Source organism: Anabrus simplex, chromosome X (genome assembly GCF_040414725.1).
Source record: "Anabrus simplex isolate iqAnaSimp1 chromosome X, ASM4041472v1, whole genome shotgun sequence".
Lineage (NCBI taxonomy): Eukaryota > Metazoa > Arthropoda > Insecta > Orthoptera > Tettigoniidae > Anabrus > Anabrus simplex.
In genome coordinates, this window is record NC_090279.1 from 121,236,581 (window position 1) to 121,380,759 (window position 144,179).

At 39.7% G+C, this 144,179-nt stretch overlaps 1 long non-coding RNA gene across 1 annotated transcript; it reads right to left on the reverse strand.

Annotated features, from left to right (window-relative positions):
• Positions 1 to 15,895: 15,895 nt before the first annotated feature.
• On the reverse strand, positions 15,896 to 81,704 carry LOC137503173 (uncharacterized). The gene is made up of 3 exons (XR_011019085.1): positions 81,661 to 81,704; positions 74,684 to 74,779; positions 15,896 to 15,929 (listed from the first exon to the last, which is right to left on the reverse strand). It is a non-coding gene; the product is annotated as an uncharacterized lncRNA (long non-coding RNA).
• Between the last annotated feature and the right edge of the window lie 62,475 nt (positions 81,705 to 144,179).

Sequence of the window (144,179 nt, forward strand, 5' to 3'; positions counted from 1 at the left end):
AAACCATATACAGGAACCAAAATGATGAAAGGAAACTCATATGCTAAGGAGGGAGTTTGTAGGATTCAAAGGTAAATTGTAATGAAACATGTTCTTTTGATTTATGGAGCTATATTCTACCTACTATCCACAGTGTTACAGGTATAAAATTGTGTAGAAATTATATTCAGCAGTGTTAATCATCAATTAATATTCATCAGCCAGAAAACTATTCAATACAACACAAATACAAGATCATTCATTTATGAAAGAAAGACTGGAACTGACAAGGTACAACATAATACTTTTCTCTCTTATTGCAGTTTAACGTTGCACTGACATTGCAAAAGTTTTCAGCAACACCATTTGTATTTTCCCAAGGAACTTACTATATGATACATCTTTCAGTCTGTCAAAAGAGGCACCTTGGGCCACACACTGAAAAATATTGAGATTTGTACTTCTTTTGCATCTACTAGAGGATGGCAAATCTCTGGCAGAGTAGTGTTTGAAGAAACCAAGACATGATAGCACATACTCTGTTCCTACATACTGCACCAAAACACAACATATCATTCAATCAGTCATCTGCATTTAGATGATAAACAATGTCAAGCTACAAAATTGTATGCATCCCTTGTATTCATTGATCTACACTGTTTACAATAAAAATGTTCTATTTTATGTGACAGTAGGATATATCAAAAATTTTCTGCTACATGGAAAAGGATGGAATCATGAATATATTTGAGGGTTTAAAAGACAAGAGAGAGCTTACAGATTCTGTGATTGCTCGCTCTTACAACATGCAGGAGGTACAAATAATGCTTCCTTTCAGACCATCCGCAGGAGAGGAGTTCTAATAAATTTACAGAAATATGTAGCATCAGGATCTACATACAATAATATGGCAGCTGATCCAGCACAAAACATTCCCATGCCAAGTCACAACATAGCTCCACCTATTAAGAGCTATGTCCAAGGAATTGCTTGCTAATTTAGTACAGTATTATGAACAATATGCTGCTACTTCCACAACATTACGGTGTGCAAGGGACTTTGCTGTGACCTAGACGAAATGCCAGTTGAAGACAGTGGAAACTCACTTCAGACATTGCCATTTGTACCTACAGTATATCGCAGGCAGAAATCTATGTTGGTGGTTGCAGAGTAGGCTGATCTGTGGTCTGACAGCATGCACTCCAACTGGCCAACCAAGCAGAGGATGGGTGGCTATGGTTCCACCGTGTTTCTACACCTCTGCATTTGGGACACAGAAACGGGCTGTTCCCTACCACCGGCTGTCCTGAGATTGGTTTTTCCTTTCGCCTGCAGTAAGGCGAATGATGGGACAGTTCCTAGTATATGTCATGGCCACCAAATATCTTGCCCTCACCACAAATCTCCTTGCTTAAGATGATGATGCCCGTTGATTAAAAGGGCCTAAAATCTAGTTCGTTTTAAGAGAAAGTACAACTAGGCAACCATCCCCTATATATATTAGTAATCGGAGAGAAGAAATGGAAGGGGGCTGACACTAGGAAAAATGACGGTATCAGCTAAGAAGGACCATGCCCTTTGAGGAAAATAAGACTCCCTAGGCCTCTATACATAATACAATCGGGGGCAGAAAAGAATAGGTCGTGATCGAGGTAGATCAGATAGGATAGGTGAAAGAGGGGAGCCTGGCACAAGTAAGCGGAAGCAGTGCCAAAATTCAATTAAAGGCTCCGTGGTCGCCTACCCAAGCTCCCAAGTACAGAGCCCACATGGGACCCCTTTTAGTCGTCTCTTACAGCAGGCAGAGGATGCTGTGGCTGTTATTCTACTGCCTCTACCCACAGGGGGACAACTATGATAAGGCTGGTTGCTTTACGTTGCACCGACACAGATAGGTCTTACGACGATGATGGGACAGGAAAGGCCTAGGAATTGGAAGGAAGCAGCCGTGGCCTTAATTAAGGTACAGCCCCAGCATTTGCCTGGTGTGAAAATGGGAAACCACAGAAAACCATTTTCCGGGCTGCCGATAGTGGGGTTCCAACCTATCTTCCGAATACTGGATACTGGCCGCATTTATGTTTCAAATTATCCGAAATTCATTTGCATTTGTGTGGTATGTTTTCATGTTCTGGACTCAGGAGATTAGTAAAACAAGAACAGTAAGGATGTTTACCTCAAATATCTTGTACTTTTTCTTCAAACACGCAAACGAAGATAACAGATATACGCATACAAATCAAAGTAAAGCAAAATATCACAAACGTCAAAAATGTGGTCGTCCCACGTGGTCCAAGTTGTCAAACTCAAATCGACCAATAGCAATCGGGAGATGTTTCTACCAATAGGAGCTGCCGTATTCGTCACGTGGGCTTAGGGTGAGTGACGTGATGTACAACAGCGCGCCCACGCGAGTGGAGGGCAAAAGTATTCAGTCTGAGCCGGGCCCTCGGAAGGGTAGGACCTATGCCGCTGTCAAACCCTTTCACGTGGTAGTGGTGGGGGTAAGGTTCGGCAGTACGGTTCACTGCCGTCTCAATCCTACATATATAGATTGAGACGGCGGTGGTTCGTTTATTGATGTTGGGGAGGAAGGGGCGTTATCGTTGAAGGAGGGATTGGATATGGGTGGGGTATAGTAGCCATTACTGAATGAAAACAGCTCATTTGCGAGCTTTAATCTGCAAATGCAACAACCCGACAACATTATCGAGATCATTTTGCAGTTGCTCACAATCTTGTAACTTATTTATTACTCTGTACAGAATAACATCATCTGCGAGAAGCCTTATCTCTGATTCCACTTCTTTACACATATTATTGATATATATATATAAGAAAACATAGAGGTCCAATAATACTGCCTTGAGGAATTCCCCTCTTAACTTTTACAGGGCCAAATAAACCTTCGCCTACTATAATTTTCTGAGTTCTATTTTCTAAAAACAGAGCCACCCATTCAGTCACTCTTTAATCTAGTCCAATTGCACTCATTTTTGCCAGTAGTCTCCCATGATCTACGCTATCAAATGCCTTAGACAGGTCAGTCGCGATACAGTCCAATTGACCTCCTGAATCCAGGATATCTGCTATAACTTGCTGGAATCCTACAGGTTGTGCTTCAGTGGAATAAACTTTGTAACAGTATGGCTTCCCTTCTCTGTGTGTCCGCATATGAACAGTTAGGTCGGATTGCCTTTCTTTGTGAATGATTTGCCACAGACATTGCATCTGTTTGGCTGTATGGGTCCGCATATGATCGGTCAGACTGCCTTTCCTAGTGAATGATTAGCCACAGACATTGCAGCTGTAAGTCTTCACGCCTGTATGGGTGCGCATACGATCGGTTAGTTTGCCTCTCTTTATGACTCGCCTGTATGTCTCCGCATATGTTCGGTAAGATTGCCTCTCTTTATGAATGATTTGCCACAGACATTGCAGCTGTTAGGCTTCTCTCAGGAATGGGTCCGCATATGATCGGTCAGACTGCCTTTCCTTGTGGATGATTTGCCACAGACATTGCACCTGTAAGACTTCTTGCCTATATGGGTCCGCGTATGTCCGATTAGTTTGCCTCTCTTTATGACTCGCCTGTATGGGTCCGCATATGTTTGGTTAGTTTACCTCTCTGTATGAATGATTTGCCACAGACATTGCAGCTGTTTGGCTTCTCGCCTGTATGGGTATGCATATGATCGATCTGACTGCGTTTCGTTGCGAATGATTTGTCACAGACATTGCAGCTGTAAGGCTTATCGCCTGTATGGGTCCGAATATGATTGATCAGATTGTCTCTTGTTGCGAATGATTCGTCACAGACATTGCACCTGTAAGGCCTCACGCCAGTATGGGTACGCATATGATAGGTCAGATTCCGTTTCCTTGCGAATGATTTGTCACAGACATTGCAGTTGTAAGGTTTCTCGCCTGTATGGGTCCGCATATGTTCGGTCAGACAGGATTTCGTTGCGAATGATTTGTCACAGACATTGCAACTGTAAGGCTTCACACCTGTATGGGTACGCATATGATCGGATAGAGTGCGTTTCGTTACGAATGATTTGTCACAGACATTACAGTTGTAAGGTTTCTCGCCTGTATGGGTCCGCATATGATAGGTCAGACTGGCTTTCGTTGCGAATGATTTGCCACAGACTATGCAGCTGTAAGGCTTCTCGCCTGTATGGGTCCGCATATGTTTGGTTACTTTAGATCTCTCCATGAATGATTTGCCACAGATATTGCAGCCGTATGGCTTCTCGCCTGTATGGGTCCGCATATGATAGGTCAGATTGTCTTTCTGTATGAATGACTTGCAACAGACATTGCACCTGAATGGCTTCTCGCCAGTATGGACCCGCAAATGTTCGGTTAGTTTATATCTCTGTATGAATGATTTGTCACAGACATTGCAACAGTATGGCTTCACGCCTGCATTGGTCCGCATATGACCGGTGAGACTGCCTTTCTGTATGAATGACTTGCTACAGACATTGGAACTGTTTGGCTTCTCTCCTGTTTGAGTCAGCTTGTGATAAGATAAACTGCTTTTCTTAACAAATGATTTGCAACATACAGTGCAATAGTGAGGCTTGTTGCCTCTGTGAATACCAATGTGACCTGCTAGATTTTTCCAGCTGAAGGATTTTCCACAGACGTTGCGGGAGTATCGGTTCTCGCCCGTGTGAGACCGCATAACGTCCGGCCTTTTCCTGCAATTTTTATGACATACTGAGCATTCGTTTTTAATCCCACCTTTATGCAATCGCGTGTCCCCAGTCAACATTTTCCTCTTTGTAAAGCAATTATCAGAAAATCCGCTCACTTGGAGCGGGTGGATCCTGAGGTGTTTCGACAAGCTGCTTCGGCTACATAACACCTTTCCGCAGTGATCGCACTTGAAGGGTCGATCATCCTTGTCTCTCTTCAGATGTTGCAAGAGGTCCAACTTCCTAGCCAGGACATCACTGCACACACTACACCTAAAACTAGATGATCCGCCGTTCCGAGGTTGATGATCTCTATAGCTGACCTCGGGTCTCGATCTACAGTGACAAATTAAAACCATGTGACCAATAGTTCAACAGCCAAAACCACTACAACTCTCACACAGGGGATTTGCTACTGGACATTCCAATCACTGATATCCAGTGCAGAGAGCTCGTTACTCATAAACATTACATGCCTGAGAGTAAACATCATCTGAGGTTAAATTTCAAAAGCTCTCACTTGTTACGAGAATATGTTGCGTCTTTTCTTAATCACGATATCAGGCGCAAGAAACTTGTCACGGTTTAGAAATGTACGAGTTAATAGACAACCTCATTTGAAGAAAGCATGAGAAGTGGTCCAGCCTAAAAGGGTAAATACTCATACAAGCTCCTTAATCCAGCACATAATATGCTATCGAAATCCGTAGTCTGTTCTCCTACATAAAGAACGGCATATGCTTTGGAGTTTCGATCTTGTTGAAGCACTCTGCGCTTTGTTGCAGGGAAGTAATAGTTTTTGTAAAGGACCTTGTTTTTGAGGTTGTTTGAGAGAATATCCGTGTTGTAGATATTAATAAAGTTGAGAACGTTTGCCGACATTCAGCAAGATCTGTTGAAACACGGCTAATTTTAATGAATGTTATTTTGTCACACAAATATACCTATTGTATTTGTACATTGTTATATCACTATAGCATTTTATTATGTCACTGTGTCGCTTTTCCGAAATATGTATCTTTGATGTGCAATCAAACATAGCCAACCTATATATAGGACGGTAGGTTTATACAAGGACGTTCATACTTACTACCATGTACTACATCAGTCTACGTCTTAATTCCTGTATTTAACATGGTAGCCACTAATCCTGATGGAATCCTGGCAAAGCTGAAATATAACAAGTATACGACGGCTCTCTCGCTAGCATTGATACCGTCTTTTCTCCTCAAGACACTGCTGTTAAAGACATTATGAAGGCAACACAGAATATGGCATTGGTGGTAGCGTTTTATTACAATGTCCTAATATCCTAATTTTGAAACCAAACGCAACCTATCATGCCCTTGAATATTCTTACAAGTATTACTTTAACAATACGGAAAGCAGGAGCATGAAAATCAAGGCTTGAGCCATAATTCGACATGACAAGACGTTGAATTGCACCGTAGTGGATATTGCTGCTATGTAAAAGAAGGAATATTATTCTATTTACTTCAAAAGATCACGGGCAACGTGATTATTTTTAGTGGATTCATAACATAGTTGGATAGCATCCAATTCTGTGCCTGTCTCCCCGCCACAGAGTAGTTCTACATATTCTACCGAAGAAGGGCGGGAAATGCAAATTTCTTGGTTAAAGGTGAGATCCGCTTACAACTGCGACATGGGAAAATCGATCACGCAGGCTAAAATATATCGTAACATGGACTGGTACTTTCCAATTCATGCTGTATGAACTGAATTCACATGGCCCAGACGAATGCGTGACTGGCTCACAAGCAAAGTAATGGGAGGCTCGACCATGTATTGTTACTGCACTCTTTGGAGAAAATAAGTGGACAAATGAAAGGGGGACATTGATTCCAGATATGACAGACTAAATCTCTTGATCATCAAACAAGATATTGATGTTGACACCACTAGACAACAGGGGGCAGAAAATACGACACTGGATGGTATGTCATGCGTTCTGTGGCATATCACACCAAGCAAAGGTGCAAAAGTCTGTAATCCTTCTTCTTTACGTGAATACTTGATTTCTGTGACAAGTAATTTATCAGGTTCACAATTAGTTTTCAGTAAAATAATGTTTCATTTTGCATTGATAAATATTCTACACCAACCAGCTATATTGCTGTAACACGTGGCGCTTCCCAGGTGACGGATACGGGTTCCCCGCTGGCCTGCCGATGAACTTGAGCAAAATATAAAAGCTCTCGCGTACCAAATATGTACAAAGTCTTTAATGACAACTTTGGCGGAGATGGAGACGTTCACTAGGGACCAGATGGCGGAAGAGGTACGCTAAATTTCTGGAAGTTAATGCAGAAAAGAGGGTACCGTTTCTTCTCTAGAGGAGTGGCTGCAAAAGGCTTCTGTTCTCCATGTCCGCAGCTGCATTACTACCTTCCGTCATGAGCACCTAAATGCTTCAAGACAAGTCGGCCGTAAAATAATGCCGTTACATCATTACAGAAATATGTCTCATGGTATTGGAGCCAAGGTTAGTGCAGCCCCTGGAAGGGACGCGCATTGGCAGTGCCCAGTCAGCATGAAAACTATGCTAGGGTTACCGTCGCACGGGCTGTGACGGCTAACCATGCTAGTACCCCCATTTTGTATCCCATCATTGAATTATGCCTGGGTGAAGTAGCGAATACGCCACTGCACTTGAGAGAAGGCTTGTAGGCATCTGAGAGGTGCGGAAAAAAAGATGGAATGGACAAAAGTCATGTGAAAAGAGGTGTGGTTACTAACTGGTGTACAACAGAAACCGAAGAACAGCTCATGGTGTTGACATTGTCATATCAGCTAAATTTGACGGTTCACTTTCCGAGGTGCAAAAGTTTGACAATCGCTTGATGTAACTCGTCCGCATTGGGGAGAGAAGGAAATTCCAATTATTCAGCGCAACGCTCCACAAACTGACGTGCGCATGGAAACCAAAGATGCGTTCTGGGCACTGCCTGACAAGAAGACCGCTGCCGTTGATCTGAATGGACGTGTCAGACCGAGGAAAGAAGAACAAACAGTCCATGGCGTTCATGGATATGGAGAAAAGAACGACGATGCCCAACAAATTCGCGATTATGCAGAAACTGATTACCGCAAACACACGGTTCAAAAAGAGTGATATTCATCTACTCTGTACTACAGTGGCTCCCATCCAATTCGCATTGACTACATCCTTGTGAGAGGGTGAAATCTCGAAGATGTTCTAGAGATAACAGTTGCCCCTTATTAAATCCTTGCGATGCAACAACGACCAGTCATCTAAGCTGTGGATAAAGTCACCAAGAGCCCAATACTTCACAGGAAATAGACAAATTGGGATCAAATGGTTGCCCCTGAAGAAGGAGACTAACGTCGTTGCAAAAGTTACAGAGTCACAAATCACCATAGTTGAAGTGAGCCGCACTAAACTGAAAGACGCCTTTCGCTCTATTCCTGGAACAATTAAGTCAGGGCGACGACAACGAAGGATTAAACATGACATATGGCCAAGGAATGAAGATGTTAAATATGCAGTACGGTTGAAGAAGCAGCTGTACCACGAATTTCTTGCTCGTTGGAATGCCTACAAGGCAGCCACTCGTAAAATGTAGGAGGTATTTGCCGTAACAAAATCAAACCGGTGGGCAGGTCTATATGTGAAACATGACATGCGCGAATTCGAGCGGAATTTGTAATGGCTAGTCCAATCGAGCCATCCCAAAACGTCAGAATCCAACGTTTTTACGGCATCAATGAGGAAACAGACGATTTGCTACTGGACCGGCAGGAAGCGCGAGTACACTGGTGGAACTATTTTGACAACATTTCAATCAGGGAATTTCCGTATCTACCAATCGTAATCACCTCCGCTGTTGAATGTCCAATGTAGGAAAATGAAGTCACTAAAGTTCAGACTATGCTGAAGGAAATGAAACCAGGGAAAGCCATCTGTCCCGGTTATCTTCCAGCAGAGTTTTGTTTCTCTCAATGGGGGGATGCAGCAGTGTGGCTAAAGCAAGCTTTTCAACCATATCATCAAAGAAGGTCAAAAACAAACAGACTAGCGACGGATTATCAATTCAGAAATAAGGGAAGCCCTGGCGATTTTTCTAATCACGGCCCGAACATACTTCTGAGCCTCGCAATGAGAGACTTAGAACAAATCTTCGACAAAAGGATTAGCGATTTAGACAAACATACAACAAGCCAAGCTGGATTTGTGTAAAATTGTGTCGCAATAGGAGAAACCCATGCTGCCGGACTATTACTTGAGAAACACTGTGAAAAGAATAAGAGGCTTCATCACAAATTTCTGGACCCTTAGAAGCCCTTCCATAGGGTACTTCATGACCTAATCAGTCAGCCCTACAAGTACATGACATTCCAGAGCACCCGGCTGAAAGGGTATAATTGCTCTACAAAGAACAAATGAGTTGTGTTCAAGCTGCCGCAGGAGCGTCTGATGACTTCCGTATAACTGTAGGAGTCCATCAAGGCCCCGGCTTATCACCAATGCAACTTCTTCTTGTGATGGACATAATTACCACAAACCTGCGCAGTCCAATACCATGGACACTTCTCTAAGCAAATGATATCATTTGGCTGAAGAGAATAAGCTAGACCTGCAGCGTCAAACAGAAGACTGGAACAATCGACTAGCGCAATACGCCCCGCGCCCCAACAAAAAAAGACAGAATACATTGCATTACATCTTCGAGAAGTTGGAACCATGCATGTTGACGTTGAAGATATTGCACGAGTAGAGATATTTAAGTATATTGGCTCCACAATCTATGATTATGGCCGACTTACTGATGAAGTCAACTTAAGGATATACAAAGCCTGACTGAAGTGGAGAATGACAACAGGCGCCCTTCCGAACTTTGGACGAAGGGCCATCTCTAAACTAAGTTCTACCGAACTGATATCTGTCCTATCGATATCCATCCTGTCGTTTTCTACGGCAACGAATGCTGACCAGCTCTACAGGTAGAACGCCAACTAAGCATCATGGATACAAAGTTGCTTAGGTGGAAGGCTGGCATAAATAGGCTAGATCACATTTCAAATGATGTTATTAGAAATCGTTTTGGCATTGCAGCGATCCAGAAGAAAATTGGGGAAAGGCGTGTGCGCTGGTTTGGTCATGTGTTGCGTGTAGAGGACGATACATCGGGAAAGTTAGAGTATTACACAGAAAGTCGGTGAAAAGATGCGCTAGTGACGAACCAGACAGCATAGACTGATAAAGTGCACAACGGCCTGGAAGTTGGAAGACTACATGCAGACATGGCCCGAGACCGAACTAACTGGAGTCAATGAACCACAACACCGGACCCTGCCACCAGATGCAGACTGATGAATACTCTGTTACAAAAATGGAATGCAATGGATATTTTACACATCCTATCAGTTTATTGTATGTTCAAATTTTCTCCCCTAATGCCTATGTCCGATATCTATAAAAACTTATTTTCACAAAATAGTGTTTGAATGTCTGAACGCTTCTGGATTTCGTGTTTAAGTGACTCCTATAAATGCACTGTGAAGAAAAACTTATAACTCAAAAAAATTAAAAATGGGTATATCTGTGTTAAATGGGAAGGACAGTTTGAATATCCGGTGAAATTCTGAGTACCTACAAGAGGGGAGTCCGTCAGTGTATTCTAGCCTAAATAGAATTTTGCAATTCATATTTCTGCTTACATACGTCATAGACAGCAGACGATCATATTAATCAGTTTGTTATTTTCACTCCGATCATGCCTATAAATATGAAGACCCTGGAGGAGTGGCACAAAGTGGTCAGCTCAGGGCCATGTGACACTCAACGCTCTAAAGCTGGAAGGAAGCCACATAACTAAGTGGTTAGTTCAGTACCATGTGTCTCTACACAAACGGAAGTAAGCCTCATCACTATTTAGCTCAGGACGATGTGTCTCTCCACAAATGGAAGGTAATCTCATCACTAATTGGTAATCTCAGAAATACGTGTATTTCCACAAGTCAGCAATTAGGAAATTTTATGAATCTTAAAATCTTTTCTTATGTAATTCAATACCCAACTGGCATGGCAAATAGTTTAGACATTTTAAAGGAAGTCATTTAAGTTGCGGCATGATATTTGTAGACTGCTGAAATGAGAGTGAGGAAACAATAGCGCCTGAGGTGAGATATAAAACAAAGTGGGAAGTAGCAGATAAGATCCGGTCGACAGAATCCTTCAGAAGCATCTAAAATCTATGATGTAAAATGGACTAAGCTACGTAGACAATGGACTGTCCTCTGACATATATACCAAGGAAAAAGAAGACACATAAAATGCATGTCGCTTTGCTGGTCTCTGCACAAAATATGTTTAGAAAGTAGAAAGCTAATTTAGATTCCATCAAAAATAGAAATATGATTTTGTGTGTGAAAAGGATTCATAAGCAACATTTTTACTGGTGGTCATAATACAAGATTGTTCTCTAACGTAGCCTATGGTGTCCTGTTACATATGAATTACAAAGAAACAGAGAGTGTGAGCTGGTACTGGGTAGTTCTGAGGACCGACATGAATATTTCTTGCCACTAGTTGTGAAAGTACAGTAGGAACAAGTCAGTGCATCACATAAGAGCCGAGAAGACTCTAACCACTCACAAAATCAAATAAACCATTCAGAATTCATAGTTTCCATCCCAAATCTGGTTTGAAGTCAAACCTTAGGCTATGACTAGCCATCCCATGACCTGCTGATACAAGGGCTTGGTTAAGAACACCAATCCGAGACTATACAATCATTTCCCACGGATTATCAAAGATCATTTCACACAGTAACCAACAAAGGTGTGACAGCAAAAAATTAATTAGCAGTGTCACAATTACAGTTCAAAAACACTACTGCATTAAATGTTTTAAAACAGGACATACACTTGTGGTACTTTGTAAGGTCAGTGACAATAATTACAATTTTGAAAGAATATTATATCACTACGTTATTTACCTATTATTATTATTATTATTATTATTATTATTATTATCATCATTGGGCAACAAGTTAGATACATATATACAAATATATAGTATTTATAAATGTACACAGACAAGAAACATGTTTTATAGCAGAATGTCCAGTTGAGTGATCCTCTGTATGGCTTCCTCTGTTGGTTCCAAAAAGTCACTCGGGCTACCTGTGTAAGAACGTCGTGTACATTCACTTACAATATGGGGATCATCTGTCGAGATGCACCACAGTCGCACTCGGGTGATGAGATATATTTCCACTTATAAAGGGCATCCCTGCGTCGTCCATGATTTGTTCTCACCAAACTCAGTGTGGTCCAAATCTTACGCGGTAGATGATGTTCACCAGAAAAGATGTTGTGTAAAAACTGTCTATGGCAACTTTCCAGCGACTTCTCCATTCTTCTAAAGGGTGAAAATTCCCATCAGCCAATGCGACAGCATCATGCAAAGATGGATGTCGTGACTCCAACCTCGTTACCTTGAGAACAGGAATATCATCCAAAACAGGCAGTTGAGGCTTCATTTCTATCTTCTTGAACTCTCGGATGCGAGCATTTTATCTTTCTAAAACAGGTGGCATTATACCTGACAGAATTGGGACCCAATAAAGGGATGTGGACTGGACAGTACCAGATATTAACCGCAAGCCAACATTCAGTTGAGTACTAATTAGTCTTGTATATGGGCTATCCAGCCAAACTGGTGCACAGTACTCACCACACCGACAATACCAGTCCTAAAGCAGTACATAAAGTCTTTGCTGATGAACCCCAACTTGAGCCATACAATTTCTGAAGGATAATATTATGTGTTTTGAGCTTTTTTAACAGATTCACAAGATGTTGTTTGTAACATAGTGTGCGATCAAATGTAATCCACAAATATTTGGGATAGCTGCTATGCCGAAGTTCTTGGTGACCAAAAACGTATGTGAAGTTTAATGCCAGCCTGGCGATTATTCAGGTGAAAACATGACACTTCTGTTTTGTTAGAGTTAGGACACAGTTGCCATTTCTTGAAGTACGTTTCAAGTGAAATCAGGTCTCTTTGTAGCACTTCTTCTGTCACACTAAGGTATCGATTTTGAGTGGCTAGTGTTATGATATCAGCATAGCAAAATGTTTGCGATGATGTTTCTGGAAGATCGGAGATATACAAATTGAACAGTAGGGGAGACAGTACCGATCCTTGAGGTAATCCATTTTTGAGCTTCCTTTCTCTACTCATACTATTTCCCATACACACTCAAAATCTTCTGTCATTGAGCATATTGCTTATAACCTGCACGATGGTCCTACGGGGTGCAATTCGGAGAAGCTTGTAAATTAATCCTTCCCTCCAGACTGCGTCAAATGCTGCTGTAAGATCAATGAATACAGCTGAGGTCTTGAGTTGTTTCTGGAAACCTGCTTCCATGTGGAATGTCAGTGAAAGCACTTGATCGCAGCAGCTGCGATTTGGCCTGAATCCAGCTTGATCAACTGTAATACGCTGAAAAATAGTTGCGCTGATTCTGTTGTGGAATAGCATCTCAAAAAGAAGGGCAACTGGTCTATAACTGCTTGGGTCATTGGCAGGCTTACCTGGTTTCAAGATGGAAATCACTTTCGTTCGTTTGAATTCTGCCGGGAGTGGTCTGTTCTGTAGAAGGTCGGTAAAAAACCTTAACAGCCAACTTCTTGCATTCTTCCCTAAATGAATGCGAAATTCTGGATGAATGTCGTCAAAATCTGGAGCTGTACTTGGTTTAACGTCTTTGAGAGCAGCATTGATGTCTTGCACCGTAAGCGGTTGTGAATACCTTGATGTGCGTGGTGTTCTTGATTCCAGAGTTTGGAGCTGGCGCCGTATGTATTTGGTATGTTTCTTATCTGATGGAGTTTGGGAAGTTGTGACGATGTGAGATGCTACTTCATCCGGAGTAAGTCCAGGCTGTTGCTTCACCAAAGGTGTCCTTCCTCCAAGTTTTCTGCGGTGCCCCCAAGATCATCTACTGGAATGAGTTAGGTCGATATTCTCCACTGTCCCAATCCACCGTTCTCTCCGGGTAGTATCCATGCTGGAAAGAAGTTCATCAGCTATGTCTTCATCACCAGTATGCCGATATTCGTTATAGAGTGCATCAGTCTCTACATTCCAACCAGGGATGTATTCTTTTCTATGGCATACTCTTCTTAGCCGCCAACATAACTGCATCTACGAAACGCTTGTAATTGGGCTTGGGAGCAATACACCGAACACATTTATCCAGTTCAGTGGTGAATGTTGACGAATTTGCTTTTCTGAAGTTCCTCCGAGCATGTGGTATTGACCGTACAACAGGAATTTTGATGCCAATGTCCACTACAATGGGGCCATGCTGACTGTGGGGAAAATGTATTAACACTGTACGACTGGTATGTAAGGACTGTCCTCCCTCATTGCAGCTAACAAAACACAGGTCAAGATTGGAATCCCTGTTCCATGCAGCTGATTGGAAACTACCAAGATCTTTTGGGTCAAAAATCAGAGGGAGATTGTTCATTTCTGTCTATTCTACGAGTTTCGTTCCACATTCACTGTTATTCGAGTCCTTCCATAGTTCGTAATGGCTGTTGAAGTCGCCTATATAAAGTGCAGGGTGTTGAACAGTAGGTAGAACGGTACTTGGCCAATTTGTGTTTGGGGGTTTATAAATGTTAAAAATAGTAACATCTGCCACTCGCACAGCAACACAATGGATGTCTTCGTCTTCGTTTTGAAAGAGCAGTGAGGCATCTTGGATATTATTACGAACATAAGTAGCTATACCATGTGCACTGTGAAATGTTGCACCAAGAGCTGTGTAACCATTAATGCGGCCCCTTTTCCGAAACTCTTCTTCATTGGCTGTATGGGTTTCCTGTATAGACACAACATCTATCTTATTATCCAGGATAACTTTGAATAGGTAGTCACATCTATGTTAAGCTGGAAGACACGGATGAAAGGTCCAATATACTTTAGTCATTGCTGGGAGATATTTAAAAGATAGGTCCAGCAGCCACAGTTATTGCTTTCTTAGCAACACCCGGGGGTCACGTGTAGGGCACTTGGAGGTTAAACCTACGGACGTGAAGCAATAATGTACCCCCTATTTATCTACTTTTACAAAATAATAAATTCACTTACTTCAAGAATTCTGAATTTTTTAAGCAACCTGCACAAATTTTAAAAAAACTCCACTTGTACCAGTCTATTTTTTTAGATTATACTCACTGTGTAGGCATGTTTTCAATCAACACACTAGAACCACCTGACTGACAATGAACACTAAAATGAATCAGCAAGTGTGACCACATCACTGGAATGAACATGAATTCAATACCACATTTTTTTTTTACACTTGCAACAATGCATAAGTTTTATTTGCAAACTATGATATCAAAGATGTAGCATTAATGATCTCAACGTTTCATTTCTACAACACATTATCTGCTTTGGCGTCCACAAATGGAGGAATCTGAGTTAACACACAAGAGAACAGAAATTACCAGAAAAAAGGAATCTAACCAAATAATTTTAAAATGACATTTTCTGAGTGACCACATTATTGAACTCAGCCATAATTATATTGATTAATGAAACTGATTATGTTAGTTTGAAGTAATTGTTGTTTAAAATGTACATAATACTTAACAATTTTGAATTTGTAGATGTAATTTATAATCTACAAACATTGCTTTTTCTGTGTGTCACTGTTGGTATGAACGTAAAAAAAACTTACACAGAATATCTCGAAGCAATAGTTTCAGAAGGCATTTTAGATGGTAAGAATGTGATGAACAAATGATGCAGAGAAAGTGAAAAAAAGAACACATTTTTCGTGGTTGTTTAAAGGTATTGTAAACAAATACACTTCATAAATATCAAGCTTTACCAAGGATTTTTTGGTAGATATACATTCAATAAATCTACATGACGGAACATTAATTATGATCTTAAATAACCTGAATATTTTAGATAATTTTAACAGGTGGAATTTGAAGATATTAGTGTTTAAATGTAATCTTGTAAAGAAAGGATTAAACTGATGAAAACGGCCAGTTTTTGGAGATAAACCAACCACTACTGTACACAGCTGTGAATAGGTACAACATATTCCATATTGTATAGAATTTGTAGTGTACGTACTTTGTTTCTTCTTTGATGTATGGCAAGAGCTGATCATCAGTATGTTCTTCTATGAATATTTCCTCCTTAGTATATTCAGAAGGCTATAAGTAAGAAATAAGAAAAGTAGAATAAAGAAGGGAAAAATATATAGTTCTAAACAAGAAACAGCTGAGATAATAAATTTCATAGTGGCACAATAAGAGTATAATTAATTTACATCCCATTTAAAAATTATATAATTGAAAGGAACAATAAAATCAAAATCACTTTAAATGCAAGTGAGGTGTCTACCTTGTTGGCAAATGGTACACAAAAATACATTATTATCAAGCACTAAATTTTAAAAGAACATAGAAGAAAACAATTTTGTAAATACAATATTATACAATATATGCTATTTTTTTTTCTATTAAGCACACAGCTCGTCCTTAATAAATGTATATAATTTACAAAATTTTACTCATAATATCTTCTGTGTTACAAACATAATCAACACGTATACAACTTGTGCAGCTACTTCAAATAATAGTATACAATTTCTATTAGATTAAAATTTACATTGCATTTATTTATTTTATTTTTACTGTTTTGGGGACCTAACTTGCATAATGACCTGCTGCTTTTAACCCGAGCCCTTTCGCCACTGCTTTTCAAACAACTGATAAGATAGATAAGAACATGAAAAGGAAAACACTGTTGGATAGCAGTAGACATGGTAGCACAAAACAGGAGGAACATTTGTAAATATGTAAATTTAAAATTATGTACATATTTGTGAATATTCAGCAGAGTATATGTACACATACAGTACATGTATGGGTGGAGGCACTTCTGTGTATGTGTACATGTACAATTTAAGAAATATAAATAATAATAAACACTCTCCAAATCATAACCCAATACCATTCCTTGCTTATGTTTCTCTTTCTATTGATCCTAATACCACAATGACTAGCTATTATCTTCATTGTCTTATATTCACATTCCACTGTTCCCATTTTTCTATACATGACTTGACTTGTTACTTCTTCGTTCATATCCATGTTCCTATATATATTCTTTCCGAAACACTTCACTGTAATATCAAATAATCCCACATTATTTCCACCACTTTTCCAACAAGAGGACAATGTTTATATCACAAGCATAGAAATATCCATCGTCCCTCTCTGTACATCACATTAAGACCAGAATACATAAATCAGTCAATGTCCCAATCAATGAATAAATCAATCAATGAAACAATCAAACAACAGCATTTAGGGATGTTGCTTGTTTATGTAGAAAAAGATTGTGGAAATTTATGAAAAAACTCTCACGGTAAATTATTTCAATCACTAAATCATCTTCCTATAAGTGAACATTTGCCAAAATTAGTCCCCATGAATTCCAACTTATCTTCATGTTGTGACCTTTCCTATACTTCAACAACATGACTTAAATGTATTCATCAACTAATGTCATTCCAAGCCATCTCTCCAATGACATCTCAGAATATACTGCTTAATTGAAGAGCTTGTCTCCTTTCTCCAAGTCTTCCCAGCTGAATCCTTGCAACATCTCTGTAACACAACTCTTTTGTTAGAAATCAACCACAAGAAATGGAACTATTCCTGTGTAGTATTTCCTATTCTCTAATCAAGTAATACTGGTGATGGTCTCATACTCTCATTGTGGTTTTGCTGCAGATTTATATGCCCTCTCCTTTACAACCCCTAAATAACCTCATGAACATATTAAGAGACCTGTACATTTTATTTTGCAATATGTTTATATGATTACCACAATGAAGATATATACAGTACATATTATGAATAACTAGGTACTTACAGAGATCCCCATGAAGAACATTCACCCCATCAACACAATAATTATATTAGATAGGACTCTTTCTATTTGTGAAGCACAGAACCTGACTTTTCACCCATTTTACCAATATAGCATTGCCCGATGTCCTTCTTAAATATTGTCAAGGTCTTTTTGCAGTTACTCACAATCCTGAAACTTAGTTATTACATTTTTTGCTAGTTGTTTTACGTCGCACCGACACAGATAGGTCTTACGGCGACGATGGGACAGGAAAGGGCTAGGAGTGGGAATGAAGCGGCCGTGGCCTTAATCCTTAGTTATTACAAAGAGCTTCATCAGTTTTTCAGTTCATTATTCATATTGTTTATATATATATATATCAGAAAATAGAGGTCCCACAGTACTGCCCTGTGGGACCCAATACCATAATTGTTACAGGATCAAATAAAGCTTCAACTACTCTAATACTCTGAGTTCTATTTTCTACAAATACACCAGACGTGGCCAAATTTTCATGGTAAATGGTATACTTCTATCTTTATGTAATTTATCGACCTTTATAGTTTAATCCTTGAACATTGTTTGGTGGTAAAGTTACCACTTGGGATATCCCTGCCCACATTATTGTATTTTTTCATATAGTGGCTACAGTGAGAACCACAATGTAATTTCATTATTCACATGGTTTTGTGTCATATTTTGTTAGTGAACATATTCTGTTGTTTATCGTCTATATCTGCATATTGTTGCTGTATGGAAGTAAATAATGCGACCTATTGTTAATACTGTGCATTCTGTAAATTACGTGCGTTATTGATACTATTCACGAGTTCAGTTGATATGTCTTAAGAGTGGTACTAGAGAACTGTCAAATGTTGAGGTTATGGGGAGACAAAATGGCTTTTCGCCAAGAAAGGCATTGTCAGAGAGCTACTTGTTGAGAAACGTTATTCACAGCAAGAGGTAGATTCTATATTGCAAATATTACAGCAATCTGTAAGTAGAATTTTAAAATGTGAAGATAAGGGGAAGGCAAAATATTAACAACGTGTTGGAAACTGTGGGCGAAAGAAGAAACTAACAGCAAGGAGGAAGCAAAACTGTTTAATTTGTCAGTAAACAACCGCAAGGTTACTAGTTTGGATTTACGTATGAAATTATAAGAATACGGGTCATTGGTACCAGCCAGGACTTTGAGACGAGAGCTGTTTAATGCTAGATTGAGAGCAAGACGACCTCTAAGAAAAGCGAAGATTATTCCTGCTATGGCTGAAAATATGTTTCAGTGGGCCACGACTCTCCAGAATTGGTTATGTGAAGATTGGAAACAGGCAAGTCCATGACAATTACTGTAATTCCTTAATTATCATTCATTATTCAATTTTAACCCAATCTAAGTGATGTAACTGTACAGTACAGTAACTATGTGAAATTTTTCTTCCAAACCGTACAGCTTATTGCATTTAATGCTAGGCTTATTTGTTTCATTTATTTCAGGTGTGTTTTAGCGGCGAATCGGTATTTCCTGTAGAATAAGAGACAAGTCCATGTGTCAGAAGAAAAGATGAAGCATTACATCCAGATTGAGTGAAGCAGAGAGTGAAACATCCAACTTCAGTGATGGTCTGGAGTGTGTATTCTTGGTACGGCTGTGGACAATTATATATTGTAGAAGGAACTATGGGGCGTGAACTATATAGAATTAAGAACCCGTTTGGTACCTCAGATGCAAGAGTGGTTGGCCAAAGTGAATTTATTTTTATGCAAGATGGGCCTCCTTGCCACAAAGTGTAGAAACAGTCCAGACATGAACCCCATAGAACATCCTTAGGCGATAGCAAAGAAAAGTACGAAAAGCGAATATAACGACAGAAATTGGCTTCATTGAGAAGCTCGTTCAGATCTGGTGTCATGATGACGATTTAAAGAGTCAGTGTAAAATACTGTTTGAGGGTATGCCCAGTCTAATCAAGTCACACACGAAAGCTAGGTGGGTGCTTACCAAGTACTAAAGTCATCATCTTAAAAATTGGTAACATCTTATGTTTTCAATTCTCAATTTTTAATGTTTAATAATTAGGCCTCGTCTTTATAGTCACCCATATAGCCACAATGTTATCTATCCCAACCACACTAATTTTTGTCAGTAATTTCCCAAGATCTACCCTATGAAAATCCTTATAGATATGTCAACCGTGATACATTAGACCACATGAATCTAATATATCTGCTATATCTTGCTGGAATCTACAAGATGAGCTTCAGTGGAATAATATTTCTGAAACCTGAACTACCATCCATCGAACCAGTTTGTAATTTCGTAAATGTGTATAATACGATCAGAAAGAATGCATTCCAAGCGCTTGCATGCAACACCAGTCAAGTTGACTAGTGTGTAATTACTGGCTTTATGTTTAGCACATGTTCTTTATACACAGGGTGCTACTACACTAATTATTAATTCATCTTGTATAGCTGATTCACACATACACTAATCAATATCTCAAAGAATTGACTTTCGTATATGCCCAGAAATTTTACCAATCCCAGCAGCATTTCTAGTTTTAAATTTTTCTATAATATTGTCAATGTCTTTTTATAGTAGGTCCATGTGGACATTGCAAAGTAATTTCAAAAGATTGGATGAAATTGCCAACTGCGTCAGGTAGAGCAAAAGGACGCCGACCAAACCATTGGTGACATATTCTATGCTAATTTGCTGGTGAACGGTGTCTTTCTTTTCTTACGTGATGCAGGACTGCAATGCCCATCTACTAATGGGGTACATACATTTCCATGTTGTGTAATTGCTACTCCATACCTTTCTCAGTACGTCGACATTCAACACCGTACACAGCAACAAGACTTACTGACATGCATTATATTCTGAACTTCAGACGTAGTGTTATAATTCAGTCACAGTGTGTGCCTGTGAATTCCCTTCATCTCATCCAAGCTGCCTGTATCATAAACCGCAAGTAGTATAATAAGCGGGTTCTGCGGCCTCCTCCCGCGGGAAATTTGAATTTTGGCGGGAGATTTGAATTTGTAAACAAAGCCACGTGCTTTTTGACAGCTGTCATCGACAACAACGCATCGCTAACCTCACTGCTGCCATCTTGACGGGCCTAAACCTCAGTAGTGCCAACTTAACCTAACTAGCGCGAGGTAAACAAAGCCACGTGTTTTTTGACAGCCACGTGCTTTTTGACAGACAACAACGCATCGCTAACCTCAGTACTGCCATCTTGACGGGCCTAAACCTCAGTAGTGCCAACTTAACCTAACTAGCGCGAGGTAAACAAAGCCACGTGTTGTTTGACAGCCACGTGCTTTTTGACAGACAACAACGCATCGCTAACCTCAGTACTGCCGTCCTGACGGGCCTAAACCTCAGTAGTACCAACTTAACCTAACTAGCGTGTGGTAAACAAAGCCACGTGCTTTTTGACAGCCGCGTGCTTTTTGACATCTGTCATCCGCCATCTTTAAACCACAGAGCACTGTGCTGCCCTCTTTATCGTAGTAGATGTAAAATTCGTCACCTGTCATCGGCAGTGCTGCCATCTTGGCGGGCCTAAACCTTAGTGCTACCAACTTAACCTCACTAGCGTGAGATAAACAAATCCACGTGCAGCTGACATCCGCCATCTTTAATCTATAGAGCACAGTGCTGTCCTCTTTAGCTACTTACCTTTGAAATGTGGTACGTCACAGCTGTCATCCGCCATCTTTAATCCAGAGAGAACAGTGCTGCAATCTTTAGTTGAAATGTGGTGGCGGCAAATTCCACGTGCTCTTGTTTGGAAACAAATTCACGTGCTATTTTCTGACAGCTGTCATCCGCCGTCTTGCATCACAAACCTCAGTGCTACACTCTTTAGCTAGATACCTTTGAGATGTGGTGGCGGCAAATTCTACATGCTCTTGTTTGGAAACAAACCTATGCGCTTTTTTGACAGCTATCATCCGCCATCTTTAATCCAGAGAGAACAGTGCTGCACTCTTTAGTTGAAATGTGGTGGTGGCAAATTCCACGTGCTCTTGTTTGGAAACAAACCCATGTGCTTTTCTGACAGCTGTCATCCACCATCTTTAATCCAGAGAGAACAGTGCTGCACTCTTTAGTTGAAATGTGGTGGCGGCAAATTCCACGTGCTCTTGTTTGGAAACAAACCCATGTGCTTTTCTGACAGCTGTCATCCACCATCTTTAATCCGGAGAGGACAGTGCTGCACTCTTTAGTTGAAATGTGGTGGTGGCAAATTCCACGTGCTCTTGTTTGGAAACAAACCCATGTGCTTTTCTGTCATCCACCATCTTTAATCCAGAGAGAACAGTGCCGCACTCTTTAGTTGAAATGTGGTGGGGGCAAATTCCACGTGCTCTTGTTGGGAAACAAACCCATGTGCTTTTATGACAGCTGTCATCCACCATCTTTAATCCAGAGAGAACAGTGCCGCACTCTTTAGTTGAAATGTGGTGGCGGCAAATTCCACGTGCTCTTGTTTGGAAACAAATTCTACGCGCTCTTCAGCTGTCATCCACCATCTTTAATCAAGAGAGCACCGTGCTGCCCTCTTTGTGGTGGCGGATAAATTGAAAAATTCTTTTCGACAAGCAGCCATGTATGATCCTGAGAGAACAGTGCTGCCCTCTTTAGCTACATACCTTTGAGGCGGTTCATTTGAAAAATTCTTTTCGACAAGCAGCCATCTTTAATCCAGAGAGAACAGTGCTGCCCTCTTTAGCTACTTACCTTTGAGGCGGTTAATTTGAAAAATTCTATTTAACAAACTGCCATCATTAATGAAAAGAGCATCGTGGTGCTATCTTGCGGGTAAATTTTACGTCACAGCTGTCATACACCATCTTGCATTGCTAACCTTAGTGCTGCCCTCTTTAGCTACTTACCTTTGAAAAAAAATCTATTTGACAAGCTGTCACCCGCCATCTTGCATCGCAAACCTCAGTGCTGCACTCTATGTAGTGGCGGATAATTTGAGAAAATCTTTTTGACAAGCAGCCATCTTTAATCAACAGAGCACCGTGCTGCCATCTTTAGCTACCGCCATCTTACATCGCTTACCTCGCTGCTGCACTCTTTAGTTGAAATGTGGTGGCGGTTAATTCGAACAAGTTTAATCAAGCATCGGGCAAGCTAGAGTAAGGACGTGCTGCAGTGATGACGTCATCATGCATGTTTAGACTTGTCCGTTTTCTTAAGTGTAAGTCGGTGTAAAGGAATGCAATAAGTATGCATCATAAAAACAAGAGTTTGCATGCGCTGCAGTGATGACGTTATTGTGCATGTTTAAACCCGTTCGTTGACTCAAAGCTTTACTCTTCGAGAAACAGTGATAGAGAGTGGAGTGCAAACATGACGAAAACATTAATAGTTGATGTGCAAGGCTTTAAAGTAAACGGAAACAAATTTGTGTTTAAAGAGGTGGCTGTGTTAGATTGCAGTGTGTTGTGGGCACCAAAACTTGTTAGTTTAGTATTTAGTCCACCGTTCCCTTACTGTTCGCAAACAGATGAAGATAAAAAGCAGACTCAGTGGATTGAAAACAATTTAGGTTTGAAGTGGGAAGAAAAAAGGAATGCCTTATCGTTTTCTACATTTAATGATGAATGCACATTTGTCAAGAGCAGATCTTGTTCTTTTAAAGGGTTGTGAAAAGAAAGAATGGTTGCGTGATTTTCTACCATCATCGTGTGAAGTTATCGACATGCATGAATTGGGGTGCCCTTCATTTAAAAATCTTCCGAAAGAGCATAGTAGAGAAACAAGTAAACAGTCTTTACAACATGTATGCATGTACTTTGATTGGTTGTGTCGCAGTGCATGCCGGGAAGTGAACAACATATGTAAACTGCAGTGTCGAAATAACCTTAGTGTAAAAGAAACATTTTTAGAGTAAAGACGTCATGTCATTTCTAACAGTTACTAAGTGTAACGTAGTTGAAAAGGCGATCGTAAAGTTTTATGCATGCAAAAAGAAACTAAGCACTTTTACTGAAGAAGAGTTAAATGCATTACCAAAGGCATTTTTGGTTAATGTAGCTGCGAATGCTGTAAAGAAGATTTGGGATAAGGTGCCTCGTGAGTGGACTCAAGATCCTGTTTTGTCAGAGCTTCAAACGTGTAGTTTACATCATGAACACGTGAGTTTAGGTAGACGACCTTCTGTGAGACAGTGCCGTACATGTCAACTAATTAAACTGTATCACGGACCTAAAACTAACGAGTTGTCTTCGCTTATAAACACTTATCATGGCTGTGGAGAGAGTAAACAAGGAAAGGGTGAAGAAACGTGCTGGGAGAAAGATGAGGAAGTATGTTGGGCGTGGACTCATCAATAGAGTGATTTATCTTCTTTTCTTCGTGCTTCATCTCCCCTGCGGCCCTAGAACACGTTCGCCTGACACGTAGTTACATGCTGCCTGCATAGAGTATGTCGTGTAGCTGTTAAAATCTGCTTCGTACAGTTATGATGTGTGTGTGTTATTACCTAGTGCTTTAGCTGCTCAGAAGATAGCAGCACTTGTCGTTGTTGGTGCAATAAAACGAAAACTGAGTGACAAAGACAGTAAAATAAACAAAGGATAAAAATGTGTATATATTCTAAAATAAATATGAATTGTCAAAACATATTACAGGTGTTGTTTAATCCTACAGCATGTCCTAGTGACTTAGAAGAAAGGAAACGTAGAGGATTAAAAGAAAACACACATAAGATTTAAAGTACATCCTCTTTATTAATCCATGAATTAAAGCTGTTATTAAAACCAAGCCATTTAACATACAGTTTATTGCCACGACGTCGAATAACACGTTCAACTAAATAGTGATCAGGATATTTTGTTTTCTGCAGTTCTTCGATGTAGAATCCTCCTTCAATAGGCTGTCCTCTAAGATCGCGAAGTAAATACGTAACTGGATTAGTAAGCTTAACACTTCTGATTTGAAAAATTTCAGTGCTCCAGTTATAGTAATCGCCACGTAACGAAATACCCCAGAAAGTAAATATCGCCGCCCGATGCTCTTCTTTTCTCTTTTTTGTAATGGCTGATCACTGCTGCCAACCTGCCTGGTTACATATTAAAATCACCAGACATTACCAAACAAACTAACCTCAATGTAAACACCGATAATAAATGTTTCCCCACCCTAGTAAATGATAAAAGTTAAGATGAAATAAATCAAGATATTCATAATTAAGTCGGTTTCCACGCTCAATGAGAAATTTAGGAAATAAACACCCTTTCTCACTCAAATTAATGTTACATATATCTGTCTTTATTTTGATATGCAGTAGGCGTACTATAACCATATTCTTGAAAATAGGGGCGTGTTAAACGATGCAATTTGTTTAATAAGTCTTTGCAGTGTGATTTTCGAAAGTCCAATGACTTCCCTTTCTTTTGCGCGAACATTTCCTTCTCTCTTCAATACCGGTAACCCGTAGCCTAAGGAGAGAGATTGGGCATATTTTCAGCCTGCAGGCTGGTTATATCTTCACGGTTATCAGGAAACATATAGGAATACTAATGTGCGAAGCTACGTGAACGGAAATTAGGTCAGCTTCAAGCTCACTGCAGAATTGAATATTAGTTCTACTATCTACTTCTATCGTTTTCACATACACCGAGGTGCCAGTATTTCGTCCCGCAAGAGTTCTTTATGTACCAGTAGATCTAGACATGAGGCTGGAGTATTTGAGCACTTTCAAATACCGCCGAACTCGAATCCGCCAACCTGAGCTAGTCATACATTCTCTCCTTCACTCGCTTAAAATAATGTTAAACATTTCCTGCCTTTATTCTGATTCTGATGTATGCATTACTATAACTGCATTCTTAAAGAAAGGGGGGAGGGAATATAGATTGAATAATTCATTGCGATTTCTGCAAGTTCAAGGACTTACCACATAAGACATATGTCCTTCCTTTTAATAATAATGCTAACAGCTTTACATCCCACTAAGAACTTTTACGGTTTTTGGCATTTGGCATTTTAAACATATTTTCAGCTTACAAGTTGGTGTATCTCAAGCTTTCAACATTACGGAAACCAATGTACAGGAGCACTATGAGTCAAACAACATTACCAGATTTTTACATATATATTGGCTTAAATCACATGAAGACAGGTTGTGATGCAAGAATTGGATAGGAAAGAGGGCTAGGATTTAAGATGTAAATAAGCGTACAGACACAGCACTAGCCTGAAATGAAAATGACGGGCAAAAAAAAAACTTCAGACCTGCCAACTGTGGGGTTCGAATACATCACCATCTCCTGAAACCAAGCTAACAGCAATGTGATCAAACTGCACAGCCAGTTCACTCAGTTTCCTATGACGCGTAATAGGCCTACCACATGGGCGACCCACTTACCTGTATATGGATCTTCAATTCTTCAATTATACATGTATGCAAAAACATTATGCACCTTAGTAAGAGGTACTTCCCTAGTTGGTTCTCTGATTGGTGCACGTATAACAAATATGTTTGGGAAGAAATACTTTTATTTTATATTTATTTATATCATAAAGAAGTCATGTTGTCATAGCAAAACGAATATGCAACGAAGAAATGAATCCGAAGAGATAAGCATTATTTACTGCATTAAATATTAGTTTATTTACATGTTAAGCGATATGTAGTAGTAATAACAATAACAACAACAAACGTGTGCAATAAGGAAAAAGGAAATAAATACAAGTAAATATAAATATAATTTACAACATTTAGAGCCATTCCATGGTCACTGAATTACAAAGCAGGGGTATGAATAAACAAACATAATAAACATGAATACTAATATTTAAAAAGCAAAAAGCAAAGTCATCTCCGTACAAACCATGAAAGCCATTGGAAAGGGGGAAGGTGAAGGCTTCCACTATCCATGACGTTGGCACTTGGTGGGGTGGGCTGGAGTGGTTAGCTCAACGCATGACCGCCTTTGCCCCCAATAGTTAACTGGTACTCATTTATCATACGCAAAACATTCCTTCCAAATTACGTTAAACCTCTGTCACTCATTATTATTATTATTATTATTATTATTATTAATAAATTGCAAATGGGAAATACCCCGGTGGCAACGGTCACTTACAGTAATGTGATAATAAAGTTAACATAATTACCCAACTACAACAAACAAACAAACAAACAAACAACAAGAGTACAAGAAGCAGATATATGGAAGGAAAATATAACAAGAATTACTGCTAGTTTAATATTCTAAATCGAGCAACATCATATACAAATTCACACACAACTTAAGTATTTACAGTGCTTAACAATTTGGCTTACAATATTATAGGTTGACCTTACTACTAGCTTAACATTATAAGTGATAATAAAGTGAAGTTAAACCGTAATTACCCTACAACAACAACAACAACAACATTACAACAAGCAAGAAATACTACTAATTAAACTTTCTAAATCCAGTGTCATTATATACATATTCACACACAACTTAAGTATTTCCAGTACTTAACACTACAAATTACAATACTATAGATTGAACTTACTACTAGCTTAACACTACAAGTGATAATAAAGTTAAATCATACTACCCAACAACTACAACAACTCAAGTACAAAAAGGAATTCCATGGAAAAAAATATTACAAGAAATACTACTAGTCATTCTAAATCCAGCATCATGTACAGTTTCATACACAATTTAATTATTTCCAATACTTGCTACTATGGCTTACAAAACTATATATTGAGCTTACTACTAGCTTAACGTTACAAGTGATGATAAAATAAAGTTAAAAACATTGTTAATTAACCAAGAACAACAACAATTACAAAAACATGAGTACAGCAAGCACTTCCCTGGAAAGAGAAAACCACAAGAAAAAGCCTCCCAGTTTCACAATCGAAACCAAGCAGAAAATCACAAATTCAGTGCCTGTAATTTACAACTTTTACTTTTCATTTTACACAAATGGTCTTAAATGACTTGATACCAGAAGGGAATCTATCAAAGACTGCCGCAGGTAATTTATTCCAATCCCTTATGGTCCTGTTGACGAAGGAAAACTTGCCCACATCCGTATGCTGGTTTCTGGCCCTAATTTTATGCTTATGATAATTTCTCGATAAGTATGAGGGAGGTTAGATAGATAGATAAAGAATGGGTGAACCCTGCCTTCGCAGGGCTCCACACGTAGGTCTGTGAAGACCCTTTGTGTCCCTTAAACGGGTTTGCCTAGTCCAGACCTAGTGCTCCTATAAAGGATACCAGTGCCCGGATGTTGGCATTCCTGATGTCTTCCAGGCTCACGAAATGTGAGCCAAGGTATCGATGTCTAGTGCTTGCAAGAGCCTCACACTGACATAACACATGCGCGGACGTCTCCTCCTCCCTACCGCATCTTCTACACATCGGATCCTGACTGATTTTCATGATGTGTAGGTGTCTCTGTAAGGTATTGTGGCCTGTCAACAGTCCAACTACCATTCGCATTCTGGTCCTATTCAAATTTATCAGGACCTTTTTATAACTTTGGCTAGGCACTTTGATAAGTTCACGTGCCTGCCTTGCTATAGTTAACCTCTTCCAAATGTCTAAGTGAGACTGGTTTGTCCACTGGGATATTACCAGTTTCACGCTTCGGAGTGACACTCCCAGGAAGGGCTCTGGTCCTATAAAAGGACCTTTTGAGCCTTGTTTCGCTAGTTTGTCAGCTTCTTCATTTCCACTGATACCTGTGTGCCCAGGGACCCGTAATAGGGTAATTGAGCTAAATTCACACAGCTGATCTAACATCCTTTGGCATTTCCATACCATTTTTGATGTTGTTTTAACTGCACATAGTGCTTTTAACGCTTCCTGGCTATCGCTGCAAATAGTGATACAATGAGGGAGGTTATAACCTATTCCTAATACAACTCCAAGCAGCCCTTCCCGTATAGCTCTTATAAAGACCACACAGGCGAGCTCTAGTTCTTCTAGATTCAAGACTTTCCCAATTAATGGTATTCCTTCTATTCCCAGTTACGAAACGCATCGCTCTTCTTTGAACTTTCTCTAGGGAATTTATTAAACCAACATGCAGATCCATATTCGAGAATGGGTCTTACAACGTATTTATAAGGTTTATTTAAACCTACTAGGGTGGTGAGCACATAAATAAGAATTCAATGAAAGTATTTTCCTTCTGGACCTTCATGCCAGACAGATTTTTTTTTTTAAACAAATTTTTTTTCACTATAATATGATTTATCTATAGAGCAAAACCGCTATGCAGTGTGCGTATCATAGCAATCGAGATGGAATTGGTAATGTACTATGTATCTGTAGAGCCTATATACGACTTTTTACAATTACTTCTAAAGTGAATTTCAGCTGTGTGACAACGCTGAAAAGACTATGGACTTAGAGATTGGCATTCCTGAAGAGGGTTTTCTACACTTTCCCATTTTCACACATTGATTCAAGAGTCTGTATTGACTTGTGACAAAACCACTGTATTCTTCCGAAAACCACTGATAGGGACAGGTTTGGTTGTGATCCACCGAAAACAAATTATAATGACCGGTTAGGTAGTGATCCATCGAAAACCACTGATTGTCGCAGGGTTAGGTTAGGTTTGACAGGATTTGTAATTGAGCGACTGTTGTCATTGAAAAAACTGTCGTGACGACTGAAGGCAATAAACATAAAACTGAATCCATTGGTCTACAAAGTTTTCATTCAGTAGATACGCTAGGAACTGGCGAACCAAAACCGTACATACAAAGTTTACAGGAATCAACAAAACAGGATATTAATTCGTGGTACTCATTGTTCTTTAAAGAGAAGAAATATCCTGTCAACAATAGCTGCAGTGAACATGCTTTTTCACTATTATTGTCTGGCCCCATGGCTAAATGGTTAGCGTGCTGGCCTTTGGTCACAGGGTGTGGGTTTGATTCTCGACAGGGTGGGGAATTTGAACCACCGTTGGTTAATTTCTCTGGCACGGGGGCTGGGTGTATGTCGTCTTCATCAACATTTCACTATTATTGTGTAAAATAGAAACTTACTAGTTTTGACAAGTACAGTATGTTCAACAGCGACTCCTGAATGATGACGGGCATGATGTCCAACCTCACTAATCTATGTTCCAGACTATTTCTACTTAAAAAATTGTATTTGTCCTTTAATGTGATTTTGCAACTTTTGCTGAATATTTATGTGGCTGAAATGAAGGTGGATAAGCTACATGGTCTCCTTTATATAGGAAGAATGTATCGTGGAAATTAACTCAATTTCGGTTTCATGTACATTACAGTTTCTCTAAGATATATTGATAGTAATTCAGTCATGTACGACGACGATGTATTTCATGGTAAAGACAGCTGCCTCTGTGGATCAGTGGTAGAGTGACGGCCTCCGAATCCCAATATAGCGGGTTCAAACCCGGCAGAGGTAGTCGGATTTTTGAAGGGCAGAAAAAAGTCCATTCGACACTTCATGTCGTACGATGTCGGCATGTAAAAGATCTCTGGTGACACATTTGGTGTTTACCCGACAAAATTCATTAAATCTCAGCCACAGACGCCCAAGAGAGTTTCGGTTTACTCGGTCTGCCATCTAGTGGGCCTAGAGTATAACGGAACGTCAAAATTGACGAGCAGACAGCCAGATGGCGTCAACTTGAAATGTCTGCACATGGTAGCTGAGGCCATACGATTATTATTATTATTATTATTATTATTATTGTTATTATGGTAAAGACGAATTACTTTGCAATGCTATCTATCTTAATGGTAATGTACTATGTACCTCTACTAGTGTAGGCTACTGAGTGCTTGATTCGAAGCAGTGTATCGATTCATTCAGTGTCCGAGTGAATCGATTCACAGGAACGGCAAGCTCACGGCACACAAATCATGCACAATCACGGCTCAGTGAGCCACATGACACACACGGCTCCTTATAGGCACACTGGACACTGGCGGGGAGTCGAGCTTTCGCTGCAGCGAGCCACAGTGAATCATGGCACACTGAAAGAATCGTACGCAGTCATGGATCAGTGAGACACAACACACACATGGTTCATTATCGGTACACTGGACATTGGCGGGGAGCCGAACTTCCTCTGAAGCAATACATACAGAGTCATGGTACACTGAAAAAATCGTATGCTATAATGGACTCTCGAGCTCAGCTCATTTGAAAATAATACCTATTCGCATCCACTGTCCTCTTCTTACAGGGAGTTTTAAACAATACATGGATTTATATGCAGTGTTAAAAAGATAGAACACAATTCCAAAGTACCTAGGTTGTAAGTAGGTAGTCAATTAGGTTATTCTAATTACTGTATTAGTTTAATCAATCAGTATCTTTATAACTAGTTGACGTTCGACAATTACTTAAACTCAGCTCTCTAGCCTCCACACCTGGCTGAGTGGCTCAAACGGTCGAGGCGCTGGCCTTCTGAACCCAACTTGGCAGGGCCGAGCTCAGTGCGGTGGTATTTGAAGGTGCTCAGCCTCATGTCAGTAGATTTACTGACACATAAAAGAGCTCCTGCAGGACTAAATTCCAGCACCTCGACGTCTCAAAAAAAAACCTAAAAGTTGATAGTGGGACATAAAGCCAATAACATTATTATTTAGCCTACCCTATGACTATGAGTCATGCTCATGACCACTCGAAATTGTCTGTTTTATATTTGGAAGAACCACTCGGTATTCTCTTAGTTTGTATGTCGCATCATTGCACAATACTTCAATAATCGAATCACGAGGTTACCGATGTACGTGGACAGTGAGTATGTAAGTAGACTGATGCAATAGATTAAATAAATGATGTTTAATCAGAAAACCAGTGGGCTACTGTACATCTCCTGTAGCCTATACAAAATATGACGATTTTAAAAAAGCCTCTGCTGATAGAAAAAGACATTTTCAAAGATGACCGAGTTAGCTGGCCGTGCGTTTAGGGTCGCGTAGCTATGAGCTTGCATTCGGGGAATGGTGGGTTCAAATCCTACCGTCGGCAGCCGTTAAAATGGTTTTCGGTGGTTTCCCATTTTCACACCAGACACATGCTTGTGCTGTACCTTAATTAAGACCACGGCCGCTTCCTTCCCACTTCTAGCCCTTTCCTATCTCTTCTATCCTCTTTGTCGCCATAAGACCTATCTGTGTTGGTGCGACGTAAAGCAAATTGATTTATATTTAATATGTGGGCTACTTATTGTGGACACAGGCATTTTTATATGTAATTCTCTCTATATATATACAGTATACGTGAGTTGTGACTTTCAGAGAACTGTGGAAAACCATTAGATTAGTGATGGGACATTCGATTCATTTTACTGAATCGATTCATTTGATTCCGTTCACGTTACTGAATCGATACAGTGATCCGATTCACGGCTCATTGGTCACCGCTCCTACTGCATCTGTGTAGTATGTGCTGGTAAGACAGCAGCAACAGCATTCAGTGCTCGCAGCTGCCATCTGGTCTTCATACTATGAACTCCTTTCTTAGAAAAAATGTTAGTTACTCTAATACATCGAAGGTTTCCGGCGACGCAAGGTGGGAAAGGTTAGGAAGGTAGCAGCCATGGCCTGAATTAAGGTACAGTCCCAGCATTTCCTGGTGTGAAAATGGGGAAACTACGGAAAAACCATCTTAACGGCTGCCGACGGTGGGATTCAAACCCACCATCCCCCGAATGCAAGCGCATAGCCACGCGATATTAACCGCACGACAACTCGCTCAGTCTTTAAAAAAAAAGTATTTTTCTATCAGCTGAGGATTTTTTTAAATTGTCATATGTTGTATAGGCTACCCGACATGTACAGTAGCCCGCTGGTTTTCTGATTCAACATACTGTTATTGCGTCTGTCCACATATGATTGAAGTCTTGTGCAACGATGCGACATATGAACTGAGAGAATACTGAGCCGTTCTTCCCAATATAAAACAGGTACTTTTGAGTGGCCATGACTCATGAGCATGACTCATAGTCATAGGGCAGGCTAGAGTCGAGTTTAACTGTCAAATGTCAACTAAGTTATAATACTAAGATTCATTAAACTAATAAATAGTATAACCTAATATCCTACCTACTTACTAGCTACTTCAGAATTATGTTGTGACTACCTTTTTAACACTGCAAATAAATCCATCTATTATTTAAATCTCCCTGTAAGAAGAGGACAGTGAATGCAAATGGGTATTATTTTCAAATGAGCTGAGTTCGAGAGTCCATTATAGCATACGATTCTTTCAGTCTAGCATGGCTCACTGTATGTCTCGCTGCAGCGGAAGCTCAGCTCTCCGCGTGTCCAGTGAGCCGATAAGGAGCCGTGTGTATCATGTGTCTCACTGAGCCGCGCTCGTTCACGATTCTTTCGATGTGCCATGATTCACTGTATGCCTCGCTGCAGCGGAAGCTCAGCTCTCCGCGTGTCCAGTGAGCCGATAAGGAGCCGTGTGTATCATGTGTCTCACTGAGCCGCGCTCGTTCACGATTCTTTCGATGTGCCATGATTCACTGTATGCCTCGCTGCAGCGGAAGCTCGGCTCTCCGCGTGTCCAGTGAGCCGATAAGGAGCCGTGTGTATCATGTGTCTCACTGAGCCGCGCTCGTTCACGATTCTTTCGATGTGCCATGATACACTGTCTCGCTGCAGCGGAAGCTCGGCTCCCCGTCAACGTCCAGTGAGTGCGCCACTCAGCACTGTCCGCTGGGAGTAAGCTGAATCGTGTGCCATGAGCTCGCCTTTCCTGTGAATCGATTCACTCGGACACTTGAATGAATCGATACACTGCCTCGAATCATGCATTCAGTAGCCAACACTACATTAGATAGTGTATAAAATTTAAGTTATGTCAGTATTTTAACAGGCGTACAATGTTTACATCGTGTATTGGTGACAGAGTGCTGTCTCCCTCTCTCTCTCCCCCCCTTGCCCGCTCCTCATCACATTGCGCCACAGCAGTTCTAGATAATTCCACTCCGATTGGACACTGATCCCCACCTGCACATCTATACCGCCCTGTAACTTGTAGATACACAATTCCCACAATTTTGAAATGTAACTTCATTATATCAGAAAGGACGGGGCAATCAGAAATGTATTATTTCCCAGCAAAGTTATAACATTCTTAATCTCATGGAATGGCTCTTACAATGGTACAGCTAACTCCTCGGCTTCTCTTCTTTCTTTTTCTTCTTCATCTTCTTCATCTTCCTCCTCCGATTCACTGCTTCCATGATGAATGACTAGTTCCTCCACTTCAGGAAGACCTCTCACCTCATTATTGTAGAACTCGACAATCTTCTTCTCAGTGTGTTTTACTTCATTTCTCCACATCTCTGCTGTCACCTATAAGATATATTGAAGTATCACAACCTGACAAGTATATTATAAACTCCACTTGCATATATCCAATAAATAACATTTCCACTTGGCCTACCTGATCAAGAGATTCTTTCCACACAGCTGTAGCTCTGTCCAATCCGTGACCAGGTCTTGAAGCCACTGTTTTGTTATAATACTGTTTTGCCACAGACCATACAAATTCGATGGCATTGAAAAATGAGTGGTATGGAGGAAGTCGTAAGACAGTATGGCCTTCACTGTGCAGCATCTCGTCAACAATGTACCTGGTTTTAAAGAAACAGAGAAATATTGTTATGCATACATGAAAGTCAAATACACGAGTGTAAACAACATTATCTAAACTTATGTTTACGTGCTTCTGTACCTCTTTAAGTGACTTCGATTCATATTACACAACCTTTGCAGCTCATCTTTTGTGGCATTTTCTGGTGGAGAAACTCCATTCTGCCTTAACCATGACTGTAAATTAAAGGAAAAATAAAAATTAATTTCTGTAACATCATTAAACATCATTCAGTAGAAGGAAATATTCAATTAAGTATAATTACCACTAATTGATCCTTCCTCCATTTCGTTGTTGGTTGATGCTCAACAAGCTTACAGTGATATGGTGCATTATCCATTACAATAACACAGGGTCCTATATTTCTTAATCCTACGATTAATTGCGTCTTCACCCACATCTGAAATTTCTCGCTGTTCATAGCACCATGGTAATCCTGATTTCTCTTCAAGTTTGTAGCAAATATCAAATCAGCACCTGTAAGAATTTTAAGTTTTAGTATGAAGTTATTTGTTCTAAAAAAAGTATAGGCCTATTAATAAAAAATGTGATTTCTGTTGAATGATACAAAAAGCTGTCTGATTTTAAGTAAAACCAACTACTGTGTAGCAAAGTCACCTGATGATGAAGTCAATTAATTACTACTTACACTACTTTATCGTAACATCTCTCATGAATGTATCTCCATTAGTAGGCCTATATCTGGATTAGAAGTCCACGATCACTTGCATAAAAGATATAAGTATAAACACCCATTTCAATACCTTAGAACAAATGTAATTGCTGCGAACACTGAACCTATATCAGGCAGTAAGAAATAAGAAGCTTGGAAGGTGTTCAACAGTCAGGTATCAAGCACTGATTCAGGTGGAGATTGTCGAATGCAGAATAAACATAATAAATAGGCCTACAATACAAGTAATTTACTGATACAAATATCCAGTAATATTATATGAAAATACACTGAGTAAGTTTTGATTGAAATACCTCTCTAAGGTTAATCATTGGCCTAAAGTGAATACCTGCAAGTCTTTTTAATAACAGTGGAGAAGTCAAAATCAAAAACCACGTACAGAGCTCAATGAGCGGTAAGTTATAATGCCACTTCCGACCTAGTGCCAGTCAATTTCAATCAATCAGTCACCACTGATCTGCACTTAGGACAGAAGATGTAGTTTCAGGGATAGGCCTAGTATTTTCTTCAATAATTGCAAAGAATTTGGAAATTTATTGAACATCTCCCTTGGTAAATTATTCCAATCCCTAACTCCCTTCTTAAAAAAAAACAAATATTTGCCCCACTTTTCATCAACTTTTTTTTTTTTTTTTGCTAGGGGCTTTACGTCGCACCGACACAGATAGATTCATCAACTTTATCACTGTACTGTGATCTTACCTACTTTTAAAATACCACTGAAACGTATTCGTCTACCAATGTCATTCCACACCACCTATCCACCGACAGCTCAGAATATACCACTTAGTCCAGCAACTTGTCTCCTTTCACCCAAGTCTTCCCAGCCCAAACCCGACAAAATTTTTGTAACGCTACTCTTTTGTCAGAAATCACCCACAACAAATCGTGCTTCTGTCTTTTGAACTTTTCCAATTCTCAAACCAAGTAATCCCAGTGAGGGTCTCATACACAGGAACTGTACTTAAGTTGGGGTCTTATCAGAGACTTATGTGCCCCCCCCCCTGCATCCGTACTACAAACCCTAAATACCCTCATAACTATGTAAAGAGAGATCACCTCACTACAATAAAATGAAGAAGAACATACCAGGTACAAAGCCATCCTTCGTTCCAGCATGAACAATAACCAGTCTTCCTCCCTCAGACACAGGTCGACGAATTACTCCTTGAACATCATGTCCAGATTTGTGTGGTTTATTCCAGGAGTATGTGGGTGACCCTGAAAGACAAATGCACAACTGAAACCAAAGACACCTGATGAAGATAAATTATTCCAAGATTTTTTAAATATAAAATGTAATATATAACATATATATTCACCATTCATAAAAATCCAAGTCTCATCCAAGAAAACAACAGGTTTTGGTTTCTCACTGTCCTTATTACGCATGTATTCCCTCAGAAAACAGGATCTCTTAAAACAAATGTCTTCATTTTCTCTAACATACGCATAGGGATCACCTTTACTCCACACAAACCCCATGGCCTTCAAAATTCTTCTTAATGATGTTTCGGAGCCCTTGTACAAATAAGTGTCATAATTTGCTTTCATGTGGTCGAAAACCTTTCTTACAGTTACGACTTCTCCTGTGGGAAGAAAAAAGAGAGTTACAAGGGACTCAAAAGAGCTGTATGACAATACATTCACAAAACATTTCTGGGAGCTTATCTCACCTGCGTGCCAATTTCTATAAATAATGTTGCAATAGATTCCTTATGAAGTCACCTTACCTTTATGTAATTTATCATAAATAAACCTTGCTATCGCTTCCTTAGAAAAACTGTCTATGCCGGTCACTGGATGTTCACGCTTTCGGCGTTTACCTGGTGTAGAAAATTCAACTCCCTTCTTGAAATTTCCTATTACTTTTCGGACTAAACCGAAACTACACTGTAAGAATACACACACAGAAATATATTACATACACATATACCGTAAGTCAACATGAATACACAAAGGTTAAGTCTACGAACCGTATCGAAGTCGACACAAGACATGGTACCGGTATAGGCCTAGGCCTACATGATCAGGTTAGGTTAGGTTAGGTTCAGAATGAAATACTGCTCCTTTTCAACTGATTGTCTTTATGCCAGAAACTTATCATAGAAACAAGATAAAAACGAACACTTACCCCAGTTAATAATGAAACTCTTGCCATTAGCTTCGTATCACTACGACTGATACCTTCTTCGTCGTCTTCCTGTTTCAATTGCTCGTAGCAATGTACAAGCATTTCTTGACCTGAAGCTTGTAAAGGACGTAACCTTGGTTTCCTTTTCGGAGGAGTTTTTGCAGATTTTTCTTCCTTCTTAGACATCCCAATCGAATTCTGTTCGTATAAGTATGGGACGAAATAGGAACGTAATTAATAAAATGATGTGCTCATCATTTCACACAAACTATGTTATTAAATGCATTATCCGAACATGCCACAATTCTACTTACCTGGTATTAGCCAAATAGATTTACAATCCCACAGAAAAAGAAAATATGCTTTAAATATTCTCGCAAATGTATCGCTAGTGACTTTAGAGGCAATGCGGTGGCAACACACAATTCACGCTAGAACAGTGACTGAACGTTGCCAACGTGCCAGATTAACGGTAACAGTAAGACGTCGTATCGGCAAGTAGGGTCCCTAAACCGTATGGTTACCGACACTGAAAAAGACCCAACAGCAAGAAAAGTCACTATAAATCAATACCTTAATATTACAGGGGAGAAAGGGTAAGGTTGCACCCTTAGTGTACGTCCTTACACGGAGAGGACTATAGGTGTGTATCCTTTTGCAAAGATAGACTTGTGTTTGCTGATGCGAACAAAATCACCTTCTTTAAAGCGATGACGACGTGGATCAGCTGTTTTAATTACTAGATGAATAGCATTTATACGAGGTGTATTCTTTGTAACAAGATGGCTGTACTGAGGTTAGCGATGCGTTGTTGTCTGTCAAAAAGCACGTGGCTGTCAAAAAACACGTGGCTTTGTTTACCTCGCGCTAGTTAGGTTAAGTTGGCACTACTGAGGTTTAGGCCCGTCAAGATGGCAGTACTGAGGTTAGCGATGCGTCGTTGTCTGTCAAAAAGCACGTGGCTGTCAAAAAACACGTGGCTTTGTTTACCTCGCGCTAGTTAGGTTAAGTTGGCACTACTGAGGTTTAGGTCCGTCAAGATGGCAGCAGTGAGGTTAGCGATGCGTTGTTGCCGATGACAGCTGTCAGAAAGCAATTGGCTTTGTTTACAAATTCAAATCTCCCGCCAAAATTCAAAATTCCTGCCATAATTCACATTTCCCGCCAAAATTCAAATTTCCCGCGAGAGGAGGCCGCAGAACCCGCTTATTATACTACTTGCCTGTGAATTCCCTTCATCTCATCCACGCTGCCTGTATCATAAACCGCACTTCAACATCTACCCCACTAACAGTCTGTAGGCAAGATCCTAGGTACCTGAATCAATTCGGATGGAGCCATGAGATGGTTCGGATGACTCCAGGTATTCACTCGTCCTTTTGTTCATTCTAAGTTTGTATTGTGAAAAACAGGTATTCAATCTTCACCTTGATGCCGCAGTCCCATTCCGGGTCTATCAGCAAGTGCAACATCATCTGCATATAACAGAGTCCTACAAACACCCCTTTGCAAGTCCCATGTGGTGGTGTCCATGTTGAGGACAAAGGGCAATGGGGACAGAGTGGAAGATTGGTGTACACACAAACTTTCAATGAGAAGCTCTCCAAGACGTTGACAGCGCAACATACACAACCTCTGGTGTTCGTGTATAGCATCCTGATCTAAATTATAAACATTTCTGGTACACCATGGTCATGAGTGCAGACCAGATCACACGGTGTGGAACACGGGCTGTCATCAAACAACTCTCAATAACTATTGATATGCATTTAGGGCTGTCGCGCAGGTGGCGGATTCCGTATCTGTTTTTTTCCTAGCCTTCTCTTATATGATTCCAAAGAAATTAGAAAATAATCGAACATCTCCCTTGATAAGTTATTCCACTCCCTAAATCCAATTCCTATAAACGAATATTTGCCCCAATCTGTCCTCTTGATTTCCTACTTTATCTTCATATTGTGATCTTTCCTACTCTTAAAGACACCATCCAAACTTATTCGTCTGCCGATGTCATTCCACGCCATCTCTACACTGACAGCTCGGAACATACCACTTAGTCGAGCAACTCGTCTCGTTTCTACCAAGTTTTCCCAGCACAAACTTTGCAATATTTTTGTTACGCTGCTCTTTTGTCGGAAATCACCCAGAACAAATCGAGCTGCTTTTCTTTGGATTTTTTCCAGTTCTTGAATCAAGTAATATTGGTGAGGGTTCCATATACTGGAACCATATTCCAGTTGTGGTATTACCAGAGATGCATATGCCCTCTCCTTTAGACCCTTACTGTATCCTTTATTTACAATCCCATTTATGTGACTACCCCAATGAAGATCTTTACTTATATTAACACCCAGATACTTACAATGATCCTCAAAAGGAACTTTCAGCCCATCAACGCAGTAATTAAAACTGAAAGGACTTTTCCTATTTGTGAAACTCACAACCTGACTTTTAACCCCGTTCATCATCATACCATTGCCTACTGCCCATCTCACAACATTATCGTAGTCATTTTGCAATTGCTCACAATACTGTAACTTGTTTATCACTCTATAGAGAAAAACATCATCCGCAAAAAGCCTTACCTCCGATTCCACTCCTTTACTCGTATCATTTATATATATAAGAAAATATTAACGTCCGATAATACTGCCTTGAGGAATTCCCCTCTTAATTATAACAGGGAGAGATAAAGCTTCACCTACTCTAATCCTCTGAGTTCTATTTTCTAGAAACATAGCCACCCATTTAGTCACTCTTTTGTCAAGTTCAGGTGCACTCATTTTTGCCTGTAGTCTCCCGCGATACAGTCCATTTGACCTCCTGAATCCAGAATATCAGCTACATCTTACTGGAAACCTACAAGTTGAGCTTCAGTGGAATGACCTTTCCTAAACCCAAACTGCCTTCTATCAAACCAGTTATTAATTTCACAAACATGTCTAATAAAAACAGAAACAATGCTTTACCAAAGTTTACATGCAATGCATGTCAAACTGACTGGCCTGTAATTTTCAGCTTTATGTCTATCACCCTTTCCTTTATACACAGGGGCTACTATAGCAACTCTCCATTCATCTGGTAGAGCTCCTTCATGCAAAGAACAATCAAATAAGTACTTCAGATATGGTACTATATCCCAACCCATTGTCTTTAGTATATCCCCCGAAACCTTATCAATTCCTGCTGCTTTTCTAGTTTTCAACTTTTGTATCTTACAATAATGACATTGTTGTCATAGGTAAATTTTAATACTTCTTTAGTATTAGTCACCTTCTCTATCTGGACATCCTTGTAACCAACAATCTTTACATACTGTTGACTGAATACTTCTGCCTTTTGAAGATCCTCGCATACACACTCCCCTTGTTCATTAATGATTCCAGGAATGTCCTCTTTGGAACCTGCTTCTGCCTTAAAGTACCTATACATAGTTTTCCATTTTTCACTAAAATGTGTACGGCCGCCAATTATGCTTGCCATATTGTTATCCCTAGCTGCCTTCTTTGCTAGATTCAATTTCCTAGTAAGTTCCTTCAATTTCTTCTTACTTCCACAGCCATTTCTAACTCTATTTCTTTTCAACCTGTACTGCCTTCTTAGTCTCTTTCCTTCTCTGTTATAATATAGTGGATCTTTACCATTCCTTAAAACTTTTAAGGTACAAACCTATAATCACATTCCTCAACAATCACTTTAAACCCATCCCACAGTCTGTTTACATTTTTATTTACCGTTTTCCACCTATCATAGTTACTTTTCAAAAACTCCCTCATGCCTGTTTTATCAGCCATATGGTACTGCCTAATAGTCCTAATTTTAGTACCTTCCTTTCTTTCGCATTCATGTTTAACTACCACAAAAACAGTTTCGCGATCACTAATACCATCTATTACTTCGGTTTCTCTATAGAGCTCATCTGGTTTTACCAGCACCATATCCAGAATATTCTTCCCTCTAGTTGGTTAAATCACTTTCTGAATCAGATGCCCTTCCCATGTTAACTTATTTGCCATTTGCTGGTCACGCTTCCGGTCGTTCGCATTACCTTCCCAATTGACATTTGGTAAATTGAGATCACCCACTACAATCACGCTCCTTTCCTTATCGTCTCCCACATAGCTGATTATCTTATCAAATTATTCTGAATCAACATCTGCGCTATATTCCTGGTCTGTACACTCCAAAGACATCAAGTTGCCTATTATCTTTAGAGATCAGCCTTACACCTAGAATTTCATGTTTCTCGTCTTTGACTTTTTCGTAGCTTACAAATTCTTCTTTCACCACGATGAATACTCCCCTTCTACCATTCCTATCATATCTCTACGATACACACTCCAGTTCCGTGAGAAAATATCTGCATCATTCATATCGTTTCTCAGCCATGATTCAACTCCTATTACAATATCTGATGAGTATACACTGACTGAGCAAATCTCATGGGATAGCGGAGCACTGATGCGCAGGTGTGTTGTATGCGCACCACAAGCTCCCTGTGCCAGCGGCAGTTGTATAGGAGACCTTGTGAGCAGTGGCTGTGCATGTGACAGGTGTAACATGGAACGTCGTCGTGAGATGCCACCGTTCGAAGGGGGTATGGTGGTCGGTGCACGACGGATGGGAAGTGCGATTTCGGAAGTGGTGCGGGAATTCGGCTCACACGAAAAACCGTGTCCAGGGTGTACCGTGAATGGTTGAATGCGGGTGACACCGTCCACAACAGACGAACGACCGGCCGTCCAGCCACTTTCCTTGAGCGTGACCGGCAGCATCTGAGACGGATTGTCAGTTGTGACAGACGGGCAACCGTGCAACATATCACGGCTCAATTCAACACAGGCCGTGCTAGACATGTCTCCCACTGGACAATCCGTAGGAACATGGGTTCTATGGGGTATGGGAGCCGGCGCCGCACACGGGTGCCACTGTCAACCCAACGTCATTGGGCACAACGACGCCCATTTGTCGCCAGTCACCAGGGATGGATACTGGAATAATGGCGTAACGTGATATTGTCGAACGAATCACGATTTCAACTGCACTATGCCGATGGAAGGCATCGTGTATGGCGCAGACCACATGAAGCGATGGATTGCGCCTGCCAATAAGGTGTGGTCCAGGGCGCTGGTGTCTCTGTTATGGTGTGGGGTGCATTTTGCTGGTATGGAATGGGCCTCCTAGTTGTTCTGGAAGAGACTTTGAATGGTACGCGGCATGTTGAGCTGCTCGGAGACCATCTCCAACCATTCTTGACCTTTCAGCGCCAAGACGGTTCTACGGTGTTTCAAGATGATAACGCGCCACCCCATAGCTCCCACGTCGCCCGGGAATGGTTCCAGGAACATGCAGCGGAGGTCCAACGACTACCATGGCCACACAGGAGGCCCGATATGAACCCTGTCGAGCATATCTGCGATGTCGTGGAACGCAGGCTCCGTGCCATGGATCCTGCACCCACGAACAGACCAGCTTTGGCGGCCGCTCTGCAAACGATTTGGTGTCAGTTGCGTCGAGAGGACTACCAGGGACTTGTCCACTCACTTCCACGGCGTCTCATTGCAGTTCGCAGGGCCACAGGAGGCCCCATACGCTATTACGTGACTATCCCATGACATTTGCTAAGTCAGTATATATATATATATTAAATTACTTAATTCAATTCATTTCTTTACAATACTTCTACAGTTTAGCACTAACAATTTTATGTCACCCCTACTTGACTTCCAGTACCCTGTTCCCTTATCACCGCTCCCCATTTCCCTGAATTTACCTCCCTATAACCCTCCTAAAAAAATTCCTAACTTATATGTACCACTGCGGTGTAAGTGGAAGCCATCTGAGCGCACATCCATATCTCCTACCCAACCATTAAGATCTAGAAATCTCACTCCCAGTTTCCCACATACCCACTCCATAGTCTCATTTAAATCCCCCATCACCTTCCAGTCAGTGTCACTCCTACACAGTATTCCACTGATAACTATCTCCGCTTCCGTAAATTCATGCGTGCTGCATTTACCAGATCCCTAACTATGTTGGTACTTATACCTGCTTGTTCTACGTTGTTAGTACCAACGTGAAACACCAAGACCTTCTCCTTTCCCTCTTCCTTTTCTACTTTCCTCAACATCTGCCTTAACCTAATTCCTGGATAATACTCTACCCTGGTTCCCTTTCCCCGACACACATTCCCCACATGTCTAACGATGGAAGCCTCCAGGACCAGATCCTCATCCCTACCCCACCTCATTTGATCCCGTCTCCTCATGGTCAGGCCTATCATCCCTGACAGCTGCAGAAGCTACTTCCTCCGCCCTTTTCTCCATCCCATGACCCTTTTCCTCCTACTTCCACACTTCTCAGCAACAGTTCCCTGTTTATCTTCCCTCGGTTATTCTACCTGCAGTGACTCATACCGATTTCTCACAGACACCTGTCCTGAATTCTGATCCTGAATGGAGTCCTTAGTCTGCAATCTCCTTCCACTTAAAACATTAAACCACCTGTCTTCTATAGTTCCCCCCTTTCTTTCCCTTCCATTCCCTCATTCACACCTACTGTATCCTGTACATTGTTTGAGGGAGGCCTACTTTCATTCCTGTCCTCTGAGAGAATCGTAATTATCTCCCTCAAACTCTCCAACTCCTCTCTCATACTCCTTAATGCCTGGCCACATCTACAGTTCCTACACTTGCACTCCTTATCCATTCTTTACTGAATAATGAAAAGAAAAGGAAAAGTAAGATGACTTATTCTGAGCAAGATAAAAATGAAAGGAAGGAAATATTGTCTAGGATAGTTCACAAAGATCACACGACTATAAGGTAGTGAATATAGGCTACTACTACACTACAACACTATTTAGTTGTACGCTTTTGTTTTCCTACAACACCCTAACAGGATGAAAATCGCTGTTAATTATTGAAAACAGAAAATAATACACAAGAATTACACAATTCTAAACTGCAGTTAAGTCTACCATAATGACTACCAAAGAATTCTGGTAAGAGAGTTATCACAGATACTGCAGACACTATACTACACAAATACTCGTATTTCACAGTAATAAAATAAACACACTAATATCTAATAAGATACTATAATACACTACAATAATTTTAAACAAAGTTCAGACTACGTTCAGACACTACAATACACTGCAATAATTTTAAAATATGTTCAGACGTATCCTAATGACAACAGGTTATTACTAAGCACAAACAGAAATGGAAGTTACAATTAAAGTTTGAAATTCGCAAGCCTACTCAAAATAATAGAATAAGCAATCTAATTTCTAATAAGTTACTGCAATACACTACAATCATTTTAAACTACGTTCAGACGTGTCCTAATTACAATAGGTTATTACTAAGCACAAACAGAAATGAAAATTGCAATTGGGCCTAAAGTTTAAAATTCGCAAGAACTACTCAAGGATTACAAACAAAGTCAAACGCCTAGACAGATTATTATTAAATTAGTACTACCTTACCTTTCTGTGCTCTAACAGAAGTGAAACCTGCCATTTGTTAAATGCTAGAGTATCGAAAGGGTTACCGAACACAGAGATACACACGAATATAACAGGAACAATAGAATTCTAGTGATAACTAAATTTCTAAGGAGAAATCTCCCCTACAATGAAAAATTTAGTAATAGTACAGGAAGAATGATATTTACTAATAAAATAAATATTGTACAATAATTCTAAGCCACATTTAGATGTATCCTAATTACAATAGTTTAACTGAAGCAACGAATATTCCTAAACTCTGAATCTGTGGAACTTATGAGAATGTAACTTTTCATTGACTACGTACATAACATTTAGCTTCCTTGGTTTATGAAAGAGACAAAAGGTGAAAAGTTTGAATGTAATTATCAGTCAAAGAACAGTGGCCAGTTATTATCATAAATTTAAGCCTCATTAATGAAAGTTAATTCAACATAACCTACGGCATATTGTTATTTGATGGTTTCTACTATTTCCCTTTCACACCGACACAGATAGGTCGTGTGGCGATGATGACCTAAAAATGGTTAGGAGTGGGAAGGAAGCAACTGTGGCCGTAACTGAAGTACAGTAGCACCATTTCTTTGCTGTAAAATGTGAAACCATGGAAAACATGTACTTCAGGGCTGTCAACAGTGGGTTCGAACCCAGCATCTCCCAAATTCAGGCCGATAGCTAAATGGCCATTTGCTCAGTGCTTGAATTCCTTCTCTTCCAATACTTATTGTGAGAGTATCTTTATATGTAGTTTCAAACAATATGTTAAAAGTAAGTCAATTTTAAAAAAATCAGTGTTTGCAGTTCCCCATATTTACATGCATTTGGACATAAGTTTTCATATACATGTCCAAAATTTTACGATACATGGGGTTACTTTGGAAAACTAAAGAGTAAAGTAGAACCCCAAATGCACATCTTTCAAAATTCTATACAGAGCATGCTTTCCTCCCTTGAAGTCAAGATGGGCTGGCTACCTATGTTCTTCGTTTCTAGGATCGAGGTAGCCCTTACTTCTTACTTCGCAGCTTCTCTGTATGCCATTCACCAAGAACCCCTTTACGAGACTTATCAAGCATATCGGCATCGTAATTACGATAGACCATGCTTCCAAGTTTATGCTTATATTCTTGCAGCACAGTCCGAAGAAAACTGCACGAAAGAACTCTACTCAGAAAAACTGCGAAGACATTATTCTTGAGGTGATCAAACTAACGCAAGTTGAACCTAACAGAACTTCAGTTAGAGTGAAACACTCAAAAACAATTCACTTCAACTAACATTGGTTGACAATGTGAACATTCAGTACCACACGATACAACAAACAAATTCCCCCTCTGATGTACAGAAAAAAGTGACAACAATCAAGAAATAGGTTCATCACAATAGTTCTATGAACTTTGACTGCCCCATATCACCACAGATCTATCCATATTAAGAAACAATGTATGCACTTGTTTGAAGATAAACCGTCGTAATTATTCCATGGAATATTTGGAAGCTAACACTCAGAGAAGTGTAAGAAAACACTAGAAAACTGCAGGGTATATGCTGTAAACGGGAATCATGGTTCAAAGGTATCTAGGCACAGAGAAACGGTCATGGGTCAATTTATCTCCAAAGGGAAGACATTGGATTGGATCAAAAACATTTCAACGACACTTGGGTAAATTATCAATTAACAAATAGTAAATGAAATGATTATCACTATTTTACTGTAAAACCAGTTACAGTATTAAAATTAACAGCTAAAAGATCGCTGGGCATGTTAGAAAACTGTTAATAATGTAGAATGACACTGAGTAAGCACTGTACAAATCTACAGATAGTTTCACTTTAAAGTTCTACACAACAATTGAATCCAAAAATGCAATTATCACATCACACATAGGATTTCAACAAAATATCAACGCATCAAAATATCAAAATAATACACTTTTAATACTTCTGTATAATTTATACAGTAGTATATACTGTGGAAAGGAATTCTTCGTCTACAACATATTGTATCCGAATATGGCATAATTACAGTTAACATTGAGACTGCCGCAAAAACCTTAGAGCAAGTTGCCTTTAAGCTCATAGCTGCATGACCGCGTGGCGATCCGTTCCTTTTCTCGTACTGGTCAGGAGCTTTGCATGCGACAGATATGAATAGCTAACATTTTAAAGGCTAGCACTGCCCAGCAAGTTTTCAGAACTCTTCAGAAGACCAGTTTTGAACCATGATTTTTAAAGAAGACGTGAAGAAATTTAATGATTGTTTTCCAACTCATCACACGTTCTAGGTTGAGAACTGATAAAGGCAGTGTGTAATCGACCCTCAACTTACTCAGCTCTTACTCTACTGCTTTCATACAGCTCTACTTTAGAGCACAACTTCGCTTCGCTTTCCCACTACAATCCTACAAGTTATTCTACGCCAAGAGACGTTTATTAGCTGTTATGTCTTGCAAAGAGAACACTTTATTGCGTCTTCAGCAAGACATAACCACTACAATATTAATTCCAGAACACGTGTGGTATGCATAAATCATCTGAACCCGCAAGTTAAGTGTCAACTGACATTTAAATAGGCGTGGTTGGAACACATATTAATGTGCTGTTTTAGTTTCTGTGTGTGTGTGTGTGTGTGTGTGTGTGTGTGTGTGTGTGTGTGTGTGTGTGTGTGTGTGTGTGTGTGTGTGTGTGTGTGTGCAAGCCTAAAAGGAAGCCTGCAAGGCAAGGAACAAGAGGAATCATCATGTTGCTTGCAACAGAAATCTCTACATCCATCACGCTGCACCTTGCAAAGGATATTCCTTCCAGAATGTGCTACTAAAAGGGGTGATGCCACCACAACCTAAAGGGTGGTAAGGGACCAACCATGAGACGTTGCCAGCAAGGACTGAATCAACATATATACATTACATACATTATCACTATAGACTGTTATGCCTTTCAGCGTTCAGTCTGCAAGCCTCTAAGAATTTACTAAACGCCGCCACAATCCTCGATTTGCAACTAGTGCTGTGGCCTTATTTAGTTCTATACATCTTATCTTTAAATCGTTAGAAACAGAGTCTAACCATCGTCGTCTTGGTCTCCCTCTATTTCTCTTACCCCCCATAACAGAGTCCATTATTCCCCTAGGTAACCTATCCTCCTCCATTCGCCTCACATGACCCCACCACTGAAGCCGGTTTATGCGTACAGCTTCATCCATCGAGTTCATTCCTAAATTAGCCTTTATCTCCTCATTCCGAGTTCCCTCCTGCCATTGTTCCCACCTCTTTGTACCAGCAATCACTCTTGCTACTTTCATGTCTGTTAGTTCTAACTTATGAATAAGATATCCTGATTCCACCCAGCTTTCGCTCCCGTAAAGCAAAGTTGGTCTGAAAACAGACCGATGTAAAGATAGTTTCGTCTAGGAGCTGACTTCCTTCTTACAGAATACTGCTGATTGCAACTGCGAACTCACTGCATTAGCTTTACTACACCTTGATTCAATCTCACGTACTATATTACCATCCTGGGAAAACACACAACCTAAATACTTGAAATTATCGACCTGTTCTAGCTTTGTATCACCAATCTGACATTCAATTCTGTTGAATTTCTTACCTACTGACATCAATTTAGTTTTCAAGAGGCTAATCTTCATACCATATTCATTGCACCTATTTTCAAGTTCCAAGATGTTAGACTGCAGACTTTCGGCACAGTCTGCCATTAAGACCAAGTCGTTAGCATAGGCCAAACCTAACTGAATCCCTCCCTGCCATTTTATACCTTTCCGCATATGATCCATGTAAACTACAAACAGCAAAGGTGAAAGATTACAGCCTTGTCTAACTCCTGTAAGTGCCCTGAACCAAGAACTCATTCTACCATCAATTCTCACTGAAGCCCAATATTGTCAACATAAATGCCTTTGATTGATTTTAATAATCTATCTTTAATTCCATAGTCCCCCTAATAGCGAACATCTTTTCCCTCGGTACCATGTCATATGCTTTCACTAGATCTACGAAACATAAACACAACTGCCTATTCCTCTCGTAGCATTTTTCAATTACCTGGCGCATACTGAAAATCTGATCCTGACAGCCTCTCTGTGGTCTGAAAACACACTGGTTTTCATCCAACTTCCTCTCAACGACTGATCGCACCCTCCCTTCCAAGATGCCAGTGAATACTTTGCCTTGTATACTAATCAATGAGATACCTCGATAGTTATTGCAATCCTTCCTGTTCCCTTGCTTATAGGAAGGTGCAATTACTGCTTTTGTCCAATCTGAAGGTACCTTACTAACACTCCACGCTAATTTTACTACTCTATGAAGCCATTTCATACCTGCCTTCCCACTATACTTCACCATTTCAGGTCTAATTTCATCTATTCCTGCTGCCTTATGACAATGGAGTTTATTTACTATCCTTTCCACTTCCTCAAGCATAATTTCACCAACACCATTTTCCTCCTCCCCATGAGCTTGGCTGTTTGCAACACCACCATGATGATTTCCTTTTGCATTGAGAAGATGTTCAAAATATTCCCTCCACCTCTCCAGTGATTCCCTGGGATCTATTATGAGTTCACCTGAATTACCCAAAACACTGTTCATTTCCTTTTTCCCTCCCTTCCTAAGATTCTTTATTACTGTCCAGAAAGGTTTCCCTGCTGCTTGACCTAGCCTTTCCAGGTTATTACCAAAATCTTCCCATGACTACTTTTTGGATTCAACAACTATTTGTTTTGCTCTGTTTCTTTCATCTACGTACCTATCCCTGTCTGCCTCGGCCCTTGTTTGAAGCCATTTCTGATAAGCCTTCTTTTTACGTTTACAGGCTGCTCTCACTTCATCATTCCACCAAGATGTTCGCCTTTTCCCATCTTTACACACAGTTGTTCCTAGGCATTCCCTTGCTGTTTCTACTACAGCATCTCACTAATCATATCCATGTACTTCTGTCTAATTTCCTCGTCGTGGAGATTTTCTACCCTTATTCGTTCGCAGACAGATTTCACTTTCTCTACCCTAGGCCTAGAGATACTTAGTTCACTACAGATGAGATAGTGGTCTGTATCATCGAAAAATTCCCGAAAAACTCGTATATTTCTAAAAGATTTCCTGAATTTGAAGTCTGTTAAGATATAGTCCATTATAGATCTGGTACCCATAGCCTCCCATGTGTAGCGGTGAATAGCCTTATGCTTGAAGAATGTATTCGTAACAGCTAAACCCATACTAGCACAGAAGTCCAGCAAACGCTTCCCATTCCCATTAACTTCCATATGTTCCCCACATTTACCAATCACCCTTTCGTATCCTTCAGTTCTATTCCCAACTCTCGCATTGAAATCGCCCATTAGCAATATTCTATCCTTGCTGTTGACCCTGACCACGATGTCACTCAATGCTTCATAAAACTTGTCAACTTCATTCTCATCTGCACCCTCACATGGTGAATACAAGGACACAATTCTTGTCCTAATCCCTCCCACTGACAAATCTACCCACATCATTCGCTCATTTACGTGTCTAACCGAAACTATGTTGCGTGCAATGGTATTCCTGATAAAGAACCCTACCCCAGACTCTGCCCTTCCCTTTCTAAAACCGTCAAGTACACTTTATAATCTCCTATCTCCCCTTACCCGAATATCACTTACTCCTGGCACATCCAGATGCATCCTCTTTGCTAACTCAGCCAGTTCTACCTTCTTTCTTCCATAAGCCCCATTAATATTGATAGCTCCCCATCGAATTCCATTTCGTTCGCCAAGTTGTTTCCAAGGAGTCCCTCGCCTGTCAAATGGGAGTGCGACTCCATTACTCCCATAGGTCCGAGGCTTGCTTAAAGTGTTCTGAGCTCGGTAAATTCATGAAGCAGGATGCTGCCCTACTTGCACATAGTCCAAGTGAGGATCTCTCCTCTAACGGGTTATGGACCACCGGTGAATTGTATAGTCCTAGCCACCTGAGCACAAGGAGGGCCAGCAACTGGTATCCCGACTCTCAGGACCACTTACTAGGCCACTCAGCCGTTGCCCATGGTTCACGAACTAGGACGTGACTACAGTAACCCACAAACAAGAACCAACTGAATCAACTTCCATCATAAAAATTTAAATACATTTTTTAAATATTAATTTCCTTTTCAGAAGGACTTCTTTCTTGTAATAATATTATGGATCATTTTGTGTTGTTACAGATCCTTACCGCTTCTCATCTACTTATTGGTGTTGGTAAATTTTGTGAGTGACTGAAATACACTCATGTCCTTAAAATACATAACAGCTTGAAAGACTAGAGATAGGAAGTTCATATTCACAAGACATGTGGACTAGTATGTTCTGAAGAAATGATTAGCATTTGAACCATGTCGAATATCAGGTACAAGGTCCTCATCGATACATCTGTGCACCACCATTGGCTGGTAAACTGTACCTGCGGCTCTCATTGTCGCTGTAAACCGAAGGTACTGGATCAGTGTGACTTGAGCAAATGTGCAGGATGCCTCGCAGACGTATGCAAGAAAAGTACTGTCAGATGAGTGATTTTGAAAGAAGCATGAGAGAATGTGATATACATCTATCTGGGAAATTGTAGCTCGCGTACGAAAAAGTGCGTCGGCTGTGCAAAGGGTGTGTACAGAACGCTCACAGGAGGCTATAGAACACGACCAGATGTGTCTGGTCGCACCGCCCACAACCCTCCCCCAACCCCAAGAAGATCGAAACCTAATCGGAATAGCATTGCAGCACAGATCACAGATATTCATCCTCCTCGGTTCTGGCGCAACAGTGGAACAGTGTAACATATCGTACTTTCAGGAGTGAGAGTCCGTCCAAGTTTATTACGATCTGGGTTAACGGCGCATCGTCCACTCCTCCCCCTACCTTTGATTACTGTGCATAAATATGCCAGAATGCAACGGTGTATGGAGTGACGTTTCTGGGGACAGCAATGGCAGCAGACAGTATTTTCAGACGAATCCAGGTTCTGTCTGTTTGAAAACGTTGGCCGCAATTTCGTTCGCCGCAGACTGGTGGAGAGACATCACACTGACTGCTTTCACACAAGACATACACCGCCAACTCAAGGCATTATGGTGTGGAGTGCTATTGGGTACAACTACAAATCACAGTTGGTGCGTGTCCAGGTCACTGTTACCAGTTTGACCTACGTGAATGACATACCCTTTCTGCACGACGCCCCAGACACCTTATTTCGCTGCACGAACACGTGCTTTCTTCTTGTCACAGAAGGTCAGACTGTTGCCCTGGCCCACCTGATCATTGGACTTGTCGCCAACTGAAAATGTGTGGAGTATGGTGAAAGGACGGGTGCTTCGCTGTGACACAATGTCAGCCACCAAAGATGAACTGTGGAACGAGGTGAATAAAGCATGGATGGCTATACCCCAGGACGCCATTCGCGCCTTATACATGTCGATGCCATCACACATGGAATAAATTGTCAGTGCCTTTGGAGGACCCAGTGCCTACTAGGCAACGGGACATATGCCGATTCTGGGTGACTGAAACGCTACTCGTTTCAGCAGAACATACTAATGAACACGTTTTGTGAATAAGAACTTCCTGTTCTAGTCTTTCATGGTGTTCTGTTTGTTTATGAACATGAATGTAGTTCTATCAGATAAAATGCGTTGATATTGTAAGTCTTCAATTATTTGAATTTCATTAACAGTGTAGTGCACTAGCAATCAAGTGTTAAAAATCATAGACCAATTTGTTAAACTTAGAACCTAAAAGACGAATTGGGATGGATATGATGTATTTATTTCCGAATGTTTATAGAATATGACACCTCATCTTACATAATTGTCACCTAAATGTTATTCATGTATTGTATATTAAGGACTAAACGTATGATATAAAAATAAGTTATGTTGAAAGTAATGAAAGTGGATGTAAATGATTGAGTGTTAATAATAGGCCTTAATGACATTGGATGCTCTATTTATGAAGGCAGATAGTGCTAAATGCAAATAGCCTAGCCTTGTCAAGTGACAGAATGGTACCATAGCACATATTTATGATCACTGAGGAAATAGCTTTTTTTTTTTTTTTTTTTTTTTTGCTAGTTACCTTACGTCGCACCGACACAGATAGGTCTTATGGCGACGATGGGACAGGAAAGAGCTAGAAGTGGGAAGGAAGCGGCCGTGGCCTTAATTGAGGTACAGCCCCAGAATTTGCCGGGTGTGAAAATGGGAAACCAGGGAAAATCATTTTCAGGGCTGCCGACAGTGGGTTCGAACCTACTATCTCCCGAATACTGGATACTGGCCGCACTTAAGCGACTGCAGCTATCGAGCTCTGTGTGGAAGTAGCAACGAATACTGCATTATGGAGAGTATATTGCAGAGCACATGAATCGACAACCGCAGTTTAAAATAATAATCACTCTCTGTGCTCACTCAACAACCCCAAGCTTGTCTAATTAAAAAACGTATCTAATTAATGCAAATTTTAAACCATTATTAGTCTGTCTTCTATAATGAGTGAAGATAGATTAACAAATCTTCGCACTGCCCTAAAGTGATCGTTCTTCTAGTTAATCGATCATGATTCTTAAAAGTGAGAGTGACATAAGTTCTCGAATGTTCATGAAGTTAAAAGTTTTCAATAAATGATGAAGATACGTAATGTCAAAATTATGCCTAAATAAAATGATTAACCTCACATGACCATAAATTGGGGGGGGGGGATTTGAAAGTAGGACTTGGCCAAGAGTGCAAGCTTAACCTAACGAGCACGGGTTCGACTCGGGGCCTAACATCCCAGGCCCTGGATTCAACCCTAGGCTTAACCTTACAAGGTCATTAGCTTTACAGACAAGTTTGATGTCCAAGTGTACTGGCTGAATCTATCAGGCATGGATTTGTTGCCCGGTTTAACCTTGCAAGGGCGTTATAGACTTGAGTTTGAGATTCGATCCCAGGCTTAACCTAGCTAGACAAGATGAGATATGGTCCATGGATGTTAGGAGCTGAGGTTGGAAATGGATGGCGGCCATTCACATTATTTTAATAGGACAAGGGAGATGGTGTAAAGCTTAATAGGTGTGCCATATTCGTAGGGGCATAACGCTCAAAGGTGACATCAGATCATGGAACTGAGTGACTGCAAAAGGCCAAAAGCGCAAAACAGATACAGATCAACATGGCAAAAGGACAAATGTGCAAAAGTGTTAAATGGCTAAAGAACAAAATGGCAATAGGGCTAAAACTAAAGGAGAAAGGGAATGAGCTACGGTCTAGGACTCAAGAGCTGAACGTGGAACAAGATGGTGGTATGGGACTACGGAGATGGTAAAAGGTTCAATGCATGTGCATTATTCTTAGGGACATACCATTATATAGCTACCTCAAGCTCCTTGAACTGAGCGACTGCAGAGTCAAAGATGCTAGCGTGTAGGCTGATGCGTAATGTGCTGTTGGTATTTAGTGCTTGGAACCCCAATTTTATTATTGTAACAATTCGAGCTCAGAGATGTGAATTCTGGAGGCTTATAGTAGCTTATAATACCGTTGATATCACTCAAGGGATTAAAATTTAAGTGTTCAGAACTGGAAAAATATGTTCGCACTATATGTGACCGGGAACTGAACGCAGAGCTCATCCCTTTGGACTGCTGAGTATCCTGCTAAGTAAATGACTGCACACTGAAAGTGTCCATTTAATTCAAAACACATAACGTTTGAGCTGAGAGAAATTAAAAATCCCCACACCGACTGGGAATATAACTCGGCAATCTTTCCCTTGGATTGCTGACTACCATAGTAACTAAATTATTGTGTGTTGAATCTAAAACACCGAACCTTTGAGCTACAAGGAATGAAAAATTCGCTGACCCGACTAGGATTCGAACCCGGGAATCATTTACTTGGGAAAGAAACAAGCGTGCTAACTAAATGACTGTACATTAACAGCTTATGTGTTTCACTAAAACACCTAGCTTTAGCCTTACAAGATTCCGAGGAAAAAATCACCTACAGAACTTGGATTTGAACATGGAGCTCGCTTGGACCCAAAGCTGAAGTGCTATTCAAATATCTAACACCAAAAATTAAAACTTTTAATTCTGAACAAAGAAAACAATCGCTGAATTGGGTTCTCAAACCTGGAGCTAACTTCGAATCAGAACTTAAAGTCTTGAGTTCACAAGAAGAAAAAAATATTAAAAGTCCTCAACCCGACCCAGAATCGATGACGGGCTTTTCTTTCACTAAAGACTAGGTGTGAACGATTAGCACAAACTATGTCAATTGAATGTGGAAAGAGAATGCAACAAATTCTGTACTAAGTGAGGTCGTGACATATGTGCGTCTTAGCAAAAAAAGACTGATTCCAAGAACATTCTGATTAGACTTCGAAACATTTGCTGTGATATGAAATACAAAGTTCATTGTTTTTGCAATTAGCCTAGTATGCACATCTCAGCAAAAGAACATTGCCGGTACGAGCAAGTTCACTAGACTCCGAAGTAACTTATTTAGTAAGACAGGGAGTACAAAGTTTATTGTTCGCGCATTGAGCTCTAGGCTACAGATTTGAACCCTGGAGACGTGTAATTGCCTGCTGGTTTACATCACTTGGTAACTAACATTAGAGAAGCGAGCAAATAAAAACATCACCAGGCCGCCTGGGAAACAAACTAACATAACAGCTAAAGGAATCAAAACCCACAACCTTCAGAAATAACACAAGTAATTAAACATTGTCAATAATATGTGTACTGTACCATTACGTTACAATTGACGTCGATTGACATGAAGATAGATCGGATGAAAAATGGCGCAGGTCAGCTTCAAGCGTCAAGAATGCACGGAGTAACCTTTTATGACAAGTTGATCGCAATTAAGAGGCATTGCCCGGCGAGAAGGAAAGGAAACTCTATGAAAAATGAACAATTGTACGTAAAAAAATTGAAAACGTCCTATTCTTATCTACTTTGGCAAAAAAAACAAAGATTACACCAGAAACGAGCTATAAAATTCTGATTACCTAACCAGAAGGACAACTATTATAATCGAGAGAACCGTACTCGAATCCGTACGCGGGAAGAATCCAATAACAAACTATTGAAAACTACTTTAAAAAAACGGCAGGGAAGCACTCCAAGTACTGTGCTGAAGAAGAGGTGTCGGATTAAGGCATTCATAAATAAGGCCAATAGTAACTTAATAAGCGGCCAGATTTTCTCAAACGATACGAATAATCCATCTACAAGATTCAAATAACATTGTTTAGGCAATTTATTTCACCAAGAAAGAACCAATTTATAAAGATATAATTAACTCTGAGCATTATCCTTAAAGAATAAGAAGCATGAATACAATTAGTCAATGTACTTGGTAGAGCTTTGTATACGAAAAACTAAGATGTATTCTGTGCAATTAACAATGTCTTTTCGATACATGGAATTTGGACTCGAAATGGAGCTAGCGTAAATCGATGGAGGAAGGCTGACCAGATCATCGTAAGCTCAGGCCCGGCGACTTAGAGAGATCCAGTATGGCGTAATCCAGCACGAGGCTAGATGTTCTTAGATGCCATGAGGAGGAAGAAGAAACCAACTTCGGACATAAAAATGGCTTGAGATAAGTAACATTTTCAAGAAATTTAACTATCAAATTACTTCATTTAGTGTAGTATAATTGTAGAAGTGCTGAAGTGCCAAAATATAACTTGTTTGTGCCAATATGTGAATTCTAAGGCATATGCCGGAGAAAATAACCACAGATATGTGTTATGTATGTATAGTAATATACTGCCGTGCTCATAAGTTGATCTTAGGTTAATGTGAGCAGTATCGGGAAGTGAATGATGATGTTTTTGAACCTATATGCTTAAGAGAACGTCGTATATCAAACTAGGCGAGGCTAAGATAAGAAAGTGAAGTGTATAGTAAGAAGCCTAGGTTACCCAACGACCAGATCGACTAACAAGGCCAATATCGTTCATATTTCCGAAGAATTGGAATAAACTAGCAGCTTGCAGTGTTATGAATAGATACTGAGGTAAAAGAAGTGTTTTACTGCGACGTATTATTAAATATGGGGAAGCTGAGTAAAGATATTGATTGTATGCGGAGGAATCGCAGTAATTAGATGCGATAATAATAATATGTTGTTGGTGTTTTTGAAATGTTGAATAATTATTGTGTAAAGAATGATTGAATGACATAGGCGCGAATTTATGGCCTAGCTACGGTTATGTTATGATTGAAAATGAGGCAAGCAATGGAATTAAGGCCTAGATACGTGAATATTAAGTATAGCATAGAGGTTAGATGGTCGATTGGTTGAACTTAAATCAAATATTGAGATAGGTTGATCGTAATTTACATGTGTTTTGAAGCACATATGGGAAAGAGATATAGTCGCCTAGCAATATATTTGTCTCACATAGTGAATATATAATATTGGAGTACGTTTTAACCTAAACATGGCACATCGGTAGGCAGTAAAAGGATTCATTTTAATTGAATATGCACATAGTATTTTATTGATCTGTACGACTCTAGCAGCTTATGACGATTGATGAACATGGATATGGCACTCGTAAATGAAAATTTTTGATTTTATTTAGGCACATATTTTTTAAAATATAAGGATGTTGGAGTTGATATTAATATGGTTAGGATTAATTTCTTTTAATTACTTAAGATGGCATTTTGAAGCCATAGTTGGAAAGGAGTTACTTATCTCATGCCACAAACAAGTCAATACGTATTTCCAAACCAATCCTAAAGAAGACTGCAAATAGACCTAAAGGAAAGAAAGACCACTCCCTCCTTTAATAAAGAATAAACCTTATTTATCCCCATGATGAAATAAAATCATGAAATGTGGTCACACAACAAAATAATAATTAATGCCCAAATGAATTAATGAAACCAGCCAATTTTTATTGTATTAATTCAAGAAGTTGATTTGTCAAGAATGATAATGTGTTAAATTTGAGTTTATTTTCCTCTATTACCAGAGATTGATATTATTTTATTATTTGTAGTATTAGCATGCTAATAAATTAGTTTTAAGATTATTTAAGCGTTTATGTTCCAAGGTAGAGATAGGAAGATTAGTTATAAGATAATATATAGACTGGTATTTCGGAGTTATGATATATTTAGAGGCTCATATTGATTTTACGATAGGATTTTGGGGGAAAATGAGTAACTTATTGAACAAATTCACCCTCTTCAACGGAACTTACGAAGGTAGATAGTATTATCGGATATATATGGATGTTTTACCCTGAGATGCTGACTAAACACTGACATGCAACCACCGCGCTTGATCTGTATATTCGTCCCCGATTTCATATAGTTAATTAGTAGCATTTAAGAGGAAAGATAGCACGGACAACAACATATTAAATTAGAAATACAACATGAAGCAAATTGAGAGGAAGTACAGCGCGATGGTTATTGTCGGTCCAACGTGGAACTTGATAAGAATTAGGGCTACGATGCCAGCACAGGTTACAGTACGCAGACGACATACAGATATATACACATACACATCATCGTGACTGCAATACACGACCTAGGAAGAATATGTAGGTGGACCGATGACCATGCACTAAAAATCAATGCCCAAAATTCGCAGTGTATTCTTTTAGCTACCCAAAAAATCCACGCACGACTTACAGACATCCATACCCACTCAGTACCATTAAGAGGCATTCAGTTACATTTCAAAGACAGTTAAAAACTTAGGGATGATAATGGATAAAAACCTTAGTTGGAACGATCATATAACAGGTACATGTCAGCAAGTGTTTTATTCCTTACATTCCCTTAAAAACCTCAGAGATTTACTCCCCCAAAATGTAAGAAAAGTGCTTATCCAAAGTAATGCCAATATTCAACTACTGTGACGTAGTATACAGTAACCTGAACGCCTCACTTTCCATCAAGTTCCAAAAGGCACATAACGCATGCGTTCGATTTATTTCAGATATACCAAGGTTTAGCCATATTTCTCCCGCATTTGATAGGCTTGGCACACAATTCCATTACCTAGCATCACCTTCTAGTATTCCTACCAGATCATCATCCACAGCAGTACTAAGCACTCCCATTCACCGCTCAACTGGCTACAGCAGATCATTTATAGTCGCCGCCAGCCGAATTTGGAATTCCCTACCTGCTGAAATTAGGAGCGTGTCAAACCACCTCCACTTTAAGAAACTCTGTCAAACCTGGTAATGAATAATAATAATTTCTTATAACATAGTAGGATTAGATCATAGCTAAGTATTAGATTAATTAAAACATGTAATTGATACCTTAAGATATTAAACTGTAGATAATTTAGTGGATATTTAACTCTTCATGTAGGTGTATGTATGGTCGGACAGGATAGCAGGCTTCATAGCCTGAGTCCCACCATACAAAACAAGACAATAAATAAAAATAATAAACAAATAAACCTTCGAGCCAGAAGAGATTAAAAAATCACCGACCAGACTAGGAATCGCACCAGTGGCTTCTTCACACGTGCATGAAACGAGCATGCTAACCAAATGACTGTACATTAAAAGCTTGTGTGTTTAATTGAAACACATCAAGTTCGACTTCCTTTCATGGGGTGGTCGACAACAACAAAATTCGCTTTACGTCTTAATAACTACACTTGAACGTTTGAAAAGTTTGAAATAATAAGTTTCAAGAACCAAGCTGCTGACGTACTGAATACTCAACATTCATGCACAATAAGAAATATAAGGCCAGCACTTTAACCGCCTGAGCTACTCAGCTAGGCAATTAAACTATTAAGTGCCAAAACACATACACACTGATAACGATAATTGTACTGGGAGGTACACCTCAACCCCGTGCATTTAAATGAAGCGCACTGAAGAACGCTACCTATCACATAAAAATTGAAACAAGTAAAAAAGGATAGGGGAAACATGCTGACTTAGTGACAAGACAAATGAACATAATCATCAACAATACAGTTTGTTGCCATGGTCCTAGATGGTTGAATCAAGATCCCTGGACTATCCCAAAATGAAAACGTAATGTTCAAATTAACCTCCCAATTCAAAAAATGCCACTAATGCTTCTTACAGTCATGCATGGTGATTTGTTCATAATAAAAGTTGCAAGATTAAACAAGGTATAGAGAGTAGCTGTATACTGTTTGCGAATTATCTCACATTAATTCAACAATGGTACAAAAGTTTATTGGAGATCCACCTATTCAGTACACATAGCGTTCTTATAATTAAGATTTACATCTTGTCTTACTAATTTAACAAGACATGTTTCGCCCATTGCATGGGCATCACCACCCATGATCTCATGCCTAAAGAATAAAAATCAGATTTTGAAATTCCCTGAAATTTCCCTGTTTTCCAGACATAAAAACCAGTTTTTCCCTGTCGCACAATGACAAAAAATAAAATTATAAAAGGAGTTTCCAGCTATGACAGCAATATTAAAATACATTTGTAAAGCTTAACATCCAAAAAATAAATGGGCAATTAATGTGCAAAATAAATTTAGAAACTGGGAAGTTGAATTTTATCCAATTAAATTCAATTTAAGATTTTAAAAGAATTGATTACGATGACTGCTGCAGCGAACAAATTCCTTTGTCTATAGACACCAAAGACTGTTGAACTTCTGTTCTTCTAATTCTTTCAGCAACAAAGTGGCCACAATACCCTGGCTGCAAACACAAATTGTCCTCTGCCTACCATAGCTACCACAATGAACTCTATCACTTATGACTCCACTTCTTCTTCTTCTACTTCCATTACAGAAGGTTCATGAGAGGATAGATGTCTACAGAATTACCTTTCAAGAGAGCAAGTAACCAAAGCTGACATTATATGGTGCATGCAAACTGTCATGCAACACCATTATTTACGAGCCAGTGAAGCTAGTGTACGTATGATCCCTGTAATGTTTCCAGACTCTGAAATTGCTTCAATAGTTCAAATGCACAGAATGAAAGTTGCATATACAATCACTCATGGTTTGGCTCCCTATTTTCATAAACAAGTTCTTGAGATGTGTAGTAAGTGCATACGTTTTTTCACCATTGGGTTTGACGAGTAACTGAATAAAGTTTCTCAGATGGGCCAAATGGATCTTGTAGTTTCCTGTTTCAATCCTGATACTAATGAGGCATGCACTTCTTATTTTGATTCCGTGTTTCTTGGTCACTCTACCTCCTAGAATTTATTACATGTTTTTTTGCAAGCACTGCAAGGACTCAATTTAAAGAACTCTAACAAATTTCAATGGATAGTCCAAATGTTAATAAAAAGTTCCTTCAGGATATCGGTAATTTATTAAACGATGATCCAGATGCTCCTATTTTAGTGAACATTGGACCTTGTGGCTTGCATACTATGCACAATTCATATAAAATGCCAGTAAAAGAAACCCAGTAGAATATTGCAGAGTTTCTTCGTGCACTTCACTTCTTGTTTTCGTACGTTCCTGAAAGACATTATTCAGGTTCAAACGTACTTCCTTTGAAATACTGTGCTATAAGATGGCTTGAAAATTCGAAAGTCACTGAACGTGCTATAGATAACCTACCTAATGTTGACAAATATGTGGAATGGAAAAACAGAGGCAAAAAAATCCCAAACAAGAGTATCTACTTCACTATCACTAACATAGTGTATGCACTTCCTAACAATATCCGACACTAAAATAAGAATACGTACATTATTATTACAAATAAAAGAAATAAATTATTTGCAGCTAATGACTGGCATAGGAAGGATGTTTTGGCTGATTGAGACCATGGTACCAATTTTTGCGGAGTCACATTCTTCTCACTTGTCTTTGATGAACTATACTGAGGTATGGTACACAGACGAACAATATACTAACCAACACACGGACATAAATAAAATTACATCTACACTGAAGACTATTAAACCTATACCTTAAAAGCCGAGCCAGGTAGCTTAACCTCATGGCGATGTATTGTAGACAATATAGTCGGCAGCCAGGTTTCAAGATTGCAATTAAACTATATAAGTCGATATGAATGGCAGCTTGGGACTGGTTGGATCAAGACTGAATACACAGAATCATGCTTCAAAAACTCCAAAACAAAAAAACAACTTTCATCTTACAATGTGATGTCACTTTATTTTAAATCTTGTTCTGTATTCACGAAATTACACGTGATATTACAAGCCACTAGTCATGCCTCAAGTTTCCGAACACCTTGCATAATAGATAGATAGATAGATAGATAGACAGATATATAGATTGATTGATTGATTGATTGATCTATATGGTTTATTTTAACTGGCAAAGTTAGGGACACGTGTCCCTGTCTTACTCTTAACCAGTGAAATACATAAATAATATAAAATAAAAATTTCTGAATACTGAATTAAAAAGAGACAAACAAATTACTATGCTTCTGTGCTACCATACTGTACATAAAATATCTATTATAAAACACAATATAAATTTACATTTCCTAAGTATAATAATATAATAACTGCTAAAAAACATACAACGAATTGCAACAGTAATAATAATAATAACAATAATAATAATACAGACAAACCTAATACTTGCAATTAATTTGTCCAATTCCAGACATATATTACACTGACAAATGTTATAATTTTAAAATTTTTATTGTTGGCCAAAAACATTAAAAAATGGGGATCGGGATAAGGTTAACTATGCAGGGAACCACAGCTGAGTACTCTCTAATACTATTGATGAATGATATTATAATAATAATAATAATAATAATAAAATGAAGAAGAAAGGACAGGATGAGAAGGAGAACAAGAAGATGAAGAAAAAGGAATCTGTCGCACTACAAGCTTGTTTCATAGATATTTTGAGCACATACTTTTATATCTTCCCAGGTTTGATATCCCTCTGACCCCCTGCAGAAGGAAGTTTCATTCACAGATGGCCACAACAGTGAAGGAATTGTAGGTTGAGGATCTATGCTTGGGAATAGCGAACAATGTTGAGCTCAGCGCTCTGATGTTCTTAACATGGTGTTCAGGGAGACTATGAAATCGTTCATACAGGTAGGATGGGGATTGTACGGTAAAGATTTGGTGCAATGAAGTCAGGGTATGCAGCTTTCATCTATTTTCAAGGCGTAGCCATCCGATGTCGACGCAAAACTGGGTAAGATGATCTGAATATTTCAGATTACATATAAATCTTACACAGGCATTCTGTGCACATTGTAGTTTATCTCGAAGTTCAGTTTTCATGTCTGTGTAAACTACGTCACAATAATTGAATATTGGAAATATGAGGGCTTCAAATAGTTTCACCTTTAAACTGAACGGGAAAGTAAATTTGAAATTGTTTAATATGTGCAACATTGCAAAAAATCGTCTACACACAGATATTGCCTGATCCGTCCAAGAGAAGTGCTGGTTAATGATCACTCTGATATTGTTTACCCTCTTGCAAGAGGGTAAAGCTTCATACTGAAGTCATACATCAGGGATGGACATGTGGTAATTACTGGAAATAAGTCTTGGATGGGCAAATGCAATGATTTGGGATTTTTGGGTTTATAATAAGTCCGTGCTGGAAAGACCATTTGCTTATGGCCTCTAGATCCATGTTAATTTGCTCAATTGCTTTCAAAACATCTGTTGGTTTTGCATGGATGTACAATTGTATGTTGTCAGCATAAATGTGACATTTACAATGTGTCAGCTCTTTAGCTAAGTCATATACCTAGACAGAACGGCACGCTGACGTTCATGTAAATAGGCTCCCATCCATTTCAGAGTAATGTAGGAGAACTCTAGGTGATAAAGTATGGATAGGGGCAACTCATGGTCTACAGAGTCAAATGCGTTGCTGAAGTCCAATAAGACTAGAATTGTCAGTTTTTGCTCATCAGTAGCCTGCCTTTCAGTCATGCTTAGCAAGGTAGTACATTAACTGTGATTTCGGCAGAAGCCTCACTGGTGTGGGTCCAGTATGTCATGGTCGTTGAGATAGTTCGTGATTTGATTATGCACCATGTGTTCGAGTCTCTTGGCTGTTATAGACAGTATATTAATAGGTCTGAAGTTACAGTTTAGTGGAGGAGATATTATTTTCAGTAAAGGATGTACCAGGGCCATTTTCCAGACATTTGGAAATACACTGTTTTGAAGGGAAAAGTTGAATATGAATGTCAATACTGTAATAATGGCATTGAATTTCCTTTAGCTTTATAATACATAGATTGTCCACCCCTGTGGAATTAGTTTTAATTCGCAAGATAGCTGCTTTCCCTTGCAGGGGTGAGACAGAACTACAATAAAATTTATCTCTGCCTATGGGTGGTATGTTGTTATTTGCCCTCAAAATATTTTCTTTTGCTTCTTCGATTAATTGAACATGGGAGGATACAAAGTGATCATTCAATTCATCAAGAGAAATCTCCAAATTGTCTACCTTGTCCGGTTTATTTAAGCCAAATAGTCGCATTGACTTCCATAAGGTAGCGGGTCATAGTAGGGTTTTATAAGGTCATGGGAGTAATGTAGTCGAGCGTTTGTTACTGTCTGAGTCGTTTTATTATGTAGTCGTTTGTAATAGATAAGGATTCCTCCTTCGAGTAATGTTTATATTTCCTAAGAGCTGCATCCTGCTTAGGCATCATTGCTCTAATATCATCATTTAGCCACGGGGAGAGTCTTTTACAGATGCGTGCTGTTCATAGAGGAGCGTGCTTGTCAAAAGTATGTAGTATCATGGTATTGAAAGTCGTGACCATGTCGTCAATGTTAGTTTTATGAGTTATATCCTGCCACAGCATCGAAAAAGAGTATTCCAATAAGTTTGCATTGTCAATACGGCTAGAGTCTCTGTAAGTCACGTACTTAGGTTTATGTCTGGGGCACTGAAGTGCGTAAGACATAAAGATAATGTCATAGGCTGACAGTCTGGGAGCAGACGTCTGGCCATGATATAATACACTGTCAGGGTGGTTCGTTACTATCAGGTCCAGTAATGTGTGTGGTTTTAGTGTGCTGAGTGGGGGAAAGTGGCAGGATCGCCATAATGCATGCCTGAAATGTATTCAATAGATGGGTGGTTTCAGATGAATCAGGATACAGAAGGTTTGTATTGAAGTCGCCCATCATTATAACATGTTTGCATATAGGTAACAGTCTGTTAAAATCAGTCTCTAAGTCCTTCAGATGGCGAGCTTTATGCGGCTTGTATACAGCACCTACTAAGCATTTCACAGTAGAGACCTGCATCACTATGAACATGTCCTCAGGTTTTCGTTCATATTGTTGAGGCGACTGACAGATAATTTGAAGTTTCAAGCGCGAAGAGACAAAAGCACAGACCCCACCTCCCCCTTTGCCAAGTCTGTCATTCCTCAGAAGACAGTAGGCAGGTAATTCCAGATTCCTAGCCTGATATTTGACTTTCAACCAACATTCACTGCATAAGATTATATCAAAGGACAGTGGTATGAAAATCGCTTTTATTTCATCTATACGAGTTTGGGAAACTAAACTCTCGGCATTAAGGTGACATGTCAAGTGCAGTTTTATCAGGGGCGGTTTCTCCATAAGGTTGCAGGTTTGCGCTACCCCCATTAAATTTTTATGTTTATTTTAGGTAAAGTTTTATCATTTGGATTACTCAACTACTGTATTTTCATTCAACAAGACAAACCTTTCAAGAGCTTGAAAGAGCAAATATTGACTGCACGGTACTTTACAAGCCGGCACTCTTAGATGTTTACTGCAGGAGCCGAAAAGTTTGCAGCGGGAAGTCAACCTGAGGTAGGATGAAACTTGGGCTGCTCGAGGGGTGCGGGGCTGCTAGAATTGTGCTTTTAGGCTGCTAGAGGGGTGCGCGGGGAGAGGAAAAGATAGGCGTGGCTTCTTATACATTGCTTAAATGGAGGTTTATCAACCTGGCTCCTCCTACCACGGCCGACTTGATGCGTCGCTCTAGCTAGCCCCTTGCAGCGCAGCGAGGAATCCAACCGGCCGTGCTCCTACATAACCAACTATTAGCGAAGTCGCTAGAGACCGTTGATGCTCAATGTGAGATTCTGTTATAGAACAGAAGTGTCATCTAGCGACACCGGATGGAAGTTCATCTGCTGGATCACGGTCGGTTGGATCCCTCGCTGCACTCCGTAAGGAGCTAGCTATACGTCCTGGCTTGAGCGAAGCATCAAGTCGGCCGTGGCTGGATATATAACTAAAGTCTCTAAATTTGATAATAAACACCGCCATTTCTTTCAGTATAGTCGTGAGCTTTGTTATGTGCGTACAAGCTAAGTAGCTTATTGATTTCATTGTGTAAACTTTCGTGTCAGCATGTGTGCTTTTATTATTGTGCGTTTTTATCAGTTAGTGGTATTTTGTCAGATCATGAATTCGGTGCAGTCTTTAATGTCTAGGCCGTTTCCGCAACGGACTGCCAAGGAACAATCCGAGGTGAAACGAATGGGAAGGCCCATGCGACGTTTAATTTCGAAACTAGATACATTACAAAAAGATATTTTTCCAATGCCGGAATTAGGCTACCTCACAGTGTTTCATTTCAGTATGGTAAAAGAGTTTTTAAATGAAAAAATGTTAATGCGTTATAGTAATATTCCTGAAAATAGAAATGTAAAATGTTTGTTTTATTTTAATAATAAAAAAGTATTGTTGATGTATCTAGATTTGAAAATTAGCCTGTAATCATATATCATTAGTAAAAATTGTGCACCACTGAACTTTTAAACCACCAGCCGCCACTGGGTTTTATGTCTATTTAGGGCTGACTGGAGAATGTGTGTTGTAGCTTCAAGGGGTGGAGTTTGTGTCAATGGACTAGCAGGTAGACAGTTTGAAGGGATGGGTGGGGAAGGGGAAGTGTGACAAGGTAAGTATTGTTATGGTCACAGGGATTACGGCTGTTTGTGGTATGCATAAACAACTGCTAAAATGAAACTAACTAGAAAACAACATGCGACTACATCCTAAGAACGGTCAGCAATTTATGTATTTTAGATAATTAAATTGTGAGTAATAATCATAATAATAATAATAATAATAATAATAATAATAATAATAATAATAATAATAATAATAATTATAATAATAATAATATTAATAACAATAATAATAATAATAGTGATAACGTGCAACAGCAGATTAGGTGTACAGAATACTCAAGTAGGAGCTTACTCTATGTAGTGTTGATGTTAGATCTATGTAGACGTAATACAGAGGCCCGACTTAAATTAGATCCAGATAGGAAAATTTTATTAAAGAGTAAGTGGATGGACAGGTGGTAGGATAAGAAAACAGATAAGTGAATAGATATTTAGATAAATAGATAAATAAATTTGGTAAATGGATAGATACGTAGATAGATGAAAGATACCTAGATAGATGGATAAGGTTAGTTGAAAAAAATAAAAAAGCTAGCTTCTCAGCTGCGACTTAGGTAAAGCATGGGAGTTGACTCACATTGTCAAGTGATAAGGCAGCACTGCAACAGAAGCTTATGCCATAGGAAGTTCCTTTAACTGGCACACTCTTAATTCCATCCTGCCCGCTTTCTTGATTACGATGTCTCCTGAGTCAGTCCAAGTGTTTGTAAGAACAAAACACTGGATTGCTGTCTTCAAGATGGACATTCTGATAGCCGAATGATCTTCATGGATTGTTGTGGATAACCCTTTCAGTTTCGTTTTCCTAGTGAAGACATCCTGCTGTGACCGATAAGACACAAATTTCACTAGGATACGCCTTGTTTTCTCTGGTAATCAAGGTCTTACTCTGTGACACCTATCAATGTCATTATGTATAACATCTGCTCCTACTACTTTGCACACGTTGAGCACTAGTTCATCACAGTTTTCGTTCGAACATTCAGGGATGCCGAAATTTCTTACATTATTTCTCTTTTTGTACTGCTCCAATGAATTGCACTTGGCATAGGGGAGACCGGGGCAAGTTGACGAACGGGGCAAGATGACTAATGGCAAATAACTCCTTTAGTTACCTACCGAAATTGTTGGCTACCCTGTGTCCTTGAGTGCCACCCTCGCCCGCTATAAGCTATTTGCAACGGAACTTTCCATTCAGTCTGAGAGTGGTCACTGAGGGTGAAGGTATGTTTCGTGCGTCAGTGTTATAATATTCAAGGTAAATTCAAAAAGGTTTCGGGATTATATAGTGTGAGCTACGTAAATTGTTACGATAGTATTTTGTTAGTACATGTACTGACGTTTTTGGTTTGTGGAGGATGTTATAGAATTTAATCCCTTGTTCAGTGGAAAAATACTATACATAAGAAAGAACACCTGGGGCAAGATGGCGGGGGCAAGTTGACGAGTTCGTCATCTTGCCCCACGTCTATCGACTGTGAAAATGAATGGCATTTTAATAGCTGAATTTCCCTGATCATTGTTTTAATTTCTTCTTCTTCTTATTATTATTATTATTATCATTATTATTATTACAGTAATAGCAGATATTTAGGTATGATTTTATTCATATTTTCAGACATGCCTAGAAATTATAAACGCAAAACGGAAAGGAGGAGTTGGAGTGAAGAATATATGACTGCAGCCCTCCAAGCAGTAAGAGAAGGAATGTCATGTAACGCTGCTGCATCTTTACATGGCATTCCGGAAGCTACACTGAGACGTTAGAAAAATACAGCTGACAAAGATTTGCCGGTGCATGGGGGAAGGTTTCGCAACACATTTTCACATGAACAGCTTTTAGAATTACAATGATATCTTACATAAATAAATCAGAGACTTTTTGGAATGACCAAAATACAGTGCAGGAGATTAGTGTATGATTTCGCTGAGACGAACAACATTGCTCATCCGTTCAACAACGTAACAAGAATGGCAGGAGAAGATTGGCTCACTAACTTCTTGAAGAACTTCAACTTTACGATGAGAACTCCTGAAGCAACCTCTATAGGGCGTATGATGGGTTTCAATAAGGCTGCAGTGCACAAATTTTATTCAATATTAAGAGAAATTCGCCTAAAATATGGTTTTGCGCCACAAGCGATATTCAATGCGGATGAATCAGGTCTTTCCACTGTGCCCAATAGACAACCAAAAGTGATCTCTCCAAAAGGTACTAGACGTGTAGCTAAAATTACGTCCGCAGACAGGGGCAAAAATATCACTCTAGTTTGTGCCATGAGTGCCAGTGGACAGTATGTCCCACCATTTTTGGTTTTTCCAAGAAAAAGGATGAAACCAGAGCTACTGAGTGGTCTTCCTCCTGGATCTGTTGGACACGCAAATGAAACAGGTTGGATGAATAGTGATCTGTTTGTTGTTTACTTACAAAATTTTGTGAATCATATAAAGCCCAGTAAAAGTGATCCTGTTTTACTGATTGTGGACAACCATAGTTCACACATTTCTTTACAGGCAGTCAATTTTTGTCGAGAAAAAGGAATCGTCATGATTGGATTGCCACCACATACGTCCCACAGACTGCAGCCACTTGATGTGTCGTTCTTTGGACCCCTGAAGACGGCTTACTCGCAGGCTTGTGACAATTATCTGGTGTCTCATCCTGGACATCACATAAATGATCGAAACATTGCAAGAGTTTTTTCTGGAGCCTACACAAAAACAGCGACTGTAAGCAATGCCATAAAAGGTTTCGAAGCAACTGGAATCGAGCCATTCAACCCACAAGTATTTGATGAAGGCGACTATGCTCCCGCAGCTACGACAGAGAGAGATTTACCAGAAGAACCAGTGCCTTCCACAGAGTCTGATCCATCCACTCACTCGCCAGATCTTACAATCTCAACAGAACATGACAACTCAAAGCAAGAAGCAGCATTGCCTACACCGCAACCAGGACCTTCTTCTCGGCAGGACGAAGAAAATCAATTGAAGTCCTCTACGAGCACTTCCATCTATGACCTGATGCCTTTGCCAAAAGCTCAGAGATCAACGACCAGGAAAAGGCAAGCTGGATCAGCATCAGTCATAACAAGTACCCCTACAAAAGACATATTATTACGAAGAGAAGAAGAAAAGAGAAGCAAAGAAACTAAGGAAATGGAAAGAAAGAAGAAGAAACTGGCAGAAAAGAGCCCTCTTTTCACATCTACATTGCTTCCTAAGGACAAGAACAGATATGAGTGCCCTGTGTGCAGTGTAACTTATGTAGATCCCCCAGAAGAAGACTGGATTCAGTGTAGTAGATGTAGTGAATGGTGGCATGAGAAGTGTTCTAGTTATGAAGGAGGAGTTTTTATGTGTGATTACTGTTAAATTCTCTACAATCAAAGGAGATCTTAAAACTTTGATATTGAAGTGCCGAACTATAGAAATATATAACCATGAAAGTGATGTTTATAGTGACATTGTCCATGTGTGTATACTAAATACCATTTCAAGCTATATTACAAAATTTTGTGTAGGTTAGAATAGGTTTGGATTTTTCGTCATCTTACCCCGACAGGTTCGTCAACTTGCACCGCCACTGGGGCAAGATGGAGAATTTGCTGAAGTTATGAATTTTATTTAATTACTTTGGAACATCTTTCAAGAGTGTAATTATAAGGTCATAATATAACAGAGTATAGTGTAATGTATGCATTAAGTGTGAATAAAAATGATTTTGAATAATCTTGTTCAACATACGACCTCCCAAAGCTTAGCATCGTCAACTTGCCCCGGTCTCCCCTACATATCCTCCTTCAGTTTGCAGATTTCTGCCTCCTTCTTACCATGTTCTTCAGTTAACTCTGAAAATGCTTCGATATTAAAATTTAAACTCTTTTCAAATTCTTTTATAACCAGTTGTGTCATGCGAGTCGAAATGGCCTGCACAATTTTTTCAAAGAAGCTGTCCGAGTTATTGAAATCATCCAGCACGCACTTCACGAGGCAGTCTACGCTGGCAGCACTGGTAGTGGCTGGGCTTCCAACTCCATTGTTTCCCCATTTTCTTTACATTGCAAATTTGGAAGAAAAAGATCAACACCGACAAAAAATATGGGTATATCGATTCGTAAATACAAACGTAACACTTCCGCAAGTTTCTATCACTTCCACTGATGTACAACACCTTCAAATCACTTGATTACTGTGGAGCCTCACTCACTGATGCCCGTCACCATCCATTTCATCAGACAGGTTAGAAACTCAACATGGCGCGACTCGAACAGTGTCACATTGCTGGTCTTATTTACACAAGGTTTACCTACATCAGCACATTTGATAATTGTAATAATAATAATAATAATAATAATAATAATGAGCACTCGAAGGAGTATTAAGTTAAAGCGAATTTCACACTTTCCTGCATTGAGTCAGTGTCTTTTCTCTTTTTACATTTTATGAGGTAGTGACTATCGCACACATCATTACATAGTAAACAAACACAGTCATTTGTTGGGTAGTGGAATTTTGTCTATATGCATATTTTGCTGTGGAAGCCATACATTTAAGCAATTAGAAAACTGAGAACACAATATAGGCCTCACCATTCCCCAACAACACAGAATATACAATAGTAAGCAGATCAAAATGTTGAAAATTCGATCGAACATAGTCGCTACTGCATGCCATATGCTATTCATATAGCTACTGAAGATATCGGTTACTTCATATTCGCGATCACCGGGCGAGTTGGCCGTGCGCATAGAGGCGCGCGGCTGTAAGCTTGCATCCGGGAGATAGTAGGTTCGAATCCCACTATCGGCAGCCCTGAAGATGGTTTTCCGTGGTTTCCCATTTTCACACCAGGCAAATGCTGGGGCTGTACCTTAATTAAGGCCACGGCCGCTTCCTTCCAACTCCTAGGCCTTTCCTATCCCATCGTCGCCATAAGACCTATCTGTGTCGGTGCGACATAAAACCCCTAGCAAAAAAAAAAATATTCGCGATCACACTTGGTTTTGTTAATGTTTATTCAGGTTTCTTCACAATTTATTCCTGGGATAAAAGACATGCCCAAGATTAATCTTACAAAAATTGAAGAATGTGTTTCTATTAATGGACAAATAAGGTATGTCCATTTTATCTGGCAGAAGAAGGAATTTCCAGATTATTTTCTGAATTGGGGGACATTTCCTGGTTTTCCCATTATTTCTGGAATTCCCTCACATTCCCCAGTTACCGGTATTCCATATGGGTGGACACCCTGTTAATCCCGTATTTGTTTGGTGAGGCCACAGTTTTCTTATTTTTGTTGAAAATGTGTAAAAAGGATCATGTCTGTGTGTTGCTGTGTGTGTCTTTACTAGCTGATGTGATGTCCTATTAGTCGAATGGGAATGCTTGTGCTAGATGTTGGCTACAGCTTCAATGTTGAAATCGAATACTGAGGGATGTGTGGTGAAGAATCTGTAATGAGAGGAGGCTAGAAGGATTTTTAAGATTAGAGCAAAAAGGGTAAAATTTGACGAAAAATGCTGTGTATAAAATTACTCACACCATCGACCTTTCTGGTGGGAACTAGTTGCCTTTGCAGCATCAGAACCAATGACAGTAGCACTTCTAGTATTGTATCTGTGTGATATTGATGGGAGGGGGTGTGGAGGAGGAGAGGAGATGGGCGGAACATTGAGCTTATGTGCGGCTGGCTGTAGGGAATACCTACAGTGATAATGGCACAAACATCTTTGAAGCAACAAAAGAAATCAAGGCCTTTCTGCAAAACAACCCTCAGAAAATCAACTTTTCACACAACTGCAGGCATGGGACTGACATGGCATTTCATCCCTCCTGCAGCACCACACTTTGGTGGAATCTGGGAAGCAGCTGTCAAGAGTCTGATACATCAACTGAGAAAAGTGATGGATTCTTATCGCTTCACCAACAAAGAAGGTACCACTCTTATAACACATATATAGTCTCACCAAATTTTTTTTAACGTGTCTTAATTCTGTAAATTGTCGTTTGTGAACTTACAAGTTTCCTCATTTTTATAACACACATTCCTATATGTAACACCTTGACTAGAGTAATCAGGATCCTGATTTTTATCCCTTAGGCATGAGAACACGGCTGAAGATGCCCAAACAATGGGCGAAACATGTCCCCTTAAATTAGTATTACAATATATAAATCCTAATTTTAAGATCCCAATGCGTATTGAATACGAGGATTACAATAAACTTTTGTAACATTGTTGAAATAATGTATATTTCAATACGGACCCGTCATGAGATTGTCGTAAACAACCCATGGAGTGAAAATAAGGTCCACTGTTCGTATAGGAGTTGAACCCTCTACACAAATGTTAGATTAATGTTGTGTAGGAAACTATCAACTCATACAGTATAAAAACTATAAATCCAATCATAGATCAAGAAGGCCATCTTCTTGTCGGTGGAATACTCCAATACTAGTGGAGTAAAAAATTTAGAAATTCTGTATCATCTCACAAATATAATTATGATGGCAGAACACTTTCAACTATTTCATCCTGACACTCAACTCTCTGAGAGACAAGTTTAGGATCTCATCAACAAGGGGGACAGAAAGAAGCCACACTCATACACATCTCAAGTGTTCTATGATGAATGCAGATACCTCAGAACAATTAATCTGAAATACACAAACGTTGCCTGTAACCCAGAATTACCCAATCCTTAAAACTGCTGGCCAAATTCTAATGAAAGATCGTGAGAAATCAAACAAGACCAGACTGCCTAGCTACCAAGGCTGTCTACATAGACACGATACCTGATCTCACCACAACATTTCTCTCTGCACTTTACAGACTTAGTTCTCATAGAGGTCAACCGCTGAACATTTACAGCAATTACAGCACAAACTTCTTTGGAGCAGCTACAGAAATCAAGGCTTTTCTGCAAAACCACCCTCAGAAACCATCTTTTCACACAACTGCAGACATGGGACTGACGTGGCATTTCATCCCTTGTGCATCATCACACTTTGGTGGAATCTAGGAAGCAGCTGTCAAGAGTCTGATATAACACCTCAGAAGAGTGATGGATTCTTATCACTTCACCAACAAAGAAAGGACCATTCTTACAACACATACTCACATCCTATCACCAAAGCTAAATGATGACCCTTTTGACACTTTTTAACTAACTACATCCCATTTCCTTATAGGACAGCCAATTACTACACTCCCTGATCATGATTAAACTTCCCATCTCATCACAACCTTGCCCACATAGAAATATCTTCAGCAACTAACCCAGAACTCCTGGAAGAGATGGTGAAATGAATATCTCAATAAATGGGCAATGAAGTACCCCATAGCAACATAGTCATACTGAAAGAAGATGACACTCATGCTATGAAGTGGACAAAGGCAGTGATCAAATGTGCATCCTGGTAATGACGAATTCATCCATGCAACGAATTTTCAGGTGAGTAATGGTGAAATTATAAGGCCTATCACAAACGCTATCCCTTATGAAGTATGAAACAGAAAAGCAAGATAACTCTTGAATGGCTTATATATTCCATTGTATGTTTAAGTAAAATTATCAATCACAATGGACAAGTAACACCACAGACCACATTAGGTCACTTGCCAAGAGATGGCTACAATGTGAGTAGTATATTAAGCGAACGCTCACGGTAATCAAGCATATCACCAGCAACTTGTATCAACAAATTACTGTATTATCTAGAAATCAATAATGAATATAATCAATAAGATAACAAAGGTGTTTCATTTGGAAGCAACTAGTAAAATATCATGTAACAGTAACAAAACAATATACCTTATAAACACTTTGTGTTCAAAACTATTTACGAATTCAAAAGTATTAGTAGGAATGATACCAGCTCTCAAATGCTAAAGAGTAGAGGTCTTTGGAAAAATCCTAAGTGCTGTGCAATTCATAACGCAAGATCATGGAACAACTCAAAGGAAAAGTGAAAATAGGTAAGTAAAAGGTCAATCTCATAAAAAAAGTGTATTTTCTGTAGGACTATCAATCATATGCACTGAAATGAAGGGTCAAACATTGATATCTGTGGAGCCATTTTCTAACCATTTCAATTACCTGACGATGGCTTATCAAATTATGTACATTACCTCCAAGGAGTTTTCCTGCATCGAACCTGGCTCGGTTAACTCTGATTTAACTTCTCCTTTCAGAGCTATCACTTCTGATACATGTTCAAAATTTTCCTGTGAAAAAGAAGATATATTAGGTATGCTCATAACACACACCTACAAATAGAGTCACTAACAAATGAGCATGTTATTTCATTAATATCCAGTATTACAGTTACTTTACAGCGATAATGGCACAAACTTCTTTGGAGTAGCTAAAGAAATCAAGGCCTTTCTGAAAAACAACCCTCAGAAAACCAACTCTTCACACAACCGCAGGCATGGGAATGACACGGCATTTCACCCCTCCTGAGAGCAACACACTTTGGTGGAATCTGGGAAGCAACTGTCAAGAGTCTGATATATTACCTCAGAAGAGTGATGGATACTTATCAATTCACCAACAAAGAATGGACCACACTTATAACACATACTCACATCCTCCTATCAAATGTTTTTTAGATGTATCTTTATTGTGTAAATTGTCGTTTGTGAACTTACAAGTTTCCTCCTTTTTATAACACACGGTAATCTATGTAACAATTTGACTAGAGTAATCAGGATCGTGATTTTAATCCCTTAGGCATGAGATCACGGCTGATGATGCCCAAACAATGGGCGAAACATGTCCCCATAAATTAGTATTACAATATATAAATCTTCATTTTAAGATCCCTATGCGTATTGAATACGTGGATTTCAATAAACTTTTGTAACATTGTTGAATTAATGTACATTTCAATATGGACCAGTCATGAGATTTGTAACATATAACTGTCTGAGATTGTTGTAAACAACCCACGGAGTGAAATTAAAGTCCACTGTTTGTATCGGAGTTGAACCCTGCACACAAATATTATATTGATATTGTGCAGGAAACTAACAACTCGTATAAAGACTATTAATCCAATCATAGATCAAGAAGGCCATCATCTTGTCATTGGATGACTGCACAATACTCCAATACAAGTGCACTGGAAACATTAGAAATTCTGTATCACCTCACAAATATAATTATGATGGCAGAACACCTTGGACTACTTCATCCTGGCTCTCAACACTCTGAGAGACAAGCTTATGATCTCTTCAGAAAGGGGAACCGAAAGAAGCCACACACATACACGTCTCAGGTGTCACATCGTGCCATACTAATTTATGTTTCGCCCATTGCATGGGCATCATCAGCCGTGATCTCATGCCTGGGGGATAAAAATCAGGATCCTGATTACTCTAGTCAAAGTGCTACATAGAGGAATAATTAATGAAAAATACACAAATGGTGCCTTTAACACCGACATACCCATTCCTTAAAACTAGAATAAACTGTGCTGGCCCAGTTCATATAAATAAATTGTGTGAAACTGAACAAGACCAGGCTGCCTAGCTACCAAGGCTGTCTACATAGACATGATACCTTATCTCACCACAACATTTCTCTCCACACTTGATCAACTTTTAAAGTTAAAAACTTCATGATTGTTCCGTATTGAATAGAGAAATAAGAAGATGTACAATATTATAGGGAAGGATCCACCTTTCAATACTCCGTAGTAAGTTGAACTAAAAAGTAGTTACAACCTGTTTATTGGGACCGGTTTCAACACATTTCAAGTGTCATCATCAGCCAATTAGCGAAGATCTTAAAACAACTAATATATTGAACACAGGCAATAAATTAACATTGTATCATATCGTAGCAATTCAGTTAATGTTCAAAACACAATAATCACAGTCAAGAGAGTAAACAGAACATCACTATCTTGCGCCGAAAACAAATATAGTTGAAGTTCATAAGCAGATCAAGTATGCACTTATGTAAAGTCGTTGCTAGGCAGGTCTTGTAGGCATTTGTTTCTCCGGCCGAAGAGTAAAAGGTGACGTGAATGAAGTCTTAGGAAAACAGTGTAGGATTTAATTTAGTCAAATTCAAAGTGGATATATAGGTTTAAAATAATTTAAAACGTTAAAAAAGGATAAAGCCAAATAAAAATATATTTAAAAATAGGAAGAAATAATGAAGGAAATATGAGGTTCAACTCGAAACAACTTGCCGTAGTAATTGAAAAAGAAATGACAAATAGAGAAAGGGGGTGGGGAACGTTTATTAGAGGGTGGTGGTGGTGGTGGTGGTTATTGTAATTAGAGGAAATACAATTGGGCAACAATCCTTTATATAACACTAATTCGAGGAAAAAAGAGAAAGAGAACCGACACTTCGAAAAATGAAGATATCGGTTAAAGGAAGAGAAGGGCCACGAAGGGCATGAAAATGAAAGACTCCCTAGCCCTCGCAAACCTAATAGCATTGGGGTCGGAAAAGAACAAGAGTTGACCAAGGGAGGTCGGACAGGATAGATGAAAGTGAGGAGCCTGGCACAAGTAAGTGGAAGCAATGCCAGGACTCAGCTAAGGGCCCCGTGGCCGCCAACCCACGATCCGAAGTTCAGAGCCCCTTGGGGGGGAGGGGGAAGAACTAAGGAGGATCAAGGGGGGTGTTGTGGAAAGGGGAAGTGGCATGAGAGGGTATTGTGTAAATTGTGAAAGATTGATTCCTTATTTGTTGACTTCAGGTTATTTAAAAAGGAGATGAGAAAATCGAAAAGGGCATTGGGTTTCTCAGAAATATCATTCAGATTAAGATTTGGATTGAGAAACTGGTCAAGGTGTATAAAACAGTTTTCGGTGATGTCTAGGAGAGGGCCTTTATTTAGAGTGCTGAGAATTTCAATATCCTGGTTTATTGTAGTGAAAGCATGTTTTGTGTCATGTATGTGTTGTCCCACTGCCGAAAATTTGTTGTGCTTTATTGCATTAACGTGTTCAAAGTACCTAATTTTGAAGTTGCGACAACACATACATGACACAAAACATGCTATCACTACAATAAACCAGGATATCGAAATTCCCAGCACTCTAAATAAAGGCCCTCTCCTAGACATCACCGAAAACTGTTTTATACACCTTGACCTGTTTTTCAATCCAAATCTTAATCTGAATGATATTTCTGAGAAACCCAATGCCCTTTTCGATTTTCTCATCTCCTTTTTAAATAACCTGAAGTCAAAAAATAAGGAATCAATCTTTCACAATTTACACAATACCCTCTCATGCCACTTTCCCCTTCCGCAACACCCCCTTGATCCTCCTTAGTTCTCCCCCCTCCCCCTCCAAGGGGCTCTGAACTTCGGAGCGTGGGTTGGCGACCACGGGGCCCTTAGCTGAGCCCTGGCATTGCTTCCACTTACTTGTGCCAGGCTCCTCACTTTCATCTATCCTGTCCGACCTCCCTTGGTCAACTCTTGTTCTTTTCCGACCCCGATGCTATTAGGTTTGCGAGGGCTAGGGAGTCTTTCATTTTCATGCCCTTCGTGGCCCTTCTCTTCCTTTAACCGATATCTTCATTTTTCGAAGTGTCGGTTCTCTTTCTCTTTTTTCCTCGAATTTGTGTTATATAAAGGATTGTTGCCCAATTGTATTTCCTCTAATTACAATAACCACAACCACCACCACCATCACCACCCTCTAATAAACGTTCCCCACCCCCTTTCTCTATTTATCATTTCTTTTTCAATTACTACGGCAAGTTGTTTCGAGTTGAACCTCGTATTTCTTTCATTATTTCTTCCTATTTTTTAATATATTTTTATTTGGCTTTATTCTTTTTTAACGTTTTAAATTATTTTAAACCTATATATCCACTTTGAATTTGACTAAATTAAATCCTACACTGTTTTCCTAAGACTTCATTCACGTCACCTTTTACTCTTCGGCCGGAGAAACAAATGCCTACAAGACCTGCCTAGCAACGACTTTACATAAGTGCATACTTGATCTGCTTATGAACTTCAACTATATTTGTTTTCGGCGCAAGATAGTGATGTTCTGTTTACTCTCTTGACTGTGATTATTGTGTTTTGAACATTAACTGAATTGCTACGATATGATACAATGTTAATTTATTGCCTGTGTTCAATATATTAGTTGTTTTAAGATCTTCGCTAATTGGCTGATGATGACACTTGAAATGTGTTGAAACCAGTCCCAATAAACAGGTTGTAACTACTTTTTAGTTCAACTTACTACAGAGTATTGAAAGGTGGATCCTTCCCTATAATATTGTACATCTTCTTGATCAACTTAGTTCTCATAGAGGTCAACCCCTGAACATTTAAAGCAATAATGGCACAAACTTCTTTGGAGCAGCTACAGAAATCAAGGCCTTCCTGCAAAACAACCCTCAGAAAACCAACTCTTCGCACAACTGAAGGCATGGGACTGACGTGGCATTTCATCCCTCCTGCAACACCACACTTTGGTGGAATCGAGGAAGCAGCTGTCAAGAGTCTGATTTAACGCACCAGACAAGTGATGAATTCTTATCGCTTCACCAACAAAGAATGGACCATTCTTGAAACACATACATCCTCTCACCAAAAGTAAATGATGAATCTTTTGACACTTCTTACCTAACTACAACCCATTTCCTTATAGGAGAGCCAATTACTACACTCTCTGGTCATGATTATACTTCCTCTCTCATCACAACCTTCCCCACGTGGCTATACTTACAGTAGCTAACCCAGAACTCCTGCAAGAGATGGTGAACCGAATATCTCAATAAATGGGTAATGAAATACCCCATAGCAACATAGTCATACTGAAAGATGATGACATGCATGCTATGAAGTGGATGATGACAGTGATCAAATGTGCATCCTGGTAATGATGAATTAATTCATGTAACGAATGTTTAGGTGAGTAATGGTGAACATACAAGGCCTATTCACAAACACTATCCCGTATAAAGTATGAAACAGAAAGGCAAGATAACTTTTGAATGGCTTATTTATTCATCGCATGTTTAAGTAATATTGCTGCGAGATTACCTGTGGAACTCAGAGAGTAGAAAGAAAATGTCAGCTTGAATGGGTCTATCTACGATATCGAAGATTAATTTAAAATTTAAAAACAAAGGTTATATTTCTTTTCAGATCTCAAATTTAACAAAATTCTTCACTAGGTCAAGGAACAAAATGTCAGGACAAAATAACAAACAAGAATAGAAATCCAAGGGTTGGAAATTACAAGTTTTGAGCTTCCAGCTCCAATTTACAAGTTTACAACATCACAAATGTTGTGTTTGGTTAGATAACGAGAGATATCTCCCAAGACACAGTTCAAGAGCACCTTGCTCCAAAGGTTACACATACAGCCTCCCAAAGGCCCCACTCAAAATTGCACCAATATCAGACAAGAGTTTACATATTCTTTAAATTCAACAAAGGAGGCTGTGCTCCCAATTCCTTACAGCCGACTTAAGGAAACATTAAACAAAACCTTACAATTTCTGGCATCTCTAACACAGTGGTATCTAGTACCCATACTACTGGGTCTTCACGGAAAAGAACAACAGGTTATATTACTGTCCCAAACTCAAAATGTATGCAGTCGTAAACTTGTGCTCCTTGAAAACCAAGTTTTGAAACCCTACTTGGGCTTGTGGCCCGATGATGCAGAGACAAATTCTACACAACTGAGGTGACGCAAAAGAGAAGTTAATGAGTGATTTACAGGAGAAAAAAAGTTACAAAATCGTAGTCACCTCAAGATAAACTGAAGGGGATTTTGAGAGGGAAACACACTCTCCAACCCCAATTTACAGTTCAAGTCTGTATAAAATTTTACATTAGCAGAATGAAAGTTTACATTTGTGAAAACAGCTGTGAGTTTGAGGAGATAGCTACAGATATAGAAAACTGGTGGGCATTACCTGGGTTGACGTTCTGCCTGCCAAAGAATTAGGCACCCCTCCTCCTGTCTTAACACACACACTCAGAAATTTGACGAGAGAAAGACAAGGTAATTAGAAAAGGCCGCGGCTTTTATACCCAAGGGGTAGGTCCGAGAAGGCTCTGGGCTAAATCCAACCACACCCTCCCATTTTTTTGATACTCAAAAAGTTACAAGAAGCTTATAATTGGCTGAAAAATAAATACAGAAAATTTGTGATTGGCCAGACTTCAAAGCTGGCGGGATGAGAAGGAAGTGTTGCAAAACATTGAAGTATCAAAATAAATGAAAGTCAATTTAGTTGAGGAAATTTATAAACCCAAAACTTCTTTAAATCATTAATTATTCCACCTTGCACCAGAGTGCATTACCCCAGCTTTTTGTAGGGATATCTACGGAGAAAAATTCAAACTTTTTGATGTACACAAAAACAAAACAAAGATATCCAGTCAGTTTAGGACACTTTAAAATAACATATTACTCAGTTATTCAGTTATGCATTAGCGGTTTCAAGTTTTGTTTGATAGATAGTGTTCCTTAAGGCGCTTCTTTTACATGTACGGGGTTGAGGTGCACCTCACAGTACAAATATTATAAGTCACAATGGACTAGTACCATCACAGACCACATTACGGAGAAAAAGAATACTTTTCACTTGCCAAGGGATGACTACAATGTGTGTAGTATACAAGCGAACAATCACAGTAAACAAGCTTATCACCTGCAACTTGTATCAACAAATTACTGTATTATTTAGAAAACAATAATTAATATAATCAATAAGACAACAAAGGTGTTTCATTTGGAATAACTAGTAAAACATCCTGTAACAGTATAAAAAGAATGTATCTTTCAGCTACTTGGTGTTCAAAACTAATTTACGAATTCAAAATTATTAGTAGGAATGTTACCAGCTACCAAATGACATAGAGCAGAGGTCTTTGGAATAATCCTAACTGCTACACAATTCATAACGCATGATCGCGGAACAACTTGAAGGAAAAGTGAAAACTAGGTATGTAAACAGTCAATCTCATAAAAAGTATATTATCAGTAGGACTATCAATCATGTGCACTAAAAAGATGGATCAAACCCCGGTATCTGTTGAGCCATTTTTTACCCATTTCCATTATCTGACGATGGCTTATCAAATTATGTACATTACCTCAAGAGAGTTTTCCTGCGATGACTCTGGCTCGGTTAACTCTGATTTAACTTCTTCTTTCAGAGCTATCACTTCTGATACATTTTCGAAATTTTCCTGTGGAAAATAAGATATATTAGGTATGCTCATAACACACATCCACAAATACAGTCATTAATAAATGAGCATGTTAATTCATTAATTTCCAGTATTACAGGTACTTTCGGAATTTCACTAATGTTTAAGGAAGATTTCTTCCAGTAGAGAATTGTTATAACCAAAGTCTGTACTGAGAAAGGTGTTATTATTCTTGCTCACTCCTTATGTCAGAGAAAGGATGAGACTGAGAACAAAATATAAAATGCGAAATATTTTCTAGCCATATCAGAAGATATAATACCAGGGATGGAATTGGGGCTATCTCACACATAATTTGGAAGGAAGCAGCCATAGGCATAAACACTAAATTGTATGAACCGTTTTCATATGTTCAATCATATCATTAAAATCATAAAAGTTGTTTGAACCAATTAGAAGCATTACAACATTTCTAAATGATTTTTTGTTCTCAGCATAGAGTTTGTTTAAAGACAGATTAAAATTACTTGAAATAATGGAATCACATTCTCTACTATGGTTTTGCTGAGATCACAGGAGCTACATTAAACATTAATACAGTTCTGTTTCAATGCTTCCAAGTGTAAAATAAAAAACACAAACATGAAAGAAGCAGACTTATCACAGTCATATAACAGTGAAAGATGTGATGAAGCCCAAAGTCAAAGCAGCTAGAAATGAAATATTTTACTACTATAAGCATGTTATGTAATGTTCTGTGACGAGCTGAGGGGATGAGGACACCGTCAGTGGAGAATCAGCAGTGTTGGAGTGTATATCTGCAGTTTCGGAAGATCTTTTATGATCTACTATGAGACATTTACATTTCACTCTTGGATTCATAAAACCTTGTCAGCATTAAAGGGGGGAGGGACTGTGATTAAAAGCATATATTCTAATGTAAGTTAAGTAACTAATAAAAGTGAATTAATGTATCAAGTTCTCTAGAATATACCAACTTAACACATTCAAAACCAAGAGAACAGTGGCTGAACTAAGGAGTGGATGAAAAGGATGCACAAAAAGGACAAGGAAATAATGACAATGAGGAAAGAAAAAATTCAGTTTAATGTGCCTGAAATCCTTGAAGTGTCAGAGCCCACTAAGAAGGGGCATATAAAAGAAATTATTCTCAGAAATCATACATGCTAGAGCCCTTAGACATGGTTCTCTACTGTATCTATCATAGAATCTGACCTGTATTTGAGGAATAAAATGAGCTAATCACTATTCTGTCTTTCTAGAAGAATTCAACATCTGAGCAAAATATTTATTTTGAGAGAACGTACATTCAGATTTTGAGGTATTTCATCACTCGTATGTCATAGGCAAATCTGCTCGTTCCTTAAAACACAAAATATCTTCCAGCACATTGTGGATGTGAGGGTAACCCAGAATTATCACACCAGTGTTGACATTTTGTTTAGCAGACTGGTTTATCCAGGCTAAAAAAAACACTAATGAAAGATTTGTGATTTAACTTCTTCTACACTAATTATGGTAGGAGTAATAATTGTTAACATGGTGGTGCAGTAGTGTAGGGGGATATTAGTTTTTTTTTTAAGTACGATCGGCCAACCATCATCTATTATAATCAAAGGGGAAAAATACAAAAAGGTGCAACCCCTAAACCAAAGTAATTTCAATACTGACAGTAAAAAGTACAGACTAATCCAAGCCTAACCATAAGTTCCTAAGAGTTGGCAGCTTTGTGTAGCACATTGTTGTGTATTCCCAGACAAATAAAACAAACAGAGTTGTACTACGCATAGATGCTCATTCAGCAATTGGTGACTGCTGGTGTTAATACTGAGGAAGCACATATAAAATTATGCCCCTGCCAAACTTATTCAGATATTAAGGGTTAATTTCTGACCCCTATAAAGTTATCTGGTATGAGACTTACAAGCGATGCCATTGTTTCTCCTTCAATCCAGCCTGGTTCCTCTTTGATCTTTGCTTCCAGGTCCATTTTGCACTGCAAACTAAAGTAGTTACAAGGTACTGGAATGGTTGATTACTTCTACTGAAACATAAGCCAGAAAAATATATTACCTTATTAATGTCATTGATACTTATGGTGTTTGTTAACAGACTAAGCAACAACCTTGTCATTTTAAATGCTATTGGCTTTACGTCGCACCGACACAGATATGTCTTATGGCAACGATGGGACAGGAAAAGGCTAGGAGTGGGAAGGAAGCGGCCGTGGCCTTAATTAAGATACAGCCCCAGCATTTGCCTGGTGTGAAAATGGGAAACCATGGAAAACCATCTTCAGGGCTGCCGACAGTGGGGTTCGAACCTACTATCTCCCGAATAATGGATACTGGCCGCACTTAAGCAACTGCAGCTATCGAGCTCGGTCATTTTAAATGACCATCAATATTATGATCATACCAAAAAACCCAAAATTTTACATGACTGTTGATATTGTGATCATACCTATAGGACCTCAACTTTTCTATAACTAATACTTCGATCAAAGCTAAGGACCTACAGTTTTACATGATTTCTAAAACAGTGATCACATCAATAATATAATTTAACTTATCTGTCGATATCAAGACCATATCGTAATCTATAATCTTCATTTCCGTATTGACAATTGCACAATTAAAAATAGGAGAGGATTTCCACCAATCAATACTTATTTATTGTACACATTAAACTACAGGACCGGTTTCGACCTCATATTCAAGGTCATCTTCAGCTGAACCATATATACATATTAATATAATGAAGCTTTGATTAAGATTGTGGTGTTGAAGGAATGCCGTATGATGATGTACATTTAGTTACATACAAATGGGGCACGTCTTAGCGTTAGCTGGCGTATATGTCATTCTGTGCAATATTGCAACTGTATGTCTAAAATGTTGAAGGTCTTAAAACTAGTGTATAAAACACGTCTTTTCCTAAACTAACTTATATATATGTACAAGATAAAAACAATACATAAAAACACTTCATGTACATGAACATTCGTTCTTGCTTGGTGGTCAATACATCGACTAACTTCCGTATTTAAGTCTTATTCACAGTTGTACACTTCAGCTGCTATTCATAGAGTTTGTAAAATTGCATGGATAAAAGTTTTGTCTTCCTGTGCGTATGTGAGATAAAACACTTTCAATTTAAAAAGGGTGCCAAATGTATGGATGAAATTCAAGTAAAATATGTTCAGCTCTGCTGTGTGTGTTGCCCTTTTATAAGAACCAGTTCATGTTTACTTATTGGCGTCCGTAAATCTGGGTGACATTGGTTTCAAAGTAGTGGCTCCTTTCCCATTTGTAGCTGTGCAATGATGTTATGTTTATCTGTGGAAGATAAGATTGAGTTATAAATGATATTGTGCGGAGGAATGTCTAAGGGTTATGTGTGTGAATTGGAATATGTACTTACTGTTGTTGGTGTAGCTGAGTTGTGTTTGACATGCGAGCTTGTAATGTACTACTTCGTGTTCTTCTTGGGCTTATGCTAGCTGCTGTGAGGGGAAGGAAGACCATAGTCACAGGACTCCTAGTATTACATGACACCTTATATCATATTAATAGCTATCTAACATACAGTTTTATATGGAACTGAAACCGCAACAAAATGACCTTTCTTGAAAATTCAGTGACTGTACGGTTTGCATATCACTCTGATCACCCGGGTCCATACACTGGAAACTTCCTACCACTTTTATCTTTTGTAATCAGCTTCAAAACTAACTGAACAAGTTAACAGTTCTTTGAGATATGTTCTATCAAAATTTTCCTGCCCAGGATCAAATTAGCTCAAACCATTCTCCTCTCATTAAGCTTATTCACTATCTCTTTATTTGAGACATGCTCTATCAATCTGCATCTTCAAGAACTTCTGGTAACACGGCATCTAAAAGGCTTCAACTATGTTTTTTCTTGGCACCAGTTATTATCTGTGTTTCACTTCCATACAGTGTCATACTCCTTGATCAGTGTAAACATAATTTTAAAATTTTTCAATCTGTTGAACCTAAAGAACGTGATAGAGAACAGATGGGAATTTAAGCTGGATTCAGTGATGATATTTATCGATATTGAGAAGGCATATGTCAGTCTACCATGGCAAGTGGTCTCGGATGCATTGATAAAAAAGAAGACAGGGAGAGGTGAAGAGCCAATTATAAAAGCCATGAACGAAGAGTGAGTAAGTAGTATGAATACTGTGATAGGACAAACAAACTTTTTCAAAGTAGAATCAGGACTTCAAAAACGATGTTTTTTATCCCCGCTAATCTTCATTACAATCATGGATGAAATCCACAAGAGTATACAACAAAAAATGGGAACCAAGGAGGCAAAGGCCTCATACTTTGCAGATGAGACAGTAATATGTGGAGAAGATGAAATGGAAGCACAAGAACAAGATAATGCAAGGAATCAGGAGATGGAAGAATATGGAATGAAAATAAGTGTGGAAAAGAATATGATAGTAGTGGTGACGAGAGGTAATAGAGAAGGAAGTGGGAATATTGAAGTAAATGGAAGACCATTAGAAGTTGTGGAAAGCTTCAAGTATTCGGAGAGAATAACTGAAGATGGGTAAATAAAATAAGAAATTGGATAGGGACTTGAATAAGCCAATGAGTTTTACCAATGTGTGAGATGGATAGTCTGTAACTGGGACATCCAATGAAATGCAAGAAAATTTTGCACCCAATGTATTACACACCAATTTTGACATATGCACCAGGCACATGGACAACAACAAAAAACATGATAACGCAGAATGCAAGAGGCCAAGATGAAATTCCTTAGAGAAATATAGGGAGGGCACAAAGGGATAAAGTCAGAAACATAGAAATGAGGGAGCGAATTGGATACCCTGAACTGAAAGGCAAGATAGAGACCCGTAAGCTGAAATGGTATGAACAAGTGATGAGAATGGAAGAGGATAGAGTTCCACAGTAAGTATTTACAGAGAAACTCATAGGCGAAAGACATCAGGGAAAAAGGGGTGAATGGCTACCGTAAGGAGAGTACAGAGAAGAGTGGAATAAAAGTAGAAAAAAAAAAAATTCGAGGAAAGAATGGAGTGGTGGAGAGAGAAAAACTGAGGAAGTTCTTGATTCACATTTCTACCCAGAAGACTGGAAATGGAATATGAAGAAAATTCTGTTGAAATAAAGACAAAAATTTATACAATAATGCTATCAGCTCATTTCATTGAACAATGCCACCAACCTTAAGTGCATTTTCTTTATTTTTCTATGCATGTCTTGTCTAATGACACAATCGAGTGGTGTTTACCACAGTGCCTCTTGTAGGGAGTTCCATGTCAAATGAGTGGTTTAAATGTTTAGCAGTTTTTTTTGTTCCCCAGGTGGCAAAAAAATTGTCTATGTTGAATACCTCGAGTAGTGCCTCAGAGAATTCATTTCACCCAATAGCAGTGTTCGTTAGTCACTTTGTGATATTTTACTGTAAATGTAAACATACAGCACTAACAATGAATACGAAAATTTCTCCTACAGGTAATACAAGCTTCGTTCCTGTGGCTAAGTGAGTTGATTCTTATGCATTGCCAGGGAACAGATTTCTATGTAAACATATATCTATTCAGGTAAGTGTGATCAATTGTATTTTGTATATTTCACCGGAGGGGACAATACTGAAGAGTGCCGTGTTTACTTGTTCTGGCCATCGCAGGTTATTCTAATAATATGTTATTGGCTTTACATTCCAGCAACTACCTTTTACAGTTTCCACAGCCAGAATTTATTCCTGAAGACTGTTCTTCCATTCCTGCTAGCAGTTTAATGTTGCACTAACAACTCCAAGGGAAAGGGATAAGATTAGGTATGCAGCAGCATTAATTAAGGTTAATTAATGATAAAATGGGGAAACCACAGAAAAGTATTTCAGGACTGCAGATCATAGGATTCGACCCCATGCAAACTCACCGTCACTCACCCCTGAAAATCTTTTACACACCAATAAATCAGAGAGGCAGCCTACTGTTACCTAAATCATCACGAATAAGTACCGGATATAGCTGCTGTGGGGTAATGATGAGATACAGGAGAATCTCCATAACAACACTGATGTAACAAGATACAGATATCCTAAATAGAAACCTCTCAAGATTTCGAATCCTACTACCATATGTCGTGGCATACAGAGTAAAGAACAACTCAACGTTCACAGCATCACTATTAAATTGCACAAAAAGGTAAGTAACACAGCAAAATAATAATTAAAATTACATACTACATATCGCAATTTCTATCTGAAACTACCATCTGCATTTTTTCATCTGCGTTGCTCTTCAGAAAAAATTCTCATTCCACTAAATTTAGATATACGATATATTGCCACTACCAGAGTGTGAAATCAGAAAGAAGTGGTGGTGGGGGAGGAGAAGAAAAATAGGGCTTAACTACTAATTTTTTTCAGGCAGTACCTGGTGAGGGGGGGTTAAAATTCCCCTGTATTTTAATTACCCTCTCCACCCAGAAAAATGTAAATTTGCGATATTTTTGTTCAAATTTTGCTGTTATAACGGGAATGATAAACATTAGAACGTTATTCCAATCAGCTGAGAAGTTTATGAGAGACTCGCTATCTTAAGAAAGGCCACACGAGGATCGAGTTTCCTGGTTTATTGCTTTTTTAATGGAACTTTCCTCTACCAGGGCTATGTGTTGACTGAACCAATTGTCAGTTTGTATCCTGCTCAAGTGAATATTGTCCTAGTGATACCTATAAGAAACACACCCACTCCAAGAAGTACAGGAGTGGTGTAAACTCGAGCTACTTATAGCAATGACAAGGGAGGATGGACTTGCCAGCGTGAAACATTAACAATAAGCTGTAGGTGCGGGGTTGCCACTGCTGCGTTGTTTAATTGCTCATGGTCTGGCAGTCACTTGAATTATTTCTGATGATTTTATGAAAATATGCCCAGTTAAAGTCATTAATTTCAGTAATAAATTATCGGTTCTACATTTTCCTGTTTATTTTATAATGAAAGGTAACCCCTCCCCCCCCCCCGGGCAATTTTAGTGGGGGGAGGAAAACCTCTGAGATAAAATCATCGGTGGGGGAGACATCCTTCCCTTCCCACCCCGCCGCGATTTCGCACCCTGGCTACTACACACAACTTCCAGGCACTTGTAATGCAATGGCTGGGTGTTTTATAAAAAGCAAGCTAGTTATATGCGTATTCATTTTTCATGCTTAATTAAAAATAAAATTTAAGAAAATTAATAACATTCAATATTACAAATATGTAAATGCTGAAACTGAGAAAGATTAGTATTAACTTCTAATATTCTCAATTGAGATCTATACATTTAGCAAAATTTAATTACTGAATTTGAACATTACCGACAGTATGTTAAAGGTTGTGGACACAGAGTAAAATGATAGAAATCACAATTCCTCAACGAAGAAAATCCGTAACTCACTTAACGGAATAAGCTGTAGAATAGGCTAATACGCGCCATATATAACAACATACCAGCCACTTCGAAACAAAACCACGTATTTGGATATTGCTTAATCACTTAAAACAAACTCTTGAAGAACAAATTTGATTTGTATCAGTCAGTAAAACAGGCTGAATTTAGGAAAGCATGTATTACTAGTTACAACTGCAGAGTATGCGACACTCCTTCTTCTCTTGAAATGTGAATGGGCTTGTTATATCACCCAGTTCCAATAATTGTAATAAATCACACTGTAACACTCATATATACCAAAATACACAATTGTGGGGAGAGTTGTAGTTTAACATATCCGTAATGTCTACAACTGTAGTATGGGACACTTACTGGAGAGAGCACTGGCAGCACTGGGTGCAATGTTACGCTACGTCCGGGATAAAAGAGGATGTATAAATAAGAGAGGAGTCTCTCCGGATGTAAAAAAAAAAAAAGATCTCGAAAGCTAGTCCAAAGGTCTTAACGTACCGTGGACAGCCATGGAAGGAGAGAACAACTGACTGAACTTTACGATCCAATTCTTCGTACACTAACGGAAATAAAATCTTACGGTTTTTATACATATATACATGCATTATCATTATAGTCCGCTATGCCTTTCAGCGTTCAATCTGCAAGCCTCTGTGAGTTTACCAAAACGGCCCGTCGCAAAAATCCTCTATTTGCAACTAGTGCCGTGGCCTCATTTAATTCTATACCTCTTATCTTTAAACCGTTAGAAACTGAGTCGAACCATTGTCATCTTGGTCTCCTTCTACTCTTACCCTCCATAATATAGCGTATTATTCCCCTGGGTAACCTATTCTCCTCCATTCGTCGCATATGCCCCCACCACCGAAGATGGTTTACGCGTACAGCTTCATCCATCGAGTTCATTCCTAACTTAGCCTTTATCTGCTTGTTCCGAGTACTCAACTGCCATTGTTCCCACCTATTTGTAAAAGCAATAATTCTCGCTATTTTCACGTCTGTTACTTCTAACTCATGAATAAGATATCCTGAGTGCACCCTGCTTCCGCTCTCGTGAAGAAAAGATGGTCTGGAAACACACCGATGTAAAGGCAGTTTCGTCCGGGAGCTGACTTCCTTCTTACAGAACACCATTTATCGCAACTACCAGCTCACTGCATTAGCTTTACTACACCAAATATAGTGGAGACAATACGCGACACTCTGCGAGATATCGAGGGACAGCGATTTGAGCTCCCTCTAGCGGGGTGACCTGAGAGTTACTGATTCTGTCATAAGAGCACGAGTATTTGTTTGTGAAGTTTTTGGCGTTATTTATGCCTTTGCATTAAGTTGACATAAGTAAATAGTAGCGTGTGTCATTCCTTTATATCTCCTCTCAATATGAGTGGAAAGATATCTGCAGTGTTTTGCTGCAATAACTATGAAGTGCAGAACGATTCGCGGTCTTTCTTCCGTTTCCCTCGTGACAAGAAAATGTGAGTAGATATTGTGTTTGCATATATATTCCTCCAGTTACAAAGAGATTGTTATAGTACTTCCTAAACTTCTGACCTGCGCGACCCATTTGAATTGGCTAAAAAGTATAATAAGCTTATTTTATTGTATAGTGTAGCAGTTAACCTTCAACACCGATGTGTTGTTGTTGGTGTAATCTGTGGGTTTGATTTAATTCAGGAAAATACATACACATATATGTCTGGTTAGTTGTGTTCCAAGTTACCCCCTTTGGAATGCCGTAATGCGTTGTCAAGAACTGAAGAAAATATGGGTGATTAAGAAATGTACATATTTTGTTGAAACAATATGATGATGCAAATTTGCTTTACCATAATGAAATGGCATTGTGCCAAGTATCGCTTATAGGGAAAATTTGAATGTTTTTGAGGCTAAATTTATAGATTTTCTTTCTGTTAGTAGGCTTCAAGTTAAAAAGAAAATTGTCTAGCTCTTAAATGTAAATTCATTGAATCATGTGTGTAAGGAGTGTGCCGATATGTTTGTTGACAAGCGTTTTAATGTGATCATACTATGCTTTTAAATGAGAAAAATAGACAAATCTAGCCGTGAAAGTTCAGGCAGGAATGCTAAAGCTAAAAAAGTAATGCATAAATGAAAGATCGAGCCCTTTCATAGCAGTCCACTTCACATCTTGATTGTATGTCTAATTTCAGTATTTAAATAATAACCTATTAAATAATTCTTCATTCATTTATCCAGAAATGCTTTAGCAACTTTGAAGTTAATATCTTAGTAACACTTTCTTTCAGGACATATTTTATTTGTCCATTTCCGTATATACATTTACAATGATATTTGAATTTAGCGCGAATTTTCAGGTCACGTCACTAGGAGCGCCACTTCCGACTTGTCTTCCATTTAAACAAGGCTAAATCCGGAAGTGTCGGGTATTGCCTCTGCTGTATTTGACTACATCTTGATTCAGTCCCACTTACTATATTACCATCCTGGGGGAATAATAATAACAATAAGTTAATTTATTAATTTGACCACCTAATCAATACAATAAGTCTTGTCTTTGTTGATATACATTGACATGTAATCCTGGGGGAACACATAACAAAAATACTTAAACTTATCTACGTGCTCTAGCTTTGTATCACCGATCTGACATTCAATTCTGTTGACTTTCTTACCTACTGACATCAATTTAAACTTGGATATGCTAATTGTTATTCCATACTCATTGCACCTATTGAAGTTCCAAGACATTAGACTGCAGGCTTTCGGCACAATCTGCCATTAAGACGAAGTCGTCAGCAAAGGCCAGACTGCTTACTACATTTCCAATTAACAGAATCACTCCCTGCCAAATTATACCTTTCATCAGATGATCCACGTAAACGACGAAGAGCAAAGGTGAAAGATTACAGCCTTGTCTAATCCCTGTAAGTATCCTGAACCAAGAACTCATTCTACCATCAATTCTCACTGCAGCCCAATTGTCATCATGAATGCCTTTTATTGATTTTAATAATCTAACCCAGTATGGTGAACATCATTTCCCTCGGTACTCTCTCATATGCTTTCTCTAGATCTACGAAACATAAACACAACTATCTATTCATATCGTAACATTTTAAATTTATCTGGTGCGTACTGAACATCGTATCTTGACAGCCCCTCCGGGTTCTGTAATCACACTGTTTTTCATCCAACTTCCTCTCAACCAATGATCGCACCCTCCCTTCCAAGATGCCAGTGAATACTTTGCTTGCCATGCTAATGAATGAGATACCTCGATAGTCGTTGGAATTCTTCCTGTTCCCTTGCTTATAGATAGGTGCAATTACTACTTTTGTTCAATCTGAAGGTACCTTACCAACACGCCATTGTAATCTTACTATACTCTATGAAGCCATTTCATCCCTACTTTCCCACTATACTTCACCACTTCGGGTCTAATTTCATCTATTCCTGCTGCTTTATTTCAATGGACTTTATTTACCATACTTTCAACTTCCTCCAGCGTAATTTCACCAACATCACTTTCTGCCTGCCCATTAGGTTGGTTGTGCGCGACACCACCAGGAAGATTTCCTTTAACGGTGCGAAGATTTTCAAAATATTCCCTCCACCTCTCCATTGATACCCTGGGATCTGTTATGAGTTCACCTGAATTACCCTAAACACTGCTCATTTCCTTTTTCCTTTACTTACTAAGATTCCTTTTTACTGTCCATAAAGGTTTTGGTGCTGTTTAACATAGCCTTTCCAGGTTATTACCAAAATCTTCCCGTGGTTTCTTTTTGGATTCAACAACTATTTGCTTCGCTGTTTCATTCATCTACGTAAAATTCCCTGTCCGCCTAGGCCCTTGTTTAGATCCATTTCGGATAAGCCACCTTTTTACGTTTATAAGCTGCTGCCACTTCATCATTCCACCAAGATGTTCGCTTTTCCCCATCTTTACACATACCGTAGCCGTTCCTAGGCATTCCCTTGCTGTTTCTACTACAGCATCCCTGTTTGCCACCTATTCTCTTTCTATATCCTGAACCTGCTTTCTGTCCACTTTTCAAAACTTCGCACTAATCATATCCATGTACCTCTGTCTAATTTCCTCGTCCTGGAGATTCTCTACTCTTATTCGTTTTCAGACATATTTCACTTTCCCTATCCTAGTCGTACAGATACTTAGTTCACTACAGATCACATAGTGGTCTGGATCACCGAAAAATCCCCAAAGAACTCATACACTCCTAACAGACTTCCTGAATATAAAATCGGTTAAGCTATAGTTTATTTTATGGACCTGGTACCCCTAGCCCCCCATGTGAATAGCCTTAAGCTTGAAGAATGTATTCGTAACTCCGAAACACAAACTATCACAGAAGTCCAACAAACGCTTCCCATTCCCCTTAGCGTACATGTGTACCCCACATTTACCAATCACCCTTTCGAATACTTCACTTCTATTTCCAACTCTCGCAATGATATCGCCCATTAGCACCCTCCTCATCCTTGCTGTTGACCCTGACTACGGTGTCACTCGATGCTTCATAAAACTTGTCGACTTCATCCTCATCTGCACCCTCACATGGTGAATATATTGAGACAATTGTCGTCGTAATTCCTCCAACTGCCATATATACCCACAGCGTTCGCTCATTTACGTGCCTAAAAGAAACTATGCTGCGTACAGTAGTTTTCCACATAAACAGTTCTTCCACTTACTCTGCCCTTCCCTTTTTAATACCCATCAAGTACCTTTTATCATCTCCTGTCTCTTCCCCGTTACCTCTTCTTACCCGAATATCACTTACGGTACCCCCAGTACATTCGGATTCGTCCCGTTTGCTGAACCAGAGAGTTTTACTTTCTTTCTTCCAGGAGCCCCAATAATACTGGTAGTTCCCCATCGAATTCCATTTCGTTCGACAAGTTGTTTCAAAGGAGTCCTTCGGCAGTCAAATGAGAGTGGGACTCCATTACTCCCATAGGTCCGAGGTTTGCTTAAAACGTTCTAAAATCGGTAAATTCATGAAACAGGATGCTATCTGTTGTGTGGGTCCTCCGCATCGTATGTTTTGCGCCTACAATCTCCGCAACCCGCCGCAGCCCCGAAGTTCCTAGCAGCTACGAGGTGTCTTCACTGCACCTGGCACGCTCACCGATGACGTCAGCCAGCGATATATAAGTAGCTTCGTTCCGAGCCTCTCCAGGACTACACAATATTCGACGACCAGTACACACCGCAAGTCAGGCACGGAGGCATTCCTCTTTAAAACGTGTTTTGAACAGGTGGAAAAATTGCTGGCCGTGAGGTTTCACCTCTGAACATTGCCTCATTATTCTGATCCCCGCAGCCACGTCGAGCCCCGACTTCAGCATTCTGCTACTCCCCCTAGTCCTCACCAGTACTCCGACGTCCATCTTAGCATTCTACAATTCGAGAAAATTTATGCAAGTTCCTTGCAAGTATAAACCTAGTATTCTGCCTCTCTCTACAAGTTACGCTTGTAATTTCATGGAAGATAGTTTTCGACTATCAGGACATTTCTTAGTGCAAACGGACTATCTCCTGAAGATAGAACTAAGTGTATATAGAACTCTCTCATTGTATAATTGTACATATGCAACAGACATTCAATCGAAGATTTAATTTCAACATTAACTGCGAGCATTCAAACAACTTTCAAGAAGAATTTAGTTATGTTTCTTGTATATATTGTATCAAATCATTGAAACAATAAACTTTATGTTGTGTCATTGTATACCAAGTTCCTTGTATACAACACAATCCTACTTACACATAGGCACAGTGATGATCTCTTCTTTAACGGGTTAGGGAAAATCGGTGGAATTTTAGTCCTAGCCTCCTGATCAAACCGGTGGAATTTAGTCCTAGCCTCCTGATCAAACCGGTGGAGTTTTAGTCCTAGCCTCCTGAGCACAAGTGGGTCATTGCACAGATTATGTCCGAGAACCCAATCCCGTTCCATAGAAATTTGTTTCCCGACCCTCAGGACCACTTACTAGGCCACTCAATCGTTGCCCATGGTTCACGAACTAGAACGTGACTACAGTAACCCACACCATGAACCATCAATTATTATTATTATTATTATTATTATTATTATTATTATTATTATTATTATTATTATTATTATTATTATTATTCCGGAAATATCGTGGATCACAGAGGTGTAAGAAGGTGCTGGGCTGAACCGATGGACAAGGATTTGACAAGAGCATAATTTAATGTACTAAATTTTGAAATTTTATTCCTTCCTCCTTGTTTCTCTTATTTTAAATTTGGTAAACAGAAGATCTGTATAAACAATAACAATATAATAATTAACTCGTTAGCTCCAACAACAACGACATAAAGTCCGAAATCAGGTACAAAAGTAGAGAGAATTTTCAGCATGATATTATACGAGGGATGAGTATTATTAGCTCTGAAACAAGTACACTATTGTATAAGAGCAGGTTTGCTCCATTAACTTCCATAGCCTAAGAGTCTGAGCTCCAAACTCTAATACAGTACAGTTCCTCAGAGCCATAAATTTCTTATAGCGCACAAGGTTATACAATGGCAATCTTCAAATGAGGTTACAGTCACTTCTTGTCAATTACTTTCATATTACTTTCCGGAAACATAAAGAGGGGAAATGAGTGCCCGTATTAAATGCCCATAATGTAAAAAAGAAAAGTTTGATAATCATCGGCTAAAAACAAATGCAGGTAGGAGAAAATCTTGCCCTCCTTCTAGAAAACTCTTAAAACATTAAGTGGGCTCATGGCTCCAAGGTACAGAGGCTAAGGCTACTCCGCGCTAGATCGACTAAATGATAAACATTAAATACCAAAAACGGTTGATAATTTTAGAGACTACGAAACTTTACTCATCTCGTACCGAGGGGAATGGTAGTCAACAGAGGGTAATCACACTTGTACCCTTACATTACATATTTCCCATTAGGGAATAAAACATTTGTGGTGTGTACAAGCATCCAACCTATCTGTAAAGAGTTCTGGAACTTCCTCTCGAGATACTATAAGAGCTGGGAGCGTTAAGGCCGTATTTTCATTGTTACGGCACTAGTTTATTGTGTGCGACGTTTTATATTTTACATTTTACATTTTTACATTTTGTCTCCTATAAGGCAAATTTTACATTTAAACCACCAGATTTAGGAATGTACACGAAATAAAAGAGCTTTGAAGCATTCCCCTCAAGCTATCTCCGGGAGCTATCACATGTTAAGAAAATTCTGCCATTACCTTGAGTTGCTGGGCCTTCCGAACGCCATCTGCGACCTCTGCCACTTTAGTAAACGTCGCACACAATAAACTGGAGCCATAACAATGAAAACACGGCCTTAGCGCTCCCAGCTCTTATAGTATCTCGAGGGGAAGTTCCATAACTCTTTACAGATAGGTTGGATGCTTGTACACACCACAAATGTTATTTGGATAGAGAAAATATTCAAAAAATTTCAAATTTTTTGATAGATACAGGCTATTGAGGGGGTGGCAGATCTGTTGATAACCTTGACAAAGAACAAAATAATCTTCAAAATAAAGATAAGCCACCTCTAAAGATTAGCTTTCTCTTAAGAATTAATTGTCCTCAATCCCACCAGAGGGGGCACTTAGGCCGATTATAGAGACATCTAACAGTTAAAAATCCAAGTGTCTTCAATATCATAATTTCTAGTTCAATTTCATAGATGGCCTTAGAGAAGACACGCATTTCTACCGAAAGGAGAATGTGCACCCTCTGTTCAGACCACCAGCCCCTAAGCTCTTACCACGGCATGAGCAGCCTTGACATCTTGAATCTTGAAATGTATCATTTTTTGAGAAAACGTATACTAGTTGGAGTATCACTTGATCGAGTTTCTTTTCTTGTCTATTTGTTGAATGAAAGTAGTTCAGATAGTGTTTGCGAAGTAGTAGAAGTTCGGGCTGTTGCGCCCAGAGTCGATGGCAAGAGTGGCTGGCGCTGACGATGACTGGATGGGGTCGCCCGGACTCCCAAGGTACCTTGAGATACCATCGTCCCGTATACTGTGGGGAACAAACATGGCAATGGTCACAAAGTACCAAATAGCATTGTTCGGGCCAAGGATAGAGTGGACGTGCGGAATCCAGCTTCTAAGCCTATCCCAAGCATGACAGTCCCATATGAGGCAGTTTAGAGGTTGTCTCGGCCGGAACGAGGCGGGCCCATACCCTGCGCCGGCATCTTTCGCAGGTTGACACGATGTGGCCTCAGGTGAAAGTTGGGCACTGTAACACTGAACTTTGGGGCAACAGTAACTGACTCACAGACAGTGTTACATGTGGTGCAGGTAAATGGCGACTTTGGAGGAGGAGTACACGAAGTTTCTGACACACGTTTGGAGGCAGGATCCTTCAGGCAGAATGGTAATAAAATAAATGAAGGGGAGGTTTTCAAAAAGTATCTTAAAAAAATTTAGTTAACCTAGGATATAACTCAAATACATAAAATATATCACAACCCACAGGGACAGAAGGCCTCTTTATTCTAACTAGCTTATATAAAAAACTAAGAAGATCCTAAGGAAAGAAATATAATTAAATCAGCAACATCATCACTTGGCGGCATATAATGAAAAGCAAAGGCTTTCACACAGGTTTTACTTGAGACAGATGGACCCCTAAAATCCTTTCGATACTCGGGTTACTCACCAAAGGGTAACAGGAGTAAGGAAATCAAGGATTATGCAAGTTCCATAAAATCTGTAGGCAGGCTTGCCCGCGGAAACAAAATATTTAACTATAACCTGATCTCCAATTTCTAAATTGGTGGTTCCTTTTTCCACGGGAATACCCAATTTTTACTTTCTTATGAGAGGCCTTAAGGTTATTTCTAGCTTTTCTCCATAAATCCCGGATATTCTCTGGGTCTGTGTTATCTGGAAATAGCTCATTGATCGACTACAAATTTGACAAAGGAATATTTGGACAAACTGAAACGAATGAGGAAGTGGAGGAAACTTGTGAGACACATGAAGGGCCCAGTTAAAGGCTAATGGTAACCAGTGTAAGGAAGTGCCGAACGAGAATAATCTTCGTGGTGGAAAGCAATACGGGCAGTTCGGGGCTAGAGATGGCTGTGGGTGGTACGAAGACGTCGTGACATGTGAATAGACAGATCGAAACAGAACTTACGAAATAATTAGAGAGGAACGCATTAGCGACATCAGAAACAATATATTGACAGGGTCCAAAAAGTGGAAAAATAGTTGTTGAAACAAGAAACAGTGGACCGATCAGTGTCATTCCTAGTCGGGAACAGCTATGAGAACCGTGTGAAACGATCCACGCACACAAGAATGAATTTATTCCCATTCCCTTTAGATTGAGGCAAGGATCCGTCGTAATCGATGTACAATCGCTAATTAAACACGACTTACATGCTTTCACCAGTTCTCTAATCTCGCCGTCCATACTCTTCCAGATAAACATTTCCCTTACGCTTTCTCTAGTTTTGAAGACGCGTAAATGTCCATCTAATGGGGCCTCATGGTAATATTTGAAAATCATAGGCGCTAGAACAGCTGGAAACACAATTTGCATCTTGTGATCACGCCTCGAAGGGCAACACCGAACCCCATTCATCAAAACATAATAGACAACATGTTCCCCAGAAGAAATGGTTTCTATAATAGGAGCCAGCACTGATATTCACGTTGGTATTTCTCTATATCATGAAATAACAAAGAGGCATCAGTTAGTATCGCACTTATAATAATAGGTGTGGGAATAGAAGGCAAAGGGCTTTTCTTCGAGACAACAACATCAGAATCGCCGGGAAACATTCGGCTTAATCCATCTGCCACCATAATTTCAGATCCCCGAATGTCTCACACGTCAAACTGAAACGCTCATATCCGATTTGCCCGGTACGACGGTGCCTAGACAGAACCCATCTCAGTGAATGATTGTCAGTCTCTAATTGAAATTTAACATGCTCAAGGTAAGGACGAAAAATTTCTAAGCGGAATGGGAAGACCAGTCTTTCTAACGCGTACGTAGCCTACTTTGCGTCTTGAGGTGGCAGGTTCTAGACGCATGGGTCATTGGCCGCCATCCTAGTTCAGATTCCTGAAGAAGAACCGCAGTGACCGCGGATGGAGAGGCGTCTGTGTGTAAAATTAACTTCTTTGAGAAATCTGGCATAGCAAAGACCGGGGCGTTATACAGAGCCGATTTCAGATCCTCTAACGCTGCTTACTGCAACGGCCCCCAATCAAACTTGACAGCTTTCCTGCGGAGACGGTTTAGGGGTGTCGCCATATTGCGAATTTGGGGATGAATTTCCTGAAGAAACCTAGCAACCCCCTTAATATCTTTACAAGGGTTGAAGTTACGAATTGCATACGTTCTGGATTGATCGACTGAAACTACTCAGGTGACACAAATTGCTCCAAGTAGGACATAGATGTTTAATCAAAAGATACATTTTACAACTTGACCATCAATCCAGCATTTCGAAGGCATTTTAGAGCTTCATCTAGATGAGCTAAGGGTACTTCAAAGGTTTAACAAAATAACAACATCATCTAGATAATGGTAGAGATATTCAAATTTAATATCGCACAAGACCCTATCTAGCAGCCTAGTAAGAACCGCCGTGCCCGTGGTGAGGCCGAAAAGCACGCGGTTGTACTCATACAGATTCCAGTCGATAGCGAAGGTAGCCAGATATTTTGATTATTCCACCAGACGTATCACATTATAGGCTTGGTTGAGATCTAAAATGGCGAAGAACTCAGCCTCCTGAAACCAATAGAAACATGAATGCAAGTCGGGAAGGGTTACTGATTGTAGAACAATCTTACGATTTAACGCCCTGTAATCAATTACTGGCCTGAAGCCACCTTGAGGTTTCGTCCCCAGAAAAATGGGTGAAGGGTATGCCGACTTGGAGGGTCGAATGATACCGTCCCTCAGCATTTGGTCGATGATTTCATTTAGGACATATATTTATGGCAGAGATAACCTGTAGGGAGGAAATCTCACGGGGATCGAATCCGTAACCTCAATTTTGTATTCAGTTAAGTCAGTCACACCTAGATTTTCCGAAAACTAGCAACTGCAACTAGCCTGATCCTAGTCTACGGTCAAATGATATGTCACTCTGGGGAGGCGAACTAATAGAAGGTGCTACAGAATTACATTTCAAAAGAGGTACCGTATATGAAAATTACTCCTAAATTTGAATGTGCAGGATTTACTTTGAAGATCGAGCACGACAGAGGAATGAGACAGGAAATCTGCTATTAATATCACAGAGCATGGCAAATATTTAACAAAAAATAACTTAGATTTCCACGCAAATTTTAAAATACGATTTTTGTCCTAAAATTTCCAGGGGAGAAGAGTTAGCCTAAACACGTTTTACAGAAGAAGAAACATATTCGGGATGTTTACAACAGTACTTCAGCTTGGAATAACATTCCACCGAAACAATGGACACAATACTTCCTGAATCTAAAAGGCCCGTGACCAGTGCGTTATCTCAATTTTGAGGAAGGGCACGAAGTCTTGAGCATCGAAGGCAATTTGGAGGCATTCTTTAGGACCTTTGAAGATGGTCTTCCTTGTTTATTTTGTGACATAGTGCCTTCAGGTACTAAGCCTTCTGATACAGATAGGGGTGAGAACGCAGCCATGTACCCTAGTTATAGTAATCGCCATTTGAGGCCCAACAGAAAAAGGTAAATATCAACGCCCGATTCTCTTCTCTTAAGGAGCATCACTCCTGCCAACATGACTAGTTATATATTAAAATCACCAGACATAATTATAACATTTTTACCTCAATGTATGCATCCGTAATGAATGTGCTCTTACAGCAGTAAATGATAAAATTTAAGATGAAAAATATCAAGATATTCATAATTAAAGCCGTCCCCACGCTCCTATTCAAATTAATGTTTACCGGGCGAGTTGGCCGTGCGCGTAGAGGCGCGCGGCTGTGAGCTTGCATCCGGGAGATAGTAGGTTCGAATCCCACTATCGGCAGCCCTGAAAATGGTTTTCCGTGGATTCCCATTTTCACACCAGGCAAATGCTGGGGCTGTACCTTAATTAAGGCCACGGCCGCTTCCTTCCAACTCCTAGGCCTTTCCTATCCCATCGTCGCCATAAGACCTATCTGTGTCGGTGCGACGTAAAGCCCCTAGCAAAAAAAATAATGTTACATATTTCTGCCTTTATTTTTGATATATGCATTACTATAACCATATTCTTGAAAAGAGGGATGTCTTAAACGATGCAATTTATTTTAATAAGTCTTTCAAGTGTGATTTTCGAAAGTTCCAGAAATTACTTAGTACCATTCCTTTCTTTGCGCGAGCGTCAATCAATCAATCAATCAATCAATCAATCAATCAATCAATCAATCAATCAATCAATCAATCAATCAATCAATCAATCAATCAATCAATCAATCAATCAATCAGTCAGTCAATCAATCAATCAATCAATCAATCAATCAATCAATCAATCAATCAATCAATCAATCAATCCATCAATCCATCAATCAAACAAACAAACAAACAAACAATCAATCAATAAATCAATCAATCAATCATTCAATCAATCAATACTGATCTGCATTATAGCTGTCGCCCAGGTGGCAAATTCCCTATCTGTTGTTCTCCTAGTCTTTTCTTAAACGATTATTAAGAAATTGGAAACTTATTGAAAATCTGCCTTGGTAAGTTACTCCAATCCCTAACTCCCCATCCTATAAGGAATATTTGTCCCAATTTGTCCTCTTGAATTCCATCTTTACCCCCACATTGTAATCTTTCATCCTTTTAAAGACATCACTTAAAACTTATTCGTCTACTGATGTCATACCACGCCATCTCTCCACTGACAGCTCGGAACATACCAGTTAGTCGAGCATCTCGTCTCCTTTATCCCAAGTCTTCCAGCCCAAACTTTGCAACATTTCTGTAAAGTTATTTTTTGTCACATATCACCCAGAATAAATCAAGCTGTTTTTCCTTCGATTTTTCAGTTCCTTTCTCTCTTCAATATCCTGTAAGAGAGATTATTCGGTACATTTTCAGTTTTCACGCTGGTTATATCTTCAAGCTAATCAAGGAAACATATAGGAGAACTGATGTGCTATGCTGTGTGAACGGAAGTTAGGTCAGCTTTCAAGCTCACTACTGAATTGAGAATAAAAATATTATTAGTGTTGCTAACTACTTCTATATTTTACATAGACGCCAAGTAGCCAGAATTTTGTACCGGTAGCTCTGCAGACGTGAGACTGGCGTATTTGGGCACCCTCAAATAACGCCGGACTCGAACCCGCCAACCCGAGCTAGTCATACATTCCCTCCTTCACAAGCATAAATTAAATTTAAATATTCCCTGCCTTTATGTACGCATTATTATAACCATATTCTAAAACGGAGGGGGGAGGGATAGAGAAAGGGAGGGAGATCTAGATTGTATATTTTATTGCAAAAGTTCATGGACTTACCACGTAGGACCTATCTGTCCTTCCTTTTGCTTGGATGTTGTTTTATTTTTCTTCTTTCTTCAATAAGCAGTAGGGAACGTGGTGGGGTGTCATTTTAAACATATTTTTAGCTTTCAAGTTGGTGTATCTCAAGCTTACCACATTAGAGAAGCCCAGGAAATATACAGGGGCACTAATGAGACAAAGAACATAAACAGATTTTATATATATTGGCTTAAATCAAACTGTTTGAAGACAGGTTGTAAGGCAAGAATGGGATACGAAAGAGGGCTAGGATATAAATGAAAGGAAGTGGTATTTGCCTTAATAAAGGTACAGCTACAGAATTAGTCAAAAGTAAAATTGAGGGAACAACGGAAAAAACAAAAAGAACTTCAGATCTACCGACAGAGGGGATCGAATCCACCAGCTCCCAAAAGCAAGCTCACAGCAATGTGATCGAACTGCACAGCCAATTCACTCAGTTCCTTGTGACGTGCAACACGCTCTCCCAAATTACACAGTCTGGATTTATACCATTTATACCTCTATATGGATCTTCAGTTCTTCAATTATACATATAAGTAAGAACATTACGTACTGTAATAAATGATACTTCCCTAGTCTGTAGTCTGATTGGTGCAGGTATAACAAACCTGATGATGATGATGCTTGTTGTTTAAAGGGGCCTAACATCTAGGTCATCAGTTTCAAATAGTATGAAATGGGACGAAATGTAATGACAATTTAAAAGTTCAAAATCGTCCACTGACCAGAATAAAAACGTGATGATGAATTAACGGGTGGATATGATTTTAAAACAATCGGTGGATCCGACCCAGAAACTATCATAAACGATAGTATAACTGACCAAGGGACTGCTTCTAAAGTACAATTCTGAATCGAGGATACTTGTTGTAAAAGGGGTCCAAAATTCTTGTCAACGGCCTCTCATAATGACACTTATCGGTAGTAAAGTAAAATGATAGTATTTGTCACGTTGCTGTACTAATCAAAAATAGCGTAGACTCACGCTGTTCCACACATTATGGTACTACTCACAAGTATTTTACTTCGTACAGGCAACGCAAACCCATGGTGTTCCTCACCTAGGTGTAGTAATCACCGGCGCCGCTATTCCCGTGGTGCTCTTCATATAGTAGGTACTAATTACAGGCAATGCAGATCCACGGTGTCGCTCATATATGGTGGCACTAATCACAGACAACGCCCAGACCCGTGGTGTTTCTCACAATGGTACTAATCACGGGTACTGGAAAACCCATACCAAGACTTACTTTATGTTGCTACTAATCACAAACCTATTGTGTGCCTAACATAGTGGTACTACTCGCAAGTAAAGGCGACCCATGGAGTTCCCCGCATGTTGGTACTAATCACAATTAGTTTCATGGCTCTAACACTATCATCCGTTGGTCGCCCCTTATAGTCGGCTCTTACAACAGGCAGGGTATACCGTGGTTGTATTCTTCATTTGCGGCCCTCTCCCACAGGGGGTGTATAAAATCTATACGGTATCTTCATCATAAAGAAGTCATGTTGCCACAGCGATAACAATATGCAATAAAATAAATGAATCCAAAGGGATAAGCACAATTTACTATATAAAATACTAGATGTTACCCAAGGCTTCGCTCGCGAGGATTTCGTTACTTGATAATTGTTCCTCGGTACTGCATTAAGATATCTGAAATTGCCTAAAGTATAAAAACTCACCGAAAAATTGCATTTCATTTACCCCAGAAACTTCTTGTAAACCACGTTTGTGGCATTGTCTTTTGGGGCTAAGATGACCAGGCTACTGGAACATGCGACATGGAACTCTACATGCGAGAAACAGTCCTCTTTTAAGTCGGAAAAAGGATTGTTTCCTTATTTCTAAAGGAGATACCAAATACCGATTTTCACGTCTGTAAGATCTTAGTATTTGTGGTATAAGTACCCTAATAAAGATAATTCAACTCCTTCACTTATTATCGATCTCCAGCTTAAGTTGATTTTCCGAAAACAAAAAGGACGTGTTCCTTTGTTTTTAAAGGGTATTGCAAATACCAATTTTTCACGTCTGTAACTGTTAACTTATGAGATATACTGTATATATACTCATTTTAAAAATTTCCCCACTCCTTGGCTGAGTGGAGAGCGTTGAGTCATTTTATTCACAGGGTTCCGGGTTCGATTCCGGGCTGGGTCAGGGATTTTAATCGCATGTGATTGATCCATCTGTCTCGGAGATCATATTCAATCAACACAGAACATTACCATCCCCAACAGGAACACGCAATAATAATTACATCCCTACACACGGGCTTGGCGTCAGGAAGGGCATCCAGCCGTAAAACAGTGTCAAATACACATGTGCAACACAGTTCGCAACCGCAACCGCACAGGTGTGGGAAAAGCGGTAGAAGAAGAAGATAATCATTTTAAAAATTTGCCCACTTCCTTATTATTTCATCCTTTTAAGTGGATTTTCCAAAAAATAGTGTAGTGTGATCATTTATTTTTAAAAGAGATTGCAAGTACCAGTTTTAACGTTTGTAATATCTTCATTTTCTGAGGTATATGTATCGTCACATAAAGAATTCAACTCCTTCCTCACTTCTTTTGACCCTCCTCCCTCAGCCCTTAAGTGGATGTTATGAAAACAAAAATTCGTGTTCTTTTATATTTAAAGGAGATTCCAAATACCAATTTTCATGTCTGTAACATGTTAGGTTTTTGTGATATATTGTATGTAATCTCGCTGCTGTAAGAATATTGAAGCTGACGTTGCCATGGTTACGACAGTTCATTTCTTTATCCAATTCCTAGAGCGGGGTTAGTGTAGTGCCAATATCTCCGTATCGGTTGGATTTAGTGCCTCAAAATATGGTTTACGAGCCCATAGGGCTTACCGAGTTTCGTTCTTTGCGTTAACGGGCTTAAATTGAGCTTTGTCTCGTCCTTGTACGACAAATTCGATTTCATCTATATTAGCCTATTATTTTCATATTTTATATCTCCCCCGTCGCCCCCCTCGAATTGCTTTGAAAATATAATACAACCCATGTTACTCACTGGCAATATAGATTTCTATAGGTGAAGTAATTTTTAAATCGATTCAGTAGTTTTTGAGTCCATCCGTTACAAACAAATATACAAATTTTTCCTCTTTATAATACTAGTATAGATTAGTTCATTTACATTTTAGGGGATATGTAATATTAATAATAATAACAACAACAAAAGTATGCAATACAAATAAATATACGGTAATTTACAGCATCAAGAGCAATTCTATGATCACTAAATTACCTACAAAGCAGGGAGTGTGAATAAACAAATATAATAAACATGAGTACTCGTATTTAAAAAGAAAAAACAAAATCATCTCCGTACAAGCCATGAGAGCCATTGGAATGGTGAAAGGTAAAGGCTTCCACTATTCATAACTTTAGCACTTGGTGGGGTAGAGTGGTTAGCTCTACTTTCAGCACGAACATTGGAACTTGCTCACTGACTTGAAGCTCACTGACCCCATGTTCTTCCCGCCAGGTGTCATTGATTTGTTGATAGGCGCAGAACATTTCTTTTCATTATTGATACTTGGTCACAGAACTCGATCACCAGATAATCCTATTCTTCAAGACACTGAACTAGGATGGATTAAAATTAGACACTACCATTGGACGGCAGAGAATAATGTCTTACTCTAATCGCATTTTTTTTGAAGTCAGAGGACAGGTTAGACACCCAGCTACAGCAGTGCTGGGAAATAGAAGAGCAGTCATGACAAGAGAAGAAAGAGCCAGAGAAGGGCACTTTACAGAGAATACCACTAGGTGCGCCGTTCCCGCGTCCAGGTAAGGACGCACAAGATCCAGGCTAGCTTAAACTATAATAATATTTACCACTATTCGTCATTTACGGGCTATGAGTTCCGGTTGAAAAGAAAGAATACCGAATCATGCTTGAGGAAATCTCTAACTCCCGTAGAAGGACGTCTACTACTCGCTTACTAGCTAGAATTCCCTATGGTTTACTAGATTGCCATGAATATAGGTGCTTATGACTAACAAGGGAACATCCACGATGGTGAAGTCGCCGATCGCGATGAAACTTAGCAAACACATTGAGGTACATGTAAAAACAATGCCAGCATCAATTTTAGGCGCCAACATTCATTAGCGCGTTAACTAAGGGGCCTAAAAATTGCGACATTTCAAGTTCCGTGCGATCAATGATGAATACTTGCTGGCCAATGCTAAGCCGGCACAAACACTTCCCGTCTGGAGACACACCCTCTGCACCGCCTTTTACCCTCCAAGTGGTTCTCCCCGGCACGTTCCCCTCCCTTCTCCTCGCGCTTGCCGGCCGCTTGGCTGTGGAATGAGACCGGCGCTATATTTTGCTTCCTTACGTACTATGTATGTATGTATGTTGGGTATTCAGCCCGAAGGCTGGTTTGATCCTCTGCAGCTCCGCCAACAGCTGTCATAACTAGCCTAGGCGTCACTGAAGAGGCGTACTAGGGGAATGAGGAGTGAGGTAGTCTCCCATTGCTTTCCTCACCGAGCCAGCTGTTGCTTACGTACTATAATTATTGAAATCCTTTAAATCACGTTCCGTTTCACACATAATGATAATAAATAACCTAAACGTATTTAGTCATATTTTATGGAAATGTTTTATTTTCATTCCTGCTAATTCCGGTAGGTTGTCAATTCGTGGGTACAACCCCGAGTTAAGCACCATCGGACGTGGACAAACGTGGTATAAGGTACCGCGTCCGACCTAGCCTTAAATTATTATTTACGTCTGAAACACCTTGAAGCTGTCGGTAGTGTCATTTAGAGTGGACATACATATGAAATTTATTAAAATAAATCACCCACCTTGAAACAACGTTAAATATCCTTATATTTAAAGAAATTACGTGCCCGGGTAGAGGATCTCAATGAATGTAATGAGATGATGTACCTCGGGATATCAAAATATGTTTACAGGTCCAGACCTTCTTTTCATGTCCACTCCCCTACCCCCATTTTGTGTATGCTATCAGTTGTGTCATAACGAAACGAAATCGCGAACAACAGCAATTATAAACTCCGAGTTAGAAACTGCTGGTATTTCCCGTATTACGTACTCTGGTATAAGGAATCTAGATAGAATGTTTTTATTTGTGCTTGTATTGAACGATGTATTTATGTTTTGCAGTGAAAGGCACAACACATTTCAATTGCAGCCATGGTTGTCGAATATAAATCAATTAAATGCATAGACAACTTTGATATGAGTATGACATGGAATGATTGACGCAATAAGTAAAGTCTTTAAAAAGAAATAAAGATGTGCATTTATATATGCAGTAGATATACCGTAATCACAGGCAGAGCTGTAGTCCTACTTACTCGTACTTTTGCGCTATAGCTGACAGAGGTCTATGTATTCAACAAGTAGCCATATTAAAGTATCGCACTACAGTCTTCCGGGTACAATGGCAGTTACATACGTAAAAGTGTACATGGCTATTGTACGAACTGGTACAACAACAACAAATTACAAGGCACCACAATAAATGACTCCATATATATTACATCGGGCAAACTCCCCGTCAATAATAATAAGCAAAAACAATTTATGGTCTATTCGACACATTACAAAATAGTGAAAAGACGACTGAAACAAAACACAATTAACAACAGGCACCATACTTATCTCAAGGGACGTATGCTTTACAATAGTGGTGTTCCTCGTAGAAGTGTGTGACGCACAAGTCCTTTGTACACCACGCACATTTGACAAAACCATTATTCGGGCACAAAGAACATACCAAGCCAACACTGTCAAAGGAATACACTACCGGGTGTTCGAATTGTCCAGGATGATCATCAAGGTACCCACTGCGGTACCAGGAGTACTTCCACATGTTTGTGAATCGAGGAGACGTCAGCTGGAAATGTAACAGTGATTGCAACTTTAAGATGGTGTTACGGTGATGCAGCACGATGCCGGTATTCATAAGTCGCAGCCCGGAATACGTTCGTCCGGTGTATGTTTTCCAAATACGAAACCCATACAAGTCAAATGGCTGACAAACAGCTGTAGCGCCGGCTGGAATCTTCATAACTTCAACTTCCGTGCCATGAACAAGCGCATTGTGGCCAGAGAAAGAATCTAACAATAAAATATTTTGTTCATCGGGTAAACTTGGTTTCAAGATGTCATTATACCAGCTCTGAACTTCTGCTTTGCCCATCTTACCAGACGTGGTGCACACGACATTAATATTTTCGTGTGAAAATATTCGTTTCTTAACAAGGGAACCAAAAACGCCATTTCTTTCCTTTAAAACGATTAGCAACGGGGAGAGTAGCTCACCTTCTGCTGACATGGTAGGCATAATCGTGTAGCTGTGCGTAGTAGAGGGAATTGATTGGACCACCGTGCTAATCGACTTTTCTCATCGGCGCGCTAATGTTCTGCCGGTGTACATTTCCAAATTAAAACCGCTTTGGTCGCTGTTAAAAACATGTTATGGGGTGTGTAACTGTATTTTTTCTTTTACGTTTTCCACAAACATTCGGGCTTCCACCATAACGTCACTTTCCCTGTCAAGTTTTCTCGTTGTTGTCACGACAGTAATTTTTCGGGATGTGATCCCAAATTTCTTTTTGAAGTCGTACACCCAGCGTGAGGACGCTTTAAAGTCATGGATCCCGCGAGAGCGGGCACTTTGCATTGCCCAATGTTTGATTGTGGCGTCATGGATGGTGGAAGTACGGTACTCCGCGTCAAAGTTTTTCTTGCAATCCATCGCAATAAGACCAAATTTGTCTCGGAGAGAGCCTCCTGCATCCACAAGTTTTTTCCAGGCGGAGAGCTGTGACACACTATGCAAACGACGGAAGTGATTTTGCACAGTTGTAAATTCAAGTTTTTCCGTTTTCCACTCCTCCAGAAGTTGCCTGCTCTTATTTTATACTGTAAGTCCACGGTGTCCGCCGAACTGGCACTGTCTTGGCTTTGTCCCGGTTCTGGCTCGCTATATTCAATATCCTTTTCGGTATCCTCCGACTGATCAGACTTGTACGTCAAACTTGTAACGTTCTCCAAATAGAGACTGTCACCTTCAAGACAGCAACTTATAAGCTCTGAAAAAAAAAACTAAAATACATGTTGTTATGTGTTTATGTATTGACAGGAACAACGGAGAACACAACTGTTCGTTTAAAAACAACGAGAGTGTTATCGGTAATGAAATGAAATGTCGTATGGCTTTTAGTGCCGGGATATCCCAGAACGGGTTCGGCTCGCCAAGTGCAGGTCTTTCTATTTGACACCCGTAGGCAACCTGCGCGTCGTGATGAGGATGAAATGATGATGAAGACAACACATACACCCAGCCCCCGTGCCGTTGGAATCAACCAATTAAGGTTACAATCCCCGACCCGGCCGGGAATCGAACCCGGGACCCACTGAACCGAAGGCCAGTACGCTGACCGTTCAGCCAGCGAGTCGGACAGAGTTATCGGTATCAACATATCATAAACCTACAATTTCACATGCAGCGCAAAAGACCACGCTTCAATCTACGTTATTACGGCCTATGTCCGCAGTGTGACATCTCCCCGTGAGCGTCAAAACCTATTTGACAATAGTTGACTGCTTAATACTCACCCTCAATCGCGTCATAAAGCTGCAGCTCCCGAAAGCTCAGCGGACCTTCTTCACTGTGACTTCCGTGCTTTGCTTGAAGATGGAAAATAATTTTTGACACGCTCAGTGACATTGCCCTTAGGGACTCGTCGCAAACGTTTTCATAAACATTTCATAAAATGTAAACTGCCTATACAACGTGGAAATTCCAAGGGAGAGCTATGAGGAAGGCTGATAGCGTACGCAGAGTAGCACAGGTTCTTTTCGACAGCTAAGTAGACGGCAGCGCGGGGAGAGGGAAACGAGTGGTGCTGAACCAGGCATGGCGGAGGGGAGGAGGAGCAGAGGTGTGGCACAAAGCAGTGTTCCGGCTAAGCATTGGTCAGGAGGAATTCATCGCTGTTCGCGCGGAACTTGAAATGTCGCAACTTTTAGGCCCCTTAGTTAACGCGCTAATCAATGTTGGCGCCCAAAATTGATGCTGGCATTGTTTTTACATGTACCTCAATGTGTTTGCTAAGTTTCATCGCGATCGGTGACTTCACCATTGTGGATGTTCCCTTGTAAGTCATTACACTACAAAGTTATTAAAAGAAAGGTTGATGTTTCAAGATACTACATTTTATTACAAACTCAGTTCATTCCATAGAAAGGATATCATGATTTCATCTTTGGGAATAATAGTAAAGACTAGTGGGCTATACCCTTATCTAAAGGCTCATTTTTGATAAAATCAAATTGAAGTTCTCGAAAGAAATAAAGTGTCCAGTTAAGATGCTTGAAAAATTACTTAATTAAAATCTTAAAAGATCTCAATCACAAACAACTTGTCTGGAATGTCTCTTTTTGGAAAAGAAAGAAACTAAAATGAATGACGGTATCGGACAAAGAAATATTGGGTAATGATAACCTCAAGTAATTAACATGTCCGATTCTCGAAGTACTATATGAATAAGTAAAACATTAAATAATTAAAATATTCGCTGATCGCAATATTGATTAAGTTAAATATTACATTAAGTAAAACATTATTAGATTATGTAAAATACTATTAGATGCATCTAATGAGGAAAGATAATATTTACAGTACAACATAATACATACAGTGTCGTAGATTGAGGGTGGTTTTAAAAATATACAGGACGCTGGTTTGTATCTGGCATTAAACCCTTTTACGAAATTGGAATCTCATCTTTTCTACATGAAATCTCACAAAATCGAAATTAACTGTTCTTTTTTTTCTGATCATATTTACGTCGATCTACAGAAATGAAATAATTTTCCTTCCTCCTAATTCTTTGTGTCTAAATACACAATCAGATTAACTTGGAAAATATTCTCATAGTATTTATAACATCTGATAGGTGTTGTATTGCACGTAATGTTCATATTTCTTGACACATTCTGTTGCATAAACATCGATAAGTCCCTTTTAAATTAATGTATGCTCTCAAAAAGAATGACCAAACATCACATTTAGAATATTAGGTAAATTACCCTTTTAACTTGAGCTTATTCATAAATTCAAGTGCGTATCCATGCTATTATAGTATATTTCCAAGTGTATATTATCATAATTCCATCAAAATATACGTTGCTTACATGGTCTACCCTGTGCAAAGACTCTACCTCAAGAATAGTAACTCTTATTCCTGCAGTCAGTCATCAGTGATACTAGATAACGCCTTAGAAATAACTTCAAAGTTCACCTAACACATGAGAAGAATCTTATAATTAGAAGATATATATGAGGGTGTTAGCTAGTTCAAATTCATCCTCATTAGAAATCATTTGGTGACTTTACGCATAAATGTCAATATACGCATGTCATTTCGATCGCATTCTAACCTGCTCTGTGCTTACTCATGGGTGAATAATCAAATGAAAACAGTATAAGTTCACTAATCACTTCATGATGCTCAACTTGGAATATTATGTCCACCACAACATGACCATGATTATATTCGCGAAGAATAACAACTACTACCAACATTAATTACCAATCTCACATCATCACTTTCATTAAATAATCATTATTTCATATCTTAAATAAATATCACACTTCAAATTACCATATATGTCTCATCATATTCTAATTCAACGTATCTCTTGCCCTCATCATGGTTCGTGAACTTACTTATTCAGTTATAGCTTTGATTCCTTCATAATTCCAAAAATAATACTACCACATAGCAAGCACTTCATATATACGATCTCTATCTTACAATTCTTAAGTCACATAACTTCTCACACATGCCTAACTTCCATTCTGACGTCGTATAAAACTCACCAATACATTTCAAAAAACTAACCTTCTCTCACAGTATATATTGACAGCGTTACGAACGAAGGCTTTCTAATCACTGAATGACTGTTACCTACATATTGATTTGACGTTTCAGGTTTGAAGATTACCTAACATCCTTTAACCTAACTTGTAATCCACTGCTCGTATTTCATCATCGCACTCATGTTAGTTAGTTTAGCACTTTAATAAAAGGAAAAATAGATAATTTCTTACTTGTCAACTTCTGTAGTCAACTCATGTCCGGGTGACTGGACATGCAGACATATCTCCTTTCGTTTCCCTAGGTATTTGGGAATGCTCGGGAACGTCTCATCTGGTTCCTGGTCATCCTGGGGCTGGCAACGTCATCCTACGGTGCGTTCATCTGGGTAATCTCGCCTTCCGTCTTCTTAGAACATCTTGATCATGGCTTGAGCAATTGGAACAGAATAATATGTGATTTTAGTCAACGTCGTCATCTTAGGGCTATGTTCTGTTATTGCTTGCTTATGTTGAAAGAACGTCTTTCTTGGGAGAGTTGACGGTCTGGGATAGGTGAAATTGATTATTATACTCAAAATGTGTAAATTGTGTTTTATATATTATCCCTTCTCAATATTCCGGTCGAAATTCTAATCCTTTAGTTGTCTAAAATTGGAAGTATCGGCTAATACGTCGTCTAAGGAATGTCGTGACGTAACACCGTTGCAACTTCTGAATTTATTTTTGGAGTATTTTAATTTCGCGGAGCGAAATAATATTTCTTGCTAAAATTGTGGAGTATAGCCGTCAATGAAGCTTTCCTCTTGTTTTTATTATGAAATACTGATACGCTGATATCTTCCTTTGGCGATCAACTATGTTGCTTCTCTTGTACGCCAGTTAAGTGAATGTAGTCTTCTTTCCAATTTTATTCTCAATAATATCTCGTAACAATCTTCTTACTTCGTTCCTTTTTCCACTGCCTTCTATGTTTCGATCCTTTTGCGAGCGCTTGACAAAAATATTACATTCTTGGCTTGTGGTAGTGTCTGACGTTTAAATATCCGTCGTTTTTGACATTTCAGACTCCATTTTTGTTCCGATCGTATCTTTAGGTAACAGTGAAATGGCACATAGGGAAGCTAAAGGTAGATTTATAGTTTGCTTATCCCTCAAGCAGAAACCTGAGGTTCTGGGAAACTCCTTCAATCACACCACATCAAGACTTACTCAACTAGAACGGCGTTTCAGTAGGCAGCACTCACTTATGCACGAGTACTGTAACCTTCTGCACGACTATGAGGCATTGGGGCATATGTTTAAAGTCAGGGAAGCTATTATCTACCCCATCATCCAGTTTTTAAGCGTAGTAGCTCAACTACAAAAATGAGGGCTGTATTTGATGCTCCTGCCAAAACTTCTAACAATATTCCATTTAATGATTATATTAATGGTTGGATCGACAATGCACGAGGATCATTACTCCATTATTCTAAGACTTAGAATGCATATTGTACCAGGATAAATTAATTTCAAGAGCTTGAGGTCTTTCTGAGGGGTGCCTAGTCCTTAGGAGACGGTACAGAGAGGGAGGATTGCAAGGCGAAGTAATAGATATTATATCTTTCTTTCCTTTATTCAATCTCTGGGAGGTCACCCTATTATATCGCGAAATCATAGATATTTACTAGAAAATAAATCCCAATTTCAACATCAGAATATCGAAAAATCAAGTTGATCAAGTAAAATTCAACTGAATAATGTCTTTCTCAATCAGTCATGTCCATCATAACTTTCATGGCATACATTTGTAATAAAGCATGTTGTAAGTAATTAAGAAATCCTAAACTCTTTCTTATTGGCACTAGCGATTTCAGATTACGCTTTCTACATAAATTAAATAAAGTAAATTTGGTAATTCCTTCTTGTGAACACATCATACTCAAATATGAAACACTAGAAATTAAATCTGATCTCCTAGTATAAAGTTCTAAATATTGTCCTATTTTTTGTAAATTAGTGTACACTTTACGTAAATATTGTAAATTGAGAGTTCATGATACAATTCCACCATGAATGAAGCACACTTCGTGAAGACGTACGAGAAAGATTATTGAATGAGTATTGGTCTCTTGGCATCAGAGATAAGGGAACACCACGTGTTGATACTGAACAGGTGATTCTGATAAGGGGACTTGTAGAATTGTGTCATATGTTTTATAACTTAAGACACAGTCTATGAGTAAAACTATGCAGGGGGTGTTTTATGAACACATTGGCAGTAATGAAGACAAGTGCTTCTACATCTGGCATAACCCAAGAAGAAAACGGAGGAATATCCACAGTTCTATCCCTTGAGGCAGGCAACTCGATGTTGAAAATATCCTAGAGATATGAGGTACGAATTTTAAGTAAATAAAATATAATAAACTGTGAGAATATATTCTACATTTATTCCTAAAGACTGCAACCTTTTGTTCAATCATTGTTATCCGGCCGATTAGATTAACAGTTTGCCTTTGTCTACCACTACGAGCGCTAATGTGAGTATATACAGAGTTTCGCTTAAACACCACTACGAGCGCTAATGTGATCCTCTGCAGAGTTTCACTTAAGCCTTCGGTGCGGATATTTTTCAAACAATCAAAAATCCCTGAGGGCATTGAACCGAGGAACGCATTACAGAAAGAATATTTCGGCTAGGATTCGAATAAGAAGGAAAACGCGTAATGAACCAAGCGATTTTAGGCTGGAAGTGATTTTCGAAATTTGCCTTTTTAGTTTGATAGAGCTCTCCAGTGCTCAAAATATAACACCGTTCCGGGCACATTAGCCTCTCAACTCTCAGCACAATTCAGGAAATTGCATACTTTGCATAAATTGTGATGCGATGTGTGGCTGAGGTTCGTTCGTTTTCAGGAACTCTGAAAAGTGGTGGTAAAAGGGGCTCTGGTTAAGACGCAGCAGGTCGTTATGCTACTTAGGTTCCAGAATGGTTAAAGAAAAGAAAAAGTAAATAAATGCAATGTAAATTTTAATCTTATACCAGTTGTACAGTATCATTTGAAGTAATTCCACATACTGTATATCAGATGACTATATTTGTATGTAGTACAGGAGATATTATAAGTAGAATTTTGTAAACATTGTAAATTTATTTAAGGATGAGCTGTGTGTTTAATAGAAAGAAACGTTAGCGAAAATTATATAATATTGTATTATAGGAAATTTTCTTCTCTTGTTAATTTAATATTTAGTGCTTGACAATAATGTATTTTAGTGTACCATTTGCCACCGAGGTAAACACCTCATTTGCAAATAAAGAGATTTTGATTTTGATCTCATTACACAGGGAGAACAACAAGAAGAACACTATGTACTCCCTGTGAGTCGCACTCTATATACTAGGGAATATCCTTCAAACATGTCGCAAGTGTGGAACTCTACAAATGAAACTGAATCTAGCCAAGGATGAAAAAGAACAAGAGATCAAAATTGAAATTTCCCTTCATCAGGTGAATCATTCAGTTCGGCTGAAATCAGAATACACACTGAATGATAGCATAAACCTGTTTGTATCGAATAAACTACAGCGAATATTTTTAAAACACTGCACTTCCGATTTCCAAGGAAAAGAACAAGGATGTCTTAGATCTTTACCGCTGATTCACACGTTTTTTGAAGTTGAAGACCACTGCGGAAGCTGAAAGTACACTTTCTGATATAGACGAATTCAACGAATGTAAGTGTGCCCTGACAGGAGGTGTAATTGTGATATCTACACTTCCATTCTTATAAAAAATATGACATACTTGGTGTTGTCAAATCAGTTGTCAAGTGTGGAGATTAATTTTCTTGTATTATTTGAATTATCTTACGTTATGCATCATTAGTTCTCTCAGTATAGACTAAGTCCCATAAATATTAAGAAGGTCAACGACATAAGTAAACTTATACGGATAATTGGTGATAAGATGCCAGTTTCTACCATGGCAATGTCAACAACTGTCCAATAACTCGGCAGGAAGCTCTGCATGAAGAAGAATTCTGATCCTCTTACAGAGAAGCTACATGCAGTTATTGTTTTCTACTCTTAGAATACGGTCACGGACTACAATATATACATTACAGTGGTTACAAGGTCAGTTCTCGATGAGAGAACAATACAGCCTAATTTCCTATAAGACGGAATGAACATGATTACTGATTTTTTTGTCAAAACTACAATATATGCGTTGTTTGGGATCACTTCATATTTCTCTGATTTCTAAATGTTATAGGTTGATTGAAAATGGACATTGTAATGATAAAATCGAATTAAAACAAAATAAAACAAGAGGTATGAATATTCAGTTTTATTTTCTAAGAAAATTCAGTTCAGTTGGAATGCTGTACGCATCCTAAAAATAAAATTTGACTTTTCTTACCTTCAGGGACAGAATCTGAAATTCGAATTATAGGAATTAATGGCCTTTTCCAGTTATATGCAACTTCGATCATTTCATTCGTTCATTCAATTTTGTGTCACTCCTGTTAAATGTAATTTTTTGGATGTGTCGCCTTTTCCAGACGACCAACTCAGTTAGTACCCACTGTCAGCTTGACTTTTGTCAGGAGAACTTTGCTGTCCATTACAGGAACTGACTCCTGTGATGAGAGAACTCAGCCCGTTCTGATAGCTGCTAGTAGTAGAACTTTGCTATACACCACAGGAACTGACCCCAAAGATGAGAGAACTCAGTTCGTTCTGATAACTACTAGCAGTAGAACTTTGCTATACACCACATGAACTGACCCCAAAGATGAGAGAACTCAGTTCGTTCTGATAACTGCTAGCAGTAGAACTTTGCTATACACCACAGGAACTGACTCCAAAGATGAGAGAACTCAGTTCGTTCTGATAACTACTAGCAGTAGAACTTTGCTATACACCACAGGAACTGACTCCAAAGATGAGAGAACTCAGCTCATTCTGATAACTACTAGCAGTAGAACTTTGCTGTGCACTACAGGAACTGACTCCAAAGATGAGAGAACTCAGTTCGTTCTGATAACTACTAACAGTAGAACTTTGCTGTGCACTACAGGAACTGACTCCAAAGATGAGAGAACTCAGTTCGTTCTGATAACTACTAGCAGCAGAACTTTGCTGTGCACTACAGGAACTGACTCCAAAGATGAGAGAACTCAGTTCGTTCTGATAACTAATAGCAGTAGAACTTTGCTGTGCACCACAGGAACTGACTCCGAAGATGAGAGAACTCAGCTCATTCTGATAAGTACTAGCAGTAGAACTTTGCTGTGCACTACAGGAACTGACCCCAAAGATGAGAGAACTCAGTTCGTTCTGATAACTAATAGCAGTAGAACTTTGCTGTGCACTACAGGAACTGACTCCAAAGATGAGAGAACTCAGTTCGTTCTGATAACTACTAGCAGTAGAACTTTGCTGTGCACTACAGGAACTGACCCCAAAGATGAGAGAACTCAGTTCGTTCTGATAGCTGCTAGCAGTGGAACTTTGCTGTGCACCACAGGAACTGACCCCAAAGATGAGAGAACTCAGCTCGTTCTGATAACTACTAGCAGTAGAACATTGCTGTGCACTACAGGAACTGACTCTAGAGATCAGAGAACTCAGCTCATTCTGATAACTACTAGCAGTAGAACGAGGAACTCTCAGTAACGTTACCAGGTCTAGCCGTTACTAGGAACGTACAACCAACAGGAAGTTTCATGGAAAGGTAAACATCGTCGCGCTATGAAATGAACGATACCAATTACACTTCACCAGTGTTGGGTTTCTGCATTTGCGTAATGTGTTAAATCAATTGTATATTGATTTCAGTTGAGACAACACCTCATTTCTCTTTGAATGAGAATCCAAGTGGTTTTAGATGTTTCCTGTTCGTTGAGATACGAGTATAAATGTCCTCCATCACCAGTGATAGAAATTTGGCTCCAGGTAAATAAAACGCAAGGTGCATTCCTTAGCACAGCCACGAGGAAGAACGAAATCACTTTGGGCCCACGAATTGACCTGCTACTCATTTCTGGAGCAGGCTAAGTGAACCTCTGGGTCATGTGCCGCTCCAGAAAATGAAATCTATTTTCTGACGTTTCTCGAACCCACACTAATCCAGGAGAATCAAGGACGTGTTGGCAACCTCGGCTATGGTGCCCCCGTTTAATAGATGTCTTACAGTAAATGTGAGACTCAATTCTGCGATGACAGGTGACTGGTGTATTTTTAGGATATTTCTTCCTCTCTCGGACGACCCATGAGTTATATCCAAGTGTTAGGTGTTTCAATACGCGTGCCTAACGGGCAAAACAGGTGTTCATCGACACTATAACTGCATTTTATTCGTCGTAATTTGACAATGAACGAAGTTTTAACTTTACACGTTTAGCTGTTACAGAAACAAACATGTATTTTAGAAAATATCCTCAGGGTGGTCATAAGAAAGGCGTTGGTAATAAGCAATTCCACACCACGGGTGTGATTGTACTTCTTAAAGTAGCTCACATTACGGTACCGGTATCTGTAATGAGAAAATACAGTACATAAGAATAGTGTGTGGATCTGTTTTCTTCGTGAGAGGAATGGGAACTATCAGGTATCTCCAGATAGATTCAAGTATGCCTTTGCTGGCAAGATGTAGTGTTTACAGTGCACTATGTCTTCTGGTATGGGCTATATCAAATTTGTTACTTTCATTGACCTGTCTCAGTGTCATCCTTGGCTTTGACAACATGACAGTGACTGAGGTATGAGTGATGCTAGTAATAACAATCCTTATGCAGCCAGTCCCTGTTATTAATGGTATGAAAATATCGCTCATAGCGTCGGTTGGTGCATACATTTCAGTGGGATTGGCATGCTGTTATGTAATAGCAACTGCTGGCTCGGTGACGAAAACAACGGGAAACTATCTCACTCCTCATTTCCCTAGTACGCCTCTTCAGTGATGCCTAGGCTGTTTATGACAGCTGTTGGCGGAGCTTCGGGCTGAATACCCAGTATACATACATATTCATGTAACAAAAGTTGAAGAAACTGTAACTCTGATCATACGAGCTACTCATCTCTTGAAAGTAGCAGTCATACATCACAATGAAAACAATAACAAGATAACGGACATTGAGCAGGTACGACAATTGCTTGTTTTAACCACTTAGATAATGAACGACTTCTAAATCACGTAATGGTCCACATAGTTTATTTTCGTGTTATGTTACTCGATTGTAAGCACTTCTGGCACGAATAATGGAAATACTCGCTCGGATCATGAACTTAATATTGGCAATTTGAAAAGTGGTCCTCTAGCGAACACCAATCCATGAGCAAAGGAGATGGAGGGACGATATTTCATTGATCAGTCACAGGGAGTGAGTGGGCTGAGAGCACAAGATTTTCAGTATCAGGCAAGTGATTGATCGAGAGGAAGAGATAGTTATGCTCATGGCAGAGCACCAGGGGATCGGGGACAGATTATTACAGAACTGATGACACCCTTCCCCTCTTAACACCAATCAGAGAGTGAACCTATCGATAAAGGGAAGGGAAGACACAAGCCTCATAGCGTCAGAGTCGGAAAAGATTATGAGTTGACCAAGGAAGGTCGAACGGTGAAGACGAATGTTAGGAGGCTCACACAAATAACTGGATAGTGTGTCAGACTCAGCTACGAGATCCGTGGTCACCGAGCAGAGAGTCAAGCAGAGGTTACCTCTTCCTTCTCCTACTTAGGATTATGTGATTTGCTGTACAATTGTCCCGTATCAGTTCAACATGTCGCATCACTAATCCGATAACTTGGTGGACACATAGAGTTAGGCGCCCTTTCAGGCCCTTCTTACGATCGCGTTCAAAGTGATTCTGTTCGGCCTTGTTGTTTTTACCACTTTTAAAAAGGATGAGATTCGTATTACAGCCATGCCAAGGGGTTTTAGAGCAGAATGGCACCCGTGGAGTCACGAGCTTGGTCATATAATGTTTCCACTCTCCCTGTCCGATATCACTTTCGTCTCTTCTGACGCACAGTGAATTCCGTATTTTCTCTAGACATAACTTCACTGCTCCAAGACGCGGCCTGTGAACATTCAATATCGTTTGTTTACTTATAACTTATAACAGCGCTGGTGTCTTTTAAGATACCCCGACACTAGTTCCATAAGATATCACGCAACTTCTAAACACTTGCAAGGGTTACAAGGGATCATTTCATCCTGTGAGGAATATTGCATTCTATTTTCTCTTTTGTTTTACATGCGCGCTCTGTCGTCCATTCTTTGTAAGGAGCACGAACACTACATTTATGAAGAGCTCACTTCCAAGAATGGCAAGTTATTTAATTACATGTAAAGATTTTTACTCGTAATTCAGTTCTGAAATTAAAATTGTAATCGTTACATTGTAGTAATCGATATATATCGCATCGAGAGCTCGGTAACTTTGGAGCCCCAGCACTCGTTCATTTACCTTCTTTTTTGTAATTATTTTATATCTCCCAAATATAAAGGTACAGTATAAACATACAAAAGGAATACAACAAGCAAAGCACTAAGCACTCACTCTCTTATTATACGATAACGTTCACTTGTCACAAGTCCTTCCGTACTTGAAAAAAATATTACATTTTCTCTCGTATCTTATTGTTCTATAGAATAGTCAACTGAGAAAAAAGAAAAAGAAGAAAAAACCATTGGCGCAAAACACATTGAGTGAAAAACACTGCACGACCATTTCACTGTTATAATGAAACACACTCGAGTTCCTTAACGTGATGTTTCTCTCTCGGTGGCACACGTTTCAGTAATTGTGGTTTGGCATCTTTTAGAAGTCGGATGAACGTGTTCAGGGAGCACTGTTCGTTTTTCTGGACATAATAAAGATACCCCATGACAAGCCAGGTGAGCGCAAATTTCAAGTGCTGCGTACAGAAATCGAGCTCTAAAGCTGCTCTGTAAGCTGCATTATGATTAGCTGATCCTCTCATCTGTCGTAGCACAGAACAAAACCATTTCCAGACAAGTTTGACACTTCTACAGGTAGTAAGTTCATGCCTCTGTGTGTCCACCTCCAGACATTTTTTACAGAGTGGGGAATGGGTGATATTTTGATGGAATTTTTTATCTTCTGTTGGAATAACTTCGTTTGTAGCGTCATATGTGGCTTCTTCCCAGTGAGTTGATCTCATAAGAAGCTGTGTATAGCCCCATCTTGTAGAATTAGATAGCCGCCATCTTGCGCAAGCGTCCCTAGGGAGTCTCATAAGAGCCTATGTATAGCAGCCATCTTGTGCAATTAGATAGCCATCATCTTGCGCAAGCGCCCTTAAGCCGTCTCATAAGGGCTATGTACAGCCTCATCTTGTGCAATTGGCGCCGAGAAGGGCATCCGGCCCTAAAACTGAGGTTAGGACCCTCCATGAGGTTAGGCTTGCTGTCCTGCGCGTAAAAAGTGAGGATAAGCCCTGCAAGATGGCGAATGTGAGCTTAAGCTCGCTCTCTTAGGCGTCAGGAAAGGGATCCGGCCGAAAACTGAGGTTAGGCTCCTCCATGAGGTTAGGCTTGCGGTCTTGCTCGTAAAAAGTAAGGTTAAGCCCCACCAAGATCGCAGATATGAGGTTAAGCTCGCTCTCCTAGGCGTCGGGGAGGACGTCCGGCCCTAAAACTGAGGTTAGTCCCATCCATGAGGTTAGGCTTGCTCTCTTACACGTCAAGAGTTAGGTTAAGCCATCCAAGATGGGGATGTGAGGTTAAGCTTGCTCTCTTAGGCGTCAGGAAGGGCTATCGTCGTAAAGATGTGGATAGGCCCCTCCATGAGGTTAGGCTTGCTCTCTTACGCGTCAAGAGTAAAGTTAAGCCCATCCAAGATGGCGGATGTGAGGTAAGCATGCAGTCTTAGCCCACGCAGTCAATGCGGAGGAGGCCTCTCCCGAGAGCGTGGGGAGGTGGAGGCGGCGGAAGCGCAGTCAATGAGGTGCAGAACTCTCCCGAGAGCGTGTGGAGGCGAAGGCGGCCGAAGAGCCTGTGGTAGCGGCCGCTTTAGAACTGTCCACTTATACTACTGAAATTTACTTAACGTTCTTTCATGAAAGCCTGTAAAGGAGTATTCTACATAAAAGAGCTTCAAAAAGTTAAACATCCTAATCACTTTTTAATAGAACGTGTTATTCGTTGGCGCGGTAATAAACTGTACGTCGAATGGCTTGGTTTTAACAACACACTCAATTCATGGATTAATAAAGAAGATGTATTTTAAAACGTTTGTTTAATTTTCTTTTTTATTCTAGAACCTGAAACCGAGGTTTCGTATTTGTCTCCTCTCCATTTACGTTTTCGCCGTAGAAATTTGTGTCAATATAATACAATTCTCACGATTATCTCTTATGCTTCGCCAAGTTATGTTTTATTCTTCGAGCTTATGTAAACTCTGGTTGCTACTGCTACCCTACGGCAGTAGTGCCAACTATCGGCGGCTTCCCCCTCCGTTTTGCCCTGGCCAATCAACGCATGAGTCGGCCTTCTTGGAACTCTCGACCCCGGGGAGGAAGCGAAGCGTAGTGTTGCACTCGCATAGGTCCCATGATGGAGAGCAGACGCTTGTGTATTTATCGCCGCACCACGGACTGGAGTAGCGGCATGGATTACGGATAGTAGCACTAAAAAGGAGGGTTGTGCTCCAAAACCCTCAGAAGATTTTTTTCGTTCATCCTCGTATGTGAAATTTGTTGTGTTGCTTAAAATGTTGTTATCTTCGTCTGGTAAGGCAACATGGCTAGGCCATGTTTGAACTTCTCTACTACTGCGGCAACCTAACTGTAAGTGTACATCTCTATTTAAATTTGTATATTCGTCGTCAGGAATGAACTACTTCTGGAATCCGTCCAAGGAAACCCTTTCTATAATAAAAAATGGTGTGCGTCAAAAATTTATCAGCATTCTTGTGAAAAATTTACCAACATACTGTACTACTAAGATCGGGTTGAAAATGTATTAGTTTAGCTTTATTTAACCACGAAGTGGTTAACGATCACCATAAGAAATTGTATACGTTTTTGGGGCAAAATTGAGCCGGCCCCGCGGTGTAGGGGTAGCGTGTCTACTTCTTACCGGGAGGACCCGGGTTCGATTCCCGGCCAGGTCAGGGATTTTTACCTGGACCTGAGGGCTGGTTCGAGGTCCACTCAGCCTACGTGATTAGAATTGAGGAGCTATCTGACGGTGAGATAGTGGCCCCGGTCTAGAAAGCCAAGAATAACGGCCGGGAGGATTCGTCGTGCCGACCACACGACACCTCGTAATCTGCAGGCCTTCGGGCTGAGCAGCGGTCGCTTGGTAGGCCAAGGCCCTTCAAGGGCTGTAGTGCCATGGGGTTTGGTTTGGTTTGGGGCAAAATTGAAAAAAGGAAATTTTATTATTATTATTATTATTATTATTATTATTATTATTATTATTATTATTATTATTATTATTATTATTGGCAGCTCGCGGCTGTTCTGCTGTTTCAAATTAAATCTTTGTTTAAAACTTGGTTAATACATGGGAGTTCCAGTAAGGGTTGCCATGGTTCGATGCCTTTGGTACTAAATTTGTTCCTTTTTCTTTCAATTTAATCTCGTTTTATTTCTCATTTTGGTTTTTACGTGTGTTTGGGTAATAGCCTGTTGTTTATTTGCCTCCATTTTTCCTACCATTATCGGTCCACTAACGGGATTGGTTCTCGCTAATTATAACAATTTATGATGGTTGCCTTGGTGATGAGGATTGTTTCTAAAGATGTTTATAATTTTTAGAAGGTGGACAGCCCAGTCGTAATATTGTTCTGTGTTTTTTATGTAACCCGTGTTGGATGTGATTTTAGCCCCATCTACGTCCATTTCCTTTCATTTCCCGGTTTAGTGTTGTGGTGTTTTTCCTTTCCATTTGGGTATCTTACTAAAATTATTTGATATCCTATGCTGGAGCTCCCAGTGTATCTTGTTACCCTATCAATAATGTAATTCGAGAAAGAGAGAAAACATCCCTCAAAGTGTGTTGAAGAAGTTGAGAACGTTCGTACGTTAAATTCCTACTAGGTGTCATTTACAAATTTTAAAAGAATAATTCCTTCTGTTAAGAAAAAAGTTTGTGTTTTGTTGCGAAGGTGACCAAAAGATGATTGTACCGTTTTATTTCTTTCAATTCATTCCTTGCCGGCCGGCGGTTTTAAAATTAATTTCGTTGAATTTAATTTAATTCAGTTCAAATTTGAGTTTATTGGGGTTTTACAGTGGATTTAATCTGGTTAATTTAATTTATTTCAATTTTATTTGATGTTATTTTAATGTTAATTTGAATTTAATTGAATATCAACTTGGTTTTATATTAATTCAATTAACCTATATTTTACACCATTATGCAAATCTTCGAGGATGATTTGTAATTTATTTTCTCATTTAATTTCCCCTTTGAGATCATGAATTAAATTTCTCTTGCTTTAAACGAAAAGATTTGTCTTGTTTCTGCTTAAAACTATTTGACACACTGACGGGTTGGTAACTTGATCCACCGGTCTTGTTGTTCCTCTCTACCACCTGGAGGTGAGTTTTAAACTGTTTCTATGTTCATCTTTGTTCTGGGTGTGTAGTGGTGTGTGACGCTTCCTGATTTGTTTCACTCTCACGGGGCCATTAGGTATGGGTGGTGTTGTGGTACTGCCGATCAGCTGAGTTTGTACGGGTTACCTAGCTGAGTGGGGCAAACCTCTACCTCTCCTGTCTACTATTGCATAAGCTTGTCAGTTAACTTTGCTACTATTAGTTAAGTTAGGATTTTGACTGGTAGGGGACAAGAGAGAAGTTAAAATATTAATCGAGCAACACATGCACTATGTTTTACAAATGTTACTTATTTCAGCGTATAGGCCTACGTACAATTTCTTCTTTCACCAAAGTAAACTTCTTTAGTCCTTAGATATTTCTCTGCCTTTTATATCTTGTAAGACTTCCACCCAGCAATAGGTTCCCTTTCATTGCCCCGGCAACGACAAGTGCTGCTATCTTCTCAGCAACTGTAGCATTAGGTGAAGTCACACGCTCCATAGCTTTACGAAGCAGATTTTCATCAGTTGCACGTCTTATTTCTGGTTTATTTTGACGATAAGCAATGTCGTGCACTTTGCACGCAGCATCTATCATACTAGTACCAGTATCACCGCGTGGTAAGCAGACGTCAATTCGAGTTGGAGGGCCAGAATATGGTAACGAGGAAGATGAAGCTTAAATGTAAGGAGATCAATCACCTTAGTGATGAGAACATGGCCAGCGTGCTTCCTCACATTCCTCCCAGCACGTTTCTTGCAGCTATGAGTAGTGTTTACAAGCGAAGTCAAGTCGTTTGTTATGACATGTGCGGCACTGTCTCACTGAAAGTCTCACATATTCGTGATGTTAACTACACCCTGACAAAACAGGATCTTGAGGCACTTTATCCCAGATCTTCTTTACAGTATTCGCAGCTACATTGACCAAAAATGCCTTTGGTAATGCATTCAACACTTCTTCAGTAAGAGTGTTTAGTTTCCTTTTGCTAGCACAAAGCTTTACGATTGCATTTTCAACTTCGTTACACTTAGTATCAGATAGAAATGACAGGATGTCTTTACTCTTCAAATGTTTCTTTCACACTGTCGTCATTTCGACCCTGCAATTTACAAATGTTGTTCACCTCCGGGCATACACTGCGACACAACCAATCAAAAGCATGCACACATGTCGTGAAGACTGTTTAATTGTTTCACCACTATGCTCCTTGAGAAGAGTTTTAAATGGCGGACATCCTAATTCACGAATGTCGATAACTTCATATTTTGATGGTAGATACTCAGGCAACCATTCCTTCTTTTCAACACCAGTAGAAAAACAAAATCGGCTCTTTTGACAAATAAGCGTTCATTACCATAGGTAGAAAGCGATATGGAATTACTTCTTCTTCCCACCGAAGTCCTAAATGTTTTTTCTCCCATTGTGTTTGCCTTTTATCTTCATCCGTTTACAAGCAGTAATAAGAAGTTGGGCTAAATCCTAAACTCACGACTTTTTGTGCCGACAACACAGCGCAGTCCAACACAGCCACCTCTCTGAACACGAATTTGTTTCTGTTCACTTCATAGCCTTTAACATCAACTGTCAATGTCCTTGTCATGATGAACTTCAAAGCGATAAACTCTATGTTACAGTATATTATCGACTAAATAAAACAATGTCTACTCATGGCATATATAAAGACATGAATTTGCAAGAGGGAGGGCCTAATAGCGGACAAGTCTAAATATGCACATCCATGACCACGTGATCACTGCGTGTCAAAAACCGTGTGGCCTTATTATTTTACATGCTCAGCCCAGTTAGGTTAAGCTTGCACTCAGGAGGAGGAGGAAGACGAGGAGATAGTCGTACGCTATTAGTCTGTGATGATGATGATGAGGAGGAGTAGGAAGACTAAATCTATGAGGAGAAGGAGCATGAGGAGGTATAATGATACAGTTGCTCAGCTTCGAGCTCGAAAGATATTTCCCGTTGTTACACCCACTATCAGTAAAGTATATTTATTAAATATTACACCAGCCCCCTAGTCCATGTGCAGCTGCCGTCTTGTCCTTAGTTCAGATCTGAGGCCCCAAAGTAACCTTCCGATATTACGCCCCCAAGAATTATACATATTTATTGAGCCTCATAGCAGCCAAAATTTTCAAAGTTCAGGTCCAAGCTCCACTGAATCACTTTCCAGTGTTACGCCCCCTATGTATAAAGCGCATGCATTAAGTCTTGTAGCCGCAATCAAGTTCCAAATTCAGCTCCAAGCTCCACTAAGTCACTTTCCAGTGTTACGCCTCCTATGTCTAAAACACATTAATTAAGTCTTATAGCGGCCATCATGTTCGAAGTTCAGCTACAAGCTCCCTTGAGTCGCTTTTTAATGTTGCGCCCCTAAGAATAAAGTATACGTATTAAGCCTGATAGCTGCCATCTTGTTCCACGTTCGCTTCCAAGTTCTGGAAAGTTAAGATAGTTTAACGCGTGGTCAGCCTAACCTTAAGCCTGCAGTTAGCCCGGGTATCGATCTTTAAGTCTAAAAACATACCTTTTAAGCTTTATAGCAGCCATACTCTTCCAAGTTCAGCTCCGAGCCCCCTTATCGCTCTCAAATGTTTCGGCACCTATGAATGAAGCATATGAATTAAGTCTTATAACTGCCATCTTCTTCTAAGTTCAGCTCCAAGCTTCCTTAAGTCGTTTTCTAATGTTACGCCCCTATGAATAAAGCATACGTATTAAGCCTGATAGCCGCCATTTTGTTCCACGTTAATCTCCAAGTTCTGGGAGGTCAGCGTGACGTTAAGCCTGCAGATAGCCTGGGTATAGAACTTGATGTCTAAAATCATACATATGAAGCCTTATAGCAGCCATCTTGTTCCACGTTCAACTCTATGTCCTAGGAGGTTAAATTAGGTTAACGCGTGGTCAGCGTGACGTTAAGCCTGCAGTTGGCCTGGGTATAGAACTTGATGTCTAAAATCATACGTATGATGCTTTAGAGTACCCATCTTATTACACGTTCAACTCCATGTCCTAGGGGGTTAAGTTAGGTTAACTCGTGGTCAGCATGCCGTTAAGCCTGCAGTTAGCCCGGGTATCGAACTTGAAGTCTGTTAGGTTAAGCTCCTTCTCTTATGCGGATAGCGCGTGTGTTGAGCTTTGAGTCTCTTATTTTAAAGCTTGTACCTTTAGGCATCGAACTAGGCTCTGTACGGTTAACGCCCTTAGATCTGGAGTCAAACCAGGGATCTGCGAGTTTAAGTCCAGACACGTCATGCCTGTTAGGTTAAGCTCACCTCTTAACCATAATCACGGTGGCTGTTAGGTTAAGCTTGCACTTTTTGGCATCGAACTGGGGTCTTAGGCCATTAAGGCCAGGGTCGAGAACGAGGTCTGTAAGGTCAAGCCTGGACACGTGAGTGAGGTCATGTGAGGTGTAAGGCAGCACAGGCAATGAGGTGGAGGTGGCGTCAGAACTCCTACATTTACACTACTACAGACATCTACACAAGCTCTGGAAGCTGAAATGAAGGCTCAAGTAGTATAGGTGGCATGACATAGAGTCCGCTCAAGAGAATGAACAGAAAGAATGAACATACTGAGGGAAAGGATCAGTCTACGTCCCCATGCATCGGGAAAGACACGAAAATAAAGTTCAAGAAGTAAGTCAATTTGTCATCATTTACGAGTTGCGATGATCTTGATATCGAACTTTTCATAAAGAATTCATTTTGTAGCGTCTTCATACCTGGAAAACAACATCGAGGGACTTATTAGCAAATAAATAGCATCAGAATTACCGTATTCTCAAAATATTTCTGTAACAAAACAATGTGTTAGATTCAAGAAAGAGCGATCGTTGCTGGGAAACGGAAGAGTACAATTGGAAGAAAACTGAAGCGAAAACTTGATGGTGAAGGGGCTGGTGAGTACTTGTTACAAGTTACCTTGTGTTCTAGAGATGATCCCTCTGTAGATGTGGACTAGGTAGCCCCTGCCAGCGCCACTGCTACTCTGAGAACCTCATGGTGCACCCCCTTCTTGTGTTCTAGAGCTTATCCCTCTGTAGATGGGGGCTAGGTATCCCCTGCCAGCGCCATTACTACTCTCAGACCCTCGTGGTTCACCCCCCCCCCCACCCTTTCTTGTGGACTACGGGTCAGGATATAAAAATGACGTATTTAAATGGACTTTAGAAATATTTCTTTATGGTTTATTATTACTTCTATATTTATAATTTACAGAATAAAATTGCTAATCTACACTGCTAAACATAACGTATACGTTTCTACAAATTTATTGTCACACTGCATCTGCAATTCAGTCTCCTCACTCCTAAGGACATCAGAAAACAGTAAATATCAGTGAGAACAAGGTAAAGAGTGAAACGATGTCAGAAGTGTTACTGTAGGCGCTCTCTACAAATGACTTTGCAGACATATGAACTTCTTGCACTTTACGCATGAGAGCTGAGACTTAGGGCCGATTGCAGAAACGGTATTTAGACGATGTTTACGGTTAAACAATGCCTAAGTATGGCTGCCGCATTGCAGAGACGTTATTTATCACTTAGACACTGTCTAAAACCGATGTTCAACCGGTCATGTTTAAACACTGCCGAGAGCACTCTTTAACCTCAAATGATAGGAGTGAATCACAATAAGAGGTTATGTATCATGAAATATGTGATTTGAATTATCATGTTGAGACGATTCCGGGAAGAAAGGTTAGTCCGACGGCCCCTCTGTGGGTCACCCGCTGCTAAATCGCAGCAATTCGTTTGACATGCACGCGGAGATAGATCTTAAAATACGGTTTCGCTTTTCGAGATTTGTTTCTTGAGACTGACAAAGTGACAGTCCGGTAACTGTCAACTTGAATACAGTTCTTGGCAACCGATATATTTTATTATATACATGGGGTAATTATAAGTCATTTCGACTACTCACGGTACATATCAGAATTACGTGTCCCGATCGTCAGAGGGCTGTCACATACATCAACCGGGAGGGATTCACTTATATTTACTGCTAATTAAACACATATAATAGTGAAAACTAACAAGTAGGTTGTGTGGGGTTTATATATATATAATCGTATAAGTTTTCGGCAACTATCAGTTAGGAAATGGCAAGTGGTGGTGAATATTGTTTAAAGAGTAGTGGGTAAGAAGAGCCGTGGCCATAATAACAGCCCTAGTATTTGCCTGGTGTAAAAATAGGGAAACTACGGAAAACAATTTTCACGGCTGCCGATAATGCGTTTCGAACCTACGATCTCCAGAATACAAGCTACATCTATATGGCCTGTACAATACACTCGGTTACACATTACTGTTGCTTCATCTTCCCTTCGTCGAAGCTACCGTATTTGTGAGTAGATTACACTCACTGTTACAGCGTTATATCAAAGCTACACTTCCCCGTACAGTGGAGTGTCGCTTTAGTGTCGATAATATTGTGAGATTTAATTTCCACCGAAAGCGATACTCTTATCTGTGGGCAAGTCATGCTCAGCCATATTTGAGTAATGTGTTGGAAGACAAACAGCTGACTGGCGTTCGGCGCGCAACGACGAATTTCATTGGTTGCAACAAGCAAAGAGTTGCATGAAAGATACTTCGGTCTCCATTTTCAAACCAAAATTGAAACTTTAAGCGATGTCTAGTTAAAAATCGACTGAACAATGTTTATGCAATGGAAGATCATGCTTGATTTAGACGTTGTTTAGGTAGACGATGTCTAAGGCTTAAAACTAGTCATCGTTTCTGCAACCGGCAATTACTGTCCGTACAAAGGTAGCAAGTGCTTACCACTTTCTCCTTTTCGCGTTCTTCTTCTAGCTCGCTTCCTAGTTGTTGAAGCAATGTGTTTGCTGTCAGCTCTCTTCTGCAAATGGTTTTTCAATAGTTCCTTTTCGAGAGAATGTTTATTATCTTGCTGATTGTTAGATTTACATATCATCAGGCTACTGATGGCGGCAAGAACAAGTGTCCTCGCTACTGCGACATATTAAGTGCATCTTGACGTTGTCCTAGTCCCTCACATATTAATTCACCGTGATGTAACACACACTAAAGAAAATACACATCTTGGATGTCGCGCATTGTAACAGAAGTAATGTTTAAGGCAAATTAAAAAAAGTAATATTAAAAACCCTACACTTCACATCAGAAAACTCGCATAAAACGCTCCGAATTGTCTTTTGATATTCGTGGACACTACACTACACACAAAAACACCACGTAACTCACTACATTTCTGTAGTCGCATAATCGGGTAAGCAGTCTATTTCTACTTCACTGTCATAGCCATGGCCTTATATGACCTCACTACCCCGGTATTTACTTTGACAGACTGTGTAAACTCTGGAAAAACCCCAGCCAGGGCACTTGATCATCTCCGTCGGACACCAGTGATGTGCTACACATAAATGTCGCGCATGAAACTAATTGTGTCCAACACACAACTTAAGTATTTCTTGCTACAGATGGAACGTAGCACTTTGTCATTAGCTGGGTCCCAAGATCCCAATGAACCAGCTAAAACGGCATTTACCTCCACCGATATAAAACGTGTGCGAAGAGCCGTCGCCAAGGTCGCGTACTTCTCTCTTTTGGCCTGTCTGGCATCTTCGGAAGCGGGATTTCCTGTTCACAAATGGAACTAAAATGTCCAGCACTAAGGCTTTACCATCCTTGACGATAACCTGGTCTGGGCGTAGTTCGTCATGCACGACCTGGTTGTCGCTGAAGATACTGTTTTTTGCAGCAGCTGACCTTCTGACCCTGGAGACCACAACATTGTGTCTCCGCAGATAAAATGCAGAGTATCTCATGCAATGATTAGCTATATGAGGCAGAGTCTCATTCCCGCAGCCGCATCTCCTACACTTCTTGTTGCCATCAGATGCAGAACGGCGACTCCCATTGAGCGGTAGTAAATTCAGCCTAGCTCGGTGGATAAATCTCCAGTCTGCAAATCTGGTAAACAGACCGGTTCGCGGGAAGTAGTAGCTAGCTGTGTCTGCGGCTACGCATTACATTACTTTACCTTGATTGGGCAGGCTGATCAATCTATTAAGGTGCTTAGACTGAAGGTTTATTCTGAGTGTCTTTAGCGCCTTATGACGATCATTGCTGCACATGATATTTTGATAGATGGTAACCGATTGTACAAAGTCCTCCATTTTCCATATAATCTGGTTTCTTCTCAAGACCTTGCAAGATTGAGCCCAGACAGATTGAAATGGATTAGAGTTCCACCTGAACTCGCCCTCGTTATGGCCATTCAGGAAGGCTGATACGTCTTCATGAAGGACAGGTCTTCCAAGTCTCTTCTGGACTAAGGTCTTCAGGTCCTCAAGAGAAAGCTCTGCAGTACAGACGTAAGTTGAATTCAGGACCTTGAAGGCATTATCGATCAGGTGATGGTCTGTATCATTCTCTGCAACAGGTAACTCAAGACAACTTGCCTTTGTAGGACCATATAAATAGTCGTTCGAGGCCTCCTGGGATAGGTATAGGGTCTCCTTAACCTCGGCCTTTATATTATAACTCTAACTTGGAAGGTAAGATCTTCTGTGCCATGAAGATGAGGTCAGCCAGTTTTTTCGCGTCGAATGAGATGCGAAATCCAGCAGGCTTCCCAAGGAACTTCTCAAACTCTCCAACTTTCAAAGCCTTTAGATCTTCATTGTCAATTTTAATAATGGAGTTTCTCGTCCCTACAGGGGTCTCACCAGACAGATGTAGGCTGAAGAACTTCGAAGCTGTAAGACTTATGTTGATCTTCTTTGACATAGTATTGATGACATTAATGTTGTTTTGTAGCTTTATCGAGTCGTCGGATAATAGCACGATGTCATCAGCATAGGCCAGAATCTGATGGTCTGTATTCCCGCTCTGAATAGCTCTAACTGCGGGGTCAATAACAGGGTTAAACAGAAGTCCATTCATAGTACAGCCTTGCCTTACTCCACATTCGATGTAAATGTTGTCTTGACCCGATTTTCAGTCTATATATGTGTGGAAGAACCCATATACATATCTTTACTAACCTTCTTTAGTTTAGTGCCAGCTCCAATTCTTTCAAGGGCCGCAAAGATCGCGTCATGCGGCACGTAGCCGAAGGCATTAGAAAGATTCAACCAAGCTGCTAGGAGCTGGCCTTTTTCACAACTTGCCTTCTCAGATTTTGTTTTGAGTGTGAAGTTATGCTCAAAAACTCTGTAATGTGTCAGAAACCCTTTCTGCGCTGGCGCTAAAACATTGTTCTCTATCATCCCGGTGGTTATTATCTTGCCTAACCCACCTGAGTATAGCTTATAAATGGTCCGCATGATGGCAATGTATCGCCAGTTGGTGATGCCATGTGGATCACCTTTCTTGAATAATAAGATTGTGACTGGCTGCTTCCAACCACTGGTCGGAAACGTCTGGTCACACTGTGTGCAGACACAGCCGAAGATGGTGGAGCTCTCACGAGTGCGCCATATTGCCTGTGGAATGGTGGTGGTGGTGGTGGTGGTGATTATTGTTTTAAGCGGAAACACAACTGGGCAACCATACTCTGTATAACACTAGTCAGAGAGAAAACATGGAAGGGGTCCGACACTTCGAAAAATGAAGGTATCGGCCAAAAGAAGACAAGGGCCATGAAGGGCATGAAAATGAAACACTCCCTAGCCCTCCATAAGTAATACCGTCGGAGTCTGAAAAGAACAAGAGTTGATCAAGGGAGGTCGGATAGGATAAATGAAAGTGAGGAGCCTAGCACAAGTAAGTGGAAGCAATACCAGGACTCAGGTAAGGGCCTCGTGGTCGCGAACTCACGCTCCAAAGTTCAGAGCCTCTTGGGCTTCTAGGCCAAGCAAGCATAAATTACAGTTAATAAGATCATTTACACGAGCGAGAAACTGTATTTCCAATCTTGAAATTAACAGCAAGCAGTTCAGATTAGTATTAAATTCCATAACTCCGACCGTACGACAGAATGCCGGTCGCGTCTGTCGTGAATATCGGTGACGAACCACAGGCGATAATAATATTAATAAATGATAAGCTTATACGATTGCTTCCTTCCACGTCCAAGGCAAGAGAGTGAGTGATGGGCCGCGTCTGTCGTATCCCACTTTCTCGTTATTACCTTATAAATCATGTTACAATATTGCTCCATTTTCGTAAGTTTTATAATTAATTCTTTCATTTAAATAAATTACCATATTGAAATGTCCTCTTCCCGTCGTATTCCAAAGACAATTACAGATGCAAATGCCGTTCTCCGTGAAGCAAAGATGGTTATTATCAACGTCGATCTGAGGAAAATGTCACACTACGTCACATAAGGTACGCATTTGGTCTGTCTGTGCTCTCGTCAGATTTAGCATCGTGGTGCATGGTTCTCTCCTTCGGCATATAACTGATTATTGTGCAGTCTTTTAGGAATCACGAAGTGCTACTAAAATGTTGTCGCCGTGTATTATTGTTGAATTCGGGTGTGATTTATTTCTTGTCCCTTCTTACAGTCAGTATGTAGCCGGTCAACAACGTGTTTCCTAACTTGAAGCTCGTAAACCAGATGTCCATTGTAACGTAACGTTTCTTGAAATTCCATGTTGCCTAGACTTTAGCTATTTTGTATTTATTTATGACTTTTTATGACTTTTCAGTCACAAGGACATCAGAAAACATGATATCACTGATGGGAATCTAAAGAATGAATCGCTGTCAGAATTTTTACTGTAGGCGTTCTCTACAAATGAACTTGGCATGTTTCCTGAGACATACGAGGAATTCACTGTTTTAAAATTCCTTTTACGCCAGAAATATGCGAGACAATATTATGTGACCTAGTACTAACTCAACGCCTGGGCATCTCTTTCCTCCTCTCCATTACCCTGTCCTTCACAAGAAATAATATAGCACTACTTTCTGCTGCAATATCTCCTCTCTGTGTTAAAAAAAATCGGGATCAGCTTCAGAATCTTCATCTGATTTCATAAGGTAGGAACCCTTAGCATCACAAGAATACGTGGACGTGTTCTGTTTCATGCACGCTTCCTGTATAGACCGAGGTTGTGTTCGTACTGGGGTGGAGATACACAAAACGCCAGTTTTCCTACCCTGGGACTAGCAAATCCGTGTTTTACTTACCTGAGCCCTAAACGATTAAAACAAAGCTGGAGTGTAAAGTCACTAGCAAACTGTTACTAACAATAATGTTAGATGAGCCATGTCCACCGTTGCCAACATCTTCAAAGCAAGAATTAATAACGTCATGGGTCTGTAAGACTCAACAGTGGCAACGGAGAAATAAACAAATGGTAGAGGAGGTGATGGTTGTGATTATTGTTTTAAGAGGCAGTACAAATAGGCAACCATTCTCTATACAACACTAATCAGAGGGAAAGTGGAAGGAATCCGACACTTCGAGAAATGATTGTGTCGGCCAAAGACCGACAAGGAGCACAAAGGGCGTAAAATGAAAGAATCCCTAGCCCTCGGAAAACCTAATAGAGTCGGGAACGGAAAAGAACAAGAGTTGACCAAGGGATGTCAGATAGGGTAGATGAAAGTGAGAAGCCTCGCAGAAGTAAGTGGAAGCAACGCCAGAACTCAGCTAAGGGTCCCGTGGTCGCCAAACCGTGCTGCAAAGTTCAGAGCTCTTGGGCCCCTTTTAGTCGCCTCTTACGTCAGACAGGGGATACCGTGGGTGTTATTCTACCGCTCCACCTGCAGTGGGACTCCAATTCCCAGGATGCCAAGACGTCTCGACGTAGTTGAGGGCAAATATCCCTACCTAGTACATTCACAAAATAATTGAGATCAGCTGGACAGAAAAAATAACGAATGCTGAAGTATTTAAGAGGCTGAAGGGAAATTATACCTTAGGGAAAAGTATAAAAAAGAGGAGGACTAGACTGATAGGACATATTTCTGGAAAACGGTATTGGATGGAATGGTTCAACGCAAGAGGTGTCGAGGAAGACCGCACCTACAATACGTGCAGAGTGATGTAGGATGCAAAAAGCTATGAAGAGATGAACAGGAAAGCTATGAATAGAGCCGACTGGAGAACTGGACCGAATATTTAAGAAGAAGACGTGGTAAATGTGGCACTACTTTGGCAGCTTCATCCCTCAATCCCAACGTGGTTTGAGAGCCACGCCAAAGTCGTTCTGGTGCCAGCATCACACACAATGGCTAGAAGGTGATGATTCTGCTGCATCAATGGGTGTTGCGGAAGGCAAGAGCCAATAGACTGCAGAGAACCAGACGATACACACGAGAATGTGGTCACCTCTGTCACCCAAGCTGCTAAGATGGTAGAGAGCTCTACAGTATGCACGCTACTTATACTAGGAAGCGAGATCTTCATACTAATACTATCGAAGGTGAAAGAGCAACTCACATTTTCTTTGATCTTAAAACCATCCCTGAAGAATATCGCGTGCCCCGATACTGGTGAAGGAAGTCCTGAAAATACCTCCGATGTCCAGGGGCATCCGTGCTCACATTGCGTCCACGGAGTAGGTCTAGCCGTATATCCGGTCGCGAAACTAACCACAGAGTACCTCACCACGGGTCCATTCAAGACAACCACCGACAGCCACATCTAACTCACGACCCAAGGTAACAGCTCGAATCGCATCCGGTGTGTGGCCTTTGGCAGGTTTTGGTACCTCTTGTGGTATTGGGTCCTAAACATGCATTGATAGCTTGATTACTGCGGCATGTTGGTACCGTACGTGTGAGGTATCTTATTCGTAACGGTGCAACAGGCTGGGCCTGCCTTACTTCACTTTGGTGAACACTGTCTATAAAAGTTTTAGGCAGAACCATAGTGAATATAAGAAAAGACCGTAGCCGAGTTAAATGATAGCAGCATCGCGTGGTAAAGCACAAGGTGAGCTCTGATTCAGTATGCACAAGCCGCTGAAAATCGAATAGCATGTTTCAGGGCCCATCTCTGGACTCTGTTAATGGCTTTCTCTAGCTGTCCCACAGCAGAAACCATCTTTCCGGAACTGAAGTGTAGAGAGCTAAACTGCCTACATACTGCGGGCCCAGCAGCGGCAACTATGCCGTTGATGGCGATTGACGTCAGTGTGCCACTCAGTACAGATCCGCGGTAATATTGAGAAAAAATCCCTACTCGGACTAGAAAACCTACTAGTGTTCGTATAACCCAATATCATCAGGTAGTGTGGTAAGCTCTTTCCAGGTCAAAACATGGCGACTACAGTTGTATTTTTTGTCTTCTTCTTAGGAACCGCTCACATAAAAATATATGCATGCAATGCTACTTGTCTGACAGCAATGACACTTTCATACGTTATAGTCAATTGTATTCGCAGTGTAATACAGAAGTTACATTTTCTTCAGCACCCTCAAAGAATGTTCTGATCGATTTTCTACAGCAACGTTTTCTCAGCTCAGTATAAACGTACAACAGGAAACTTGGGCTCAGTCGTGGCTACCAGAAACTATAACCTCTGTAATGAAGAGTGATATTGATGGGAAATCGTGCGAGCGCTGGACGGTGCGATTAACAGCAGAAGGGGTGGAGAAATCACGTACGTTGTTGCGGCGCTCAGTAGTAAACACCGCGCGCAACAAACACAAATTTTTGTTTACTTTCAATCTTCGATTTTATTTCCTCGTACGAATTCCACTTCCCGTCACCTTTTCTCATACGGACTTTGGGCGTTCAAATGCAGGTTTAGAAATGGTTCTCTTCCTAATTTAGAAATGCCACAGTGTTAGAAGGGTTATTTATTATTTAATTCTTTCTAAAAAAATCACTATGTTCCGATGAATCAGAACTGCTCTCATTCATGTTGATTACGACCTGTTGGAAACAGTCCATCTTCCTCCCAGTGGTGGTCTTCGATTTTCTTAGCGTGTATTTTTTTACACTGTTTCCAGTATTAATGGTTATGAATTTCATGTTTGAGGTCCGTATTGAACTGAGAATAATATATAAGTAATAATAATAACAACGTAAACGTTTCCACCTTTTCAATACTAAAATATATTCACAAAATTATAAATTACACGGTACTAGTTTCGACCCATCTAGGGGTCATCATCAGCCGTATTGAAGCAAAGATCTTTGCATAAAGATCTTTGCTTTGCTTTGCATAAAGATCTTTGCTTTGCTTTGCGTAAGGATCTTTGCATAAAGATCTTTGCTTTGCTTTGCATAAAGATGTTTGCTTTGCTTTGCATAAAGATCTTTGCATAAAGATCTTTGCTTTGCTTTGCAAAGATCTTTGCTTCAATACGGCTGATGATGACCCCTAGATGAGTCGAAACTAGTACCGTGTAATTTATAATTTTGTGAATATATTTTAGTACTGAAAAGGTGGAAACGTTTACGTTGTTATTATTATTACTTATATACTGTTTCCATTGTTTCAAATGCGTAGAAATTGATCTATTAGTAAAATACCCCATATATTCCAATAGTTCAGTCGGAGGCTTTTGATTGTGGGGTATGCCTTATGCGTATCTTCTTCTCCCAACCGCTTTTCCCACATCTGTGGGGTCGCGGGTAAATATAACAATCGCGTATATTTCTCCGTATAGTGGCCAAAGTAACGCCCCGGCTTCATTCCTGACCTGCATAATACCTTTCTACCATTTTCTTTTGAAACGGCTCCAGCTCTCTTCACTGACGATATAATCAAAGACAATCTGAACCTGTGTCCCCTAATTTTCCCCTCACTTTGAAGGAAACAAGTACCGCTCAAAACCATTCCAGATTCGCCCTCTAATAACTCTGACATCGGAGGCATATTCAAGTGATGTACCTCAGGAAAGCAAAGCCACCTCCGTACAGGCCATGAAGGCCCTTGGAGGAGTGGAAGGTAAAGGCTTCCACCATTGTTAACCTCGGCACGTGATGAGGTAGAGTGGTTAGCTCTACGCCCGGCCGCCTTTGCCCCCAGGAATAAACCTGGTACTCATTTTTGGTGTAGGCTGAGTGAACCGCAGGGCCATGTGCACCTCCGGAAGTGGAAATCTCGTTTCTTAAATTTTACGACTTCCAGACGGGGATTCGAACCCACGTCCTTCCGGGCGAAGCGACCACGCCTTTACCGCCTCGACCAGGCAGTCCCTAATGCAGATGTAAACAAGGAAAATATCGGTATAACTACTTTTGAAATAAGCCTGTCGGTTCATTTGTAATTAACGCCTAAACACGAGTGTCCATAATGAAAAGAATCCGGCAGTAGGTGTTCCTTCTCATGAAAGACCTACAGTCTGACGAAATGACCGGTGGCAGACCGAGAAGACCGAAAACGTCACTGGTAATTAGTCAACAGATCTATCTCTTCCAAGACTCACACAAGAAGCCGGTTCACTATCCTTTAAAAGAGCTCACAGGGGCCATTTGTAAGTCATATTTGCCTATAATTATTCAAAAGTTTTGGATCTTTACCTGGCTTGGGAACTGGTATAACAATGCCCTCACTCCACTGATAGGGAAACACTCCATATTCTGTTGACAAAGGTGAGGATATCCTTGAGACATTAGTCACTCAAACGTTTAAGCATTTGATTGTGAATTTTGTCTGGCTAGGAGCTGTGTCCCTGTACAGCACGAGTGCACTCTATAATTTCCATTGTGGGAAAACCAAGCACTAGAGGGGAAGGACAGTGGTGGTGGTGATTATTGTTTTAAGAGGAAGTATAAACAGGCAACCATGCTATATATAATATTAATCAGAGAGAAAATAATGGAAGAGATCCGACAATTCGAAAATGAAGGAATCGGATAAAGGAAGAAAAGGGCCACGAAGGGCGTGAAAATAAAAGACTGCCTAGCCCTCGACTGCTTTAATACCGTCGGGGTCTGAAAGGAACAAGAGTTGACCAAGGGAGGTCGGATGAAAATGAGGAGCCTTACACAAGTCGGTTGCAGCAATGCCAGGACTCACGCTCGCATGCCGAGGTAGTGCTGGATACTGCAGTGGGCGTCCCCTCTATGCAGGCCGGCCGGGTGCGACTACTCTCCCAGCAGCCGCGCGTCATCTCGTCATATGATTGGGGGAGAAGGGTGCCTCCGTATAACCTTACAACCCGAGGAGAGACAGAGAACTGAAATTTAAGAAGGTTAGACAAGCAAATGAAGAGAAAGAGTACAGAATATCTCAGGGAACTCGAGTCTGAGGCCAATCCATCATGGGTAAGTCCTCGGGATCAAGCTCCCACACCGACGTCATGGTCTTGGTGTTCCTAAGAAAGTGAGTGGAGTGATGGGATGGTGGCACGAGTAGACGAATAACGGCGCGAAGAACCATAATTCAGAAGGACAAACATGGGCAAGTATGCGTTCTTAAGTAAACAAATGTCACACGGGCAAGATCAATGGTAAATGAAATGAAATATTCCAGATTACCATATTTCTTCACAGAAATCTAAATGTGTCCGATAATGGTTAAAAAGCTTATAGAATCTCTAGTTGCCAATGTACGAGCTCCAGTAAAGCGGTCATCAACGGCGAACACCGCTAATCGTTAGGGTAGCGATGGTACAACTAAGGAGCGGCTTTTTATGTGTTAAACACATGAAAAAAATATTTTTATCTGCTAAAATTCTTAAAATATTTTTAAAACGTATAAAATATTCTGGTTTTATATCACGTAACCACTGATAAAAAAGGAAGTACTATAAAGTGTTAAAATGTGGTGCTACCAAACGTGCTCCTGTGTGTAATGTTGTATTTACATCAAGGTAATGCTTTTTCTAAATGTGCCAAAAATAACCTAGCATCTTTTAAAATATTTCTACCTGCTCGTGCTCACTAATCACACACTAGTTGCTAGAAGTAGTCTGAGTGATCATCACACATGCTTGTCGATTATCTCTAAAGAACCTATTATCCTGCTAAAATTATCGGTCTAGACTACAAGAGGGTAATTATTGGGAGGGGGTGGGGCAAGATGAACATGAAGACAGGCATGTGGAATGATGAATGACTATTAATATAATCATTCCTATATGTTAATAATATTTACAGTAATGGAACTTGTTTCTCAAATGTATTTTCCGATCTAAACTTACGACCACAGTTTTCAATAATAATTTCAAACAAACAGAAAAATAGAACTTCACTCATAAATGCATACTTCGAAGGAATTTCTTATGTACGGAGTTCACATAAGCGATAAAAAGTAAACAGGAAAAGGCAGAACGTGCTTCATAACTGTATTTTCTTAATCAGTGTCCTATGGTTGTGTATTTTTCATTTCATGATATGAAATACTGTCGACGATGGGACAGCAAAGGGCTAGGAGTGGGGAGGATCCGGCCGTGGCCTCAACCGCACCTTACTATTCATTATACTACTTCCCTTCTTTGACGTGCGACTCATCTCTGTGTAAACATACGGCGACTCTCGCTCTCAGATTCGTCTTTATTTATGCCTAGTCTTATGCTTTTTATCTGCCCTCTCGTTTATTCTTGTTCAGTTTTTAAACAGAAAATGGCGACTAAGTTTTCTCACATGGCTTTTCCATCCTATAAAAGAGACTTTAACCGTTTTAAAACGGTACTTCGAAACTCTCGGTTCTTTCGAGAGACTTCTTGTTCTTAATACTCATTAAGTAATTTTTTTTCCTTTACTTATTATTTTCCTAGTTTTGGTATTCCTAAGGCTTGTCATGGTTGCTTTTGCGTTTTTTCTGGGGTTAAGTATTTCTTCTACTTTAATTCTATTGCAGACTTGTTTCTCATTATCGTAAGTTTGCCAATGTTCTGTTCGGAAACCAAGGGTAGTGTACATCCCGTTATGTTTTCTGCTGAGTTTGATTGGTTCGTGTGTATGTATACATGTGTGGAGACCTGCATGGACATTCTATATTTTGCTCCATTCCGACACCCTTTGGTGTTTTCTCGCTCGCCCACTCTTGGTATGTGATATGGATGTGTACTGATAACGAGGGTTGTTGCTGGTGTGCTGCACGTTTTCCCTGTTGGTCTGGTTCTGTGTTTGTTTTACCAGACCGGATTCACGAGCATATTGATTGTTTTAATTATACTTGTTTTGTACTATAACGACATGCTTTACCGGCTTGTTCCTCCGCCCTACGTTCCTGTGTGTTGGTCTCTAAGTGTGTTCGTCTGAATGAGTTTGATATCTGGATCTACATTGCTTTTTGGATGTCCAATTCAAAGTATCTTTTGTTATTTCACTCTTGTTTCTGGCTTCTCCAGCCATTCTCTCGTTTTACTTTTAGCTCTGCCATCTATTAACTTAATTTGTGTATTTTGAAGGTAACCATGGAAATTTCACATTTGTTATTTTTTCCCTGTATATATTCTATGCACACTTCCTTGCCTCGCCTTACTTCTTATTTGATAATGTCTTCTTTGTGCCTGAAGGAGAGTAGATTTTCTCTTTGGGAATTGTTGTCGCACATAAACGGAGAGGTAATGTGGTAAAAAGGAGGAAGCCACTTTTTGATTCTAGGTCACTTCATTAACTCCAAATATAAAAGGGGAATACTTTAATATCCTGTTGTAATAGCTATGAGAGAGGCGACTTCCTAATTCGGTTGCATTCATGTTTCATTCTGATAATATTTTAAAACAAAAAAAAATAGGAAGAGAATTGAATTGAATTTATTGATAATGATGATATACATGCCACTGAGGCTGAAAAGCCCCTTTATGTAGCGTCTACTTATAACACAATACAAGTTTATGAATATACTAACTACATTTTATAATAATAAAATATCAAATTAAACATTAAACTTAAAATTAAACTTACAATTAAAATACAGATACCAATTCCAATAAAGTTAAAACATAAATCATATAAGAAGTAATAAAGCATATCATTCGATTTTTTAATATTTTAGGCTACAAGAATCTCAGGAATATAAAAAAACAGAAACAATTATCTTAGAAATATACATATTTCTTATTATTGGACACAAGAATACCTGATCTCAGCCCCTTGCGTACTCCTCCAGGAAGATAGATGTTAAGGACTGCTTTAGTTGGGTGCAGTTCCTGTCATTTGCGAAACGGTGAAGGTTAAAGACATTGAAGATACGGGATGCAGTGCAAACAAAAGATTTGTTAAATTTAGTGGTACGATGAAGGGGAATTTGAAGGGTAGTTTTTGTAAACCTATTATCTCTGTTGTGTACTGACTCCATAGATTTAAATGCATTATATAGGTAGGGTGGGGTCTTCAGTTTGAGAATTTTGTGCGTAGCAACGGCTACTGAAATTTCCCGTCGTTCATGGAGTTTCAACCATTGCAGCTGAATGTAATAGGGTGTTATGTGTTCATCACGCCTGGCATTTGTCACGTAACGAACACATGCGTTTTGCACCCTCTGTAGTTGTATGTTCAAAGTTACGGATAAGTCGCTGTATACGACTGATCCATAGTCAATTATGGGGAATATAAGACTTTGAACAAGTAGTTTCCGCATAAAAGGTGGTGTACATGACACGTTACGTTTCAAAATATGCATGGATGACACAACTTTTCTGATCACATTTGACGTATGATCAGACCAGGATAGGGTTCTGTCGAAAATGAGTCCTAGATTGTTAACGGTGACACTATAATGGATATCTGAATCTAGAATTTTTATTGGTGGGAGGGATTTGAGGTCAACAGTTTTCAGGAGTTTTGAGTAACCTATGCAAATAAGCTGGTCTTAGCCACATTTAATTGGAGGTTATGATTTGCGATCCATTCGATCAATCGAGAGATATCATGGTTGAAATGCATTATACAAGAATGTGCGTTAGTGGGACTGAAGTGGAAGTAAGCTTGTAAGTCATCAGCGTTCATATGAAAAGTACTACTTTTAAAGACTTCAGAAATGTCATTAATATAAATAGAAAAGCATAAAGGACCGAGGACTGATCCTTGTGGTACGCCACAGTTTACTGATTCCCAGATAGAGGATCGTCCGTCAACAAATGTGACTCTTTGTGATCTA